The sequence below is a fragment of the Alligator mississippiensis genome, chromosome 1, assembly GCF_030867095.1.
Source record: "Alligator mississippiensis isolate rAllMis1 chromosome 1, rAllMis1, whole genome shotgun sequence".
Lineage (NCBI taxonomy): Eukaryota > Metazoa > Chordata > Crocodylia > Alligatoridae > Alligator > Alligator mississippiensis.
Genome location: NC_081824.1, coordinates 322543135 through 322653869, shown reverse-complemented (window position 1 = coordinate 322653869; position 110735 = coordinate 322543135). Strand labels below are relative to the sequence as shown.

At 42.5% G+C, this 110735-nt stretch overlaps 2 protein-coding genes and 1 non-coding gene across 4 annotated transcripts; 1 reads left to right on the top strand and 2 right to left on the bottom strand.

The window, feature by feature from the left end:
• Positions 1-7892: 7892 nt before the first annotated feature.
• On the top strand, positions 7893-39171 carry ZRSR2 (zinc finger CCCH-type, RNA binding motif and serine/arginine rich 2). Of its 2 annotated transcripts, XM_059720903.1 has the most exons (12): positions 7893-7998; positions 9976-10055; positions 10529-10604; positions 13622-13730; positions 14104-14190; positions 16317-16355; positions 18203-18318; positions 20612-20825; positions 24886-24941; positions 25726-25835; positions 29242-29719; positions 38479-39171. In XM_059720903.1, the coding sequence occupies exons 1-12, from the start codon at positions 7949-7951 to the stop codon at positions 38480-38482; spliced, it is 1419 nt and encodes a 472-aa protein (XP_059576886.1). In that variant the 5' UTR covers positions 7893-7948; the 3' UTR covers positions 38483-39171. The 2 variants fall into 2 exon arrangements, with proteins under 2 accessions (XP_059576886.1, XP_006261138.1); XM_006261076.4 differs by having other exon boundaries at positions 29242-39171.
• A 105-nt stretch (positions 39172-39276) lies between these two features.
• AP1S2 (adaptor related protein complex 1 subunit sigma 2) lies at positions 39277-84574 on the bottom strand. Its single transcript, XM_006261073.4, has 5 exons — positions 84416-84574; positions 82778-82956; positions 75993-76101; positions 72030-72167; positions 39277-41172 (listed from the first exon to the last, which is right to left on the bottom strand). The coding sequence occupies exons 2-5, from the start codon at positions 82954-82956 to the stop codon at positions 41125-41127; spliced, it is 474 nt and encodes a 157-aa protein (XP_006261135.1). The 5' UTR covers positions 84416-84574; the 3' UTR covers positions 39277-41124.
• Positions 50737-50872, bottom strand: LOC132247983 (U4 spliceosomal RNA). The gene has a single exon (XR_009459352.1). It is a non-coding gene; the product is annotated as a U4 spliceosomal RNA (small nuclear RNA).
• Positions 84575-110735: the final 26161 nt, after the last annotated feature.

Sequence of the window (110735 nt, the reverse complement as noted above, 5' to 3'; positions counted from 1 at the left end):
GCAACAGGCAGGTGAAGGACGGCTCGTGGGAGCCAGTGGCGCCCATCCCAGAAGAAGTCCACCAGGTTGCGCTGGAGTCTCTCCAGGAGATCCGGTGGGGGGTCGAGCACGGCGCACCGGTGCCACAAGGTCGCTGCCGCCAGGTTGTTGATGACAAGGACGCGCCCCCGGTAGGAAAGGCTGGGCAGGCGCCAGCGCCACCGCTGCAGGCGGGAAGGAAAAAGAGAAAGAGGGTGTGTCCCTGCTAGGGGACACTGCCTGACCAGGGAAGATGCCAGGCTCAGGCAGCTCCCTGCTCAGGCTCCCTGTGCACTGGGCACAGCTTGACTGGGGCACAGCCACCCCCCGGTGTGGTGGCCCGGCCATGGGAGCCCCCGGGGCTCCAGGAACAGCTATGACAGGCAGTCCTCAGGGCCAAGCCATCTGGGAGCCTGCAGGGCAGCAACCCTGCACAGTGCCAGCCCTGGCTTTGGCCCCACCCAACCGCAGCTCCCCTCCATGGACTACGCTGGGCTGGAGGGCACAGCCCAGGGACAGGAATGAAGTCAGCAGAACGCAGACTGCTTTCCTGCCTGTATTCTCCTGACTCTAACCCTGGTGCCTACCACAGCGCTGGGACCTGTGGCTGCTCTGGGGAGCCTGGAGCAGCAACTTAAAAAAACATTTTTTTAAACAATTTCCTCGGCACACCTCCTGGCGTGCCAAGAAAAATATCTCCATGTGCCACTAATGTGCCCTGGCATGTGTTCTGGGGGTTGCCTATCCCTGGTCTATACCCTTAATTTGAAATGTTAATAATGTCAAGGCAAGGCTGAAATTCACATTCAAGCAGGTCAATATGACTTGGTAAAAGGAAAATTTCCATATCCTCTGACAAATTAGATGGATTTTGTAATATACTATCCTATCTCATATACCTTCTAAATGCCTTCAAAGTAGAAAGTCCCAGGAAAGTAATTCTTGATATTTGTCATATAAGTTAATTATCAGACATGGCAGTGCTTATCCCTAGGTTTCAAATTTAACAAATTAACAGTTTTATATTATGAGGGAAGTTAATCACTACTACTAGGAACTAAAAATTAACTCTCATGAATAAAGAGTCAATGTGCTACTGTCAGCATTTAATCTCTCATGGAAATATAACTACAGACTTCATGGACCTAATTATATAAGGTGGTCACAGTCCCAAATGAGGCTCAGTGAAAACATGGGGATCTCAGCACCTATTACAGTACTCAATGGTGCCCATACATGACCCTGGAGGCTGCTCTGATGCACTGTAATTCCAGTGTGTCGGAGCAGACTCGATTAATCAAGTCTCCTGGAGTGTTGTAATTACCAGATCTCAGAGCTGCTCTAATTAAAGCGCCCTCCACCTCTCACTCCTAGAGCACATGTAAAAAGTGCCCCAAAGGTTTGCAGGACTAAGTCCTAAGTAAACATATATTTGCCACCAGAGAGCGATGTTGGATGAATTCCACTATTATTAAAGTTAGTAATAAAAACCCAGTTACCAAGAAGAGTTGAATCAAATCCATTCAATATTAGCTAAATTTACCTTGGATTACCTTAACTTTATTTGCAGTCATAAAAGGACATGGTTTGAGCACATCCATATCTACTAAGATAGTTGAACAGCCATTGTACAGGAGATAAGAGGAAGGAGGTTCTATTTTCTAAATAGTTTATCATCTAGTTATTTTTAATATATTTTGCAACAAGTCTGTTTTGTAGTGAAAATTTATTCCCTTGAAGTCTGTACTCTGCTGTGGAGGGAGCAGCATTAAGGAAAGGATGGGGCTATGGATGAAAAAGAAGTGGGCAGTGACATCCTGATTGTTTGATAAAGATGCTGATGCTGCTTCTGCTGTTTCCCCATCAAGTAATTATATAATTTAATGGACGTTAGTTTGGCCAGAGGATCTAGCTAAGAGTTTTCTTTGTGACTGTACGGGACCTAACTAGGAGCAATGGCCTCAAACTGCAGCAGAGGAAATTTAGGGTTGACATTAGGAAGGAATTTTTCATGGTGGGGTGGTTACGCATTGAAACAAGCTACCTAGAGAAGCTCTGAAACATCCATCCCTTGAAATTTTTGAGATCAGGTTAGACAGACCCTTAGCTGGGATGGTTTAATCTGGGATGATCCTGTCTTGAGAAGGGCGCTGGACTAAATGACTTCATGTGGTCCCTTCCAGCCCTATTTTCCTATGCTACTATGATTTATTGACTCAGATCTGAAATGTTTATTTCATGAATACCCACCCATGTGAACAGCGTATCAAAACAGGTGCAAAAGTAAAAAAAAATCAAAGTATATTTTCTAGGTCAACACAATTCACACTATTTATGTGTTCCCATTTCCAGTATATTCTCCCAGCTCTACTTCCTGCAACCATAAAACAACTCAAGCTTGTTGTGTATACTAGGAGTCAAACCCTGCCTTTACTGAAGCCATTGACAAAGTTCCCATTGACTTCAGTGGGGCTGGGATGCTCCCAGAAATGTATATTAATGTGGACAGAATGTGATTAGTCTATAATCATGATGGGCTAATTTACCCTGGTATTTACTGTGTCATCAAGGCTAACATACAACCAGTTTTTTCCAAGGTGATTGCTTGTACACATTATTTAGTGCCTGGTCATTAGGTGGGAGGGAAGCCAACACACACTGAACAAAAAGCTACCTGAGGGTTCACTAGAGGTCCATAGATGTAACTCACACCAGTGTATAATTATTCATCACTCACTGGGTGCATCTACATGAGATGCTAACTGTGCATTAGCCTAATAACACTGTGCAGTAGCGTGCTGGGCAAACAACGTGCTAATATTGTATTGTGCAGTAGTATTAGGCTACTGCTTAGTAAGCATCACTAAAAAAACCCCATGTGCCAGCATTACTTTTACAGTAGCACAAGTTACTGCACACTGATTTAGTATAATGGTCCTTCCCATGTCATTTTGCATAGTACAATATAATCAATGCATGGTGAGGTTGGCACCATATTGTTACTATTTTCTATAAACTTTATCTAGGTGTATAAGCTTGATTTTTAACCCAGCTTTCCAGAATACATTGTCACAGAATGAATACATTTAATACATTATTTAATGCTACAACAGGTCAATTTTACTAGGGACAGCATAACATCAAGTGCTCATAAGAGAACCTGTCAACTGCACTCAAATTCAATTCTAAATTGACATTCTAGAATTTTGTATTGCAGGTATCAGACACCTTCTACATCATTGTGATACAGCAACATTTTATAGGTTTTCTAGCTAAGAAATACTTATGTACAAATGTTTGTTTATGCATAACAGCAATATCTTCAAATACAGAAGTAGCCTGGAGGCTGGTATAGTAAATAAAGACAAACCTTTAAATATATGCTTTGCCCATTATTCTTTTTGGTACTGCTAGATTGATACTGTAGCCATGATAGTCCAGGAATTATGCAAGAGGCAAAGATTTTTGGGGGTGATATCTTTTATTGGACCAACTGCATGGTTGGAAAAAGTTAGACAAGCTTTTGCATTCAAGAACTGATGAAGAATGTCTTGAATGCAAAAGCTTACCTAACTTTATTCCAGCCATCCAGGTGGTCCAGTAAAAATCATTGCCTCTCACTTTATTCTTTTTGTCACTGATACTGTAATTTTACCACTTAGTTGCAAGTAATAATATCATATACTTATAGATATGGTGGATCTGGAGTGTATTACAGCATGGCAAGATCTTTTTTCACAATTACTTACTATTGCAACTTTGTAACTCTAGATGGTGAGTGGAAGCAGAAAAGGCAAGTTTGCTTTTAATGACAGAAGAAATAAAAGCAGGACCATTAATCAGGAATTTGCTTACTTTATCTGAATTCTAAAACAATCTGGGAGAATGTTCTGCAGACTGCTAGGAGTTTGCTGCAAAAATAAAGTATGCCTAATGGGAACTATTTTTTCTCAAACTGAATTATGATGTAAATAACTTATTAATGGAAAGTTGATTATTTTAGTTAGATAAATGGACTGTGAGGAGACAGGTATATTTCTCTGTTACTGCAGTAATAAATATTTCGAATGACTGTATCAATTGGGTTGTGTGGAATGAGTTCTTGGCATTTGGCAAAAAATAGCTATGTATATTTAAGGGAAAAATTATATAAAGGGAGATAAAACAAATGCAAACTATGGTCTGAGATGGTAACACACTGTTCCTATGTGTAATGGAGTTTCAGAACATAGGAACATAAGGACAACTTTTCCACATATACAGTGAGGAGTTGTAATGAACAGTAAATTGGTAAATCAAAAAATGTAAATACATTGGTATTGAAATTAACTTTTCCAAAGGCCTGATGGGGAACAATAGATTTGTAAATAGTGCGAACATTACATGACTTTTACAACCATGTCTGGCATTTTGTTCTTGAGAGGAATTTCAGTTTAAAAAAATTAATTTAGCATTTTGAGTGCAGCTGTAACTTATCAAAAAAGCAAGAAATATCAAAGTTGAAGAGCATACTGCATTTATTTTTTTCAGCTTCTCTCAGATTATACAGAACTGATTAATTGTAAAATGCACACTACTGCCATCTCCTGCACCTAAGGAGAAAAAACAGATCTATTTCTTAGTTTTAAATGTGTACTGAATGTAATTTGAAATGTAATTCGCTAATGAAAGATAGACGACAATGTCCACTAATCAAATATGTGTCAAAAAGGTTCGGTTTATGGCAATCATGTGGCTATTTTGCATACCCTCATTGCAATTTAAAAGCTTTTGGAGAAACTAATAGTGAACAGCATAGTCAAATAGCTTGATGCCATAAAACCTAGCTCTGGGTGTCTCACTGCTAACATTTACAGAAAGTATTTTTATACAGTTTACTAGCTCTGGGATTATTAAGACCAAGCAGCCACATGATGATTTATCACAGTAACTTATATCTGAATTTTAATTCACACTGCACTCCATTAATGGCCATGTAAAATACTCATAAATCAAACTGAAACATTTATTATGCCAGAAGGGGATTTTATTCCACCCTTCCCCCAGCCAGAGCAACTGATCTCCATGTTTTGGTTTCTGTATAACTCTGATTAAGTCTGAGTAGTGTCTCTGACCTCCTACCACCAAGTACACTTGTTATCACAACAGGTGGGAATGCTGCAGGTGATACGCAGGAAAATGCAAAAATAACACTCATTTGCTAGACTTGGCAATGATCCTTGACAATGTGCTTTGCCCCGCAGTGAAACTATTCCCTTGCTTTACTGGGCTGTCTGGGTGTCTGCTTCCCAAGTAGCCAGATGTGTATTATTATTATGGTACTACCTAGAGGCACTGTTTTATGTAACTGCTACTAATGGACCTGTCCTCCAGGAATTGGTCCATCCCTTTTTGAATCTAGCTGCACTAATCTGTGTTGCAACCTCCTGTGGCAATGAGCTCAACAAGTTAACATGATGCTTCATAAAATAAGTACATCCTCTGGCTGGTTTTGAACCTGCCCCCAATCATTTAGTTTGGGCATCTTCTCATTTTCTTATCCTGGGCCTTGGTGGATAGGCTTTTCCCCGCCAGCCAGTCACTCTTGTCTATGAAAGCCTTTAGTATTTGCATCAAATAGGAGCTTGAAGGGTTATTACTATACCTCTAGGGCTAGAAGGCCCTTGTGATCCAACAGGGGTGATACTGAGGCAGAACAGTGGTGGCGGAGGAAGGAGAAGGAGACCAACCCAGGGCTGGGAATCTCATTCCCCCACGCAACAACATACCCACATTGCTGAAGAACGTGTGCATCCGGAATCGAGCTCCTCAGTCACTTGAAGACCCATCAAGCCTGACAGATGTCATCCTCGACTTTGAGGGACCACTGCCAATGAGAGCTAGGAGGCCCTTGTGATCCAACAGGGGTGAGCAGATGGGCTGTCTGTCCTTCCAGGGTTGGACTGGCATCAGCAACAAGTGGGTAGCATGTAGACAGCTGGCTTGTCTATTTGAAGTTGAGCTGTGAGGGGTTATTTTGAAGGGATCTTAGGGCTGAGGTGCCATGTGCTTCCACCTGAGGTGCCACAGTCACATGGGGCATCAAAACAGGCACTTTATCTGCAGGTCCTTACAAACTCCTACAACCCAACCATCCTCCCCGCCTGGCTCCTGCCCTTCCCCTGTACCTGCTCATGAGTCTCAGCTCTGAGGCACTCTTGCATTTGCCCCCTCAGCTACCTGCCCTGGCACCCCTCCTGACCCCACAACCTTCCTGAGGGTCTTGTCACGCATAACACTTAGGACCTATTAACTGCACTTAAAACAGGAATATTGCCCATTCAAGCAGTAAAACACATGCAAAGTACACTTGTATTTGAAAGCTCAGGACTTTTCGCAGGTGGCTTATCTCCAGCTCCTATTAAGTAGCACATGTCCTGCTATTGCCAGACTACTCCAGGAAATAATACCAGCTATTCATAGCCTCGGGATTGGCGTCCAAAATCCACTGGCTGCAGGTCCCAGGGCCTTGATGCACGCTCAAATAAAAGCTGGATAGAAATCAGCTATAGAGTTGTTACACATTTTCAAGCACTAACTTTATAGCTGATTGGCTTTAATAGCTGGATAGTCATTTCTATCATGTGATAATTACTTTGCATGTGTGGCTGATTTCACTTTATTGCATGATGCAGGGATCCTGGTTTTCTCCGATTTAAAAAAATCCCCAATTTTCGGTAAAAAAAGGTAACCCCAAATCCACATTTTCCCGTGATTTACATGAAACACATTGGGGATTTTTTTAAATCAGAGAAAATCAGGCTTCCTGGTGATTAGCCAGTTATTTGTGTGATGATTACTTGGCGCGTGTGGCCAGTCTTACTTTGCACATGTGGCCGGTCTAAATTCATTGCACGTGTAACCAGTTAATTGTGTAATATATGCTGTGCGTAGGAGGGGCTTCAGCTCCAAGACCACACCAGAGCATCAAACTGACTCCGACCCCAGGGCACCAGTAAGACCCAACACTCCCAGGGTTGGCTCCCCCGGCTCCCTCCGAGCAGAAGAGACCTGGCTTGCTGCAGCTGGGAGAGGGTGGTAAGCATGCCCGTGCCACTGCTCAGCACACATGCTGGCCTCGATGCAGCGCGGCGATGCTGATCACAAGCTGAGCGCAACACAGTGCTGAAGCACCGTGCCTGGCTGTCTACCTCCGGGGCGCTCAGCCTTCCTGTACCATGCCAGCTCTGGGCTTGCACTCCTATGCTGCCTACAGAAAAACGAGAAGCCATTTTGCTATTGCCAGGCCCCAAGCGGGGCAGGACTCGTCTTTGGGCCCTGCTACACGTTCAAATGAAACCAGCTCAAGTTGTCACACCTTTTCAAGCATCAACTTTAGAGCAGGGTGGCTCTTTTTGTGGCTGGAAAGACATTTTTATGGTGCGATCGTTAACTCTGCAGGCAGGGCTGGTTTACATTTCTTGCGCACTCCACCAGTGCAATAATGCACGATGGGTGAGCTGGGCGATGTATGTAACGTGGCCACTGCAAGACCACTGGCGGGGATGACACTATGCAGTGCCCAAGGCACCCTTGGTAAGACCGACTAACACTTGGGGATCCCTTCCTGAGCTTGGTATCTCCCCTGCCAGGTAAATCCCCCACCCCCGACCAGAGTAGAACGGTCCACCCCCGACCCTGCAACCATCCTCCTACTGGCCCCGCCCCACACGCAGACATCACGGGCAGATATGTCAAATAACTCCCCCCGCTTTTAGCCCTCAACTGCGCGTGCGTACTCTTCCTTTGCTGTTCGCAGCTTTGTCGAGCAACTCATGCCACCCCCCTCCCCCCGGCCTCTTCCGGAACCGGAAGGCATCGGCTCCCCTGGAGGCGTTTCCAGTGTCGCGCTTCCGCTGACGCTGCCACCACTGCCTTCCCCACACACAACATGGCGGCGCCCGTGCTGCTTCCCGCGGGGTCGGCCCTGGGGAAGCTGAGGTGAGGCCGGGGACGCTCCCAGGCCCTTCCTTCCCTTCCCCCTTCCCCCCCCGCACCGTTGTTGCCCCTCGCGCGCGGTATCAGTGACGCCTCGGCGTGCGGGGTGAAGCGCGTGCAGCGGTGGTTGGCGGTTGTCAGTCGGTTGGAGGAGGGCGGTGCCCGGGGTGCGAGAGCGGGCAGTGGGGCGGTCCCTGTCAGTGCAGGGGGTTGGCAGGGCTGCTACCACGTGAAAGGCAGCTGTAGAGCGGTTGTCCCTTTTCTAGCACTAACTTTTTCCAGTCGGGCCAACACTTTTAGAGCTTGGCCCTCACTTTGTGAATAGGGCCACCTGCGCATGTTGCGCGGCTGCCCTGTGAGCTGTGCAACGTGCGTAATGTGTGGCAGGGGCTGTGGTGGCGGGTGCAAGCACAAAAGCAGATGTGGCTACAGAGCTTAGCAGAAAGGGTAACACTAGTTTGACACCCCTCCCGAGCAGAGCCAAAGGTGCGTGGGGTGAGGTGAGGTGAGCTGTCGTGCCCCTGGTAGGGGTGCCAACCCTCCAGGATTACCCTGGAGTCTCTAAGAATTAGATATAATCTCCAGGAGGCTGCTGAGAGTCACCAGGGAGATAATGATAGGGCGTTCATTAAAATAAATGTTAAATGTTGAATCCATTTGGTACAGTAGTCCAGTGGGTTTTTAAAATGTAATAGTAATGGGCATTTGCCTTCCTGAGTACAGTACAGTAGATCAGTCATTAATGTCATTATATCATGTGATGAAAGCTCCCAGAATAGATTCAAACACAGTTGGCATCCCTAGGCTCTGGGCTGAGGCTCCAGGAACCTGGCTGTGGTGTGAAGAGTCCCTGCCTCTTCGTGCACTCTGCTGGGTCAGCCCACAGGAGTGCGAGGAGTTGGGGCTGTGCTGTAGGCAAGCATTGGAGGGTTTCCACCATGGGATGACAGGCCCCTCTCCTTCCTGTCAGCCGATTGGCAGGGTGCCAGTATATTTTCTTGGGGTTGGAATCCTCCCCAGCTGGCTCTGACAGCTGCTGCTTTTTTGTTGTTTTTCAGCTGTCAATTGCTGCTAGACAGCCTGTTCCCTTCCCAAACTGTACAGTCCATGTCTTGGACTATTTTTCTACCAGAAAACATTTTTCTGGTAGGAAAAGTAGTCCAGACGTTTATACAGGCCAGTTGTTTGTACATTCCAGATGACCAGTTTGTATAGTCCAGACATATGTTTCTACCAGAAAACATTTTTTTTTCATATGTTTCTACCAGAAAACATTCTGGTAGAAACAAATGTCTGTACACAGCTAGGGGCAATTCAGGTTCCACTCCATGGGACCTTGTAGACCAGTGGTCTTCGACCTTATTACATTTGCAGACCCCTAAAAAATTTCGAATGGGGGTATAGACCCCTTTGAGTTGTAAGTGTATTCACACATTTTTGACTGATCAGAGTCATCTTTTGTGGACTCCTTAGATGTAGTCTACGGGCCCCCAGGGTCTGAGTATCGCAGGTTGAAAAACACCGTTGTAGCCTATAGAGGAAGAAAGGTCCTATCAGAGGTGTAACTCAGGAGTTGAGAGAAGTAGAAGCCAAAAAGGAAAGTCATCAATGTCAGCTTAGCATCACCATTGGTCAAAAGTCAAGGGAGCACATATTTGGAGGAATTTTTGATCTGCAATGTCAAAAGCAGCTCAAGGACAGTGAAATCCTGAGTCCTTAGCTGAGCAGTATTCATTGCTACTAGATGCACACAATTTGGACTGCAATATTACAATCTGATATTTAATTTTAAAAATGTTTCTTGCTATGAACAGTATTTAATAGCTCTAGGTTGTGATTTAGGTCTGCACTGCTGTCATAAGCATAAATAGAATTCGAAGAAGGAGGGGGGAAACTGGATGTTGAAAGATAAATTTTAACTAAACAACAACAATGTTTTGATAGCCTGGTATAATGCAAATGATACTCTACCATCTTCAGCCATAAACAATATAGAGCTGTTCTGAAGAAAGAGAAAAGAAAGAAAAGGAGACAAGCACTAGCCAGATTGAGAGATTCCGGTAAGAACCGTATTACTTTTGTTGCAATTTTATACGGGTATGCTATTTTATTTTCTTATGAAGACAATGGGAAGGAACGCTAAAGTGTTACAGCATCCAAGGAGACTATTGTGTAGTTTAATCAGTGTTCTAGAAGAGTAAGATTTTTTTAAAGTAGAAACTTTCTTTAGAAGATATGATTCTGTCATGCACTTAGAAAATACAGTGTGAGATCACTTGGAATCGTGTAGTAAAATTTCTCGAGGTTAGTTTTTTTTTCTTATTAAAGAGTCTTAAGCTTTTTATCTACACTGTTTACATTTATGCATGAGTACCTCCGGATAGAAGGAAACTGAAAAGCGCTAGTAAAAACTCCAGTTTGGAAAGTTTATATTACATAAGTTCTTTTCTACCTTCTTATTACACTATGGTAAAACCAAAGAGAAAAATTGTATTTTAGCTCTGTGTACAAGAACCTATTTCTTTTCTTTCAGAAATCACAGAAAAAGATGAAACAGTGCCTGATGAGGAAGAACTAGAAGAAGAGGAAAAAAAGCTTGATGCTGAAAGGTGAATATTCTAAAATTTAAGTATCTGCAGTAGATGCATTATTTTGTATGTTACTCATTTTACAGAATGACAAAAGTATACATTTTGTAATTCAAATTCTATTTTTTTTCATATTAAGCACTGTACACTCAAATTTCCCTGAATGCCTCACTTTGGACCCACTTGAGCTTGCTATTCAGAAGAATTTAAGGGTGTGGACAGAAGCGCAGCTCTCACCTGTAACTCAGAACAATGTTTGCAAAGTGTTTTGAATTACAGTGTTACCCCAGACCAAACAAAAGTTCACTGTTGGTTCCAGGTGGGAGGGGAATCTAGCTGCTGCTGGGAGACTGCAGCCAGGTTCCCATAGCAATGGCCAGGGCTCTCTGCTAGTTCTTGCTGTTTTCTGAATGGGAGGGGGAAAGGCAGCAGAGGGTATAGTGGGTAAACTGAGTTATGCTAAACTTCTTAACCAGAGTCTAGGCCAGGGGTAGGCAATGTTTTTTGGCCAGAGGGCTGAAAACCCCTACAATGCCTACCTTGGAAGGTGCTGGGGTGCTAGCATACCAGAAAAACAAAATGAGGGCAGGGGATACATGGCAGGATGCCCTATTTATGCCCCTTGCCCCCCAGCCCTGCTCATGGCCCCTGCCCCCCAGCCCAGGCTCTGTGGCTGTCAGCAGCTACCCAGAACCTGGGCCAGCTGCAAACATTTGCTGCCTCTCTGCCCCAGCCCCAGGCTCCAGGGAGGCAGCACATACCAGTAGTGCTCCCCGCTGTGCTGTCCTCGCCGCTTCTGCAAAGCAGCATTGGAACCTGGCATGGCAGGGTACAGTAGGGGACACAGAAAACTGCCTGCTCCAAGCTTCCCGCTGCCCTGCCACACTTCCCCTGTGCGCGCAGGAGCAGCGTGGTCAGCAGCGCAGGGTTGTGCCCCTCGCTGCTGCCCCCACCTGCAGGGTAAATGTGGCAGGGCAGCGGAGAGCTGGGAGCAGGCAGCTTTCTGTGTCTCCCACTGTGTCCTGCCACGCCTGGTTCCAGTGCTGCTTTGCAGAAGTGGCAAGGGCAGCACAGCGGGGAGCATTGCCAGTATGTGCTGCCTCCCCAGAGCCTGGGGCCGGGTCTGGGGCTGGGAGGCAGCTGGGGCTGGGGCCGGGGCTGGGGCAGAGAGACAGCAGATATTTGCAGCTGGCCCAGGTTCTGGGTAGCTGCTGATAGCCACAGAGCCTTGGCTGCTTGCAGTAGGGCTTCCATGCGATCAGCCTGGGCTTCGTGGCTGCAGCTACCCAGAGCTGGGGCCAGCTGCAGCCAGGAGGTTACAAATAGCTGCTGCCCTCCTGCCTCGGCCCTGGTCCTAGCTGTCTCCCAGCCCTGGGCTCCGGGAAGGCAGCAGGTGCAGGCATTGCGCCCATTGGGGCCGGGGTCGGGGAGGCAGCAGCTGTTTGTAGCCTCCTGGCTGCAGCCAGCCCCGGCTCTGGGTAGCTGCTGATAACCACGGAGCCTGGGCTGCTCCCAGCAGGGCTTGCAGCATCCCAGCTGCCTGCTGGGAGCAGACCTGGCTCCCAGCTGGCACCAGCTACCCAGAACTGGGGCCAGCTGCAGCCAGGAGGCTGCAAACAGCTGCTGCCTTCCTGGCCCCAGTGCGTGCTGAGGAAAATGGCCTCGTGTGCCATGCTCGGCACGTGTGCTGGGGGTTGCTGACCTCTGGTCTAGGCCTTCCCAGAACTAACCAATAAAATTATACAAATTGCCTTATAAGGCAGTGGAAAAAGTAAGTGCTCTGATTGGTATGGTGGGTAAACCAGGTACAATAGGTTCTGCAAAAGGAAATGAAACCAAAAACTGAGTAGAATTGGAGTACTTGATCTAAAAGGATAAGGCATGGAACCTGAGGATTAAACAATTTGGGATGGGAAAGTTACAAAAGTGATGGACAAACAAAGGGGAAAGCATGTGTTTGTGCTGTTACTCTGGGGAGACAGGGGTAGCCATGGACTTTTCACTCAAATAGCTAAAAAGCCAGGAACAAACATTCCATACACCCAGCAGAGGCGGCGAGGCTGATACCACTAAAGGTTGCTGCTGCCACTTGCCAGGTCGGATTACAGGGAGGAAACCTGCTTAGGGGTTACTATTAAAGTTCACTGCATACCAGATTGGATGAGGAGCTGTGTCAATCCTTGGGGGTCTCTGGCAGAAAGAATCCTATTGGTAACAGAGGGAGCTCATCCTTGGGGCTTCTCAGCTGGTGGTGAAGGGTGGGGTGGGTAAATTGGAGCCCTCCCCACTTCAGGGAGGCTCCAATACTCCCACTTCACTCTCCATCAGGGCTGAAAATCCCTCAGACTGAACTCCCTCTGCTCCCTTTCCCACCCTCCCATTCTGAAAACAGCAACAGGGTGGGAACTATCCAGACACGAGTTACAAAAGACGCTGTATTTTGAAATCTCTATCTGATACCTCATGCAATGAGATTTTCATCTGATTGGCTATTTTTAAGCTGTTTGCAGTTGTGCACTTGTGCTTGGTTACAGCTATAAACTGCTTTCTGTGGCCAGATAGGGTGCAGACAGAAGTGACAATTTTTGCCCAAGGTGAATTCTACACTATACTACATTACACTAAAGGCTGAGTAGTAACTTTATATGCAATATTTTAACCATTATCGTTGAACTAGAAAGTATAAATTAAGTTTGGGTGTTTGTGAGAACATATGACTAGCTATTGGATAACATGCAAATTGGCCATATTATATTTAATCCAGTATAGAAATGATATTGGAATTGGCAGTATCCCAGAAACTTGTAATCTGGCAACAAAATAAACATTGGTCAAATTGTGTATTTTTCTAGAATGACGATTGCACTTCAGCATTGAAGAATTATATGTTTGGGGAAATACGTTGAGAGGTGTTTTTTTTTTAATATTCTGCTTCAAAGGAGTAAAACCAAGTTTAGTAAACCTATTTTGCATGATAGATAAAATGTGTAAATTTATAGACATTAATTTTGATAACTAGATTCCTATTTTATTGGTAGGCAAAAACTACACGAGGAGTGGTTGTTGAGAGAAGAAAAGGCTCAAGAAGAGTTTAAGATCAAGAAGGAAAAGGAAGAGGCAGCAAGAAGACGTCAAGAAGAGGAGGAGGTGAAATATAAATTGAAGACCATTTTTAAGTGTGCCATAGTGTCGTCCAAAGCCAAGGGAAATTGTTAATATCTGTTTTGGTACTGGAGTAGACAAAGCGTTCTTGAAGTAGATTGTTTTTAATTTGTAATCTCTCTCTTTTTTTTTTTTTTTTTATATTGATTTAAAAAAAAATACCCAAAGCTTTGGATTTCCTTTATATATCTGAACACAAAAAGCAAGAGTTTCATCTCATAACAGAGTTGATGATTTTGGATTTATCTGTGGTCTTCTCATTCGTTTACAATATTATGTTTTTTTAAAGACTTCATAAAGCATTTATTTATTTAATCTTTTAACAAGAAAATAAACACTCTTTCTTTTTTTTATGAAGAGAAAGATCAGAGAAGAATGGGAAGAACAGCAGAGGAAAGAGAGAGAAGAGAAGGAGCAGAAACAACAGGAGAAAAGAGAGAGAGAGGTGATTCCTGCATTGGGAGGATAAACACACTGCATATCCTCTCACAGTACCACATGTAACATTCTGCAGTTGTGTACCAATGTCAAAATCCAGTTAGCCTTTTTGCATCTGCTAAGTATTTCCAGTCCCCATTTGTTTATTTCTAATTAACAAATTCTTTCTGAGACCTGAAAATATATCTTGGATTCATAATAGTGTAATCTGAATCCATGATGCTGGAGAAGATAATTAATTTACTATAAGATTAGTCTTTTAGTTTGTGTAGCAATGTACAGCTAATTGTGTAGCTAATTATCTCTTATGTAATTATTTTCATCAGGCAAATACGAAGGTCTGTTGTCAGTGCTATTTTTCACGTGCGTGCTTACCATGTGATATATTAAAGACCAATTTATCCTAGTATTAGAAGTGTTCCTTATAAGACATCTGAACAAGCTTAGTATAATTATTTTTAAGGAAGTTCCTGGTGCTGATCTAGAATTGTATTGCTGCTGTTCCTTAACAGTGTTTTTTAATCAAAAGATGTTACAGCTCCTCTTTACCTGACTCATTCATCAGGATGTATCTTTTTTCATAAATTCTGGGGTATGGAAGAAAACAATGTGGAAAAGTGCTATTAGTTGTACAGTTGCATTAAAAATGCTAGAGGATCTGCCTAGATTACAGACAAAGATCTGTCCTGAATTTCTTCCTACAAAGTGACAAAGTTAGGGTTGACCCTTTCTTCTCATGGAGGGGAAGGTGGTCGCAACTTTTTAGAGTCTCTGTCTTTCATTTCAGCTTTTTTAGCAGCAAAAGGTGGAAACTGATTAAATTCTAGTCAGTTTCATTCTCACCAACTTTACCCGAGATAAAACATGATCCAATACTCCTTTTACTCTAAGTAATGCCAGCAGGGAGGCAGAAATGAGCCAGCAATTTTCACATTTCAGTTTAATAGCGGAAGAGGCTAGTTATGTTGTTACACCTTCAGTAAAAGCAGGGGAGTAGTACTGACAGGTAAGATCAGTCTCCTTCTGGTTCAACTGAGGAAGGGATACCAAGGTACAAATATAATCATCTGGGTCAAGGGCAACTGGAAAAATAAAGTAAGAGAGAAGGAAAGGGACAAGAAAGATGGAAGAAGTCTAATGCAAATTAATGGAAAGAATTAAGGTAATAGAAGGAACCAAGAGGGTTGGTTGGACATGGTTTAGTTAGTAGTCAGCACTTGATATGCTAGGGTGGGATTTGTGTGCTGTGTTGACTGACTACAAAAGCATTCCTTGGAGTGAGAGTTTCTATGATGTTTTACTACAGCTGTTACACAAAACCTACAAGGTGAAGATGGGAGAGACTGAAATGTAGAACAGGAAGAATGGAATGTGAAGTAAAGGGGTAGCAAGTGATGGAAAAGGCGTGTAAGCTGTGAATTCCCCAAGCTATTAGAGAGTAGGGAAGAGACCCAGAAAGCAGGAATAGTGTGGTGTGCTTAAAATTAAGGGGAATGCCAATTTATTTTGTTGAGTAGCATGAATGAATTACTAGCTAACAATATGTTCTGTTATCTAGCTTGTTAGCCCTGGCTGGTATCCTGTGGACAGGTGTTTGGTCAAATGGTGTAGGCTCTACTATGGTTGTAAGAATGGCAGCATCCATATGAGCAGATAGGAAGTTAGGCAAAGCCAAAATGTGAGAGTAGCAGCTAGGAAAAGCCAGAATTTAATGTCTGCAGTATTTATTAGTATTGAAAATGTAGTTTAAACTTGAATGGCCACTTGTCTTGTCCATTCCATTTCAGCTTTATACCTATAAAACCTTGTACCAGGGAAGTCTAAGTGTGTAAAGTAGCATAGTTCAGTGACAGCAAAAAGAGAAAACATTGCTTGTTTCAAATGTAGCTTTTTAAAGTGCTCTAATGTTTAGATATTAGAAAACTCTTGCTTGGAAGTCATCTAAGATGTATCCTTTAACTGCAAAAGTGTGTGAGGTACCACAAAGTAAACAACTATAAATGTTCAGTTTTATAAGTAAACTGCCAAGTTGTATGATCATTAAGTGTTGCCAGTTAGGTTCTTAACTAAAGAAACCAGATGAGTTACCTGTCTTCAGGGTTTTCACTAGTCCTGTGTTTGCACCATTTGTAGGAAGCTGTGCAGAAGATGTTGGATCAAGCTGAAAGTCAGGTATGTTCAGAGACTTTCCAATAAAGAGCTAAAGTGACTTCGTTACCATCTGTTTTTTGTCTTTTAACAAGCTGTCCGTGTGCTCTGAAAAAGCTAGTGACTGTCTCAATTTAACGTGGTTAAATGGTGTCTCCTAGCCATAAACAATGCATCTATTAGCTGAAATAGAATTAAACACATTTCTGGCCATTTGATAGCATTGCAGCTCTAAGTGCTTGTTGCATAGGAGACTTCTATATAGAATGACTCTAGGATTTTGCTATTTTTGTCACTGGATACAAGCTATGACTATGTATTTGTGACTAAATATACTACATAAATCTGTTAGTTTTTCTGCCTGGCAGGTCGCTTCATTTTTTTAGCAGATAGTAAGTTTTTGAATAAATGTGCTCTGAATCAGGAGAGAACACATATCCTAAAATAGGGCGGGAGCTTCTTGTGTGTGTTGAGAAGCACAGATCTCAAACTAGCCTAACAGTAAGAAAATCATGATACCTGCATTCAGCATTTCCCTGGCTTTAAAGAAAACTTAACCTATTTTTAACTTAGCCCAGCAGTTATCTTCGAAAGGTTCTTGCTCTGAATAAACCGTTGAATAGTTCTGAATATTAAACTCCATTATAGCTAGCTATTTTTGGTCAACTGCTGTTACTCTAATAGAGCTAGTATTGGATTCTTAATTACATTTAGCAGGAGGGCTCAATTTATGATAGCAAAATCTGGATGGAAAACTGCTTTGACTGTTGTCATCATGTGGATCACAAAATATATGTAGCCATTTCTTTATATATAAAACATGGTGTGTAAGTTTTACATTAAAAAAATATAAAGGGCTCGGTTGGTCAGTTTCACCACTGATGAAACCACCAATAGTATTTCCCCCTAAAAAAAAGTGGCAGTCATTGCTAACCATGGCTTAAGCACCAGTGGCAAATTATTGAAATATTTAGTTTATGTAATGTGAGGAGTATTGCTTTCTCACCCTTTCCAAATTGCCTGGTTAATCAACGTAGGTGATATTCTTTTTAAGTGCAATTCCAGCTTTGCCTCTTGTCAAAAAATGCACCTAACTTTCTTATTGAATTTCAAAAATCTGAATGCTGAGACTAGGATTTGGAAATTCCTGAGTTTTAATTTGGCATACCCTTTTTTGTACAGTTGCTTTACAGTTACCTTACCTTCACCTTTCCCCTCATGTCACTTTTCCTATCTATGTACATGGTACTTATTTATATATTTTACATGGCAGTTGTGAGGAAAATGTTTAAGGTTCCAGTCTTGTTCCTGCCAAAAATGCATTCTATGCAGCATGGGAGTGGAGTGTGTAAAAGTGGCATTAGCCCTTGTTTTAGTTTCTTGAACCTGGGATTACTGCACATTGATCCAGCTCTGTTCCTTGAGGATTCCGCCATGTTGGAAGGGTCTCACGGCTCACTACATTAGTGCAGCACATCTATCCAAATTCCAGAAAGGTCTGTGTTTGTAGCTTCTTCAAGGATAAAAATCAGATGCATGGGCCAAGTATTTATAATTACTTATTATTGTAAAGGCTTAAACCATCCTTGACTCTAGCAAGTTGGAATATTACACTGGCAGTCTTGGCACACATTGGTGTAATTTTGAGAGTTTCAGAAGTCATTTTCATGAGTTATCAAGAAGAGCCCTTTTCAGCTAGATTGGAAGCGTTTGAATTTTAATAAAGTGACATTTCAGATCCTTGTTTCTAGCTTGTTTTTCTGTGTCAAAGGTAATCATTTAAAAATACCTAAGGACTGAATTGGCATTCTTGGCTTTTTACTATTTTTTGCTTTGTTGAAGTAATTGTATTTCATGGTGTTTTTATGCAGTTGGAAAATGGTGCTACGTGGCATAATCCAGAACCCCCAGAGAACATAGGAACAGAGAAAGATAGAGCTAATTGTCCCTTCTATATTAAAACAGGAGCCTGCAGATTTGGAGACAGGTAACTGCTTGAATATTGATTGAATCATGTCATTTGGGGAATCAGGTTCTTCAGGATGTCTTTTGGGGTCAGGCTAGATGATCTGTTCAGGTCCCTCCTGACCCTAGCTACTATGAAACTATGGGTTCGTGATCAAATAATTTTCTTACTATTTTTGGATTGGATTCTTTTTTGTATAGGGCTGTATGTTGACACTAATGTATTTTCAAAATTGGCTATTTTTTTTTTTATTAGAACTACTAATAGTATATTATTGTTCTCACTTTGATCTAACTCACTTTGATTCAGCAGAAGCACTGGCACTGATAATTTTTCCATAAGACTACATGTAGTTGCTGTTGTTGCAGCTCTGAGGAAACAGATTGGAAGCTGTCTTCCTTCTCCTCTTTCCTCCCCCAATTAATATGCATACATTGCACTCAAAATAAAGGGTTACAAAAGCAAGGTATTATGTAGTGTCATTGGTCAATTGTCACTTTCAAGTATCTTTTTACTGTTTATATAGTCATTGAGAACCACAAAGTCTGTTTAATCAAATATCCTTTCTCTGTATTGGATGTTTTAGAGAGAGATACAACATATTCAATTATGGACAGTCGTGTGATGATGATTTATCTGGCAGAGTTTCTTCTGATGCTTGACAGTGGCTAAATTCTGGAAGTAGAGAGTCCCTGTTACTCATGTCTCCTTACTTGAACTCTTTCAACTGTAGATGATGGTTTTACTACTCAAAATACAGTTTTTCAAGCCTTTATAATCCATAGCTTTTTGTCATAACAAGTTCTGAGTTTATTATGAATTGTACAAACATCAGTTTTAACATTTAAGCTGCTACCTGGGAATTGTTTTCTTTTTGTATTAAGAGACAAGGAAAATAAAGCTGCCTGGTTCTCATCTAAACTTTTAGCCATTCCTTCTGAAACCTTTAGGTGCCTTGAATTATACTTTATTGCATTTTCTTGGACCTCTTCTGACAGACACCATGTAAATACAAAATGAATATAGTACATAAGAGGCCAGTGGGATGTTCTGCTTTATGTTGTCACATAAATGGAAAGGCAACAACTTGTAGAATTCACTGTCTAGATCTTGAGTTTTTAGAGCTTATTGGGACAGACTTATTTGTTTTCCTTATGCTTTTACAGTAGATCATTTATAAATTCTCCTGCCCTAGTGTATAAGTCAATAACAAACTGCTTGGGATTGGGAAGACATTTTCAGATGTGTAGACTAATCTGTTGTTATCCATTACAGTGTTTGGGCCTTCCTCTAAAGCATTTAGATAAGGTACTAAACTAGATAGGTTTGCTGGTGTGATAGATGTAATAATTACATGCCTATACCTTGAACAGGTCGGCCTACTTTATTTATAATAAACTTTCTCTATATTCTGATTTGTTTTTCTATTTGGTTTAGCAAAGGTAACAATTTGAGTGCATTGTATTGTAGTTCGTCTTGTCAGTGCTATGCTGCCCAACATAGCACTAGTATACTTTGGAGAGTTCTTGACCTGAGTAAAATATAGGTGGGCATTTGAACCCATGGCTTTAAAACAGAGTAAAGTCCTTCTCTTGTGCAGAAACTAGCCGGGGTGTTTTATTGAATTTTAGGCTGTTTTGGTTGAGCCCTGTGTTGCAGCATCTGAGAACAGTTTGAAGATGAACATCAACACACACAATCTATTTTTCCTTTTACAGCCAGTAACAGGGAAGTCTGATTTTAGTGCAGTCATTTGTAAAATTTTGCACTCCCACAGCCATAAGACTAGGGGCTGAATTTCCTTTCGAGTAGGAAGAAAGTAATATTAGAAAGTATCTAATTGTCTAAAGGATAATGGGGACTTCATACCTTACAAGAGCCATAGCGTTAATTCTGTAAGAGACTTAAACTTGACATTTTCCTTCCAGAATAGTAACCAGTGAGGGTTGCTGGGCTAGAGTGGGCCATGCCGGAGCCAGTGTACAGGGCCAGTTTTGCACAGCACTGTATGCAGTGTGCGCCCCATGCTAGCATCCTGTGCCGTGTGCAACATGTGCCATTCCTGCTCTGCGTGTAGTGCATGGGGCACAAGCTGCATGGGGCGCCTCTCCATACCAGTCTTGAGCGCTGGCTTTGGGGCTAGTATGGATTGGGTCCCATTTAAAAATATTTTTTTGTAATTTAGAGCTGTTGCTAGATCTAGGAATAAAAAATGTTGGCAATTTTGCAGGTGTAGCTTTTGCTGAAAGTTTAATTGTATTTTGGGTGTTTTTTTTGTTTTTTGGGTTTATTTTTTTTGATCAAAAATGTGCAGGTGTTCCCGCAAACATAACTACCCAACATCTAGTCAGACACTTCTCATTAGAGGTATGTTTATTACCTTTGGGATGGAGCAGTGTAGAAGAGATGACTATGATACAGATGCAAGTCTTGAGTACAGTGAGGAGGAAACCTACCAGCAGTTCTTGGAGTTCTATGAAGATGTACTCCCTGAATTTAAGAGTGTTGGGAAGGTTATTCAGTTCAAGGTAAGCAATAATAATACAGTTATGCACCGTGGGGAATGATGTAATTATGCCTCCCACACAATTTTGCCCATAAAAGGCATGACTGTACATAATTGCATAATTTTGCATAATTTAACTGTGGTTGGCTCTGTGCCTCCCACTTCCGTGATGTGGAGGCACAGAACTGCGCGACTGGATGGCTGGGTAAGTGGGAAGGGGAGCTGGGAGGGAGTGGAGCCGTGGGGTTTTTGGGTGGGCGTGGGGGGGTGTGTGTGTGTGTGTGTGGCTGTGGGGTTTGTGGGTATAAGCCATGTGCTGCCAGGTCAGGTTGGCTGGCCCCATGCCTCCACATGGGGCTTCTGGGACTCCAGGAGGAAGCTGTATGTAGAAGCACAGAGCCTGCCCAGCCTGATGGCATGTGACTCCATGCATCCATGTGTGGCTTCCTGCTGGAGTGCTAGAAGCCCCACATAGAGGGCTGGCCTGGCCCATAGCGCATGGACCAGGAGCTGTGTGCCATTGGGTCAGGCAGGAAGCTGTACATGGAGGCACGGAATCACATGCTTATTGGGCTGGGTGGGCTTCTGCTTGCCTCTACATGCGGCTTCCTGCTGGAGTGCTGGAAGCCCCATGTTTTGGCACAGAGCCCACGTGACCGAATGGTGCATGGCTCCCAGTCTATATGCCATTGGGCCAAGCCAGCTGGCTCCGTGCCTCCACGTGGGGCTTCCAGCACTGCAGTGGGAAGCTGCACATGGAGGCACGAACACTGCCTGGCCCGATGACACGTGGCTCTCACCTGCAGTGCCATAAGTCCCACTTGTTGGCACAGCCAGCCTGGTCTGGTTTGAAGGTATGTCAGTGGGCAAGGCCAACTCCATGCTAGCACATGCAGGCCCTGGGACTCATCCAGAGGCGTGCGCCACTGGGGGCTCTGCTTGTCACAGCCATGAGCACCCTGAGGGTCTGCTGCTGGCTGCTGCTGAGCCAGCGGTGGCAGGGACTGTGCATCATGGGGGGAAGGGATGTGTGGTGGTGTTTCATGGGTTCACCCACCTAGAAACTACACACCCCCCCTTTCCCCTTTGCAATCTACCCCACAAACCTTGCACCAGTCCACAAATGCCACACACACCCATACCCCCCCCACTCACTCCCCAACCATATAAGGTACCTGCATATATTTCTAAAGAAAGTTCAAATAGTGTTATATTATTTGTTTTGTTTTGGGCTTTTTTTAACAAATCAAAATAATTTTGCATAATTTGGAATTTTTTATACATAATCTTAAATTTTTCTGTGCATAATTCCCTGGGGTGTAGATCATTGTCACTCTAACATAAATCTCTCTTTTTTAGTGTGTGTTTCCATTGTGGAATACATCGTAGCTTAGTTTAATGTGCATTCAAAAGATTATACAGTTTCATTAACTCAAAATACATACCTCTCGGGTCATTTGTAAGCTAATTTCATTGCTGTCATAGCGGATTATACTTCAAATAATGCTTGTGCCCATAATTTCTCTTAAATAATGGGCTTGTCATGTGTAGCTAAAATTACCTTCTTCAGCAGTCTTACTGACCCCTTCTTACTAAGCTTTTGATCAGTCTTGTATACTGAGTTTGTTATGGGAAGTCTTGGAAATTTTTACCAGTTGTGTACTAGTTCAAGGACTAAGCTCAAAGAATTTCATATAACAATGAAACATTTTTTTTCTGTTGAGTGTCATCTGAATGGCCAGGCTTCTGGGAGAGGGTATCATGTTGGGAGGCAGGAATTAGGGGTCTAACTAAATAAGATTTAAATACTAGTTTCCCAACCTGAGTGTCAGAGTTCAACACTAGTAATAATGGGCTGTTTTATGTGTTTTGTGTTAAGTTCTGTGTAGAGATCTAGCTACTCATGTTCTAATATTACATGTTAAAGCTACATTAACCCCCCCAGCCCCAGGTGGTAATGTTAGACATTGGAAAGATAAGAAATACATGAGTTAGAGTGGTTTGTGGAATACAGGCTTGTTACCTGTGTATACATTGTTTCTATCTAAACATGGAAGGGGCCTTCTGGGTTAGTGAATCCTGTCCCCTGTTATCACAAGCAACTGTATCATGACTTTCATAAGCTGATCCAGTTTTGAGAAACAGTCAGGCTTCTTATTCTTATTGCTGTGTGTAAGGCTGTTCTAGAAGCACACTTCTCAGATAGCTGGTAACTTCCTTCTTGCTTCCTACTTAAATTGATATATGGCCAGTTCACGTCCACTTGTTCTTGGGCCAACACTTGTGTGTTCTTTTGCTTAACATAGCTCTCTTCCCTCATCAAGCTTTATATTACTAAAGTAAATGATCACATATAATTTATACCATGGTAGCCCTACCTCATTCATTGCCTAGACTAATCCTGCTTTTGGGGATAAATGAGGTTTGTTTAGTGAAGCAAGCCCATCCAGTAGGGAGGACCCCTGCTTCATTTGTTGCGGAAGTGGGAAGGCACATAGAGAAGCTGAGGCTTGCTGGAAGGACAAGCTTGCTCACCCTTAAAGCAACAGTTGTGGCGTTGGAGAAACTGAATTGTATCCTTGTCCTTCCATGAGTTCTTCTTCTATGAGACCTTAACAAGTAACATAGACTTTTGTGTTGACAAAAATACTGATTACTCATAGCTGCAATGTTTAGGTGAGTGGCAATGGCGATTTGAATGTTATGCTTTTTATATGGTGGGTTAACCATGCCTGTTGTAAAGTATCTTTATTTCTTCTTAGATAAGGCTTTGTTTACACTACAGAGCTTATCCAGTGTATCCATGTCAGTTAGGGTTGTAAAGAGATCCCTCCTCCCTATGCAGCATAGTTCTGACAGCAGATTCCCAAATGTGAACACAGCTTTGATCGCAGAAGGCAGGTTTTGGCGCAGAGCTACTGTTATTCGGGGGAGTGGTGTGTAAACGGAAAAATTTATGCTAGCAAAGCTACATCCATATGTGGGACACAGCTGTCTTGGTGCTGTTAGGTTTTAAAGTGGCTCACTGTGTAGACATAGCCTGAGCATTCTCTTCCAAAATCCGCAATTCGTGCTTAGCAATCACTTCAAATTGGACAGTATTTCTTAAAGGACTGTGCTTCCTGAGTTTGTACACTTCAGGTGAGTCAGCTTTTGTTGTTTCCACAACAGAATTTTCTGGAATTTCATATCATTTGTCTAACAAAGAATCATTTAGAGCCAGCCTTTTCTGTTCTGTTACTCGTTGCTGTCTTTGTTTTTCTCTCATTATTCATTCTCCCGTTTCTGTTGTCAGTGAGTGCTACTGGTGTCAGATGATGAACAAGTAGTCCTAGTAGCACTTCCAGTGTTGAATTTTAGTAACTGCTATTAGCTATTTAAAAGTGCAGCTGGTATTGAACGCCTCTAGTAGAAATGATGCGTTCTTGGAGGCCAGCCGGACAGAACACCATGTTGTCAGAGGATTAATTATGTGGTGACATAGCAATGTTGCCTACCAACAGTGCTATTTCAGAAATTAAAACAGAACCTTAGTAGCAGACTATGGAGAAATTATGACTATGTTTATATGTTTAATTAAAACCAGCTAGATGTTAGGGCAGGGATCAGCAACGTTTTTGGGCAGGATGCCAGAAATACTCACAACCTCGACTTGTAAGATGTTGGAGTGCAAGGGGTGGATGGCAGGGGAGCCACAAGGGGCCAAATCCTAGTTGTGGCAGCACAGCCCTGGCCCCTTCCCACTGTCCACCCCGAGGCATATGTGCCAAGAAAAATGCCTTTGCGTGCCACATCCTGGCGCACATGCTGGGAGCTGCTTACCCTTGTATTGGGAGAAGAAAGAAACTGCAACGTTACCTAAGCAGACTAGTCTAAATGTTCAACAGAAACCAGAAGCTCTTACAAGCCTTTATTTAACCAGATTGTAAGTATTGAGTATTGTTAGGTCTATATTTGAAAGCAATTGGCTTTCAAATGTTTACATTCACGTATAATGAATAGGGGTGAATACAGCTAAATATGCTTTAAGTATTGTAGCTGTCTGAAGACCTTAACTTTAATATTTCATCTTCTTTTTTTAGGTCAGTTGCAACTTTGAGCCTCACTTGAGGGGAAATGTGTATGTTCAGTACCAGTCGTAAGTGTCTTGAAGTTTTATGAAGATTGACAAGTAAACTCTAGATCATAAGCAGTACAGTAATACATGTTTAACTTTGTCCTTTTACTGGATTTGAAAAGGTTTAATCTTTATAGTTTCATTTCAGGTAAATTTGAATGTCAGTGGGCATGTCTGTATGTGAATATTAATGGGGCACGCTAAACTCTGGCACAGTTTGTATCAGAGTTGTTGCTCTCAGGTGCAGCATTTACACAAGTGTCTGGGTCTGCAGCATGTTGAGCTAGGGAGGCACAGCCATGGCTGCCAAGGGGTCCGGGAAGTCAGCCTGCCAGCCTGGAGCTGCTCTTGCCTGGCTTAGCATGGTAAGGAGGGGCTGGCTGGGACATAAGGGTGTTACATTGTGGGGCTAGCAAGCAGGCAGCCCTGCACTGTAGCACCCATGTACCCCAGCCAGCCTTGGATGGCATCTACATGTCCGTTTCAGTGCACTTAAGTAACTGCTGTACAGTAGCACTTGTGTTGGGCAGTACTATCTGTGGCAGTTAATTTGTTTACTCTGGCCTTTAGCACTGCTCATATAGACGGTGATGTTTTACTGTGGAGTTAATTAGGTAACTCCACAGTAATGGTCTTGTGTAGATACACACCCACTTTGGCCATATTTAATCAAGGTGACTAATCCCCATATTTAATCAAGGTGACTAATCCCCATATTGTTAGAGCCCCAAATTGGTATGTAGCTTTAAAAGTTTAAAGGATTGTGTCTCAATGTTGCAAACTGTGGCTTTTTTTATCTTTAAAGAGAGAGAGACTGTCAGGAGGCCCTTACTTCATTCAATGGACGCTGGTATGCAGGACGACAGCTTCAATGTGAATTCTGTCCAGTGACAAGGTGGAAAACTGCTATCTGTGGTATGTTAGGATAACTGCTTATGGAAGTCTTTTATTCTTGAAAGGCTTATTACAGAACTGAAAGAATAAACATTGCTTCTAAATCTGCTGAGTATCTACTTAACATTGGAATAACAGTACCTTTTGGGGATAAGAAATGACAGACAAAGCAAACAATATCAGAAAATACAAGCTGAAGATATAAGTTGATACATTATCTAACAAACTGAGTGAGGGGCGGGATTTAGGAAATTGGCTATGTAATTTGGACCCAGCAACATTAATATTTAGGAATTATTGATGTTTGGTCAGTTTACAGTTTTACATCTCATTAAGCTATAACCTAGTTGGTCTTTTGAAAGGCTAAAGTTTTAAAATAAATGTTAGTTTTAGCTATAGTTTAGTCTTGCTGAAAAGTTTAAATACATACATAAAGTGGACTATAAGCTGAATATGAGCCAACAGTAGGCCCTTGTTGATGGCTAGGGACAGACATTCAAAAAGCCTGAGCCTGAATTGATTCAATCTTTGCAGGTTAGCCTAACCTGGCTAGGTTGAACTGGTATGCAAGTGTACAGACGTTTCCTCTGGACTGAGGAAATGCCGGCACATGCCTGCAGTGGCTTAGGCTAGAAGCTGGGGGTGCTAGAGCAGCCATCCCTTCCCTGTACAGTGCTGAGCTGAGGGGGAAGGGTGGCCAAGCCCCGGCAGGACGCTTTGATTAGAGAGGTGTGTAAATGCGAACCCTGCTCAGACTTTTCCCTGCTGGCTGCTCGGGGTGGGAGTGTTGCCAGACCCCAGCACTGGGCTACCATTCTGAGGCAAAGGAGGGGTGTATAGCGCATGCATCTGTTGATGATACTGAGCTTTTCAGTCTCTCTCTCCCTGCTTTTTCAAACTGTCTGCAAACCTGACAGGCAAGGGAGCCAGCAGGGGGCTGATAACACAGTGTTTATCAGCCCATCAACAAAACAAAAGCCTCTCTCATTAGTTCAGGCTCTTCTTAAACAGCTTTTTCCAAGGAAGGAAGGGAGGAACATTACCAGCTGACTTGTTGATTAGCTCCAAATAGCCTTAAGGGGACACTGCTTGTGCCAGTGAAATTGGAGATGTGCACATGCCTCCGCATTAGCTAACATACCACGTGCCAGCTAGGGTCTGTGGGGCTGAGGTCCGTGCTGTGGGAGAGGGGAGGATCCCTGCTTGAGCAGTGAGAGGGGGGTGGGACAGAGGGAAGCCAGGCAGAACCTGCTGTGCCTGCAGTCGCCACTGGTGCTCTGGCTAGGGAACAGAGAGGCAGGGCCAGCCCTGTTCTCTGGAGCAGACAGCCCAGCCCAAGACTGCAAAGCATCTGGGATGCTGGAGGACTCTGGTTTAACTTAAACCAGGAAGGGGTCTGGGTCAGACGTTGCATAAACCTGTTTGATCCAAATTCATTAAGTCTGATACTACATTCAACCAGGTTTATCTTAAAACCAGTCTCAGCCATTTTAAAACCCTTATGTGCACTGAACATCTGTTCTGTTACAGGTTTAAACCAGTTTCTGATCACTTAAACCAGTGTGTAATGTGTAATGTCTGTCCCTAGCCAAAAAGGCTAACAGCATACCGAGCTGCATTAGTATAAGTGTTGGCAGCAAATCAGGTGAAGTGATTCTTCCCTTTTAGTCAGCACTGGTGAGGCCACATCTGGAATACTGTGTCCAGTTTTGCCCGCCCCCCCCTCCCCCCCCCACTTCAGAAAACATTTGGACAAATTGGAGAGTCCAGCAGAAGGCAATGAAAATGGTTCAGGGGCTGGGGCACATGACTTCTGAAGAGAGGCTGAGGGAACTGGGTTTATTTAGTCTGGAGAAGAGAAGACTGCGGGGGAGGGGATTTAATGGCAACCTTCAACTACCTGAAGGAGGGTTCAAAGCCCCCATAGCTGCCCTGCCTAGCCCCAGCCTCCTGGCACTGAGGGGGGGAAGGGAAAAAAGAGGCTGACATTCACCGGCTGTAGCAGTGGTGATCACCTCTGAGGGCTTGTGGTAGAGCCCCCCCCGCCCCGGGGTGGGGCTGCAGGGATCACCCCCCCCACTCACCTGACACCCATGCGGCAGCTGCCCCATGACATGGGTGCAGCGCAGCTTGGCAGGGCTCTGTGTGTTGTCTGGGAGCTGGGGCCACTAAGGCAGAATGGTGCCAGGCTCTGGCTGACACCTGGAGCCGCCTCGGCTCCCAAACAGCATGCGGTGCCCTGCAGATATAGCGCTGCATCTGCATTGGTGACTGAAGCTTCGCACAGCCCTACTGTCAACCCTGACACAACACAAACACCCTAACCTGCCACAGGTAAAGCAGGGAAACCATGGCACCAATATCCTGCTTCTATGAAAAAATGTCAATATATGCTCAAGATATTAGGAAATTAGGTCATGCCCCCTGCTACAGAGGAAGGCAAAAACTCCCATAGTCTATACCAGTCTGACCACATGGTAAAATTCCTTCCTGACTCCAAATATGTTGGTCTGACCCTTAGTGGAGGGGCAAGATCCTTTATGCATAACTACATATAGATCCTCTTTGACCAGTGCCTGTCCAACCTCTTCTTGAACACCTCCACAACTTCCCTAGGCAGTCTATTCCACTGCCTCACTATTCTAACTGAAGAAGTTTTTCCTGATATCCAACATAAATTAATTTTGCTGCAACTTCAAGCCATTGATCCACATCCTCCTCTCTGCAGCAAGAGAGAAAAGGTACTTGCCCTCCTCTTTATGGCAGCCCTTCAGGTATTTGAAGACTGCTATCATGTCCTTTTTAAGTACGGTACTTTTTCTGCAGGCTAAATGTGCCTAGCTCCTTCAGCCTCTCTTTGTATGACTTGCTTTACAAACCCTTGATGATCTTTGTTGCCCACCTCTGGACTCTCTTTAACATCTGAATGCCCTTAAAAAGGGGAGGCAACTATTTTAGGATGTCATTTAGGTTACTACAGGAAGATTAACATACCTTAAAATTAATGGGGGGGAAAAACCTTTTTATGAGGAATTTGCATGACTAGGGCATTTTAATCAGTGTTTATTTGTTCTGAACTTTTTCTTTCAAATTAGAATCCTAATCAGTGAAATGCTATACAGGACAAAAGTATAGATGAATAAATGTCTGAAGACTGAAGCTCTAAGATGGAGATGGGCAAGTGCCATTGCTAAGATTAAAGTATGAAGTATGGTTGTGTCTGTCCCTGTCAGAGAGGTGAATTAGATGGTGTATAAAGGGAACCCAAATTGATCTATCTTTTTATTGGAAAAATCAAATGGATTCAATGCAGCAAATCATTGAAATGGGGTTTAATGAAAAAGTTGAGTCATCCCCTTTAAAACTTAGGTTTTTGTTGCTTTCATATTCCATTATGAGTATTCTTCATTTTATAATAAATCTGCAGGGTTATTTGAACGGCAAAAGTGTCCAAGAGGGAAACATTGCAACTTTCTTCATGTATTCAGAAATCCAAACAATGAGTTCTGGGAAGCCAACAGGGACATACATATTTCTCCAGAACGGACTAATCAGTTGGCTAAAAACTCTGAAAGGAGAAGCAGAACTAGCAATCGTGAGGACTATTACAGCAAGTCAAGGAGACGGAGCAGCCCCAGCCCGGATTGTTCTTACAGAAGAAATGGAGAGTCAGAGAGGAAAAAGAGTAGTCGCAAAAGCAAGAAAAGGCGCCGGTCCAGCAGATCAAGGAGCTGGGAAAGAAGGCGGTCACGCAGTAGGGGGAAGAAAAGGCGAGGCCGTAGTCGCAGCAGAAGCCATAGCCGTGCTCGCAGTAACAGTAGAAGCCGAAGTTCCTCTCGGTCCAGAAGTAGGGGCAAAAAGAGATCGGACAGCAGAGGAAAAAATAATGAAACTCCCAAAACAAAGTGAGAACTATTCCTTACCACATGATTAAATGTGGTGCTAAGAACAATCCCACTTCCTAAAAGGAAACCTGGTAGATCTTTCTCCTAAGAATGTTGTGCAAGGAGTTCTTATTAAAACAAGTAATAAAGGGACCCTGGTAGGGATTATGAGTTTGCTATCAAAAAGTTGGTAAACCTTGACTACACAGAGAAATTAGTGTGAAGTAAACTAGAATCGCTTCAAAACTAGCTAATCCAGAGGGGTCAAACATGGCCTGCAGGTCAGATCTGGCCCATGGAACTGTTGTATCCAGCCCACCAGTAGTCCATTGGGCTACTGGTGCATGCCATAGGCTCTGCACTTCTGCACACCCTGGCACTGCCAACTGGCTAGAGTTCCATGCCATTGGGCAGCAGTACAGAGCTGGGGATGTGCAACTACATGGACATGACTCCATGCTGCTCCATGGCCTTGGCTCTGTGCCCCTGTCCAATGGCTCAGGACTCTGGCAGCCAACAGTGCCAGGGGCACGCAGCAGCAGGGAGCTGAGGGTATGTGGCACAGAGCTGCATTCATGCAGTGCAGAGCTAGGGTAATGTGGCAGCTTGGAGCTCTGCCTGGATGTGGCTTCCTGCTGCTGCACAACTGCATTTCCCTGCTGCTGCCAGGCCTGAGCGCTGTGCCACTGCTTGCTTGTGGCTCCTGGATGCAGTCCCTTGGTTCTGTACTGCACAAACGCAGGTCTGTGTAGCTGCATGCCCCTGGACCCACGCTGCCACTCGAACACGGTTGCATGGATCCAGTCTGGGGAGGGGTCTCTGTGGTCCAAATCTGGTCTAGGGTTAGTCCATACTAACTCCCCCCACTGTTGGTGTGCCCTGTGACCTCTGAAGTATCTTCCTACATGTGGGCATAGTAGCCTGTGTGCTGTAAGTTCCTACCCTTCCTAACTGTGCAATAACTTCCTGTACAGACGAGCCTCAAATTTAACCAGAGGTTTTTTAGAAAGTTAGTGAATGTTAATTCTTCCTGTTGGCCTAACAAGAAAATGAATCCAAAGATTTGTTAGGAATAACAACCCAGGTTTCTCCCCCTCTATTCTGTTGCTTCTGCACCCAGTGCCTGCCCAGTAGTAATACTGGAGCGAAAGAAAAATTAGGTTTCTTTCTGCCTCCCTTGCAAGTGCCACTGAACTCATTCTGCATGTGGGAACAGCTGTATAGGCATGATTCAGTGAGGCCCCAGGCAGATGTACAGATGCCGTGGGGTCTGACGCATGATCCCCACCATTGTGTTTCCTGCCATTCCACACACATGTGCCACACACAGCTGGGATCCCCATCAGCTGACTACTCCCTGGGACCTTGGATCAGCTAATGGGACTTCTAGCTGGGGATGCACATGGTGATCCCCTGCAGCTGGGAGACCCATTGACATTGGGTTTCCAGCTGTGGGAGCTTGCAGGGGGAGCTCAGCTCAGCTTAAGCTCCCCGCTGGCACTGGCAGTAAAGTGTGATGGGATATGGTTAATCCCACAGTTGCACCTCCTGCCATGCATATTTTTTGTGTAAGAACTCTATGGCTTATTCCTCATTTTATAAGTCCATTAATTGATTTCACATGTGGCCAAGTAACAGTATGTGATTAACTGGTTCATCACATATTCTCAAGTGTAATGTGCTAGGGGCCTAAGAGAGCGAATAGTGAGGGAGTGCAATGAAATGCCTTTGTGACTGACAGAAGAAATATGCAAAAGAGGCAGTGCTAGGCAGAAATGTAAAAGCATAGTATCTCAATGCTTGGCCTAAAACAGGAAGAACTAAAGATTATTACAGAGACTCTAAAGCACAGGTCATGTTTGATTGAAGAGCACAATGATGAATCTGAAAATCTCATTCTAGTTTGTGATTTGATGACTTCTTTATTACAGTTCTACACACATCTTCCTTGAACACAGGCTGCTTCGAACAAATAGAATGAAGGGACAATAACTTCTAAAGTGAAAACTTAATGTTGCTAGAGTGATGCCAGTCAGGTTTAAATTTATCTTCAATAGGATATTAAATTGGTCTCTGCCATATCTTTGGCCGTAAAGTCATATTAGACGTTTAGAAGTGAATTTACATGGGAGACTGAGCGCTGAAATGCTTAGCTTTGGAGGCATCTTGATCTCTAGTAGAATTAACTCTGAGTTGAGGGATGGAATTCCCAGCCCTGGGCTGATTAGCACAAATCCTATAACATGGGACTCTATCCCCTACAATGAAAATACTTAAGACCCCACTGGTCAATAGAATAGCAGGAAGTACTTACTGCATTCTAGATGGGTGCTAGGGATTCAAGTTCTTCTAAAATCGTAACTAAGAATCATTGATTAATAGCACCTTTTCAGTGTAGATTTGGAAGAGACATTTCCAAAAACTAGGAATTAGAAACTTTGTTTTTAGATGTTGGTATGAAATAAGAATCCATCTAGCATTCACTTCCTACCTAATTTTTCGCATGTTTCAGTGACACCCTTGCTATGCAGTATACAATGTAATTAGTGAGTCACATACTTTCTTCACCCCCCGCCCCCAACATAAGCTTAACTTTTTCAAAAAAGAGAAGGATTAAATAACATAGGCTAGGTTTTCATGGTGCTGATGCATTTTACACTTCCTCCAAGAGTGTATGTCAGAGAAATTAATTTCCTCTTGTCCTGGGTCAGCAGCTCTCATAAAAGTAAAGAAGTTCCATGCTACTAAGCAGCAAATTAACCCTTCCACCTTGATTACACCAGCTGGAAGATGCATGTGTTTGTACGTGGTTTTCTTCATTGTGAGTATGAACATATGAGATCGAGAGGGGTGGAGGGTTGGCTCCACTTCAGTTCATACAGTACTTTTTAAAACTATATTATATGGTAGTGATGTGACCACTAATGGAATATGGTGTCCAATGTATCAGTAGTTCAAAAATAATTGTGATAAATTAGGGTTCAGAGAAGAGTCAGGAGATTGAGACGAGGGTTGGAAAACCTGCCTTATTTTGAGGACTACCTAGAGCTACATCTGTTAAATTTAACCATAGAAGGAAAGGTGTGAGATCTTAGTATTTTATCTGAGGAACGTTAAACTATGAAATCAGGATAAAAGATAACAGACAAAGCAAACAATATCAGGAAATGCAAGCTGAGGATGTAAGTTAATACATCTAACAAATTGAAGGGTGGACATTTAGGGAATTGGTTATGTAGTTAGGACCCAGTAATATTAATGATTAGGAATTATTGGTGTTCGGTCAGTTTACAGTTTTACATCTCGTTAAGCAATATCCTAGTTGGTCCTTGAAAGGCTAAAGTTTTAAAATAAATGTTAGTTTTAGCTATAGTTTAGTCTTGCTGAAAAGTTGAAATACATTTAAATACATACATAAAGTGGACAATAAGCTAAATATGAGCCAACAGTAGGCCCTTGTTGTTGATGGCTAGGGACAGACATTCAAAAAGCCTGAGCCTAAATTGATTCAGTCTTTGCAGAGTAGTCTAACCTGATTAGGTTGAACCAGTATGCAACTATACAGACACCGTCTGGACTGAGGAAATGCAGGCAAATGCCTGCAATGGCTCAGGCTAGAATCTGCGGGGTGCTAAAGCAGCCCTCCCCCCTTCCCTTTTTCAGTGCTGAGCTGGGGTGGGGGGGAGGGGAGTGGCTCAGGCTCACCGTGCTCAGGCTTTTTCCTGCTTGGTGCTCAAGGGGTAGGAGTGTTGCCAAACCTCAATCCTGAGCTAGCACTCTGAAGCAAAGGAGGGGGGAAGGGGTGCAGTGCATGCATCTGTTGATGATACTGAGCTTTTCAATCTCCCTCTCCCTGCTTCTTTATGCTCTCTGCAAACTTGACAGGCAGGGTAGCCAGCAGGTAGGCCTGTGCGAAGCAGCAAGTATTTGCTTTGGATTTGGAGGGACAGTGATTTGATTCGGTGATTTGAATCACTGTCCTGATTTGATTTGGAGATTTGACCATAGACTATGAATCACTAAAATACCTATAACTTTGTCAATTTTTGTGCGGTTTTGGATGAAAACAGTAGGGATGGTAGCTCCTTCTGAGGGCATGAAGCCTGCCAAGTTTCAATGAAATAGGTGCCGGGATTTCTGTGAAAGTGCACCTCAAAACTGTTGAAAGCAAAACTCATATCGCTTGTGTGTGTTAAGGCAGAGTGGACTAAAAACAGCAGGGATGGTAGCCCCTTGTGTGGGCATGAGGCCTTGCTGCAAGCCATCTAATCTCTGCAAATTGATTTGGAGGCTTTCGATTCAATTTGGACTTTTTAATGAGTCTCCTGATTTGATTCAGATTCGGCCGCCAAATCAGGCCGAATCTCCTCTGAATTGAATCAGCTACCGAAGCTTTGCACTGCCCTACCGGCAGGGGGCTGATAATGCAGTGTTTATCAGCCTGTCAACAAAACAAAAGCCTCTCTCATTAGTTCAAGCTCTTAAACAGCTTTTTGCAAGAAAGGAAGGGAGGAACATTACCAGCTGACCTGTTGATTAACTCCAAAAAAGCCCTAAGCAGACACTGCTTGTGCCAGTGAAATTGGAGAGAGATGCACACAGACACCTCTCAGCATTAGCTAGCATACCACGTGCCAGCTAGGGTCTGTGGGACTGGAGTCCATGCTGTGGGAGAGGGGAGGGAGGGAGCATCCCTGTTTGAACAGCGAGAGTGGGTGGGGCAGGAAGAAGCCAGGCAGAACCTGCTGTGCCTGCAGTCCCCACTGGTGCTCTGGCTAAGGAACAGAGGGGTGGGGCCAGCCCTGTTCTCTGGAGCAGACAGCCCAGCGCAGGGCTGCAAAACATCTGGGATGCTGGGGGATTCTGATTTAACTTAAACCAGGAAGGGGTCTGGGTCAGGCATTGCATAAACCTGTTTGATCCAAATAACTGCTGAGAAGAGGATCAGGGAGCCAGCTGCTCTCCTTCCCCCTTGGAAGCAGGAGGATGAGCAGAGGACTCTGGGATGCTGGACATCCTAGAGGCCCCGGTAGGGCTATGTACAACTCTACAGGTGTTTATACATAGCAGTACAAAGTGGAGAAGTTCCTTTTTGAAATAGGTGCTATTTTTCAGCCCTCTTTGTAGTGCTGCAAACAGCTTGAATGGCTGTATCCTCCCACTTGGTTATTTTACAAGGGATATTTGGTGCTACATTATAGCACTTGTCCAGGGTCTGAAGGGAAAGTAATCAAGGGCATGGAGTTGAAAAAGAAAAAATATGGCTTTATGATAAAAATTATTTTCTTCAGATAAGGAAAGTCCAGCGGACCTAATCTCTTAGAGATTTAAGCAAAGCATTTGCTACAGTATTCATAGGAAACTAGCTGATTGGTGAAGATGAGGGTTAATGCTGTTTTTGTAAGATGCATATGGAGTTGGCTATGGGAAAGACTATCAATTGAGGAGAGTGGATCCGACAGGAGAGCTTTTATTCCAGTGATGCTCCTCAGGCATTCAGCTTGGGTCCCATCCTGTTTACCGTTTCCAATAGTGCCTGATAAAACAAATGGAGGTACATTTATGAAATTTGTGAATGAGAAAGCTGGAGAATAATGTCATTGTGGAGCAGGACTGGGTTATTATACAGGAAGACTCAGCCTCATAATGTGGAGCAATAGAAATGGTATGCCCTACTCATATGAAGAGTTAAGTCATACATGTAGGAAACAACACTAAATGAGATTTGTATTTGGAAATGAGAACTTGGCTACAAGTTCCCATTTCTTAGAGACGGTGAGTAAGGAAGGGCACATTGATTAATTATAAAAATGACCATAAAGCAGGGGTCGGCCACCTAGGGACCACAGGCTAAATCCAGCCTGTGAATGTGGGGCTTCAGCAGCTGGACTGATCCAGTTCAGGTCAGAAGCAGGTGGGTGCTAAGAGCCAGATACCACTGCTTGTACTTTTCTCAGCAACTGCCCGGGGGATGCACCTGCTGCTGCCACTTTTCCAGGTGGCAGCAGGGAGAGCATCTGCAGCCAGGATAAGTACAGACATTCAAATACCGCGAGCCTGAATCTATTCAATCTTTGCAGGTTAGTCTAACCTGCGTAGACTGAACTGGAAAGCAAGTGACTAGACATTCACTTTTGATTCCAGAAATGCAATGCTTGTAGTGCTTGTGCTGGATGGTCTGGCCACAGCTGGACTAGATACTAGAGGACCTCTAGAGATCCCTGCTTCTCTGCGATTCCCTGCCTTTGCCTCAGGCTGGGGGCTGGGCTGTAGCCATGCCCCATGCTTGCTGCTTCAGCAGCAAGGGGGGTGGAAGGAAAAGAGGCAGAGCCTGACTGTGGTCACCCACAGGAGGGAGGGGAGATTAACCCTCCCACTACCACCACCTCTTCTTTCCTTCAGGCTAATGGTGTCTGGCCATGTCCCCTGCTCCTTGGCTGAGCAGCAAGGAGTACTGTGGAGCAGGGTTTCCCACCTCAGCCAGCCAGAGCAGTGATAGTGCTCCAGCTAGGAAGCAGAGGGGTGGGGCCAACCCTGCTCCACTGGAGCAGACAGCCCAGCCCAGGGCTGTAAAACATGCTGGGATGCAGGGGGACTGAGTTAACTTAAACCACAAAGGGGTCTGGGACAGAAGTTCTAGAAACAGGTTTGACCTAAATCAGTTAAGTCTGATGCTACATTCAACCAGGTTTATCTTAAACTGGGTTTAGCCATTTTAGAAGTAGTTTATGTGCATTGAATTTCTGTTCTGTTACAGGTTTAAACTGGTTTCTGATCACTTAAACTGCTTATGTATAACTTCTGGCCCTAGCCTTAAGCAGTGGCAGTAAGCACTTTCCTTATGTAGCTGCTGGGTCGTAGCACCCATCTCCCATCTTACACACACTGGCTTACGTCTGACCTGAGCTGGATCAATTCAACCCAGAGCCTGAAAAGGTTGCCAATCCCTACCATGAACTACCAGGGTGAGGTGTCTGAACAAAGCTAATATATTCCTATGGTGCATGAGGCATGGTATATCTAGTAGACTCAGGGAAGCAGATCACTGTGCAAGTTCCCATTTAGAGAGAGTACTGGGGAAAGCCAAGGTTGATAATTGGGGGGAGGGGCACAGGGGGAGAATAAGCTGAAATGCATAGGTTAGGGGAATGGTGACCCTTATCTGAGGAAAAATTCAGAGAGATCAGGTGCAACTTAGCAAAATGAAGATAGAAAGGTGCTCTAATTACTTTCCAAATGTGTTGCCAGGTTTTCATAGATGTTAGGGGCTGGATGGGACCTTACATGATCATTGAGGCTGAGCCCCTGCACTTGGGCAGGAAAGACTGCTGGGGTCACAAGACCCTAGCAAAGTGGGCATCAAGATGCTTTTTGAAGATGTCCAGGGTAGATGACTGTACCACCTCTGTGGGGAGTCTGTTCTAGACCCTTGGCACTCAACTTGTAAAGAAGTTTTTTCCTTATGTCCAATCTGAAGCAATCTTCAATTAGCCTGTATCCATTGTATCTTGTCTTCCTCTGGGGGGCCTTGGTGAACAGATGTTTCCCTAGGCCCTGATGTATACCCCTAATATACTTGTAGGCTGCCACCAAGTCCCCTCTGAGTCGTCTTTTTTCCAGGCTGAACAGTCCCGAGTCTTTCAGCCTCTCCTAGTATGACCTACTCTCCCGACCTCTAATCATGCATGTGGCCCTCCTTTGGACTCTCTCAAGATGCTCCACATCCTTTCTGAAGTGTGGCACCCAGAACTGGTTGCATTACTCTAGGTTGTATGAGGCAGGGAAAACTGCTATTTAACCTAAGCCATACTGTTACAAGATCCACTGGATACAAACTATTCACTATCAAATGTAGACTAGAAATCAGAAGAAGGGTTTTTAGCCAAGTTTTAGAGAAGTCATTAAAAAAAAAAAGGGGGGGTGGTGGTAAGAGGGGAGATGAAGACAGGTTGCCAAAGGGGATATGATAGGATATGGGTGTTCTTGATAACAGTATTTGGTCAATCTTAATCTGAGTTTGTGTTATGATAACAATACTTGTTTGTACAATATTCTCAGTATGCTACAGGCCTCCATTTTTTGCACACTGTAAAAACAAAAATCAATGTACTTTTCTGTAAAATATGGAGTCAGCACACCATTCCTTAGTTTTGGCTTCAGAGCATAGAAAGGAGAGGAAAAGATGGAGTGGATGCAAATGTAGGGTCACTGGATTAGATTTAAGAGAACTGACAAAAAAAGAGGAGCAAGGTGAAAGTAAAAGTGAGGATCCAGGACAGGTATTAGTGGCAGAACTCATTTACAACATCCTGGTCTGATATCTGCACAACACACCTAGTTTGACTCAATATTTATATTTCAGTAAAAACTGAACACCCTCCTTCACATCTCTTTACTGAACCAAGCAACCAGAACATTTACTTAGCTGATGCCAAAGCAGACTGGAGACCGAGCTGCCAAAAGTGAGACTTTTCAGGGTAAATTTTGTAACTGGTGAAAGTCACAGAATCAGTTTATAAATTAGATGAATTAGCAGTTTAGACCATAGACCCCTCTCAACCTGTCTTGATCTCACAGTCTGTCCTGCCACACTTGAAAAAATATACTATTATTTAGCTAGTTTAAAAATATTGCTCCAACACTCAGTATTTTTCCCCAAACACGGGGCAATAATTCAGAATAGACAAATCAGGGAAACTCACTCTTGAACTTCAAACTATGGTTTTATATTCTAGTTTCTGCCAAGTAACAGGATACTAATGTTTTCCATACTTTTTCAGGTAAAACCAGTAATTCACACAAGCTTCATGCTTTCCTTGAAAAAAGAACAAATGGATTCTTCAGCTAGAAGAACAACTTCAGCTGACATTAGAATTGAGTATGCTGCACTGAGTAGTTCCTAATATTTTTTCATTATTTTAAAATGATGATGAATATTAAGTTTGTATTCTCCAAGGGGAAAACCCTTATCCACCTTCAATCATCATGTGATTTTGCTTTGATTCATCAATGGAATGGCAGTCTTCCATAAACTGAACTTCCATGTGGCTGAAGTTTCTTTAAAGTGTTTGTGAAGCTTTCATAACTTGTTAATATTGCTTTCAGCAAGCTTTTCAAAAGTAGGAAACAGTCAATCCTTCTGGATCATGGTGCATGCATGAGAGGTCACCAGAACTGTTGACATGTATGCCTAGGCACAAGTATGGAGGAGCGAAGCTTGCCTGTACCTTCCATCCCCCATTTAGGCTATTGAGACATTATTCAGAGGCCAGTTTGAGTCGAGACGTTCAGTGCCTCAATCGCTGTAGTTACATGTGCATCCGCGAATTGAACCTGGGGTCTCCTGGGTGGCAGACAAGGATTTTACCACTGAACCACAACAATAGGTTAAGATTTTCAAATGCTGTATAAAAACTAGTCCTTGACAGAATATACCCAATACATTTATTAAAAATGTGTACTATGACAGCTGACCTGCTTCTAAGCTGGATTGTGCATTATTGTCATGTAATACCGTCTCCTTTTCTTCCCCCCCACCCCTGCAAAATAATCAGACTGACTGCATATGACTACACAGCAAGGGCGTAAAAATGGACATTTATTACAACTAAACTGACAATATATTAAGACAGAAGTCAAATGGCTTATTTGTCACAATCACAACAAAGCTTAATCCAGCCAAACACGTACAAGTGACAGTGTAAACCTTAGAAACATGTTTGTTTAATAGATATAAAATTGAGTTATGTTCGACATTTTAAATGAAGGTAATTCAATCACATCAAACAGCACACGCAGGGGGGCCATTCTAATACCACTTCTACTTTTGTTGTTCTTGTTGCACATTTTATGTCACTACAATGTGAAACTAAGCTCCTGTGCATCTTAGGCAAATATGATCTTGCACGGATCTGATACGCCAGGGTCTGGTAGATGGTATAAATTGAAATGAATAGAAGTGTGTGGCATTGCTTGCTTCAAACACAAACTGAAATATTACGCAGCTAAGACCACTTCAAATTCCACTGCAAGTCCTCTAGTCTTTCCACCCCCTCAAAAATAAAGACGACACCACACACACTCAGCTTGTAATCGCTGCGGGTACATCCAGCAGAACTTTGCTAATTCATACATATTTTCAGAAAAAATAGCACTGATCTCTCAGCCACAACAGTGTTCTATACTGAAATCTCATCATCTTTAAACACTTAAACGTGGAATATGCTACAACCCCTCCTAGAACTGTCAAAATATATTGTATTTTGGTGTATTTTACTTGATCATTTGTTCATTTACATACTGACATTCCATTTGCAACAAGATCTAAATGAATTAGTTTGGTTCTAATGTACACCACTGTTTGATGAAATGTAGTAGTTGAAGAGTAGGTGTGGCATGTGTATGAAAGGTGCAAGTGAAAACATTGAATAAATGAAGATGGTCACACTTCCTTAATAATCAGTGCTCGTATTCCCATGTCAGCATAACCACAGGATACCAGTAAAATGAAGAAAGAAAAAAAAATAAGAGTCTCGTTTCTGGGGACCAAAATAAGAACTTAAATTGGACATTGACTTTTCCCCTCCTTTCATGATCTCAAAACACTCCATTTCACATTATGCACTTCCTCATCTGCGCAGTGAGAATGGTAAAGCGTACCATAGATATAAGTCCAGAGTGTAAGCCAAAAAGCACATAAAAATAGTGTTTCAAAAAGGAAATTTCCTACAATGTGCATTCCCTTTGTAACACATGAACTCATGTACTGTTTTGTTTAAAGTCTTCATACTATTGTGTCGTATTAATTAATCTGCTTGCAGGTCTCTTGCTAAAAACGAAGCCACCTTTACAATTTCTGTCAGTTCAGTATGCAGATTTTAACAGGGTTCTTTGGTATGATAATAATAATTTAAAAAAAAATCAGTAGTAAACAGTTATTCCCAATCTTTTTATATTAACTGGAAAAAAAAATCACAAATGCTGACTTAAAATGCAGATGAACAAATAAGTCTTTGGTTGCATAAAACCAAGTTCTGCACTGTTACATTTCATCACTGGAAGTTCTTACATGTAGTTTTCTTTCAGTGAAATATGGTATGTCATACAGAAGCCGATGCATGTTTCCTGAATTATAAAATCTGTGTAATTATTGAAGTTATTACCAGTGGTTTTCTCTAAATGCACTGAAAAGAGGTGTCTTGAGTTAGTACATTGAATTCCCTTTCATTTGTCCTTTTTTGGATATTTTAAATTTTTTATCCCTTTTCTCATTTTAAATTGAATATTTTCTTGTAGGCTTGAATGAAGCAGCTTAGCAAAACAGTAATACTGACAAACAGCATCTCACACCATCAGCTAAACATTAAAATGAAGGCAGTGAACATTTACAGTATGAAACACCATGAGACGTCATCAGAGGAGAAGATTTATGTCAATCCAATTTCTTCAAGTACGCTACGTGGGGTCTCAGCTTCCTGTGAAGGAAAAATTTGAAGATGGTGGTAAACAGATTCTATGCTCCTAGGACTTAAAAGTGTATATGGAAAAGTTAAAATGGAAAATGCTTAATTGAAAAAAAAGAAAAAACAAAAACTGGAAGAATAAAAAACAAGAATTTGTATGCATATTAACAGTTATTTTAGAAATGCAGCTAAGAAGTCTGTCACAAGTCATAAGAAGAGTGTGTAGGTTTTATGGCCCATTAACACTAAAAATAAAAACCAGACATGCCAGCAGCAACTTAGCAATATAAACAGGAATAAAGAAAATCTTGAAATGAAATCAGTTATTTCATTTTGTGACATACCACTTCACTCAGGCCTCCACTCAAGTAAAAATGAAATGCAACTTAGAGATACAATATCCCTTAAATAGTTTATCATCCTCAAATTCTGGAAATGAATCTTTATCAGACTCAGTAATATTAAATTCACAAAATAGCTCTCCTCACTGGAGGTAGTGCTATATATCTGACAGCAAATACTTCATGTGAATGAAATGACCAGTCTAGATTGAAAGTCCAATATTTGAGGCTTCAGTGTTTTAGATTCAGCACAACTGTTGGGCTCAATTCTACCTTTAAAAGAAAGGAATCCCACTATACTTTCAGTGGAGACTTTTGATAAAGCAAGAAATTTTTTCATGTTTTATATGACATATGTATATGTTCCACCAATTTGAACATATGTATTTCTAAGCAGCCCATTCTAAATAGCCCATTAAAAAGATAAGATGTCCATTATCATACTTACTAGCAATATCTGGATTAATAAAAAGGGATACTGTGTCTTTATAGAAGGAAAAAAAATCTTACTTATAATGCTCAGAGAATGAATAAACTTACTTTAGCATCCTAAAGCAAGGCATGTCATGAAGCAAGAAAAAGAAAGATAATTAAGCAACAAATCCTCACAAAGCTTAGTTTTTTAAATCCATCTGAATAACTTGTAAAACAGTGAATTTACTAGTCTTGCAACTACTTTACTTGAGCTTCATAATTTAAAACTAGCATTTAAGAACAGGAATGTTGAACAAACAAGTTTATAAATCAGTTTAACTCATGTATAAAATTATTTTAATATTAAAAGTGACAGTTCAATACTGAGGTAATCCCAAATACATTTGAAAGCAGGTGTATTTTACTATTTGAAAAGGTGACGAGTTCAATACTTGTTCAAAAGTTTTATCCTGCCCTCAGTGTATGCACAACTTCCAACAAAGTTAGAAATACACATCTATGAAATCGGGAATAAAGCCTTAAAACTGTTATATGTTTAGATTAAATCTGATGAGTTTTCCTCTCAACCCACTTTGTAATAGATGCAACTCTTTCACACCATCCCATTCCTCATTAAAATAAGAGAAGGTCAAGAGGGACAAATATATCTGAAAAGCTCAGGCATATTGCACTCTCTCACAATTAAATTAAGGTTCCGAGACATGGATTGACCTTGATGCTAGCGTGAAACAGTTCTGGTACGCTATAAATTATAAACATTTACAAAAAAAAAAAATTAGCCAATTTAAAACAATTACCTGAAAATGTCCTTTTAAAGGACATGCATCTTCCCCATACATTAATTTAAAGCATTATCATCATAAATGCTGTATTATACAATGGTAAACTGCATTCTTTTGGCTGGGTTGAGAGGGAAGAATAGTCAAGTTCTTGTGTAAGTTTCTGGGTGCTTAACAAATATTTTTCAACATAGTTTTTTTCCAAGTTCTAGTTGTAATAGATTGGAAAACAGTGGTCACCTATGCTACACCTGTACTGAAATGGGTTATGTATCAAATTACTATGAAAGACTTACTTTCCAGTAACTATGCAGTAACTACTACTTAAAGTTGCCACTTAAAACTTCCTTTGCAGTAAGCAGTTTTGTTGGCACTGTATATTCCATTTCAAATCATCTTTAATTGGAGAAGTTTGAACTGTAGTCAAAGATAACAGCTTTTTCCAGGCAACAACTCATATATAAACATTTTAGCTTATTCATAATTCAGATACCCAAACAAGAGCGTTTTACTGGCTCCCGTGTTCTTAAAAATCTAGAGGTAGACTCCAGGAGGAAGTCCAGATGTAAGCTTATTGCACCATAATACTAGTCTTGAGAACAATACATTTTCTGTGTTCTTACCAGCAACCCTCTTCATTCCAGTTCGGCACATCTAGCAGTTTGTAAAAGTTTACAGCTAGAAACACCCCTTTAAACTGACCCACCCAACAAAAAGAGCTGATTTGCCCTACAGTTAAAGTTTACATTTTATTCATTTAAGAAAAATATTGTCACACATTTTCATCTAATTGTTGTGGATCATGTTTTGCAGCATTGTAGATTATATATCTGCAGCTCAAAAATGCCTGCAGCAAACAATGGAAATTTGAAACAACAGAACCAAGAGATGAAGGGAAAAAAGCCATTCACATGAGACAGAAGTGCATGCAATACTTTATTTCAACCATGCTAGGAAAGCTAATTCATGACCTAGTCATTTAGAAGCAAGCAGCTATATACAGATAACAAGGAAACAGCATCTCATTACAGCTCAATGCACAGCATTTCAGGCCAACAGGCATGAGAGAATGCAGGTTAAAGCAGCATTAACCACATATATTCACAAACTGTTAACACCTTACAACAAAAAAGAGCAGCAAAACTTGAGAAAAGGTAAAAAAAAATATCACCCCAGGATCTTGTTTTCTATAAACATCTGAGAACACTGCAAATTTAATTAAAATATTCCCAGCTCCATGGACCCCATTTTTTAAAGCCAGATTGACATTTATTAGGTAGTGCATTACCACATATAAATCATTTATAATTATGCATGGTTGCTTTATTTAACCAGACCCTTTCTATTTAAGGTTATGTAAAACTCTGCTCCCAAAGAAAGTCAATTATATATATATCACAACGTAACAGTCCGTTTCACTAAATAACAGGGAGAAATATATATCTTTTCTTTGCTCTGCATACATTCAGAATTGTTTATTTTAATATTTTAAAGTGGCAGTTATCCTTCTGTTAAACAATATATCTTGTATTTAAAACTAAAAATATTGATTAATGAAGACTAAGATTTCAATATGCCACTGACAACTGAACAACAGGCTTTATAAACTACTGGGTGGCAGAAGGGAATGAACTTAGCTAGTAATTTTAATTCTCATAACTGGAAAAAATAATTGTTCAATGCTAGAAACTGCAGATTATTCAACCTTTGAAACCTATCAATATAGTGTCAGAACTCTTGAGTTTTGCATTGCCAGAAGGCATTACCCATGCAGAGCCCCAGAGGACCGACATAATTTCTCCCCTTCTTCTTGTCTGTATTGGCACCTTAGATAGTAAATCACCACTGCTTCAACAAAGACTTTTTAAAGGAAGGAAAAGTATATTATTTTTGAGCTTTTTTGTAGAGGTGTGTGTACATTTTATAAATTATACACACACACACACAAGTGTACGTTTTTACTCATAGTTTTATGTGCAATGTGTCATCTATATGTAAAAAAGTGTGTATGCATACATTCTCTGCATTTTAAAAGAGGCTCACGGTACCTAATGGGATTGCTACTTGCTCTACGTAAACATCTAAATTGTTTGGTCAGTTATTAAATATTTATTTTTACGTACCAACATAGGTTAACTATTTAAAAGTTAAACTCAGGTCCAGTAATGTTACAGTATATGCAGATTTAAGCTGAAATAGATTTCCAGACAAATGTTAAAACGACACTTTAAAAACTTTTCACATAGCAAGAAATTAAATCATTTACTGACGAGAACAAGTTTTATCAAGACAAGACATGAGGAGACAACAATGTAAACAGAAGAGGGGAAAGAAAGTACAACAGCAAAGATAATGGTTGTAATATTCTATTGTGTTCGAGATGATTGGATGCACCAAGCTGAGGTTAATGTTCTCTGCCTCGAGTAAGTCAGGTCTACCTCCTCTCTGAACTCTGCATGCATGATGAATGAAGTCATTTAGTACACTGGGACATTAAAGTATTCATGGCGTGGCTACAAAAGAAATGCACACGTTCTTACACACAGTACACAAGTGGACAAGATACACAATGAATACTTTTGCTAAAAAGTTCTTAACAATATGCCTCTAATATAAAGAGGATATCCAGTATAGACCTACAATACACTCCTCTTGTCTACACTGCTCACCATTTTATTACCACCAATACACTTCTCTGGCTAGCAGCATTGGAAACACTAATACAGATAGGGTACTGGTGTTCTTACCATGGGCAGGTCCAAATGGTTACTAGCTGGAAATCTGCTACCACTAGCAGCACTGTACCATTAGTAACAAGATTTCAAAAGTCTAGTGTACAAGACAGCCTTGAACATTATTCTAGGTCTATTTTTCTGTTTGAGAAAAAGGTGCCTCTTGGATTTCCTTAATAGGCTTGTGGTTGGCTTTCAAACCATCAGAAGGCCAGCTTTTTTAAAAGGGGTGAATACCATTTGCATGTAACATAACGCATCGATGAAATGTTTCTGTTTGAGTATTAAGAGTATTGTAAGTCTTAATCTTCTGCTACATGGAAAAGAAGCTATTTATGTAAGCTGCATTAAAGCAAGCTATATCTGGTACTACCGACAGTTGACGTACATTAGATCAAGTCACTTGTGCATAGTAGGAACCCAATAATAATGCTGGCAAAACTGAAATGGTGACAGTACAGATGAGAATTTTTTGGTAAAATTCTGTATTGCAAACACCACCTCCACATACCAACATCTGAATCAGGAGCTCTCCCCAAAATATAATGCATTTCAACTAATCTTAGAAATATTTGCTATAATTATGATTTGGTACATTTCTCCTTACAATTATCATCTAAAACTGCAGTCTAACTCATTAAAAGAAAGTAATTTTTTAAGAGTCTGGTACTCTTAAAACAATTCCATCTGAACTTTTAAGGTGATCAAATACAACAATGCCTTTTATGTGGTTTTAAAATTAAATTCCTATCATTCAAGAGTCAGAAACTGTTGAAAATGCCTCTCAACGAGGCACTTGTTTAATGACTATAATATATTCCTAATAACCTTCAATATTCTGAATACTTTTTAAAGATTAAGCTTACTACTACACTCAAAATTCTTTGAAGTACTGATTTAACCCATTTCTTTTCAAATGTATTACAGATAAGCATATTAGAAGAGCGATCAGCTGAATGTTATTAGATAGGATCTACACAATACTCACAACACATTTACACTGTGTAATCATTACAACTTCAAGGACAACTGAATGACATTTTCAAAAGGATGGAGGGATAGCCACACACAAACAATTTACTGTGAGGTAGAAGGGAGTGAAAATTTATCATTTACCAGAAAACAGTTGACACTAGTAATGTGGAAGCTATTAAACCATGATGGAGGAATACTAACCCTGAGACCTAACTGATTTATATCCTTTTTTTTTTTTTTTTACTGGCAGCTAACAGTTCACTTTGGGTCAACTTTCATACACTGATAAGAGCATGCGCTGTGGGCAATTATCACAGAACAGCTATTGTGTGATAAATCCCTGCTCCCTTTTACCTTGCAACAACAGAGCCACCTGTTTATACTGTAAGGAACTTAGGAGTTAAATCTCACTGAAAGTCAACTATCCATTTTCTGAAAATCTCATCAGCTACTATTTGCTACCATGTGCCAATTTAAGTATTATTTCACTATCCATTTCAACAGTCTCCAACAAAACAGATCAGTAAAATTCCATAAACGGAATGACAGCATATACCAGAAAAAGTTCTCCAACCTAATTTTCCCCCACCTCCACTTTAAATTTTTTAAAAGATATTAAAAGATCAATATCTTACCAGAAATTTGAAACCAAAGTATTCTTAGATGATGCAAATATCATAAAAATATCATTTCTAAATTTCAGTGGGAACCATTCTTAAGAGAGCAGTATCACTCTGCAATGTCTGCAACCCAAACATTGCTGCATATTCAATTTTTAAAAAGATACTACAAACATATTAATTTGACTAATCCAGGTGTTCTCAAACTACAAATTGCATGAAAACTGCAGAAAGACAGCATATGGGTTGGTTTAAGTTTCTGAATAAGAAACCAATACAACTAAATTGATTAGATTACAGAGATTATATGCTACATTTTAAAATGAAGCCCGATAGGTCCTGAAAGTCTAAAAAACTATTCTCTGACTGAATCAAAAGAAATGTAGTATCAACATAAATAGAAAAGTAGATTATAGAGTTCTTGATGCAGGTCATTTGCAGAGTAAGGAAAGCCTTCAGGTATCAGGCTCTCTGTTGCAGTACCAACTCCTCATGCTGCAGGTACAAGTTTTCCTTAGAGGTGCACCGATACATTGGTCCAATATTGGATCAGCACTGATATAAAGAAAATTGTCTATATCAGAATTCGGCCTGATGTGGCCAATAATTTGGCCAATAAATGGCCTGCGCGTGTGCGCAGCCGCACCACAGCACGTAGGCAGTAAGCAGCACAGCCGGCAGCCTGGAGAGCTGCATGCACCTGGTAAGTCTGTTGTGATAGAAGGGGGGATGTAGATCAAGGCCACCCGTGGTGAGGAGGGTGTGGGGCTGGGGCATGGGATGGAACCACAACTTGTCCGGGGGCACGGGAAGCGAAAGGTGCAGCTCCTGCCGCTGTGCACAGGTCATTCAGAGGCTCATCCGGCAGCTTCCACCCCTCGTCCGGGAGGGGATGGGGGGGGGTGGGAAGTGAGTGTGCCCCAGAATCCGTGTGGGGCAGGCAGTGTCAGCACTGGGAGGGGGGTTATGGGACAGCTACGGTGATTTTTGGGGTGGCTGCAGCCCTCCCTCATAGCCCACTGCCAGAGCCACCGCCACCACCTCCCCAGCGTCACCCCCAGCTTGCAGCTGCAGCCCACCCCACCCACATGTCTCACAGATCTGGCGCACATGCCCCTCCCCCCCGTCCTCCTGGGATGTACAACAGCAAGAGGCCCCCCCCCCCAACCCTGGACGAACCGTGGCTCCATTCCACACCCTGCCCCAGCCCCACTTCCTCCCTCACCGCAGGGGCCTTGATCTGCCTGCCTGCCCACCCCCTCCCACCACAACAGATTTACCAGTTGCATGCAGCTGTACCAGAAGTTGGACTGGTATTGGCCGATATGCCTCCTTAAAAATCAGCTACTGGTATCGGCCCCCAAAATCTCTATCGGTGATACTGTATCACTTGAATACATACATTTAATTTTATTGTCTCTGACTCAGATTTGGGAATGATACATGAATTAGCAATGATCAAAATGTATCCTTGCTCCTACCTGGAGCATGAGAAGGGATTAAAAGCTTTCCACTGCTCCTCCTAACTGAAGGTAAACAGCTCAGGGATGAAGAGAGGCATTTGTGACAGCTCTCCAGCCAAAAAAAAAGAAGACCTACTAAACCCAAGAGCTCACTCTCTCAGCTGTCTGCAAAAGGTTGTCAGTTAATCAAAGATCCTCACACCACTATGCTGACTTCTCATTAGCAGATAACTGCTTGTGAAGGCACAGGTTTCCAATTCAATTTCACGTAATGCTGGATTGATACCAAACACATGAGGACATCCACATTCCTTCATTCATCATTTTTTCCTCATGTTATCTTTCTTTTTTGTACCTTCCAAATTAGGTTAAAGGTTTTTTTCCCTGACTATACATAGAAGAAACTTTTATTGTAGGAACAACTGAGATAAAAAATAAGGACTTGGAACAAAATTATTGCTTATAATTTTAGGAAACAGTTATCATTTGAAATAAAATCTCAGATGCTCAATCAGTAAGTCATCAATAGCTCCTTAGTTTCAAGTCCTGCTCTGGGGCAACAGGTTGGCCAGAAGGAAATTATGATCTGGTGAGAGGCAGAAGGTCTGTCAATTTGGAATGTACTAGAAACAGTGCAGGTGACTGCCCCTGTGCATCATTGTTCCGAATGCTACTTGCAACTGACAGCACTCAACAATTCACCAGCTGAGCCTGGTTGCACAGCTGAACCAAGACAACCAATAGGAACAGAGGAGTGAGGTGAGATATTGTGGGGAAAAAAGAGACTCTACCAGGAGTCTACAACAACTATCTGCTGAAAACCTTCTCAACTGTAGAGGGAGGAAGATCTATTATTGTGGGGTGTGCAGCAGGACCAGAGGAGGAAGTACCCAGATTTTTTAAGTTGTGTCTGAGAAGGCTACCATCTGTGATGGTTCTTAGCATTCATGCTGCACTAACTGTTAGAGTACAAACCATATGCTGGCAAAGAGCTCAGGGTTTATTCTTAGTAATTTCAGGCATACATTGTACTGAAAAAAGAATCAAGAGGGGTTTTTGTGTATGGATACACACACCATGCACTCATTATGTATGCAAGGTGCCTTTCAAGCAACTGAGGGTGAACAACACTGATGTGAATTCCTGCAGTGTCAATAGGGCTACTGAAGAGTATGTTTTACTGAGATCTGCAAGGCTTCTCTTGGGAACAAAAAAATTCTAAATTTTCAAGCAAATATGAATTTTTAGGTGCCACAACTTGAGTGCACACCTGAGGTCCAATTTTAAGAAATGTAACATGATATAATGGGTTATGCCTAATTAACTGTAAACTCCATTTTGCGCTACTCAATAAGCCTTATCCAAGGTAGGTTATTGAACTGTATTCCTGATAACTGCCTTACCTAGGAAAAGTACACAGCAACTCACTGGAGGTCCACCCCTGAAGCCATCTGTTTTTGCTCAACTGCAGGCATAGCTCCATAGAACAATGCATCTCCTAACAAGGGATGATGAATCTGCAGCTTTTTAGAGTGGCCATATGAATAAAGAAAAAGCTTTAAAAGAGGTGCAGCTTTGGCACATGGCAGCAGATCACCACCACATACTTAAACCATGTGTGCCAGGAAGGCCACCCAACCTCAGACTCACAGAAGGGACAATATCAAATTTTGGTGAGAGGGGACCATCTTAGGACATTAAGGATCTTTCACGCACATGTTTTAGGATTGAAAACTCTCAAATACCAAAATAAAGGCCATGAACTCAAGTCCTTGGCTAAGACGGGTTATTGTTTCCCCTCACATTTTGTCCCCAAAGATATTACTAAAGAAGCTGGAATGCCCAGAGGCAGGGGGAGTTCCATAGGAGCATCCAGAAACAACTGAGCGAATAAGCCAGCAGGCTCAGGTGGCCTAAAGCTCAGGTTTCAAAACACAAAAAAAAGCTGCATTGCAGCTTCAAAAGCTGTTTCATATGTGAATTCTGAACCCAGGGAAAGTATCAGAGTCTAAAATGCTACAGCACTTAACTGCCTGCAAATATGCTCTTACCCCACAGTAAATGCAGAGTCTACCTCACCTTTGTTGCAGGGTAAGAACATGCTCCCAGGCAATACCCATAATAACAGCTTGTAATTAGAAGGAATTTAAGCATAAAATATACTTTAATATAACTAAATAAGTAATTCTTAGCATAACTAAATACTTAGCATAACAAGCAACTAATACTTTAGTACTTATACTAAGTTATAACACCTATGATCTGCTTTTAAAATGAATCCAAATCTCTCAAGAAAAGTTTTCAATTAGCAATAATCGCACCTCAGATTAATTTCATTGGCTACAATACTGCCACCTGTGCAAAGCATTTCATAACTTATTTCTCCAGAACATAAAACCTAACAGCTTACTTTGTGGCTCTGTGAATTTTAAAATAACCAATTATTTGTTTCTTCATCTTTGCTCAGCTACAATAAATATTCATGAACACTCCAATTATATTAGTTATTGAATTTGTTTTACTTTATTTCCCAGGGAAAAATTCTTATTCTCAGAACATCTAATATACTAGAACTTTTCATCTCAGAAAGAGCCTACAAGTTTAAATGCTGTAGGACTGTAATGAATTTGTAAGAACAGAATACTACTCTAGGAGCCAGGAATAGAATACTAACCCATGCTAGTAAAAACCTGATGTTTCTCTTTGAGAACAAAAACAAAAAGAAAATTACTTCCCAATATTGGTTACAAGATAGTAATTTCAAAAAACAAAATAATACTAAACCAGAACCTGTAAATCACTGCAGTGCCTGAGTCAGAATCCTAATGGTTAGGGCACTCCCCTGGGACAGAAAGTTCTTGGTGATGGTTCCTTGTCCCAGATCTATTTCTGTTGTCTAGGGAGATATTTGAGTTTTCATCACTGGATGTTTTTAAAAGCAGAACAGACAAATCATTCCTGAATGATAATTAGCTGTAACTGACCCCATCTTGGGAAATGGATTAAATCATCTTAGAAGCCCTTTCCATTCCCATTTCTCTAGTTACCAGAATGATAGAAAAAACTGGCAGTTCAGGTATTATTTAACCTGGATATATATTTAATACAAGCACAAAATGAAGCCATCACAGATTTAAAGCTGTCATCTCCACTTCACCTGCCATGGAAAAATTAGAAAAAACAATAGGGATCCTTCACCTTTTCCACCATCAAGTGGGGAAATAAGAGTACCAATTAAGGCTTCATGCACTGTAGGGAGATGTAATTAGCCATGTTAATCTGAAGTTAGGCAGAAGGCAGGTAGATTTACACCTTGTAAACTAAATAAATCAAATGTTTAGCATGAGCTTTTGTGATCCCAAGCTCATGTCATCAGATGCTGTAGTCAGACATAAATGTTACTCTCTCCTTTTCTTCTCTCTGCTTATCTGATTGGACCAAAGGTGATTGTCCACCGGTGATTATCCCTTCACATGTACCAATTAGTGGCTAGATGGTAAATTCCAAACAATTATCACAGTTGAAACTTCAAAATTATTAGCATGGATATAGACTAAATTGCTCTGAAACACTGAAAGTTGCCGCCTTCATTATGGCTCAGTCTATTGTGCTGGCATATCATAAAAAAAATATGCAACTAAGGAACATTCCTACATATGCATCAGCATTTTTCTTCAGTTTTCTTGCCAACTGTAGTACAACTACTCTTTTCAAAACTTGTGCAACTCTGCTTCAGGCAAAACACACACTTGTAATTGAAACTACAATTTTAACTACAGTCAGAATCATTTATTTGAAATGATACCGTGGCATGCAAGTACTACTTCTATTACATGTAATGGGATTTGTGTGTGTAATATATGTATAACTTATCTTTTTAAATTATCTAACAATGCATGCAACTAGTCTATACAACTATGGATGATGACATAAAAGCAAGTCACAAGGTGACTGACATACAAACTTGAAGCAAATCATATACTCTGCCATAACTGCCCATGTTTATACACCTGTTCCACAGTAAATGCCAGGTAGCTTACCCCTCAGTGAATAAACTCTTGCATATTTATCATAGGGTAAAAGCATAAAGCAGGCAGTACAGAGGAGCAAGCAAGGTGCAACGAGTTCACACCTAACATTGGTGTTCACACCTAACATTGATTACCATACTGTGGTAACTTCTTTGTGTAACTACACCCCAAATCAGGGGTAGGCAACCCCCAGCATGCATACTAGAGTGTGGCACGCGAGGGCATTTTGCTTAGCATGTGTGCCTTGGGGAAGGGGATGGGGCCGTTTTGCCACAACAAGGATTGGGCCTCTCACAGGTACCCCGCCGTCCATCCCTGATAGGCCAACATCTTACAAGGTTGCAGTTGCAGTTGTTTTTGGCACTCTGCTCAAAAATATTGCCAGCCCCTGCCTTAGAATTCTTCATGGCGTAGACCTTCTCAATGTGATTATTAGCACAGTACCCCTAGCACAACAGGATCCTAATCAGGATTTGAACCTAAGAGTTTTTGTGGCCATAGTAAGCTAAAATAGAATTTAATACTTGTTCTGTATGCAAAGATCTCCCTGCCAGTCCTCTAGAACAAAGTTCATTCACAAAGTTAACTTTCAAATGTAGACAAACTCCAACACAGAATAAGTGAGGATGTAAACTTAAAGAAAGAAGCTACTTAATCCATTGGTTAGACTCAACAGGTGCATCCAGACGGGCGCAGGCATGCAATATGTGGCACTGCAAACACGTGTGCAGTTCCACATATTGCACAGTCCAGAGTTCTCCATACTGCAAGGGCATGCTGCCCTAGTGTGTACTGCTCTGTTCCCCTCCCTTCCCCCCCCCCCCCCATTTTGACCCCCGGATATCCAGGAGTCAAAAAAACCCCCCACCAACAACAAGAACAACTTGGGGGAAAAAAAACAGAAGCAGCGTACACTCGGGCAGCATGTGCTGCTAAGAAGTGGAGCCAGGCCACTTGGAGCTGCGATGCAGCTGCCGGTCAGGCTCTGCCTGGCAGGATCACCACAGCTGCAGGTTCCAGGAAGCGCCCAGGACCCCAGGCATAGGAGACCCCATCTCCTATGCCACCCAGGGAAACTTGCTGTGCTCCAAAGCGTAGGTGGCATGGGCGTTCCCCAGGGACAAGAAGTGGCAGTGCAAGATGAGCTGCTGCTACTTGTCCCCAGGGAACCAAACATCGACGCATGTCTGGATGCGCCCAACAGGAACAAGATATTCCAAAATAAGTGTCCACATACTAACTTATTCATAACTCTGTAGAGAAAAGCCTTTACTGATGCTCAGGTTATCCAGAGTGCTATTTAACTTGAACATGAATGACTATGCCCGCTAGGAAGAATAGACAAATGGGAACAAGCTTCCTAACAGAGCCTGTAACTTCACTGCCCAGTACAGGTCCAAAACAACAATTACATTTTATAAGTAGGGATTTATTTGTTTATTTATTTTAACTCTGTTAAAAACAGATCAGGTAGCACCAACATTTTGCAGAATTAACACTGGTTTAACCTTAACCTCACCTTTTAATATATAAACTTTTGTTACAGTAAAGAGAAAAGAATGTGCAAGGAACAGAAAAATCATCCAAGGCTCACAACTGGCTCTCAAAGCTATACTTAAAAATTTGTTTGCATCCAATAACAATACAAGATTCAAATAAGTTTCACTTCAAGCAACTGACTTCCTTTGCTTACATGTCAGAGTTCTAGGAAATGAAAATTTCCTAATAGTACTGAACCTTTTCCACACTCCAGCCTACACTGTTTCTTGAAAACTCATCCCTCCTACCTCTCAGAAAGCCAACACTCAGGCACATCTGATTTTTAGCAAGACTGAAACCACAAAATGGTTAAGAAACCTGGCAGGTTGTGGGCTGAAATAACTGAAAGGTTTCAAAACTTTTGAAACACTTCAAAACGGCCAGCTCTACAACTGTACATGCCCTTTGAAACATTACAAAAGCAGCTAAAATGCTCTAAAACAAGGTACTACTTTAAAGCATTTCAGTTCTTTTTACATGTGTGTGGGGATGGGGACTCAGCTCCTCCAGAACTCAAATTTTGCTTTGCTTTGCCCCTTAACCCTGTCTTCAGAGGGGAGGGAGACCAGGCTGCACAGTCAGCCTACCACACTGCAGACACTAGGCTCCCTCAGGTCCTGGCTGCTCCAGCACTCAGGATTCTGCTGCTGAGGTCTCCAGTCCCAATTCTCTCTACCTCACTCTCGTGTGCAATGGAGAGGTGAAGGGAATTGGGGCCCGAGACTTATAATCAGAGATCCTGGTTTTCTCTGATAAAAAAAAATCCCCAATTTTCAGGTTAAAAGAAATAACCCAAAATCCACATTTTTCTGAGATCAAAATGAAACGCCTCCAGTACATAGATGTTTATATAGTAGTGTTTCATATTAATCACAAAAAAGTAACCTAAAATCCAAATTTTTCTAACCCAAAAATTGGGGATTTTTTTTTTTTTTTTTTAAATCAGAGAAAACCAGAATCCCTGGTTCTAATCCTGGTGGCAAGGATCTGCTTCCTTCTGCACTACCAAGAGACATTTTCTGACCCCCATGACTGGAGAGGTAGGGCTGTATGCAGCCACAGTAGTTTTGAAATGTTCCAGCCAGGGGGCACCACAGAGGCTATAATACATGTTCCCTGGCTGAAACTATTTCTTTCTGAAGCATCTGCAAGCCCACTTCACCTGGGGTGTGGGCAGAAGTAATTTTTTTAATGTTTCCAATTTGAGCACACCACAAATTAATGTCCTTCATATCCCGTGAATATCTGTGTCCGCTACACTGTTTCCCTAAATAGCCTCTGATGAATAGCTGAACTTCTAAAGCCGCATCTGAGATTAAAACAATATATTATGTCCCAAGAATTCATCTAACGGCACATCCTACAGAGCAATTATTTATCCAAAAGGCCAGATCTTGCATGGAAGTTTAACATTTTCATGAAGAAAATACTGCAAAGCTTTCTAATTCAGCTCTGTTCTATTTGTCTAATTAACAAAATTAAAATATTTTGGGGTGGGAGGGGGGGAGGGACCCAACAGCAATTATGAGCATTTATTCTCTAAGGAAGCCTATTCCAACTATATATTCTGTACTGTTTCCTTTTGTTTTGGTTTATATGTACTCAGTTATCTTTATCTTCTAAACTTATCAATTCCTCTCTTCCCATACTAATACTGAACCCTCCTCCTTTCCCCTCCTCCACTTCATAAAAAAGATGCTGAATGCAATTTAGTGGGCAGCAGAGACCAGGACAAATTGAGCCGAGAACACCGTGTCCTAGTCTGCTGTGACCACTAAACCTTATTCAGCATCATGCCCATTACAGTTACTGGAAAGTACATTAGGAACATAGGACTCAGAGGAACTTCAGTCATCAAATCCAGTACACTGCTATCACTACACTTAAAGCATACTATTCTGTTTCTAAATTTATCAAGTTTTACCTTATAAATAGTTAGGTTTTACCCTCACTACTCCTACTAGCAGAATTTTGCTCTTCAGATTATTAGAAGTCTTTTAATTTTTAACCTAAAGTTATAGTTATGTATACCCATTTGTTCCTGTGTCAACATCATCTTTTAGTTAAGCAGTTCTTCTCCCTTTTGGGTGTCTAAAACACTGATTTAAGAGAGCAATAATATCCCCTCTCAAGCTACATTTTTTAGATAAAACCACTCAAGCTCTTCACAGGTAGGGTAGAAGTTTGTACTGCAGAGCAGGCTCATTCAGGGCACAACTTTACAAACATTCTTGAGTCTACTGCAGTCATCACACAAACAGCAGTGAAACTGTTTACATTGTAAAAGGTGAAAATCATACATATATAATGTAACCATTGAAATTATACACCATAACTAAACAGAACTAGTAATGAACAATCAAAAGTGGTTTAAAAATCAAATTTATGAATTTTTTTTCTTAAAGATAAAATTTATTTTAATATTTGCAAAATTTTGGCTGTATATATTCACTAAGTTGAATTCATTTGGTCAGTGAAATAAAGTCTATTTACTTTTATTCTGAACAAATGCAAAAGATGATTTATAGACTATAATTTGTATTATGGTATATAACATTTGTATAATTAAGTTATACAAATAACGATAAATCCTACCTAGTTATATTTTTATAACTGGACAACTCAAGTGTTTTAGCTTTGTTTTTAAGGAAAGTCTTACCTTTTCTTTGTAGTATTGCCACAATGTATTCATCTCATGTCCTGCACAAAAATATGTTGCAATGCACTATATATGCAAATAAGCTTTGTTCTGTCATGCAGCATCTGGCATTAGATATACAGTCAATTGCAGCAGCACCCATTCTATACCAGGGCCCACTTCCTTTGCATAGCAGATGTAAAAGCTCATTTTTCAGAAAATATAAATATTTAAGTGGGTTGATTATAAGTATAAAAGCCAAACATCTATTTAGTAATTAGTTTTGGTACCCATTTCTCTAGCCTCAATTAACCCACTTAATTACCAACACCAAAACAAAGCCCATAGAAGTCACGCACTTCAAACTGATGCTGTTAGTATAAAAAGGAAAATAAAACAGAACACTCAAAGCACTCTCCAAATACCATCATGCAAATGTTGCATACGGTTAAGCCCATCACCCATAATTTCTCTTTATTATCCTTGCAAGGATTTCATTACGCGTGCAACAGTCTCTGCATAGCACCCATTTAATCCATGCCACCAAAATGGTAAATTTGGTAGTTACCAATAATTTAGATGGCGGTCAAAAGGGCTAATGCCTTAGAATGCTCTTAATCATAAGATATCCTCAGACAAACCTCCCCAGTCTTCATTCTGGCTCTACAAATACAAAATCAGCAGTGAAAATTTTATAGTGACTACTTCAATAAACTATTTACAGCTGGGTTTAAGTATTACTAGGAAAAGATTTCTGAACTTCACACAAAAATAAATTTCATTACTTATGACACTAACATATTTCAACTGCTACTGATTTTCAAGGAAATACATCATTTCATTAGATTAGCCAAAAGTTTATTGTTGAAAAGAATCCAACTAGCAAAGATATAGTGAAAAACATAGGTTATAGGATTCAATAAGTTTCTTTTAAAAAACAAAAACAAACTCGCATTGGTTTATAAGATGTTTTAACATAGAAATACAATGTTTTAGTTTAAAGGTAAAGGTATTTTAGAACTTTGAGATTTATGGTCAGCAACTCGCTCCTGATGGCACGTATATACTGTCAAAGGTCCATACTAGAAAGCTCAATGGCTTTCCATGCAGGCTTCACCCCAAAACAGATGTGCTACAACCAGCTTAGTTCAGTTCTGGGCATACTGAACTAGCATGACTGCTTACTAGCATGCACCCACTGGTGCACTAGGGTGACTACAGTACATCCATTTTGGGTTGTAGGATAAAAACAGTGAAGATGTCATGCTTATCTGTAGCACTCTTCTTTGCTGGTGTATACATGCCATAAACTTTTTCTTACAAGTGTAATATGACTTATTCACTATTACAACCATAAGTATTTAAAGACTAATCAGGTAAGAGGCTAACACAAGAATTTGCATATATTTAATTCCCTGTGACTGAACTGTACACAGAAAATTAATTTACTGGTAATACTTCTTTAATGAGAGCAACACTAGTATAAAGCAAAAAATGTTTCACAAGTTCACTTAAATACCACACTACCACCAATGCAGTTTAGACAAAGTATTTTAATCCAAGTCATGTACCTATGTTTTTCAACACTTATCCTGTGGTTAGTATTACCAACAGCCAAGTTTTATGTGGGGGAAGAGGGCCATTGCAATTATTTTAGACTTCAGTGCCAGATGCAGAAATGTAATGGTAGATGGCTTAATATGCAAGTATCACTTCATTATCAAATTACTTAGATTAAGAAAGAAAATTACTTTTAAAAAATTGGTAAACAGTCCTTTTCAGCAAAATTCTTTTCATGCTTTAAGTTATAAAGGCTCTCTAGCACAAAACCTTAAAATATGCAATTAATTTTAGCAAGTCTTTAAAAACTCCAACTTGGAGATTGAACAAGGAGATTTACAAGTTTCTTCTCCTTAGAAACAGGCATAACAAAAACTACAGATCAAAAACAACAAGTTACAATGTACTTAAAGCTGCAGAAGATGCAGGGTGTGTCTACAGCAGGGGCAGGCAATTATTTTGGCTGGAGGGCCACTTAATGAGTCTTGGTAAGCTGTCGAGGGCCACAAGGGTAGCCCTGCCCCCTGGTAGGTGCTCTGCCCCCTGGTCACCATCTTGAGATATGAAGTCCCACCTCTAACCCCAACCTTTGCCACCAGAAGTCCCTCCCCTTGCATCTGCTGAGAAAAGTACTCGTTTTGGGAGAACAGGGTTGCCATCTTGGAACCAGAAAAAAAACAAACAAATCACTAAAAGTCAAAACAAAGTCAAACACCTACTATATTTTAATTATAAAAAAAAAAATCATCATGATTTGTGTTTGCATAGTATATATAGGAGGTGATTGCATAATAACTCAAAAATAAAAAAAAGTCTTATTCTTGTATAGTGTGTGTAGGGGAATGTGTGGGGTGTGGTTGGGGATGGGGGTGTGTGGGAGGAATTTGTGAGGGGGTGTGGCTGTGTGTGGGTGGGAATAGGGTATGTTGGGGGGTTATATGCGGGCGGGGGGAAGGGTGCGAGTATGTAGCATTCGTGGGATGTGGGAACCCACCACATCCCCCGCCCCCATGGTGCACACCCCACCACACGTGGCAGCAGCAGCAAGCAGCGGGAGCTCAGGGCTCTCATGGCCGGCATAGGTGCTGATACCCAGCAGAGCAGGGCTCCAGCCCATGCTACACATGTTGGAAAGGAGCACAGCAGGGTGGCCCACTTGTATTGCACAGGGCTCCCTGCCATGCGGGTCCCAGGACTCCACTGAAAGTGGAGGGGAGCCCTGCACCCTGGTTCCCGGCAGAGTCCTGGGACCAGTATGGAAGAAGGCAGCAAGGGCAGTTGGCTCCATAGTGCAGGGCTTCCCCCGGTGGTGTGCAAGTACAAGTGCTGAGAGCTGCACGTGCATGACAGGGAGCCCCATTCAATAGAGACGGGTGTGCTCCTTGCCATCTTGTGCATCCCTTTGAAGCAATGGGAACCAAGGCAGGAAAGCAATAAATAAAGAAAAACAGCAACTGAATTCTCACTTTAAGTGGGAAAGAAAAATGTTGGTTGGGCAACATGTAAAACCAGAAAGGACCAGTGACTTGGGCATTCAGGAAGTCATGAAAAGCGACTACCTTATTTTTCATCCCTTTCCTACCCTAGAATTAAAAGCTTATTTAGAAGCTTAAGTTAAATGTTTGTTTTTTTAAAAAAGAAAATACCTGTCTCTCTCCATCTTGGCATGTCAATGCTTGTTTTGGCAAATCCATTTTTTCCCCAGAAGTGCCTTGACAGCATTGTCCTCAATCTCTAGAGATTAGTAGGTTATGTGCTTTAAAAAAGCCTTCTTTCCAGGAACAGAGCATAATGTTCTTGGTCTGTCCTCCATTCTGGGAAAACTAAAACTGAGAGAACTTCAGCCTCTGTGCATGCTGTTTCTGCATGTGTCGAGGCAGTTTCTTAGACCTTTACAATCTTCTCAACAGATTTGCCTCTCCCAAAATTGTATTTATTGCATCTCCCTTCTCTCTCTCTCTCTTTTAAGTTTTTCTGGCATGGAATTGGGTGTCAAAATTTGGGTGTTTGAATGAAAAAATACAAGGAAATAAAATTGATTTTCTGAAATTTAACATAATTAAAAATGAACTGGGAAATAAATGCCTGCAGGTTATATATGCCATATGGAAAATCCTGCTTCATTAGTGTTAAATTTAATTTTTTAGAACAGGCAGCCATGCAAAATCAAGGTGATACAAGAAATCTCTATTACAATTGCTTCCTATTTAAAGATTATTAAGAATGATGCATTACTATAACGGAGTCTTTACCATCTGAAAGCTACAAAGTAGCCTCTGTGGTATGAGCCCCAGTTTCAGTAAACAGCATGTACATCAGGAGGAACGCACCCCCCACCCCTCCCAAAAAAACCCCCAAAACCAAACCCCTACCATGACAGTTAATAATTATTATGTTACTGCACACCTGTTAAGGACGGACTCTTTCTGCAAACTGAACTACTAGTTTGTCCCTAGAGATGCTTTGTTCCATAAGAGGCTAGAAGCACGTCAGGACAACGTGAAGATGCTTGCAGTGTTATTGTATGTACATTGTTTCGAGAATTTCAGTCAGTGGAGCTGTCATTCAGTGATTTTACTAAACATACTGACTGACTGGAGAAGGCCCTGCTTTACTGTAAGGCTACTATATTTTGTCTTTCAAATCTGATGCTTCAAACAGAATGACACTCCTTTATAATCTGCATTTCATTAAAATGTGTACTTCTCTTGAAAGATGCAGAACTGAAAAGAAGAGTAATTAAAATTTCAACTCTGAGGAGAAGGGGTGGGGGATAAAACTAGTTTTTCTTCCAACTCCTTTTCATATACAAGTGATATTTCCCTAATGAATTTACATCTAAATTATGTATTCACATATATATATTTATGTATTCAAATATGTATTCAATATATAAGGCTACAAAACACTAGAGGGAAAACAAACCATATTTGTTCTTCAGCTAGATCTTGGTGGGGTTTTTTCTTCCCTTCTGTTTTAGCTTATGTGAGGTGTCAGGGATTTTCTCTATGTATGTGTATATCTCTACATGGCACAAATTAGAGCTGTGTAAACATAAAAGAGCAGGTTAGGGTACCAGAAACTGTTTAGCCAGGTTAGTGCATCATCCCCTTTGGATTAATTAGCCCTGTCAGGAAGCAGAGTCTATTAACCTGATGCTTTAGCTGAGCTACTGTGGCCATATTGAATCTGATACTCCAGCTCTGTCTCACATCACTAAACAGCACTGCATTGCACCCTGTAGAGCAAGGGAGGGCAAAATACAGCCCACGGGCTGGATCTGGCCTGCCAGGCAATTTGATCTAGCCTGTGGGTGTCCACCAACTAATTTGTACCCTGGCTATCTTGCACACCTCGCTTCCAACCTTTTGGGTGGAAGGGCCTGGCCCAGCTAGCATACAGCTTCTGGGCAGGGCTGCTTCTGCTACTGTTGTAGCCTCCAAGGGACCTACATGGCTTCCCTGGCATCCTGCTTGCTCCAGGCAGGGAAGCAGCGGCGGGGTGGGGAAGGGGGTTACAGCTGGGCGGGAATGCAGAGCATGGGGCTGAGGCAGGTGGGAGTGTGCGCAGGGGGCAGCGGGAGTGCAGAGCTCGGCTGTGCATGATGTGGATGTTAGAAAGGGTGGGGGGGAGATAGGACCCCCCCCCCCCACACACACACCCCCCTCCCTTGGCTCACAGCCCCTACCACAAGTGCCTGCTGCCGCCATTGGTGGTCTGCACAGGCTCTGATACCTGGCAGTGCATGGCTCCATTGCTGCTTCAGGCTTATGCACCTTTCTTCCGTCCTGGGTGCATGAGCCCAAAAGCTTGTGGAAAAAGACAATTTTTTTGCTATTTCTTAGTTGGTCTAATAAAAGGCATCACCTCTGAACCAAGAGTTCTAGATTTTTCAATTTCTTTTTGTCTTAGTGCTCATGAGCAGGTCACAAGAACAGCTCATCCACTAACAACAATAAGGTCATTTATTTTACATAGATACTATATTAATATAGTGACCCCCAAGATGGTCTTCCACTCTTTTAACTGAGAACTGTATTTGTCTTTAGTGATCAATGTATTAAATACTTAGCAGAGATTTTACTGTATATCTGGCATTTAAACAACCAGAATACTTTACTAACAGGAATTTCCAGCCATCTGGCCAGATGTGGGGAGGAGCAGGGGAAAGCTCGCACGCAGAGGCTGCTGTCACCACCCCGCACTGTTGCTGCTCCATATGTGGCTGCTGCCACCCTGCCCCTCCCCCCCCACTCCGCCAGCCAGACACCGGGGGGGGGGGGGGGGGGGGAGGGGGAAGAAAAGCTTGCATGTGGCAGCTGTGCTGCCGCTCTGCATGTACTGCCCTGAGCACCGCTCAACCATGCTGCCATCGCTCCATGCTGCACCCTGCAGCAGCCGTGTGCAGCTGCTGCCACCTCCACCCCCATGTTACCTTAAAACCCTGCCGGGTTATTTCAGATAACAGGAGTTTTTACATAACCAGCAATCCCCTTACCCCAGGGATGTCAGATAACAGAGATTTTATTGTAACAACAACATGATTCTTTAATATTCCTATGATTTCTGCCTGTGCATACTCCTATTATTTATTCACCCTAGATGCTAGATCTCCTTCTATTAGACACATTGTGGACCTTTTTATGGTAGCTTCAAGAATAGTGGAAGGAAAGCACATTAGAGAATTTATACAGGACAGCTTCTTTAAGCAAATCCAACTACAAGGAAAAATATGCTCAAATCAAAAAAGTTTTATGGAAAGATTATTAGTCCCTTCTTGTGAAGTCACACTTCTGGAGCCCAATATTTACCCTATTGGGCTGGGCCCCTCTAAAGTCAACAGGATTTCAAGCCACAGGTGAACCCACAACTCAGCACTGCTCAGTATAAGTATGTACTCCAGATACCCTCAACAAAGGACTCATGGGCTAGTTAGCTCCCCACTCATGCCTTGAACTGGGTGTTCTTGTCACGAGTCCTGGGACCGTCCAAAAATGTATTTGCAGATGGCACACAGAGCAATCTGGTCCAGCTTCATCTCATAGAGAGCAGAGCCACACTAACCAAATGTAACACACTGAGATGACAGAGAGATTTTTAGTGAACCGTCTGGGACCCCATTTGGTAATTATTTGCCAAACATTTAAGGCTGGTGAAGAAACAGGAATCACTGCAAATGGGAAATGAAGGTGCAACTCAGCTGTGGGAGTCAAGAGGGAGTCAGAATGTATGCAACGCAGTGGCTTACCATGACTTTAAAAAGAGTCAGCATTGAGGGGGGAATGCAGTCAATGGGCACTACCATGCACCTTCTCAGCAGGGATCCCAGTTTTCTCTGATAAAAAAAAAAAAATTCCCCAATTACCCAGCAGGGGGAAACCCATGACCACTAAGGTGGCTTTCCTAGTTGCACGGGAAAACCAGTTTTTGGCAGGGGGTAGGTACCTGACTGGGATAATACATAGATAGCCTCCCACTTTCACTTCCAGTGGGAAGACTTTGGCTAAACACCAACTTTATGGAAATGGGAGACTCCTCCCTAGCTTGCTCCTGTGGCCATCCGGTTGAGGGAAAGCAAAACTCAGGGGTATCCAAACCCCAAGGCTCCAGGCTTGAGCCTACATATAGGATGCCCACCAAAAGATTTGGAAGCATCTGAAGCCCCAGGTTGGGGGTGAAGAATGCTTGTCGGTACCAGGGCCACATATGGTTCCTGAACGACTCACAGATTTGGAATTGATAAGGCTGATTTGGCTTGGAACACAAAAAAAATTTCCTTAAAAAACACAACCCCCCAATTTTCAGATTAAAAAAAAAAAAGTAACCCAAATTTCACATTTTTCCATGATTAAAATGAAACACCACATTATACATATATGGATCCCTTCTTATCAGATGGGCTGCACTAACCTATCCTTGTGGTAGGTTTCCAGAAGCATGTTTGCCTAATATGGCCCATCTGATTTATAGTCATGCTCAGTCTTGGCTGCATTTAATCAACTTCATAGTTGGTTTCCATGACTTAGAACATGCTACTTTTGGCAACCATTTAATGAGAGACAATGTCCTTAATGAGGTTTCCTTGTATACGGATGTAAGACAAGGGGCTCTCCCCACATGCTGATTGGAGGAAAAAACCTTGTCTTGTATTCAAGTAGATACAGTAACTGAATAACAATCCAATTAACATTACAGAAAACATGCCTGAAGTTTTCATAAGCAGGATCTCATCCAATATTTTACGGTATCTTTTGGTCCACAGAAGACAGATAAACATTTTTTCAATAATTCATAGTATGTAACTAATATCTGTCTAACTGGTAAGTCAAATAATTGAATTCTCAATTTGAGTCAAAATTATTGTAGTCTGGCTTTGAGTAAAAGTGTGTGAAATAAATTACCTGATCTCAAATAAAAAGTAGTAAAAATAACCCTACCTGCTCCACAATAAGTATCTTCAGATACTTCTAACCCTTAATAATGAAAACAAGAACAACAGTAGGGCCAACCTTTTTGGCAGGTGTGCCACAAATTAGCCCCACAGCCTCCCCAAGTGCCATTTCAATCCCTTTCCCCGGGCGGATCAGCTGCTCTGCTTTCTGCTCCTTGCCCTATCTGCCACTGCATTGCCTGTCCCCTCCCTGTTCTTTGGTCACAGTTTGGCTACCCCTGAGTCATGAGAACTAAGTACAAAGACCCAGGAATCATCTAACCTAACACCAAAATGTGAATTTAAGGAAATTTGAGTAGGTTTGCATTAACTGGATTGCAGTAATTTATTTGTGGGTAGGTTGTAATACAGCACTTATTTCCACAGTATTTGAGCATTTCAAACTTTAATGGATGTATTTAGCAACAAGCACTAAACAACAAGAAAAAGAGAAGTTTGCTTAAGGTTTCGGGAGATGTGGCAGAACAAGAACAAAAGAACGGAACCAAGGTTTCATATCCCAAATCAACACCTTAATTCAGAAAAATGTTATGTCTTCTATTTGGTCAGGATACCAGGATCGACACATCTACTTGCCTAAAATGCCATAAAATCTCCAAGGCAGACAAGGTTCTTTGGGTAAATCTGGTATCTTTTATTAGACCAACTTAAATAGTTGGAAAACAATTATTCAGCAAGCTTTCGGGTTCAAAAACCCTTCATCAGGCTAAGGAAGTTACTGCAGGTGGTGCGTGCTCTTCCTGGATCTTCCATCCAGGAAGAACACACCAACTGCTGAAAGTTGGTCTAATAAAAGATACCAGATTCACCCAAAGAACCTATGTCCTTAGACCAACACGGCTACAACCTACACCTCTATAAAATCTCCAATAAGCACAACTAGTAAGGACTTATGTTTCACATCTGAATCTAAAAGTAGAGCAAGTTAGTTATCCATGTTAGTGTGAAGCCAGGCATAAGATAGGGCATGGTGGCATCTTAAAGACTACATGGTTCAGAGAGGCACAAGCTTTCATAGGCGACAGCCTACTTTGTCAGATACTGCCTGATCTATACTTCGAGAGTACTGACAAAATACAGTGTTGTCCATGAAAGCTTATGCCTCTCTGAACCAGTTAGTCTTTCAGGGTGTTTACAAATGTGGAAAAAAAACCAAAAACCCAGTGCTTTACTTTCAGCTCAAGACGCCCCCATGCCCAGTGTAGTGCGTGTCCAGAAAAGAAATCGTGTCAATTTAACCCAGCTCCCCAGTGTCTATATAGCTAGCGCGCTTCAGCAGGGCTTTTTGGTACTTTTATCTAATAGCTGACTTAATCAGCTATTAGATAAAAGTGCCAAAAAGCTCCATAGAAGCACACTAGCTATCCAGACGCTGGGGAGCTGGGACACGATTCCTCTTCCAGTAAAGTGCTGTTACATTCCTAGAAATATAAACAAAAGAAATTTTCTACGAAAGCATAAAATTAAGCACATGTGTAAGATTTTAAAAGACCGCTCTCTACAGATGTGACATTTTGTCCCAGTTTGACTTCAACAGACATTATGTAGTCTTTAAGATGTGTTCCTTTTTTGTATCAATATGTGCAAGACTGTGCTAGATATCAATATTATTATTCAAGACTACTACTATCACTTATTCTTTCATGTTTAATAAATAAGAACAACAGGGAAATGTACCTGCCTACAGACTCAAAAACAGTATTTTACTAGTTCACATTTGAAGGTTACAGATGCAAGAATTCTGGCTTTTAGAGTTATGTAAGTGAAAGATTCAATTCAGAAACTGATTTTTAAGTACCCTTCACCATGGAGAGCTGCTCACTCAATACTGTACAGGGTGATGGAGAGCTGCTCACTCCATACAGGTTTGTTTTTTTTAAAACCTGTTTATTCACCTACATGAAAACCTCTCAAACAATCACTCAAGGGACCAATAAAAAAAAATAAAAAAAAGACAGGTTACCATTTTACACAGATGAGGAAAATATTTATGCTAGCAGCTACTTGTGGGGGATCTTTCTATAGGTTTCAGTGTTCCAGGACTGTTTGTTTTAAAAATTGCTATTGCTAGTATTATTTTTATGCAGCATTGTTATTCTCTTTATAAGCAGACAGTCCTACAGCCAATATATATAGCTGTTTTCTTTTAATCAAGTTTCCAGTTGAGAAGTTCTCTCTGATAGGAAATTCTTGTGGCATAAGTAGGAGTATTCAAGAATCCCCTCTACTTTCAAAACAAATTAAGCAGCATGTGTTTAACTTTTGAAATGTAGAGATAATAGGAAAAAAGCTAAATGGGACTCTGTACTACTTCTTCACATGCAAGGACAAGTTACCACTAACTTAGGATGCAAGATACTTTAAAACATTAAAAGTAACTGCTGCACAATTTGAATATCACACATGCTTTAGTAATATTTTGTTAAGAACGTAATATTTCCACGTAAGAAAGTAGGGGGGAAAAATTTACCATCTATCAAAAGACTGACTCACTGGCCTTACTGGTGGGTTTTAACTGAAAAAAACCGATACATCAGTCCGCTATCTGATCGGTACCAATATAAAGAAAATCTGATACCAGCTGATGGCAGGTGTAAGTCCATTGTGGTGAGAGGGAAGGGGTGTGTGTGTGTGTGGGGGGGGGGGGGGAAGGTCAATGCTTCTTGTGGTGAGGGAAGGGGCAGGTGCTGCCCAGGTGGGGGGTGGGGGCATGGGACAGCCGTGGGTGGAGGGCAGCTCCCACCGCTGCTTGCACCCCGGAAGGTCGGGGGAACGTGTGGCCCCGAATATGTGTAGCATGGAGCAGGCTGGAACTGCAGGGTGGAACTGGTGCTGTGCGGGGCTCTTCTTGCCGGGCGCTGGGCTCAAAGTGGGCTCCTGCAGCAGTGGGAGGAGACTACAGCCACCCCAAATTTTACCACAGCTCCGCTCCCAGCCCCACACCACCGCCCAGTGCAGCTGTGGCTTTTTCTGGCATTTGGGTGGAGGTGGGGCGTTCAGTTGGGGCAGCACTAGGTGGCAGCATGGGGCTGGGAGTGGAGGTGCGGCAAAATTTGGGGTGGCTGCAGCCTCCTCCCGCTGCCGCCACAGCCCACCTTGAGCCCAGCGCCCAGCAAGAAGAGCCCCACTCAGCACCAGTTCCACCCTGCAGTTCCAGCCTGCTCCATGCTGCACAGATCCGGGGCCACATGCTCCCCTGACTTTCCAGGGTGCAAGCAGCGGTGGGAGCCACCCTCCCCCCCAACAGCTCTGTCCCCTGCCCCCTCCCTCACCACGGGAGGGGGCAGCACCTGCCCCTGCCCCCTCCCTCACCGCGGGAGGCATTGACCTTCCCTCCCATGCCCCTTCCCTTCCACCAAAATGGACTTACCAGCTGATGGCAGGTGTATCAAATCGGTATTGGCCAATATGCCTCCTTAAATATCGGCTCCAAAATCTTTATCAGTGCACCCCTACTTATTTGTAAACTGTTTCTCTGACAACTCGGTGGGCAATACCAAAACACAATGTTATCAATGGAGGGGACCAAGAAAAGTAAAACATTGGGTAAGAAGAAATCAAACATACACAGGAGAAGAATATACAAGTCTCCACAGTCACAGAGAGACTACATCTAGCAGTGTTTGTAGGAGGCCACAAGACGAATGAAAGCTTACAAACTGTACACTGCCAGAAGTACCCAAAATATAAGCAACTCCTGAAAAACTGCCCTAGGAATACAAATAGATAAGCCTAGTAAGGGCCCATAAACTCTTCAATAACTCAAGTCTGGGCATATTTTTCTTTTTAATATTATTCAGAACAACCAGGACAATTCAGAACTCCCATTAAGGAGTCCTTCTCTGAAGAAACCACTTAAGGTGTGTGAAATGATGTTCCTTTGTGGATAAGCATCTTTTCATCTTCAAAACACATGTTCAGTTTTTCCATCTTCAAAACACTTTAGACAAGTTAACTTATTAATGATACTTTTAATAAGTAACTTATTAATTTTCTTATCATGTGAAATTATTTATTAGGTAACTTAATACAGGGCTCAAGGAAAGCCTTTAGCTTTGTGTTGTGTTATGCACACAAGGAATAGACATGGAAAGAAAAAAGCATTTCCATGTTAGAAAAACCTGGCAGAACCCAAGAAATGCATTTCGCTCTTTCACACTTTTGAGCTATGTGGAAAAGGAAAAATTACCCAATCTATAAAATTCTTCAGTGGGAACACTATTTCAATATTCTCTTTTAACAGACTGTTTACTAAAATAAAATTAAAAAAAAGATCCCCCATACCAAACTGTAAATTTGTTTAAAACCTATATAAAAAGTCGTGTTTTTTTTTTTCTTTAGCTAAAATACCAATGAAGTAGAAGATCAGGTCTCAAAAGCCTGCCATTTTGTATTCCATAGATATGATGAATCTATTACATGGTAAGAAAAAAACCCAACAACTAAATTTACATTTCTTTCACCATCAGAGCAAAATAAACCCTGAAAGCAGTAAGGTTGTTACACAATTGTTCCACTCAAGCAAAAGTTAATCCTTGAGAGAGCATAAAAGAAGTCAGAAGGAAAACCTAATTAAAAAAAGATTACTGAAAAAAAGAAAAAAAGAGAGGGAAGATATCTTCACAATGCTCACATACTAACATTCATTTCTAATGGTAGAACATTTCCACCGCTAGAAATTATTCTGAGAGAAGCAGCAGTGCAGACATTCAAGTTGACAACCACTCTGCCTCCCCTGCTCCCTGAGCCTTTCGCAGACCAGTGACATCTGGGGAAAGTGTGCCTGCTCCATTCCTCCTGTATCTGGGAAAAAGTCAGGCCAAAACTCTCTCTCCACTTTTCACACTGGGGACAATCACTGTTCCCTCCGTTCAGCTCCTGGTATCCAAACGGAGGGAGAGATGAGGCAAAGCTCCCTACCTACTCCGCACTCAGGTATCTGGAGCAAGAAGCAGGTAAAGAGCAGGACTAAGCTCCCAGTGCTCAGGAGCTGAGCAGAGTGACAGGGCAGTTTCCTGCCCACTCCTCACACCAGGGACCTCAGGACGTGAGGAGCCAACAGGGAGCAGTTGTTCTTTTTCCTTCCCATCCTGTTCTACAGAATCCCATTCTCAGAGACATGGAAGCCTTTGCCTCATTGCTCCACTTCTTCCAGTCCCTAGGAGGACTTAAGCTGGAGAAAAGTGGTGGGGGGGATATAAATATTCATTCTCCCAGAGCTAACTTTTACCTGGTTGGAGTCAGCTTACTTTTCTTCCAGAACTGTCATTTTTGGTCCAGAAGAAGGAAAAATCAACTTTTGTACAATTCTGGTTCCTACTGTACATGAAACTGTACATCTGTACATGGCCAAAGAAAGCAAGCGCTATATACTGTAATTTGGAAGTGGAATTATTTATAGAAGAATGAAGGCGTAAGCCTCATGGAATAATTAATGAATAAATTCTGTATTCCATAACAATAAATGGCATTGTTAGAGTGCCAAATCCAGCCAGAATAGGGCAAATAGCCCTATAAAATCAATCACTTCTTATTAGGAAAATCCTGTCTACAAGGATAATGAGAGGAAGTTTCAAAACACATCCTGAAGATCAATATAATTATCTACTTCCCAGAACAATAATAGAAATAGCATCTCTGCTGTGAACACCTAGTATGTCTTTCATTTAAACCAGATGTGTAAAACATACAGCCCAGGAATGAAGGAGTGGGGACAGGTGTTTGTATCCCCATGTCAGCTTCATATTGCTGCAGAGGGGTGTTACCACTATAGCCCCTACCACCAAATTTACCATTCCCCAATGCTGGTGGCCACAGGAATCTTTAGCATTCAGTGACAAGGATATGTAGCAACAGCTACCAACATCTTTCCCTGCATTAGCTGAGACTGACATGGGGCTGCAAGTCCACATTAACCCCCTGGTTACTGGTCATGCTGACACCTCCCCCTGAAGCAGCAACTGGCCCTGGTGGCAAGGCTTTTTATTAGAGCTGCTGGATCCCTGGCAAAAGGCAGACCTCTGGCAGCTCCAGCAACACTGTGGGCAGAATCTAGCATCACCCTCGGGCACCTGCAGCCCAAGAGGCCAGATTGGTTTGGACACCCTTGATTTAAACTAACTGGATTAACAAAAGATAATTAAATATTGCGGAGGTAGAGAATATAGAATGCAATCTTGTAACTTAACAATAAACTGTTCATGGGGTAACAGTACGGGTAAAAGAGGAGAAGCTTGGGAACATGGAGTGTTCATGACACACTGGTCACTTGGAGTATCCAAGTAACCCATTAAACGGTCGCAATAGAAAGCTAGAATATTATTTTACTCCTCCCTAGCTAGCACCTTGTAGCAAGGAGTCTCAATGTATTTTACAAAGCTTAAAAAGTTCACAGTGCCTGCTAAGTGAGCACAGACTGGTACACACAGCAGTCAAGTGATTTTTCAACATCATACCACAAGTCAGTGGCAGAATTTACATTCAAAGGTTCTATCAGCCTAATACTGTAACCTCAAGACTATAGTAGGTATATACAAAGAAATACTGAGAACATGGGGGAGAGTAGGAGTGGTGTTTACATTTTTTTTCTACTAGGATTTTCCTGTACAATAGCTACAGTAACTGTTTTCTAAGCTACAAATTTCAGAAAATTTACATTTCAATCAGTCTTTCAAAATCAGAAATGAACAGTGAAAATATCCAATTATCATATCTGATACGGAGTAAAAAGTTAAATGATTTTCTACTTCATATTATATTTCTATAACTAATTACTACAACTATTATACTAACTTTGCAGTACATTTCTACTTTAAATCATCTACTGTATTAGAGACGCACTGTCTTTAGAACAGTCAATATTAACTATACCTTAAAAAGAGTCTCAAAGAAGAGAGTCTAGCTTCTGGATTTCAGCAATGAAATAGTAGAGAAGCATACATGCATCAGATATGACAAAAACTAATGATAACTATCAAATTGATTAAAGTTTAATAAGAAAAATCAAACATGAATAGATTAAAAGAGCAAAATATATTATTTCCTGTTAGAAGCATGAAAAAGCAGCTTGCATGTAAATTTTCAAAGCTTTAAACATATGTAAAGAAAATCATTCAATAGTTTATATATGCATGTACTAGTTATAAAGTGAAGACTACTGTACTACTACTGCACAATTAGAAAAATTAACAGGAGATTACATGCTAAGCATGCTCAAAGGCACTTTCTACAACTATAAAGAGAGAGTCTTCTCTAGCCATAGCACAGCATGCTGCTGTTTAGGCAAGAGAAGTACCATTTCCTTACCTCCTGTAACAGATCTGCCTGCTCAATGGCTTTTAGAACATTTTTCTTGGAAGTCTCTTGAACTTCCCCTCCCAAAAGGAACTCATCAAGAATAAAATAGGCTTTTTCAAAATTGAAGATGATATCAAGTTCACACACCTGAAAGGTATAGTAAATGTTGTTATAGATACAGTTGTTATCACTGCCTATTAAAGTAACCTAATGCTTTATAAGATTGTGTTTTCATTACCAAAGTTCAACTAATCAAGCTGAACTTTCCATATCTATAACCAGTCACATTTTTGGAAGATGTCAGTCAAAAGCATTCAGCGAGTTGTTATACGAAGATTCATAAAATATGCCTCATTTTGTCAATGCCTATTAAAGTAACCTAATGCTTTCCATAAGGTTTTGTTTTCTTTACCAAAGTTCAGCTAATCAAGCTGAACTTTCCGTGTCTATTACCAGTCAAATATTTTTTGGAAGATGTCAGTCAAAAGCATTCAGTGAGTTGCGGTATGAAGATTAATGAAATGCACTTCATTTTGTCAGTGTTAAATTCCGGGAACTTGATCTCTGAGAAACTCTAGTACCCCTCTGTTTGAAGCATTACATTGACAGGTTGCCAAGGGTAGTCTTTGTCATGGATCTTGCTGCTCTCAAGACAATCCAAACTTGGTCGGGTTATAAAGCTCATAAAAGTCACAATTCTTATCTGCTTCATAGAGACTTTCTAGAGTTTCCCAGCTAAAATGCAGAATGTCTGCACTCAACAGGCTCAGCCAAATGCTGCAGGAAAGTAAGTACTATAATTTTCCTTGAAATTGCAGGTTAGGTTGGGGCCAGTCCAGTGTCAGAACCAAAAGCAAGGAAACTCTTTTTGAGTCTGCAATCTCTCCTTCTGCTGTGGCCCAGGAAGCACAGAAGAGGAAGTTGGCCAATTTAAATGCAGACAGGTCAAGAGCTTCTTGAAGGCAGGGACTAAATTGCGGGGAAAAGCTAGGAGCTGCCACACACAACTAGGACTGGAAGGCAGGGAACTGGAAGGAGACAGGAAATGGCTAGGCAAGGAGAAAGAGTCAGGTATGGGGATACTGTGATTCAGACTTGAACAAAAAAGGAGACCAAGAATTTATTGAATTTTAAGATCACTTAGTCTGACCTCAGAGGAGACTGACTGTCTAAGCAAAGCAATAGGAAGTTATAACAGGAAGCAGGTTGCAGGAGTTGCCAGACTGATGAACAAATTGCAGAAGAGACTAGAAGCCAGCTGGTATAAGAAAGATCTATCTGATGATGAGCCAGGGTGCAATGGGAGAACTGAGAGTGGCATATGGAACAAAGCTCAGATGCTTAAAAATATGTACGCAGAAACGGAGTTAAGTACCTAGTGAGATTTTGCAAAAGCATATGTTTACATGCTTAGGTCCTTTAAAAATCTGGTTGAAAGATTAGTATAAACAGTGGTAGGAAAGATGAAGAGCCTTGCATGGAGGCTAAGACTAAAGGCAAGAGGGATTAGATGACAAGCCAGGATAGAACTAAGCAAAATAAAATTGGCCGAGCAAGGAGACTGGATGCAAGAACTACAGTTGAATTAGTGCTTGCTAGAATACTCATCTAACACATAATCCAAAATAGAAATGGTAGAATTTGAGTCTCACTGTTCTCCTGTTCCCCTCTTGTCAGTAAATGAACTGTCCAAGGGTCTACCCAGATACTAGTACTGAAGACAGCCTCCTATTCAGTTACTCTGTTACTTCCATCAGTGGAAGCTGGTGTGGCAGACCTACAGATTCCAACCCTGCTAATTGCTTGTTGCTATCGATATTATGCTTTAGGAGGCAATTTGGGGTTTTTTGTTTGCCTATTTTTTTAAGCAAGGAAACTATGCATGAAAAAGACATCAAGCAAGAGACCATAATTAAAGTTGCAGAAATCAGCACTCAAAAAAACCAGGAAACAACAGAACAAAGATAGCCAGTGCAATTGTAATTCAGTTTACTCGTGAATAGGCTTTATGCTACAGTCTTTAATTACATCATCACATTCCAGTCTCCCACTAGACCTAGCTTTGCTCAGTGCTCAGGGCAGGACTGGTATGCAAATAAATCAGACCTGTGTCATGAAAAAAAAATCCCAGAAGACACCTGCCTCACCTGTTAAGGATGTTTTAAAATGGAACAAAATAGGTAGAAACTGCAGGAACAGAAAATGTAGTCTGTTTAAAGCAACTGAATGCTGCCCTTAAATGGATCCTATTCCTGTCTCTGCCACAATTTTTAAGTAGCTTACTTAGCATCACATGACCCCCCTGTAAAAAGTCTGGTTTTTTTAATTAATTATTCTTCTTTCTGGGGTGCCTGAGTCAAGAATCTGAGACTTGATTTGCAAAAATGCTGAGCACTCACAACTGCACCTAAAGTTCATGCGTGCTGTGCTTTGTACAAACTATGCAATGATTAAAACAAGATTTCTCAGAGTATATGAATAGTAGATTGGGCACCCAGAATTTATTAAACACTTCTGATATCAAACTCAGACCCCACATCTGTAAAACAAGGATCTCCCCTCAAGTCTACACAGGTACTAGGAGATAAATTAATATTTCAGTGCTTCACAAACATTGTTATAATAAGCACTACTGAAAAGTCCACAAAGAAATCAGTAATTCTTCAGAGCAGGGGTTAGAGTGCAATAAGACCTATGGCCACACACTGAACACAGAAGAAAATAAAATACTAACTGACTGTTAGGTAAACACTGCCTATTCTGTTCACCAAATATGGCAAGGATCCTATGGAAAGTATAGCATATAATTAAAGACTATCAGAATGCATATACAGAAAGGAGGGTAAATTAAGGCTATGAGATCCTAAATCTAACATCTGATAATTCCAAGTGCTTGATTTTGCAACCTTAACATTCATTAAAGTTTTGTATATGTGTAATAAAGACAACATTTTAGTCCTCTATGTTCTGAGTGTCAAAAATATCAGATGGAATGCACTGGAAATTTAAGACCACTAACAGCTTAGTGTTATATTTTGCAAAACAGGTGCCAAAACATGTAGCCTGTGGGCTGAAAGCAGCCCACAAAAGGTGGTCATCCAGCCTACAGGGCTTCCCATGGGGTTGGAAATTTATGCAGGAACGTGGAAGGGGAGAGTTTAACCCATGTGACTGCCAGAGCCATTGTGTTAGTGGGACCAACACCTGGGGTGTTAACACCACTACTGCTGCTGAAACTCATGATCATGATCACATCATGATCTCTGTTGGGGATGTAATTCTGCAACAGCATTAACCTCCCAGGTGCTGGCCCCACTGACAAAGTGGCTCAAGCAACCATGGGAGTTAATGCCACTGCCACTTGCCCCACTGCTGAATTTTCAGGTCACAATCCCCATTGAGGACATAATTTTGCAACCACTAAGCTAGCTGCTGGGGCAGCCAGATTTGCCGTGTTAGCAGGGCCAGCACCCAAAGGATAACAATGCTGCTGTTCACACAGCCTCCAGCCCATGAAAAGCCCCACTGGGCCAAATGATTTTGCTACCCTCTCGAAAAAAAAAAAACAGCCAAAAGTACAATGTATAAAGATGCTTGAAGTTCCTGTACTATATAATTAGCATTCCCAGAAATAAAATACACTGAATTTAGTTTATTCATGGGAATGTACTTTAACTGCTAATGCAGATACAATAAAATAAGGAACCACTTGGTTCAGTCAGCTCTTTTTAGGCGGCCATTGTTTTAAACATAACAGACTGTATGAACACAAACATGCTTACCAATTTGGCTTGGCAGAAATGATATTAATTTTTATCAGATACATCAGGTACGTGTGTCCAACAACAGAGAAACCACCACTTTTGAAACTGCTTTGTGCTGAGAACAAAATGGCGCAATATATGATAAAACCAAAACACAAACATTTAGAAAATGTTTACAAGTTCTTAATAAGGACAACCACTAACTCACACTGCCAAAATACTTGTCAAGCAGCTCCACATAACGATGAATTATTTCAAGGGTTATTAGTTCATTGTCCTGATCTTCAATAGCACAGCAGAAATAAAGGCTTGCATATCTGCAACAACAAAACAATCTTTATGTTAGCACAAAACATGCACAAAAATTAAATTAACAATCAATTCTTCTCAGCCCTTGGAAATAATATATATGCATCCTGAAAAAAGTGATGTAATAGAGACATCAGCAGTTGTCTCCTCAGTGTATGGCCACTGTGCCCCCTCCTCCCCCCCCCCCCCCGAAGATGGGGGAGCTACCTCTATAAGTTAAAGAAAAATTCAAATTTCCATTCCCTTGTAATCTTTAAATTTCTCTCAAGGTGCTGAGAAGAAAGAAACTAGTTCCAGAGACAACTGGAAAATCTAATGTCATACAAGAAGGTGGTTTTATTTATGCATATTCTTCGCTTCTAAACACAAATGTGAACAATACCAAAAGGACACCAAAAGGTACTCATTGGTTAACCAACTGTATTGGTTGCATAAAAGGAATAACAATTCATAAAAGGAATAACTATTGCTAATTCAGAGAACTAACCTGAAATCCAGGATTATACCTGAATGCTAATTTGATTCATAAGGTTTATATGCTGCCCTCCCCCAAAATGCTCTACCTGGTTTACAATAAAAAACAAGGAAAATTATAAAACAGATAAAACACTAAAATAAAATCAAATTGCCCAAAACTTAATCCTGGCCACACAAATAATGTCCTGCATTGCTTCCAGTAGATGTCAACAAAAATCACCAACAACAATCTCCCAGAAGAGGGAAGCAACTACTCAAAAGCAGCCATTAGAAGTTCATCAGCTGAGAAGCTGGAAAACTTCCAGAGCAAGCTCTGCTACTGCTCTTGACTAGGAGAATAAAAATCAGGAAAATACTATGCTTGTAACAAGGAGAAAGAGTGAGGGGAATTATATGTGGATTCATAATGGCATGCAGATGACTTGCACCTACATTCTATTTTGCAAGAAAGCTCCCTCCATGCCAGGGAGGGATGTCTGGCCATTAAACTGCTGCGTTGTATTTATCTGGATACTTGACTATATGTATCTTTTTACATCGTTCATGGAACTCCCAGGTCTCTCTCTGCTTAAGGCAGTTTGTGGTATAATATCGAACCATGTTTAGATAATGACAGTAGGGATGACTTTCACAATAGCCATTTTTCTTGTGTTTACTGTCTTCTTGATTTACCCTAGTGTATGCAAGCCTGCTTCTACGTCTCTACTTGACTAGTCTGATCAACTGCCTCATCTACACAAAAATTGTACAACAAAGCATCCTATAAAACATATACCTTTATCCTACACCTGGGCTTAGTCTCATTTAGCTAAGTGTGTAAAAACAGTGTTTCTTGAAAGCAAAAGGAAGATCCTCAAAAAAAAAAATTTTCCTTTTGTGAATTCCACTCACCTACATGCCCAGACTATCTCCACATAGGGCATTCCCAGACAGACATACTTTCCACTCAACCATTTCTGCTTAGCTTGTCATCCACCCCTCCTCATCTCACATAACTCCCCTCTCTGTGACTTCTTAGACCCAATTCTGTCTGGTCTGACTGAGACAGAAAGCTGCTCTAGAGTGCCTGTAAATAACAGAACATCGGAGCAGACTTTATTAATCCAGTCTTCCCGAGCATTGCAATTACTGCACTCCAGCCAAGCTCCACATCTCATATATCAGCAGTGAAATAGCGGCAGGGGCGCTTTAACTTAAAGCTCAATTGGCGAATTTTAGATAAAGCACCTCTGCCGCCATTTTGAAGCGTAAGGACACTGATACACAAGACGTTCCAGGTGCTTTAATTAGAGGCACTTGGGGCTGCTCTAATTAAAAGTGCCCCCTCACCTCCCACCCCGAGCATGTGTAAAAATGCCCTTAATTTTTCTATGCAAAGATAACCCCAATCAAATCCCTTCCATCATCAAATCCAACTGAGTTTCTGTTCATTAAAAAAAATAAACACTATGACCTCAACCCCAGTCTCATTCTCTTTTCATTTCTTCCTGCCAAACATTTCCACTTCAGCTCGTGCAATAGACTTCTCACTGAAGTTCTTGACATTTGAGATCTTGGCCCTATGTCTCCTCACGACACTGACTTGCCAGCTCATTTCAGATCTAAAAATGTACCTTCCATTTTCCTTCTGTGCTCTTACGTAGGTACCTTCCTCCCTGTGCTCTTAATTCTAAGATTTCAGCTATATTGTTTACAGCAATTCCAGTAGATCTGGGATTACTTATGCAAAGTTGGCTCATAATCACTTACTTTCCAATGGCTTAGTTTAAAGAGTAGCAAGTAACAGAGGCATCCAATAGGTAATTTCTGTAAATTTAAAGATATGAAACCTTTAGTTTAAGTACATTTATAAGTCTGGAAAGAAAAATATCTACATGTTGCTTTAGCACACTAATTTGAACAACACCCTAACTGCCAGCACTCAAAGCAAATCTGTCTGAACATTTCTATTCTATTACTCAGAACATATGACTTTCCTCCATGTTAAGCTGAACGCCATCTGATTACTATAATGCTCACCTAAACTGTTTTCCTTCCAGCGCTTAAATATAGTTTAGCTTTCATGATAACAGTAGATCTTTACACCAAATCAAGTTTAAAATGTTGAGCCTTAAATTTGACCTAAATATCATTTAATGAGGAAACTTTCATTCAAAAGAGCTTTTTATATCACTCCTTGACCCAGAAATCTTAAAACCCACTGCTTTTACTGCCTAACCATGTATAATCTAGGGCTAGGCCCATGGCTGACCATACATTTTCAATTTAAACCCAGCCTTTAAGAACCTGCTTTAATATAATAAATTATTGTTTAATAAGATCACTTCACATGGAACTTAGGGTTTTTTTGGAAAAAAAAGAACACTTAAAGTTGAACTGAATATTAGAAAGCCTGCCTCCACGGTATTTTCAACTATAAGGTTGGACTAAGGTCAGAGATCCTCATTTGGGTATTTTCAGTTAAGACAGGTATTGACTAAACCCCATTTTTAAAATCTGCAAACTGCAGGGTTTGGGGGTTTGTTTGTTTGTTTTGGGGGGGGGGGGAGAGGAAGGGTATCACATAAATCCTATGGGATTCAAAGCTTCCCTGATGCAAACTAGAAGCACAAGTACTAATTACAATTTGGTGTCTGGCATAATAACACAGTCTTTCAAGATATCCTTCCAGGAGCAAGGATCAGATGACAAGCAAGTCTGAGCTTCTTGAGAAAGATCTGTTATCACGTGCAGGCTTTAAACTGTAGAAGTGCATACCTGAACACAACCACAACTTCAGAGGGTATGCATGTAACCATGAGAATTACAAACAAAAGCAGGTACCCTCATAACTCCCAAATAGTAATGTTTATGCAGTCATACCAGTTTCATAGTCTGGACCTGAAAGTCTCCAAATACATCCCAAGATAGCCAACCAAGAGGTATTTTCTCAAATTTAGAACAGATCTTTTAAAGAATAGAGTACACAAAGGAATAAGTTGATTCTGAATTTATTCTCCCACTGATATACTTAGAGTGACCAAATCTTCCACAGAGAATAACTAATCCCACTGGATCTCGTGGCACCCTGGGTGAGAATCACTAGCAAAGAACTTCGCAGAGACCTGCAACTCTTAGGTAGCATAGGTAGTACCTAGGGTCAAGTACAGCAGTAAAGTACAGGAAAAATGGAAGGAGGCACAGGCCAATGATTCCAAACTAGGGTGCTGCAGCACCCTGGGGCAACTTGAGATCTTTTTAGGGGTGTTGCAAGGTACCACACAGGGTTAGTACTGTTAGGCATGCAAGCATGATTGACAAGATAAACCCAACAATTTTAATTAAGAATCCAGTGTTAAAAAAATGTTGACCTATTGTGGTCTTCCCGAGTTCTCTGCAACAGAAAAATTTCTGTATTATGTTTCCATACTAAAAAATGAGTGAAAACTAAGAACTGGCATTTTCCAAGGGGTGCCATGTACCTAATGAGGGGGGCCTCAAGTCCATAAAGGCTGAGAACTACCAGCACAGGCACTTAGGGTGATTCATTCTTTACTTCCACACTATGGCTCCTGTGAAGTCTCTCTTAAGAACTTGGCATCTAAACCAAGTTGTCTGCCTAGGTAAGCTTTAAAAAAAAGCCGAAAAACTGGAAAATACACAACCCCTCAGTACAGCCAACAGCTTGATTTGGTGCTGAAATTTAACCCAGGCCTCCCACCTGCCAGGCAAATGTTCTAATCACCAGGAGGCAAAGTTACCTTTTGCTCCTGGCTGTCTTTTGTGTTGCCCTTTCAACAGTGGCCTGCACATAGTCCTCCTGCTGCAGGACAAAAAAAAAAAAAAGGGTAGTGTGCACTCAGAGCAGAAGTTAGGTGGCTCTCCACTAAGTCTGATGATCCCCACTCTGATGTCTGAAAGACTGATATGAGCTAGGACTACGAGCAGCTCATTAGCTACAGGAAGTGCCAGTACTGATCATCAGCCGTATGTGCACATATGTGTTAGATCACACAAGAAATTAAAAGGGGGGGGGGGTGTTGGATCACACTAGAAATTAAGAGGATGGAAACAAGAGGTTACAACAGATGCTCTATGTTCTTGGTGAGCAGGTTATGGGCTTCAAAAGAATACACCTGTATCCCCAGACAAGTCCTGCTTAAAGAGGCTCACAGCCAGGAAAACAGATAAACAACTACAACTGTTTAACCAACTAGCTCAGAGATAACCGGTTCTAGCTTACCGGTTATCATTTAACCTGGAACTAGTTGCAGTCCAGGAGGGAAGGGAAGCCCTGCAGTGCCCCAGCAGGAACCAGAAAGCAACAGGACAGCGGGGAGGGAGATAGGAGTGAGGAGTGGAAGGGGAAGAGGGAGAGGTGACTAATACTTAATAGCTAAACTATGCAGACACTAGATCAGCCACTTGTGGCCTCCCCACCACCTGCCACAAACAGTGTGGGCTCTGGGCAGGCCCTTGCTGCCTGCCACAGGGTCTGTGGAGCCCAGCTATTAGGTATTAGTCACCTCTCCCCATCCTGCCTCCCTTCTGCGCTGCTGCAGATGGCCCCAGGGAGTTGCACATCAGTAGCTGCTACCCCTTCTTGCCTGCTGATGCCCAGGGCCTCCTGGGCTATGCTACCTACCTGGTGGGGCTGCTTTGGCTCCAGGCTCCCCACACTGCTCCAGGCAGGTAGGCGTAAGCCCTTTCATGGCAGGGTGGGCCAGGGCAGCACCAGCCCCAAGCTCAGCACCCCCTCCCCAGTCTAACTTCACAGAGCCATAGGCTGGAGACCAGTGCCGACGCCCTCATCACCATCCCTTGCCCAACTGTATGAAGCACCTGCTGTTGCTACAGCTGCTGCAGGGCCTAGCAGGGCAAGGCATAGGTAAGTGGGTGCAGGGCAACTCCCCTTGGCCTGCAGCTCAGCCCTACAACATGCCCCACCCCTGCCCCATAGGAGACCCACCCACCCACCCAGTTTGTCCTGAGGTGTGGCCCTGGGGAGTCGCTAAATCCTTGCCACATCTTGGGGGGCTAGAAGTGCCCTGACGGTGCCATGCTAGGGAGGGGTGCCCCACAGACCAGGCTGGTGCCTGCCATAGTTATTAATCGTTTAACCATTGTAATTACAAGAAGTTAAATGGATTTTTTTTTTTTTAAATCCGTATTTACATTCCTAATGGTAGTGTGCACATGCATGAAATTACACATTTAAAGTGTATGTAGAATTGGGACCTAACTAATCATTTCACAACTAGCTCTGTTATTTCCATCCTGTGTCAACGTAAGAGTTACCTAATGTCGTTTCAGTTCCATTTCAGAGTGGAAGAAACAATGCTCTCCCACTGGGAAGAATGCAGAACTGGTAGAGCAAGAAATTTTATTTACAGGCTAAGAAGGAAGCAAAAAAAAGGATAAAAAAGGAAAACCCATGAAAGCTATTTGATTCTCTATTTAAATATTTAAACTCAAAGGATAAAATTCCATTTACAATATTAGCTTTTAGTCAGATAAAATTTCCGTCATCTCATTAGAATGTCAATTACAGTAATTTGTATAGAAAAGCTCTTTCACAGGTCTATTTTATATTACATTCAAAAGGTCAACAGAATGTTCCAGCTGCACAACCTTACCATATTTGCTAGAAAAATAGGTGGAAAAGGAGATTTTTGATGAAGGAAATTATATAGCACTTGCATCCATAGAAATTTGATTGTAATTTCTCAGTTAATTGTGATTTCTCAGTAGAAGAAATGTACTTTTTGTATTCAGAGCAAAAAAAAAAAAAAATTCTATCCAATGTCTGTGAGCTTTCAAGACCAAATGATATTCGTAACTGATTTATGAAATTATTAGTCCCTTGAAGTAAACATGTTTATAAAAAGGTAGACTTTCTAAATAATTACCCGTTCAATCATACATATTTCAAATGTGCATGCATCCATTTACTGTGGACAGCTGAGCAGAGAAGTAGGAAGAATCATTCCTTTTTGCGTAAGAAAATCTAATCTCCTTTCTTCAGCACATTGCTATACGCATGAGTGGCTCTCTACAGATGAATGCTTCCTACTAGGTTATCAAATTAGATTTAAGGAAAAAAGCTCAAAACCAGCTTTCTTTCATAACCAACAAGGGAGAAAACATTCAACCTTCATTATTTTCTTTGCTATTTATTAAATATCTTTTTGCTGTATAGCAATTATAAGCTTAGTGAGGCAGAACAACCTTTTGTAGACAATCTTCAGGTCTCTCCACTCCAGGAAGCTGCACATTTTCGGTTTACGGGCTAACACGGTTTGAACAAGTTCCCTGGTGATTTTCTTCTTCTCTTTGTCAGATAATGGGACATACCACTTCTGAAGTCTCAGCTTCCCCTGACGACTAAAAAGCAACATAAACTGCATCTGTTGAATTAACAAATAAAACTAGGATTAAGATAAATCGTTCAGCCCTGTCATCTGTGACTATTTTGGGATTTCTTCACTGACAAATGTTTAATCAGAAAACAGGCACGCAACTTCCCCAGTTACAAATTATATTAAGTGATGAAGGCAGCCATCCAAAAGCTATCTACAAGATGCTCCTAAAAGCATAACTGGTATCTTAACACAGGCAGGATTTATGTTAGAAAAAAAGAAGTTTCATTAATAAAAAGGTCAAGGACAGGTTTAGAAAAATAAGTTTCAATTGTGAGTAAAGGTAATAGAAACAGTGTTCAGAAGTTTTGTGCAAGCACTGAAAACTTTTGTCTACACTTGCAGCTAAGCCAAGTTCAGTACTGGTGTTGCTGCCTCCATTGCTGAGCGTCATCAACAATAGTTTTGCTCTCATTAGGACACAGCATAAGGCAATGGCATTTCTCAGTGCAGTACTAGAATCCACTCAATGGTAAGAGTAGTCTCTTCTTATTTTAACCTCTGTCAGAAAAAAGTAAAAAGCCCTTCAGCGACATTAAGTCTTCCCACAGCCATATCACACGGATAAGCATTTGCATCGTTTTGTTTTGTTTTTTTTAAACACGAGGAGCTGGAAGAAAAGGTTGGGCCAACCACTTCTGTTCCAGGTCGCACCTTCTCTACCATAACTAACGTCAACAGGGGGGAGAAAGAGCTTGCATTTGCAAGGATGCTACTCAGCACATTAAAGGGGACATCAGATATCTACAGACCTTGGAAACCAAGGCGCAGACGGCAAGTGAAGACTAACATGAAAACACTCTGTGCCTGCATGTGCATAGCCAAGGGGCGGGGCAGGGGCGATGGACAGGACACACCCAGGGTGACAAGTCAGGTTTTCTGTCAGCAAATGCTGGGAAGCAGAAAGAAGGGAGTGCAGACGGCACCCAGCCCTCCTGACTCACAAGCCCATCAGGACCTGCCGAGTCTCTCTGGCGCTTGTAAAAGCAGTAGGACCCTTTCTATCTTCTGAGCAACAATACACCTCCCCTGCCCAGCAGGTCCCCTCACAAGGATTCTCTGCGCCAAGTGCCACTGGGACTAGGACTGGGACTGTGTCCCACGCCGCAGCCCCTCCCATGGGCAGGTCCAGCTCCTTGCCTGCCTCTCCCTCCCCAGCAGCAGCAGTATCCCCCGACTCAAGTCGCCTGACATCTGCAGGAAGGATCAGGGATCAGCAGCTCCAGAGCTTGCACCCTCCCTCCCCACCCGGGGCAGCAGCAGTTACAACCCGCCCAAACCCCGGAGGGGGGTGGGAGAGCAACGAGAAACCAGACGGCTGCTCCCGCGCCATGTACACACGCATGCACACGCACACACATGTACTTACTCACATGCACACTCATACATACATGCCCACACGCACGAACTGGCCGGGCTCCCCCCAGGCCCGGGCGGCGACACTTACGGTGCCCGGCGTGAGAGGCGACGGCAGCGGGGCCCGGGCGCGCGGCGGCGGCTCCGGCTCCGGCTCGAGCTGAAGGCGCGCGGCGGGGCGGGGCCAACCACCTCCCCCCGGCTGTGTGAGGCGGAGCGGGACCCGGCGAGGGGAGGGGGAAGGAGGCACCACCCCTCCCCCCACGCCGCTTTGCTGGGGGGCGGGGGAATGGGGGGGCGGGGGCCTGGCATCCAATCAGCGGGCCGGACCCAAGCTTCCAAAGGCCTGAGCGCCACGGCGTCTGAGTTACCGTGGCGAGCCACCAATGAGCGAGCGGAGAAGGAAAAGGAGAATTTCGAGGAGCCAATCAGCAAGCAAGGACGGCGAACTCACGTCTTCTCTGGTACACACACACACACACACGCACACACACGCACGGTTGGACGACGGCCAATGAGCGAGGGAGACACGGACCTCGGAATAGCATCGGCCAATCAGCAGCTTGGAGAGATCCCGCCCCACCTCTTTCCTTCACCCACGCACTAGCCGCGCTTAAGAGTAAGCGTTGGTCGCGCATGCGCGGTGACGGATACCCGTCCTTCATATCCTTCTACGTAATGTGTGAGGTTTCCCCCAGCACGTGCGCGCCCTGTGGGGATCCGTCTGCGCATGCGTTGGGCACAGGTGGCCGATGGCCTTCTCACCCCCTCCTCGCCTATTCCAGTGCACTGACGTCACGCGCCTTCCAGGGCTGCTGTTGCCTGTACAGCGGGGGGGGCTGCAGATGGTGTGGCGCAGCATCACACACGACACTCATGTTTGCACGATTTAAAGGGAAACTAGAAACTTTAGTAATATGCGGGGGGGGCGGAGAAGCGTATATTGTTGAGTTTAAGATAAAAGCCAAAATAACAACCTCAACTATAGTTCTGGGATGTGCACAAATTGACTGAATTAAAACTTAGTTAAAAAAAACACCCACACCAAGCCAAAACAAAGTTTTGAAAAAATCATTAGAATTGCCTCATTAGTGCAGGGATCACCATAATGTCTCTTCTTATTCAAGATTCCTCAAACCAAATCTAGCCTTCTTGACATCTGGACAGTGACCCCAGTCCTTCATTGGCAGTCATTCCTACACCTGAGTTTATAGTAACACACGATTTTTCAGCTACAGCTTCAACAAAAACAGCGTCTGTAGGACCTGGAAATAGAAGAGAGGCATTATCAGGGGCAGCTTGCAGACAGCAAAATTGCAGAAGAAATAATGAATTGAATAGGGAAACGTCAAGAGCCTTAAAAAAGGCAAAAGGAATCAGAACTGGTGGTAGAGGTGTTATCTTTCATTAGACCAACTCGATTTTTGCAAAAACAAATTATTTAATTGCAAGCCTTCGGGCACAAGTACCCTTCTTCAGGCATAAGGAAGAAGATTGCTAAAGTTCTCCTGGATAGAAATGAATGGCAAGGCAGTTGTTAGCATCTGTGTGGTAGTAGAGAGAGATTAGAAGGAATCAAGGAGGTAATGAGTTATGAGTTCAATTGACTCTCAGCAGGCACATCTAGAAATGCATTAATGTGCTTTAGTTGAAGTGCATTAACTCTAGTACCTCCACTGCGAGGTACTAGGAAAATGCACATTTGCCTGTCTTCAAGCGCATTAACTTAAGCAAACACTTTTAAAGAGACACTTAATGCACATTAACCTATTTGAATGTGCATTAACTGAAAAGCATGTTTTTTATATGATGCTTTAATATGCATTAAAATAGGCTAATGTGCATTAAAGCACATATGTAGATGTACCCAGTAGTGATACCTGAATAGAAATACCAATGCTCCTCCAAGACAGTTGGTTTTAAAGTGGAGGTAGAGCATATAATGTAAAAGGGTGCAACTGAACTACTTGGATCCACCACTGGCGGCCACACTCTGCCTTCTGCAGAGTTCACAGCCCTTACAACTCTACTTTGGCTAACAATATTTCCTTACAAGGTACACTTCCTGTATCATTTTCTAATTCAGTTCCTCGGGCTTGCTTTAATTCTCAAAGCGCTTATATGTCCCGCTGCTGTCATCAGCAGGGCACAGTAACAAATGCATGCCCGCCAAGCCCCAAACAACTGGGAATAATACGTAGTGTCCAAATGCAAAACTGCTGAATTGAAGCATGCATAATTTTAAACCTACTCTGCAGATTTTCTTCAAAGTCACCTTGTTTCCTGAACCCAGTATGATTCCCACACAAATCTAGGCATGTTTTTAGATATCAGAGATACTAGAATGCAAGTGTGTTGATTAGAGCACTTGGGGGTGGGAGGGTTTTTCTACACTCCCATCATTTGAACAGCTCGAATGTGTTCAAGCCTTTTCCTTTTTAAACACCTTTGGGCTCAGCATGCATGTAGGATGAGAGAAAGCTGTGGCCAAGGACATTGGAGATGATAGAATGGAAGTAATGCCATTAATCTTTAACTAGTGTTGGTACTGTAAGTATCTACTGTACATCTAAAATAACCTTTATCCAATGATCTCAAAGTGCTTTAAACAACCTGGAGAGTTACATTTCATCACTCATGTAGTGTTAATATTTTCTTCTAATATCAGAGATGGAAAAATGTGGATGGAAGAGGTGTAAATGATTTTGCTAGCATTGAGTCATTAGTAGAATCCTCCATTAAAATTCTGTCTTGTGCTTTAACTCCTAAACCTTGCTTGCTTTCTTACTAATAGTCCTATTCACATTAGGAAGTGTCAGGCCTTTGCTGCTTTTTTACTATTAACAGTTTTTAAAAATAAATTCCCTGTTTCTGGAGACAGAACAGCTGTGGCAGCAAAAACCGTTGTCGAGAACAGGATTTGGAAATGCTTTTGAGTATACGAGGTGGATAGGCTGAAAGGAAAGCCATTGGCACTTCATAAAATGTTATGATCAATTGTGCTGGAAGAGAATTTCAAATGTGTGATTTTTTTCTTCTGCAGCAAAAGTGATAATTGTAAGGCCAGAGCATAATGCAGGAACGGGGAGAAATGTGTGAAACCAAAGTGAGCAAAAGAAATAATTGCAGGATTGGAGAACCCCACAGAGGAAGACAGATCTGTTCTTGTTTCCAAGGTGCTTACATATTTATTCAGCACTCATCCTGTCTGCTTTTGACCTTGTCTTTCTGTACCTCCAGTATTTTTTTTTTTTTTTGGTAACGGAAGAGAAATGTGGATTTTTTAAATCACCCAGTCCAGTGGTGCTCAACTTTTGGCTCATGGGCCAAATTCTGCCTATGTCATACAGCCTACAGGGATCCCCACAGATCTGGAAATTTGGTGTCAAGGGAGTAGTGGCAGCATTATTTACCACTCCTCCGCTGCCAAATTTCCAGACCTTGGGGAGTCCTGTCAGCCAGATAACATGGCCAAGCATGTTAGATCACACCAATGTGCTGTTGGGCTGGAATGCAGTGTCACTCTGTAGCTGGATCTAGCCTCATGAGGCTGAGCTGACACATGGTGGGTTCCAGGCTTGTGGGGCTGGCTGGGTTAGTACGCTGGATCACGCCCACAGACTGACGGACCCTGAGCCATTTGTCTGGCCAATGGGGCTGGAAGTTTGGTCACCACTGACCCAGTCTATCTTTTTGGCATTTATTCTCTATAATACCTTTTTAAAGATTTTGTCCATTTTATTTTGGAAGTCTACAGCTATATGGTTCTCTCCGTTCCTTCGGAGACTCTTCTATGGTCCAGTACATTTCACTGTTCAAGAGACCTTCCAGATGCTTATTTAGTTATTTATTAGATTTATGAGCCACCTTGCCAAAAAGAGGTTTAGAGCAGCTCACAATAAAAATGACATAAACTATAAAGACAAATAAAAATATTAAAATACAATAAAATAATATGTAATAGAACAAACTCCCCAGAATAACTGTTGCTTTTTTAAATCAAATCCCATTACTTATAGTTTTACTATAAGTGGGGTCACTAATTCCTCCCCATTGTAGGTTGTTACCTATGAAGGCTCATGTCTCTCTGAGCCAGTTAGTCTAAGGCAACATTTCTCAATCCGTGGGTCACAACCCAAAAGTGGGTCACAAGAATATATGAAAGGGTTGCAAACAAACTTGTAAAATGGATTCTCCTTTAGGAAAAAGAACATGGGAAACTGTGGATTTCCCCTTGCAGGCTGGCAGAGTTCCAGCCTGCATGGGGCTGCTTGGAGCCCCCATGCCCCACAAACAGGGCCTGGGGGCAGCAAGTCAGGAGTGAGGGGCACTGGTTTGTGACTGGGCATCATAATTTACAAATGGGTCAAGGTTAAGAACCACTGATGGAAAGCCACATAAAGAAGCACTAAAGCCATATAAAGAAGATCTACCATATTCTTGCTCCATCACATATTTGTGTCAAGAGTGTAAGTTGTTTCCTGAAATCAATAGAAATAATCGCATGATTTAAGATATTCACATATTTTAATCTTATCAAGATCAGACCCTGGGCAATGTTTTGTTCTCATCTCATACTTCAAATTATTGCCAGATTTTCTGTCCAGTTACAGGCCATTTTACCCTGTCCCACTACTCCCCAGTGGTATTGTTATCCTATCTCCTTCCCATGGCTTATCTATGTTTGTTTATTTTTCTTTAAATTTATGAACTTTTAGTTTTTAAATTGCATCTCATTTTTTTTCTCTCCTTGCTTTATTTTCTTCAAGTAACTTTTTATTATTTCTCTATTTTGATGGCTGCATGTAAATCCTGCCAATATGGTATCACCTGCAAGATTTTGTAATGAGATAGTGACACCTGCCTGCAGGAGATTAATGAAGATGTTAGTAAAGACCAGGCCTAACATTGATCCCCTCAATAACCAACTCATTTCTTTAAATCAATATGTTGATTTTATTATCTATTCAATGTTTAGAAGTGTGCTAGCAATTTATAACCAAATACAGTTCATTGCCACAGTTCCTAACTTAACCTGACCCCTTTTTTATCTCTTGGGGGGTTACCCCATTTAGGCCTCAGACCTGTAGCTATCAACATTTTGGGGGCACAGTCCTGCAATGTACCCCCTCCAGACTGAGGGCTGCAGACTCTTGCAGCTCTTTGTGACTGCCTTAGCAGGCTAACTTCAACACTAGCAATTCTGTTGTCCGGGGGGCAATGGGAGGGTTATTCAGTGAGTAAACGTTTCTCATAAAACAAGGCATTAGGGCTGTGCAAAGCTTCAGTAGCTGATTCGATTTGGAAGAGATTCGTCCCAATTTGGCAGCCAAATCTCCAAATCGAAATTAAATCAGGAGACCCATTAAAAGGTCTGAATCAGTTCAGAAGCCTCCAAATCAATTTGGAGAGATTTGGCGCTGATTCAGAGATTTGGCCATTGACTATACAGGCAGCAGTTCTTGACGATGCTGGATATAGCTGCCTCCAGCTGGGAAGTCTGTTGTGGTGCGCAAATCAGGGAGGGAAGGGGTGGGGGTGCCAGATTAATGCCCCCACAGCGAGGGAGGCATTGGGGCTGGGGCTGGGACAAACTGCCCAGCCAGGGCGGGGGGTGCAGGACTCGAGGGGGGGTCTCACTGCAAGTCCAGGAGGGCATGTGACCCCAGATCTGCATGGAGCAGGCTAGGCTGGGCTGCACTCTGGGAGGCTAGCCCCAGCCATCCGCCTCCAGGCTGTACTCTGCGGGGCAGGTACAGCCAGGGCTGTGCTCCCGGCGGCTAGCCCCAGTCTCAGCCCAGAGCACAGCCCAGGCTTTGCCCGCCCCACAGAGCGCAGTGGAGCGGGGGCTTTGGGGAGGGCTGCAGCCACCCTAAAATTCCCCCTAGCCCCTGCCGCCGGCCCCACCCCAATCTGTGTGCACGCACCCACCCCCATGCCCTGCCAAATCACCGAATCGAATCACTGCCCCTCTGTATTGGCCAAATCCGAAGCAAATAGTTGCTGCTTCACACAGGTCTACAAAGCATTCATCTGTGTCACACAACAATAGATTTGCACCAAGTGAAGCATCAGCTGGTCGAACATCTACGAGTGTAGCTGTAGAGCCCAGTTCTTGAATGACCATCCTTTCCGCAATTATCACATGTGAAATTCTTATCTAAGAGCTCTGAATGTGGTACAGGGTACTTCCTGAAGTTTTTTCTTTCTTCTTTTCTTCTACCATCTATTAAGAACATTACAGAGAAAAAAAATCTCTTTGAAAAATAAGCAGCTTACATAGGTGTCAAGCTTGTCAGCCCCTCAACCAGCTCCCAGGTGCATTATGTTTTTGCTGTCTCCCTGCCAAGCATGGGACTTTTGACAAGAAAATAAGTGTCATCCCCAAGTCAAAACAGTCAGGCAGCCTGCATGACTGGAAGCTTGCCTGAGCACTTGCCCTCAGCACCATGTTCAGACTCTTCCAAGACAGAGGTTCTGAAAGTAGTGCCCTGTGCTCAGGGCTGCTCATGACCATTCTCAGCCATCAGTGCTGCCTAATGGCTGGGCTTGCATGTGCATGGAGCGAGACCAAATGGACAGGGCTTCTTTTCTGGGTGACTGCCCAGGTTGAACAGAGAGGCAATATAGACATGGCCATGGAGACCCTGGCAGGTCTAAAGTACTTCAGGTGCTTTGGAGGTCATGTCACAGTCACATGCCAGTTCTTAAATAGAGTGCTGTCTCCCCCACACAGAACTGAGATTTCTTTTATCCATTTCCAAGTGTTCTGTTAAAGCCTTTGAACCAGGTCAGACACGTAGGTGTGCTGTTTCCCCAGGGGGAGTGAAAATTCAAGACTTGTTACCTGCATTGTTTAGTTAATTACTGCTCCCCATTCCTTCAGTCTTTAAATCTGGCTGGAAGCACCCTTCAATTTAGCCATTGATTTAGGGTTACAATAACCTCATAAAGATACATTTAACATTTATAAAGTTAGTACAAGAATCTTTGAATGTTCCATGATTCCATGGCAATACAAATGTCACACAATCTAATTTTAGACATGACACAATGAGTCTTCTGTTCACTCTACTCATTTTTCATTGCCTTTTGTTTATTGTCTTTTAGCCAGCTTTAACAAGATGGATGCTTAAAAAAAGAAGGCATTAAGTACTTTCTCCTATTTTAAGTAATTAATTTTATTCTCCTCATTTATTTATGGGCCTGTTTCCTCCACTGTATTGTATAAATCCTGATGTACTGGGGAAAAATCCTTTTAATTCCTTTTAAGCACAAAGCCAGTCCGCAGGGGATATTTTCATTGCCTATATGACAGCTGGGGTCCATGGCCAGTGCAGTTTGCTGTCTCATTTAGATCCAGTGTGATGTGATGCGGGAAAAAGGATCTGTAAAGTAAGGGGTGGGGGAGCAGGGAGGAAGCTTGCATAATAAGGTTGAAGTTGCTTGTTTTTGTGAGGTATGCTGTTTGCTAATTCTTTTTATTAATTAATTAGAATGTAATAGGTTGGCCTGGAAACACAAGCCATGTACAAAACTAATAGGACAATATCCTGGCAATATCCCAGCATCCGGCACTTTATACACTGTTCTAGTGCAAAATCTGAGGCCCCTAATAGCATTTTGTTGTGTTTTTTGCTGTTAGCAGAAATGCTGGGTAAACTAAGAGACTTCTATAACATAAGATGCTCATTAATTTCCCAGGAACAATTGTGTATTATGTATTAACAGCTTTGTTGCAGCAAAACAACTCAGCAGTTAGACTAAGTAATATTTTACTTCTCCCTTTTTTTTTGTCTATTCTCACTTTCCCCAAGAGAAGGGATACATGTTTTTCAGGTACATATTGTCTCTTTGCAGGGCTGGACTAGAAGACTGGATTTATGAGTAAGACTCATTTTATTGTAAGTTTATCTTCCTGATGCACAATATCAGACTCCATTCCCACTGAGAGCATAACCATGCAGTCATTATGAAGGCAGTAGGAACTGAGTTACCAACCATCCAAGTAATTACTGTTAGATTTTGGCTCTTAAGACTCCAAACAGGATGCTGTAGTATTATATGCAATTCTCTTCTATGATCTACTATCTGAGCATTGGCCAAGCTATTAATGTACCATTATGCTTGATGTGGAACACTATTATTTTCAGCTGAGCCAGAAGTAAGTATACCTTGGGACCATAAATTATATAGTGTCATCTTCATTGCCATTCACCTCTTTTTATATGTAGCCATTTTCCTTGGCAAGGGTAAAATACCCTTATAAGATGATTCTTGCAAGCTAGTAAATCAGCAAATTCTATTCTTCCTCCTCCTCAAGTATGTCACTGTTATTGCTGTGAGAGACTTTTGGATGTTTGCATTTCCACCACATAATCCATCTTCTAACAGCAACCCATACCTCTAACTGGGGTAGAAGGCCAACTTCTATATGTGCAGGGCAGAAACAACAACACAGTGGTGATCAGGGTAGAGCTAAAGTCAAAGCTTCGGACACAGAGAAAGAGATTAAATCTGAAATGTCAGCCATCCTGCTGGGCTTGCAAAGGGTGGAATTCCCTTTGTTTTGGTAAATAACTTTTCAGGGGTTTTTTGCATTTATTTGAGGCGGTTTGTGAAGGTGGTCTGATCTGGGCGGGCTAGCAGCTTCCAATTAGTGTTCTTCATAGACACCCCCTTCCTCCCAGCGCTTCTTCATCTGAATCTACTGAAAAATACAGTTGTTACTTGAACCAAAACATGCACCTGAGGTGGCTGGCAGCTTCCCCTCTTTTGTTCTAGTTGTCATCAGGATTAACCTCATAATATGCTGTAGATATTGTTTTGGTCATTACTCATTATTTGTATTTCAGTAAGGCCCAAATACCCCAGTAATGATGAAGGACCCACTTGAAATTGTTACTAAACACACATACAGACAAAATCCCTGCCCCAGAGAGCTTGCAATCTTGTTTGTATAGGATTGCAGTCACATATGTATAAAGTTGGGTTCCAAAAGCAGAAACTATAACACCTAACTACTGGTATGTGTACCTCAGAGTGAAATCCTGAACCTTATGTTAAGTGTACAGTCTCCCAATCTAGTACATGGGAGGAATTAGGCAATTTAGCTTTGACAATACAAAACAAGCAAGGACTCAGTGTGTAGCTGCCTGTAGTTGGCCAATAAGATCTTAAATTTGGCCTCTTCTCTCAGGATCCACAGCCTGGAATCCTCTCTATCTCAAGCAGAGGCATAAGTAGCAGAGTTTGCTCCCTGGACAAACCCTGCTGTAGAGCAGCCAGGGATGGAGGGGTGCTGCTGAGTGCTGGAGGAGAAGGAGTATTGCAGGGGGGAGTTGGAATCTTACCCACTTTGAGGACTCAAGAAACCCTGGTTGATGCTGCTGGGATGTTGTCTGTCCACCCCAGTTGTGGCTGCTGCAACAGCAATGGCATGGAGGTGCTGCTGCCATTCTGATATCCCCAGTAAGTTGGCACCCATGGCTGAGCCTTGCTTACCCACTGCAAGTTAAGCTGATGATCTCAAGGACCAAACAGAGGTTACTCTTTTTTTAAAAACAGGGGTGATGGCAGCAGCATCTTTTCATATGAAATCCTATTAAAGCAATGGTGCTCACCCTTCTGGCCCTGCAGGCCAGATGAGTGGCACACAGCCAGTTTGCAGGCTAGGTCAAGCCCCACACGCTAGGGTTGGTTCCTGAGTACCTGGTGACACCCTGTCTTGCCCCCACCCATACTGGGATTTGTCCCCAGGGGCCTGGCACCACCCCCTCTCCTCACAGGGTGCCAGGAGTGGGTCCCAGGGGCTTGGTACCACCCCCACCCAGCCCTGCACACTGGGATCAGGCACAGGATCCAGCATGCTGGGGCCTGAATCCCCCCTGGTCTGGAAATTTGGCAGGGGTGGGGTGCCATCGCACTCTCACCACCACATTCCTGATCTGTGGGGAGTCCTGTAGACCAGATGACACAGCATCAGGGGCCAGATCTGACTCATGGGCTGAGGGTTGAGCAACCCTGAGTTAGAGCATTTACCTGGGAAGTGGGAGATCCAGACTCAGTTCTCTCCTCGACCTGGGAGGTGGGGTGGGGATTCACACCCAACCTCCTTCCTCCTTGAAGAATGCCCCAAACACCAGATTTAGACTTTTCTGGGGGTGGGACAGTCTTCCTTCTTCCTGCTCAAGGAGTGCCACCATGCAGCCAAATACTCAAAATTCACTGAGATAGAAGAGAGCCCAACTCTCTGGCCTTAAGAGTAGGGCACTTGCCCAAAAGAGGGGACACTTGCATTCAAATCTGAGTACTGTTTAATAGTGCTGTGCCCAGGACAGTTCCATTACCTATGTGGCAATGTGGGTATCCCCGCTGGCTGCAGCTAGCCCCCCACTTGCCCTTAGGCATGCCGCCTGCCTGTCTCACCCGCCACACCTTGTTGGAATAATAATATGTTGTTAAATAAGGCAGGAGGCTGCTTATTACTGCACCCCCATATTTGGGGGTGTCCGCGGCTCCGTACCTCCCCTACACTGTGGCCCAAGCCTTGCAGATGGCATCCAGATGTTATTAGTCACACCAGTCCCACACTAGGCTCCAGAATCCTCCTGGCAGGACCCTCCTTTGATCTCTCTGCTCAGGCAGCCTACACTGCCTTCGTTCAGGCTCTCAAGCTCCTTGTAGCTGGCTCCCCTCTCAGGCGTGGTCCCCACTCGGGACCTTCGGCCACACACAGGCCCTGGCCTCACCTCGAAGGCCAGGAGGGGCCCCAGACCAACAACTCTGGGTGCCACTTCCGGTGGCCCTTTTGACCTTCTTGATCCTGGCCCCAGCAGGGACCAATCGAGGGGGCATTCTACAAACAGTGCCCTGCCACAATCTAGTCATTAGATGAAATTCTGCTGCTACCACCAATTTCTTACTCCTGTGTGGCCCTGTTTCAAAAGAAAGTGCCTACCATCACTGCATTTTGTGAGAAGCCCACTCCCATGTGTGTGTATTTGGGACTTCTGGGATCAAGTCCCTCCAGAAACTTATGATGAATACCTAGTTTCAGGAACTTGACAGGATGTGGCCATAAGCTAAGTACTGAGCTTCTCAGCTTTGTCAGGACTAAGATGCTTCCAGACACAATCAGTGATGCAACTGAAGAGCATTAAATTGAAGTGTCTATGGAGTTTAGGCACCTGCAGGCTTAGGTAGCAGCTGAGCAAGGTTTTTCAGGACCAGTATTTTGGTTTTAGGCACTCATGCCTTTTCTGGATCTGGTTGTCAATGCTTGTGGAAGGCACCAGATCGACAATCCTGAACAGTAAAATTCTCATTACAGACTGTGGAAAGCCTGGCCAACGAGGTGTCAGCTGTTCCACACAATGGAAGCTCCACCTTGAACAGAAAGAGGATAGTTCAATTTCCAAGTTAATTCAACCTTAAGCCTCTCTAATATTGATGCATTTGTAGATAATATTGGATGGCGGTTTTGTGCCTGAGAGTACCAGCTCAAATCACACGTGACTCCAAACCATCAGACAGTAGCAACTTTTGATCACCATCAAGATGGGATGGATTTGAAATAGCAACCTATAAATGAAGTTGAGGATAGAGGTAGATGAAATTGTGAAGGGTGTGGATAAAGTGATGAGGGAACTGTTATTCACCAAGCCCCATTATACAAGAACTAGGGAGCACCTGTTGACGTTCCCAGGAAGCAAGTTTCCAATAAATAAGAGGAAGTATTTTTTTTATTCAGCACATTGTTATCTTGTGGAACTCATTGCTACAAAATATTGTGGAGGCAGATAATATAACCAAGTCCCAAAAGGGATTAGACCACTTCATGAACAGGTACCATGGGAGTTTTTAAATAAAATAATCAGGGATGATATATCTTCTGACTTTCCAAAACCAATAATATTTGATTCCAGGAAAGGGGCTGAATCACTCTAGACATGCTTCATTCAGATGGACTAATGGTCTGATGAAGTATGGCATATCTTATGCTTCATAACTTAATCTCCTAAATCTTCTAAAGTTTCTCAAGTATTGCACAAGGCTTTCATTTAAAATATTTCTGTGCATCTCACTGCAGCTTTCCTTATAATTTTTTAATAAGTATATGAAAAAATCACTGTAAGAAGAGGAAGAACACCACTATTCCCCTTACTAGTATATAGGAAAAACATCCCACTTAGCTACCTTCCATTACTGTTTTTTTTTTTTCTTTCTGACGGGAATATTCAAAGAATAGCATAAGGCCTATGAACCATACACTCCTATTTTAAATGCTTAAATTAATTTTAAATTGTGCATAGCCTTTTGGCTGGCTCTCCACTGGGTGAAAAAACTCACCCATATAAAACATCTCTCATCGAGCTTTCTAGACCCATAGTTGCCAATATTATTCCAAAATCCAGTTTGCCCTGATTCAAAGTTGCTACGCACCAGCTACTACATCGTCTTGTTGAAGGAAAATGATTGTATTCCATAACATTAGGAAATTTTAGAGAACTCATAAACTTGTTCCTTTTCCTTGTTTGCCCTCCTCAGACTTCTTTTTCTTTCAATGTAGCAGTAGTCCATCAAATGTGGCAAGAAGCAAGTCCCATTGCTACATTCCCTGTCTGATTGTACAGTTCTGCCCTATGCTACTAGACCTTGACCAATGTATCATTAGTGGAACAAAGCCAGAAACAGTCTCAATTATTTATTCAAATAAGAGAGGCTAATGCTTCAAAACTGCAGAGAAGCTATTAACAAGGATGGATTCTTTGGCAATGACCCCTTTCCCTGGCAGATTACTGGCTGAGTTGAACCTAAGACCCTTATTACAGATTCATGAATGATTTTAATCTATGTTGGCAGCTTCCATAAGCATTGCAGTCATGTGGAAGCAAAAATAATCAGTAATTTGTGCAAAATAATACAGCCATGCTTCATATTTGTCTCTCATAGATAGGGATATCTGATGGGAGGGAAAGTTTGCCCTTTTCATTTTTATATATTAATATTTATCAGAAAAATGAGTTACATTGTTATTGCATTCATACTAATAAAGCAGCAATTCCAGGCAGTACTAAACAAGAGGTCATTGCCTCTTTAAACCCATATTTAGCAGAAAATATAAAGAAAATTGTTATCTAAAATGTGTTTAATACTTCTGTATTAAGGTTTCCTATAAGGTTGTATCCAAAGCTTACTACAAGGATTTTGGAAATGAACCACTTAGTAGGAACACTGGGCAATCAGATGTTCATTTTTTAAAACACTTTCCCTTATTTTTTTCCCCCAATGAACACTTAACTGGGAAGCAATATTTATTTTGGAGACAAAGACATCAGGCATCACTGCAGATCTGAGAGTGGACAGTTTTTATTTCTTGAGAGCATTATGGTGCAACATGATAGCAACAGTTAACAAGCATTACTTCTTGGATAGGTGCCTGAAACACTACCAGGACCCAAATCTAGCAGTACCAGTTTCCCATGCCATTTTCTCCTGGAAGCAATTGTTATAGATGCAAGAGAGATTATATAATCAATACCAGGAGTGAAGATGAGAATATGAGTAGGAGGGAGATATATTAAAATGAGCAAGATTTGTACTGATGTTTTCCACAATAGAATAAAGTTTGACAACATTTGACTTGAGACAAAAGGGGGAAAATGGTGTAGTGTCAATCAAAGATGTAGTTAATAACATCAGACCTTATTCCTGTGGCACATAGCACAGGAAGTTCCTAGTCCATGATCAGGGTATCCAGCTGTCAGGGTGACACAAGTAAATAATTATGTTAATAACTGAGGGAGTTTTCCCCAACTTTGATAATTTCTGAAAAGAGCCTGAAAGGAAATCTTATAAGTCTCCTCCCCACCAGTGACTTCATATCACAACTCTTTTTTTTAACCACCAGATAAGTAGGTCATAGACCCTTGCTATCTGTTCAATAGTTTGCCTGAGATGTGTCCAGGATCAGTACAACGACATCACCATAAAATAGCTACATAATGTGAAGAAAATAAGATAAAAACTACAATGCAACCTAAAATAAGAGAGACCTCTGCCTGAAAGTGAACAGCAAACCAAGGAGTATTTAAATTCCTTTGTATTTATTTACAAATGTCGGTAACAGATGGTTGTCAACATTTCATCAACATGTCTGTTTCAATGTAGAAAATTTAAAAGCTGTAACAAACAGTGCAAGTTCCTTAGTGACTCTCCTCCCCTAGCCCACTCCCACATTCATTACCAGGAACAATTCCCATTATAATTCATCAAACAGTTAAGCCACTAGAAATGAGGAAGAGATGCAATTATAAAACAAGGAAAACAACATGCTCCTCCATAGCCCAAAAGGAAGACTATCATGAATAGTCAGTTTCTCCATCAGACATTTTTCCTGTATGTGCTGATTGTCTGCAAAAAAAAGGAACTATTTCTCTTTCCCAAGTAAAGGGTATATCTCACTATTTACAAGATGCAAAGGTTTTGGCAACAGGTACTGTTTAAGTATCTGATACACTAAAGCTAAAGAGATTATCTAATGGAAGTGGCCTAGATGTCTCTTTCTAAACCATTTTATTTTCAAGTAACATAAAGACTGAGTAGTCTACAACATGGGTGCCACAAGTGGCACAGACATCCTGTCTGTGTAGAACACAGTAGATTAGGGATAGGTCAAGTAGCACAGTAGCAGATAGGGCAGGAAGCAGAAGGCAGAACAGAAGATCATATAGGGCGCCCAAGGCAGGGAACAGAAAGCAGAGTGGCACTCAGGGAGGATGCAGGGTTGATTTGTGGTGCACATACCAAAAAAGTTGGCCACACTGGTATAAAACACAGGTGCTCAACTCCTGCTCCATGGACCAAATGCAGCCCACAGAGCCTTCGCATATGGCTCACGGGGCTCTTGATGGGTCAGGAAATTTGGCGGCAGGGGAATAGTGGCCATTAATATGGCTACCACCTTCCCTGCTAAATCCCCAAAGTCCAAGCCCCATGTGGCCAATCAGAGATGGGCTACAACCGATTCCCCTGCAGGGCCAGGCCATGTCCCCTTCCCCCCCTCCCGCCCCTGTCAACATCTGTATAAGGGCTAGGCCATGCCCCCTCCCCCCTGCAAGGCTAGTCTACATCCCTTCCCCCTCTGTGGGTCCAGGTTGGGGCCAAGCCACATCCCTTGTCCCCGACAGGGTCAGGTTAAGCCTTCTTCCCCTATGAGGCCAGGGTGACCCCTGCCATCCACCATGCAGCTGGTTGGTGCTTGCTGCACCTGCTCCAGGAGCCGGTTCAAGATCAGAAGCCTGGTCCAGCCCACAGATGAACCAGCCAGTGCCCATCCTGCCCCCAGGGAAAAAGGTTGAGCATCCACTGGTCTAAAACATCAGTTGACAGCAGTGCATCCTTCAACTGAATATCGATGTCAGCTTTGGTGTCTCTATGATGCATTTATTCATATTTAGAATTTTTCTCAGTTAGGGAAGATACTTAAGCAACTCGTAGTCTTAGATGATTTTAATTTCTCCATAATGAAGGCCTTACACCAGGGGCGGGCAATTATTTTGGATGGAGGGCCGCTTACTGAGTTTTGGCAAGCCATCAAGGGCCGCATGACAGGCAGCCAGGGGCAGATAAATATTAATTTTCTAAATTTGTTAGGGGCCCCATGGGCCAGATAGAACAGCCTGGTGAGCCGCATCTGGCCCATGGTCCACATTTTGCCCACACCTGCTTTACACCTTACAGTATCACTCCCCAAGTTAGATCTGCTGCTTTATGGTAGCAGTAGGTTTGAGAACTTTTTTTGAGGATGTTTCTCAGAATTGCCAACCTAGAACAATTTTTCTTCTAGACAATCCACAAACTTTTTTACTCACAAGCGAACTTTTTTACTGACATGCCTTTACTGCCACATGTTTTACATAATGTAAATATAATCCTTCTGCCAAATCCTAAACAAAGGCCAGGTTCAAATGTAGGTATTTTACACTAAACATTGTAAAAATATTCCATTGTCAATAAAATGTTTGCAGATAGTGTGACAGGACAGGGCCCCAGGGGTGGCTTCTGTCCCAGTCTAACTCTTCAGGGCATCCTCCCATTTTTTCTCACCTGCCATGAGAATTATAGAATTATTTTAGTGTTAAAGGGAGGCTGCCCCAGGGTCCCAGAGCAAGCTCTAGCCTGTTCTGGCCAATGAGTCCTTTCCATACCCAGGTGATCCCAGGCCTGCCCCTCAAACACTAAGTGGGGGCCCTCCCAGCCATGTCAGGGCCTCATGGCGGTGGTTGCCTTAAGGCCTATTTGTGGTCCCTGAAACCACAGCCATGCCTCACAGATATTACTCTGTCCTCTAAGTACCAGCCTATACAGGCTTCAGCCTTCTTGGCTTTAGCCCACTGGTTGCTCTTGCTGCCAACTCTTAAACCTAGACCTACTTGCTCTGGCCTAGCTTCTCTGTCCCAGCCTTCCCTGTGGTCTCACTTGGCCTTCTCTTGCTCAGCATCTAGCCCAGCCCTCAATGTCCATGACCCATTGGAGGCTCCTTGCATCCCCTGTGCTGGAACCCTGTGGTCCTGGAAAAGCTGTTGGCACCCTCCATGCCAGCCCCCCCACCCCCAACCCAGTGGTTCTTGACCCCATCTGGACTGTATACTGGGTACCTCTCAGACATCCCTGAGGCCTCCTTACCAGTCCTATTAGAAACACCCAGTCCTCCAACCTCAAGCTTAAATCACAACATCAATACAGGCAACTGCTTCACACCCAAAAACCTAATTGGTTTTAGGTTGTTGTCTCACTACGGACTATCAGTTCCCCTTGACACTCTCCTAGCAGTTCTATGGAACAGCTCAGGTGCCTGCTAGTCTGTCTGCTGTAGACATCTCCCCCAGGAGCTCCTCTCCTCCCCTCTCTAAACTTTCTGTTTGCTTTCAGGCACTATTCGCATATGTCCCCAAAGTCCCACCCCTTCCTGTCAAGTGGCCCTCTGGCCACACATAGTGGTTTCTGCTTTGTTTTGATGGTCAGCCTGCTTTCCTTCACAGCAACTTGGCCTATCTGCTTTAAGTCTTTACCCCTGCCCTGCCTGGGGCTGCCCCTTGACTGCTTATTGCAGTGCAGCTAGCTTCCCACAGCAAGCTTAGCCTGCCATGTTTTCCCTTTAAAGTAACAGGAGCTTCTATTACTTTACTATTACACTAGTCAGTAAAAAAAATTCTTAGGATCCCTGAATGATGACAGCACTGGTTTTTACCATGTTCCCCCATCCCTAGGGGTATACTATGCATCCCCAGACTCTGATACCTCTGACTGCACCACATACCATGGTGCCTTCACTGCCTTACTCCTGCTGGTCCCACTCTCCCCATCCCAGCTGGACCCCCAGCAAAAGGACTTGGGGTCCATGCTACCTCCCTAAGAGAAAAGTAGTGTTACGGGCAAAGGGGATGCAGCAGCAGACACGGGTTGGGAGGGTGAGCAGGAAGCTAAAAGAGTTCCATGAGCCTCAAAGCTATGGAAAGAGCTCCCTTCAGGCTGCTTCACCCACATTCAGGACCAGGTAGCACTGTTGTGCTCCATCTGTCCTTCAACACTGCCTCCAGCTTCTTTCTGACCATGGAGCTTGACTGAAGCTCCTATGGCTTTCTGGTTTATGGATGGCACAGATTTCATATGGATTTTTTGATCAGGTGTTTTTAGGCTTGATTTTTACCGAGTGTCCATAAATTTACAGACAGTTGTCAACTCTGTGTTTCATTCAGTTCGCCTCCTCACTTTCTGAGCACTAAATTCACTCAGCTTTAAAGAGAAGGATTATGTCCTTGAATGCAGCTTGAGGTAACTGCTTGTGAGGGCAAACTGAAGACAGAAGAAAAAGACAGTTATAACCAGGGATCCAATATATATTGCATTCCATGTGTGTGTGTATATATATATATATATATATATATATATATATTGGTGTTTCATTTTAATCTTGGAAAAATGTGGATTTTAGGTTACTTTTTTTAAACCAAAAATTGGGGATTTTTTTTTTATCAGAGAAATCCAGGATCCCCAGTTATAACACTGTAGGTGAGAGAGACAATATAATGAGGAAACAAGTTGTTTAGAAATGGAAACAGATAATCGCTCTGAAGAGCACGCTGTCTCTCTCTCTTATCTGTTTGTATTCTGTAAATATTTAGCTTGGAATTGACTCCTGTTCCAGTGCTAGCAGGTGGCAAGCTACTATCTTCTTAGATAGCTGCCTTGTTATCTCAGTGCTGCCAGTCAGAGGGTCAGAGGCCTTCATTCAGCAAAGTACTAAAGTGCCTGCTTAACTTTAAGCATGTGAGATGCATTGATTTCCATGGGTTTATTTAGTCTTTAAAGTTAGGCAGGTCCTTCAGCACCTGGCTGAGAAAAAACCCCACTGTCAGTGGTTGTGTCATAATAACAGAAAGAGCTTTAAACTGAATTGAAATATAACTGATTATCATATAAAGTTCAGATGTTAAAAGACCGGTGATAAACTTTCCCCACTTTTTAATTTATGTGTAGTAAATCGTCATTAACATATTTGATAAAATAGGATTTTTATTAATTAGTGGCTGGGAAGGCTGTTAAATTCCCTTTTTTTTGGCAGGAGACATAGCAGCACCAACTTTAAGTTAAAATAAGAATGCGCTTCTTCAGACATAACCCTCATGGGGTTTCAGTGCACTGTTAACTCAGACAGTTGATACCTGCATGTGAAGCCTAGCCCAAGTGTGAGTATTCTCACAGCAAAACCTTTCCCGTGTCACTGTGTCTGCAGGCATGTCCCATACTTCTTTATGTTGAGATCCTTTCCCAGGCAATTATGGATTAACTCCGTTTTTCTTTTTGGTAAAAAGTTGTGGAAAGGGCACTGAAGGTCCTTAGCTCTTGAGTGATTTTGTAGAAAGGACAGCTTCCAGTCCTAATGCAAGCAATGCACATGGGTTCTAATCCCACCTTGAGCTATGTAGATTGGCCTGGCTTTAAATAATCTCCAAACCCAAATCAGAAGGTTTGCTTTTTAGTTGTGTAAGTAGTTGTGAGAGATAGCAATGCTTCAGCGATCTGGATTTCTTAATAAGAATGAAAGACAAAGTAAATAGTTTTACTGTGCAAGAGTGCATCAATCAAAATATCTGTTCTCAACACTTTCAGTGAAATGGTCAGCATATTGTAGAACAATGTAATAAATAAATCTGCTTCGTCGTAAATCTTAATAATGCTCCTAACCTCAGTACTTACCATTTTGGGGGACTCTCAGGACTATGGCAGCATGGTCAAAGGAGATGCTAGTTTTTCCTCAGAACAAGCTAAGATTGTATGCTAGATTTATGAAGAATCCTGAAATAATTCATTATTAATTATGTATATAATACTACAAATATGTACAGTGATTTAAATCAAAGCAGAGAGACTCAGCAATGAAGTGTAGATCTAATTATATCTAATGCTACACTTAGTGAACTCTTAGCTAAGTACAGATGTTCAAAAAGCCTGAGGCAGAATCAATCTAAGTTATGTGGTTTTCTGTAAGTGGCTTAGGTTAGATCAGTAGGAAACTGATCGCCCTTTGGTGCTGGGTATGCTGGAGGGAAGGACATGCAGGCTGCCTGCACTAGCTGAGGTTTGCAGGTTGGAGGCATTCTTGCAAGCCTTCCAGCATGCCCTGCATGCTCCCCAGGCTGCCAGAGACTGCTAAGCACAGCCAAGCACCCAGGCCATCCCAGATTGACTGCTGCTGACACAGGAAAGCACGCCCCCACCCCACACCCATTCCTCCCAGGACCCTGTAGCTGTAAGTGAAAAAAGCCTTTCATAGATTCATAGATTCATAGACTGTAGAGTCAGAAGGGACCACAATGGACCATCGTGTCCAACCCCCTGCCCCTGGCAGGAAAGAGGACTGAGGTCAGATGACCCTAGCCAGGTGACTATCTAGCCTCTTCTTGAAGACCTCCAAGCTAGGTGAAAGCCTCTCTTGGAAACCCATTCCAGATCCTGGCCACCCTTACTGTGAACAATTTCTTCCTAATATCTAACCTAAATCCACTCTCAATTAGTTTACACCCATTATTCCTAGTCACCCCCTGGGGCGCCCTAGTAAACAGCGCATCACCTATTCCCTGTTGACCTCCCCTAATAAATGTATAGGTGGCCACAAGATCTCCCATCAGCTGTCTCTTGCGAAGGCTGAAGAGATCCAGCTCTCTCCACCTCCCCCTGTAGGGTCTTTCCCGAAGGCCACTAATCATGTGAGTGGCCCTCCTCTGGACCTTCTTCAGATTCTCTGTGTCCCTCTTGAAGTGCAGTGCCCAAAACTGGACACAGTACTCTAACTGTGGCCTGACCAATGCCACATAGAGGGGGAGCATCACCTCCTTTGATTTATTAGTCATGCACCTGCTAATGCACGACAAGGTGTGATTGGCTTTGTTGATGGCCTCGTTACACTGCCGGCTCATGTTCATCTTGGAGTTAATTATGACTCCAAGATCCCTCTCTGCCTCCGAGTTGCTGAGAAGGACACTCCCCAACCTATAGGTGTGCCAGGGGTTCCTCCTTCCCAGGTGGAGTACCTTACATTTATCTTTATTAAATTGCATCCTATTTCTCTCTGCCCATTGATCCAACTTGTCCAGGTCGGCCTGAATCTGCTCCCTGCCCTCCGGTGTACTAACTTTGCCCCATAACTTGATATCATCAGCAAACTTGGAGAGGGTGCTCTCCACATCCTCATCCAAATCACTGATGAAGATATTAAATAATACCAATATTAAATAAGACCCCACTGCCCACCTCCCTCCAGGCCGAGAAGGAACCATCCACCACCACTCTCTGGGTGCAGTCCCTCAGCCAGTTGGCCACCCACCTGACCGTGTAGGCGTCCACTCCACAGTCTGCTAGCTTCCCAATGAGGATAGGGTGCGAGACTGTGTCAAAGGCCTTCCTAAAGTCCAGGAAGATGACATCAGCCTCGGCTCCCATGTCCAGTCAGTGTGTGACCTGGTCATAGAAGGCTACAAGGTTTGTCAGGCAGGATCTACTTGTGACAAACCCATGCTGGTTTCTCCTCAGCATTGTTTCCCCTGCTGGGCCTTCACAAATGTGTTCTTTGATTATTTTCGCTAGCATTTTCCCAGGGATAGAGGTAAGACTGACTGACCTGAAGTTACCCAGCTCATCCCTTCTCCCTTTCTTGAAAATGGGCACCGCATTGGCCCTTCTCCAGTCCTTAGGGACCTGGCCGGAGCACCACGAGTATTCAAACAGCTGTGCCAGTGGCTCAGCTATGACACTGGCCAATTCCTTCAGCAGCCGTGGATGGAGGTCATCCAGGCCTGCTGACTTGTACCCATCCAGCTCTTCCAGGAGCTCCTTAACTATTTCAGAACTAACCGTAGGCGGACTGGTGCCATGTGGGCATCCGTCAATGATCGAGGTGGGGGAATTGGCTTGGTCAGTACTTAGAAATACTGAAGTGAAGAACTCATTGAAGAGCTCTGCTTTTTTCCCCACGTCAACCACCAACTGTCCTGATTTGTCCTGCAGAGGCCCTATGTTGCTCTGTGCATTCCTTTTGCCCGCTATATACCTGAAGAAGGACTTTTTATTGTCCTTGATTGTTGAAACCAACCTGAGCTCAAGCCCCGCCTGGCCTGTCTAACTAATTCCCTGCAATAGTGCGCCAGGGAGATATATTCCTTCTTGGTGGCTGCCCCCTGCTTGCATTGCCTATACATCTCTTTCTTTGCCCCCAGACTCTACTGGAGTTCCCTGTTCAGCCAAGGGGTTTTTTTTGCCCCCTTACCTCCCATCCTACATATGGGATAGACTCCTTTTGAGCCCCAAGGATCACTCCCTTGAGATACCTCCAACCCTCATGGACCCCCATATGCTCTATGTTCTTGAGTTGCATCCCCTCACTAACTAGACTTCTAAGGTTGCTAAAGTTGGCCCTTCTGAAGTCCAACACCTTAGCCCCACTAGTTACTTTACCCACCCTTCGCTGGATAGTGAACTCGACCAAGTGATGGTCACTATCTCCCAGGCTACCGTGAACTCACCTGTTCCCCACGAGATCATCCCCTGTTGCTAAGCCTTGCAGCACTCCAGTTGCATGTGGCCCAGGTACCTGCCAGCAGTGGCCAAGCCACGGAGGTCACAAGGTTGCCTTTGTGAAGGCCTAGTCCCAACCCTCTGCCACCCTGACTGACCAGAGGTGAGCCTCCTGCACTGGGTCCTGCTCAGGGCGACATCCATGCTGGGGTCCAGGAGGGAGGGCACCTGTTTCTGGCCTCTGAAATATGGTGTGTGGGAGCCAGAGTCAGGCTCCATGGGGCTCTGCCCAAGCACAGGGGCATGGGGTTCCCTGGCTGAGTGTACAGGAGTCAGAGTCAGGCTCTGTGGGGCTGTGCATGAGAGCAAGGGGTTCTCCTGGGCTCAGTGTCAGGTACGTGTGTTAGTCATGGGATGCTTCATGATGGGGTATGGGGGCAGAGCCCAGGGATGTGGGTGCCCAGATCCCAGGGCTTGTTCAGGGGACACAGACACCTTGCTTCCCCTCTGCTGCCTGCCTATGGCTGAAGGCAGGAGGCAGGGTTGTAGAGAGGTCCTGTGCTGGCTCATCTCTAGGAGAGCTCAGGGTCAGGGCCTGCTAGGTGCTTGGCTGGAGCAGTGGAGTGCAGGCCAAGTGCTAGCATGCTTCCCTTCAGAGGGCCACAAAAGAGCCTGGGATGCTGGAGGATAGTGATCTAACTTGAAATTGAAAGGGGATCTATTACAGAAGTTTGATTCACCAGTCTAACATAAATTGATTATATTTGAGTTCACGTTGAACCAGGTCTATCTTAGACCAAGTTCCACCATTTTTACACTGGTCTATGCGCAATAAACTTCGGTACAGTTACGGGTTTAGACCAGTATATGTGTAATATCTGTACCTGGCCCTAAATTCTTGTACAAGTAATTACCCACTTGTTTTTTTTAAGCTACAGAAGCACTCACTGGTCTCAGTGTGAAATTTGAGATGGATTTTCTACAAGAATGGACTTGATCATCATTGTGTGTAAATTAGCATCACTCCAATGGCTTATTGGAGATATACCAATTTACATCAGTAGAGGATCTGGCCTGCTCACTTATTGGTTGGTGCAAAATTCTGGTAAAAAAATTGGTGCAGATGTCATCAAAGCATTATCCTTCCTTCATATCTTGGCCCCAGAAGGATCAGCTAGAGGCTAAATCTGGTCTGAGCATGTTCAAAGACTTTTTTGGTGTGCAGTGTTTTCATTCTGAATACAAAAAATATGTAGAAAGAATGAATTCTGTTGTGAAACGTCTGCTAATATTGTTATCCTTGTTTAATTGTTTTGCACCATCTGTTCATGCAAAGTAAAAATTCCTGACAAATTATATCAGCAAAATCAGATTTTCTTTTTATTTCTACATGCATCAGATAAACCATTACTTTTATATAAATCTGGTTGGGCAAAGAAATATATTTATAAAATGATTGGTTTAAATCTCTGTTGTCTAAGAAAATGACTTTTTAATGTAATGACAGCTGTATCCCCCTGGCAGGTTTTCAGTTTAGCAGTTTACGCTGAACCCAAATCATCTGTGTATATCTGGCTGTAGCATAACAAACAGCAGCTTTTAATCTTAGCTAGTCAAAAATATCACATAAGATATATTTATATTCACTGGGATCCCTTTGCAATTTTTTAATCATTCCTGAAAAATACATATATAAAAAGGCCGCAGCTGGATTCTCCAGCTTTAAGGCACCTAAATAAATAATGAAAGTCAGCTGAAATAGTCGTGTTTTCCAAATGGCTACTTTTGTTAGTCTGTTCTTATTTAGAGTTGAGAAAGCCACAGTCCACATTAATGTGCACTTGTTAACTGAAATAACTGTGTGCTGCTTTTATAACTATAAATATATAATAAGTATCATTATTGTTATGATAGAACCTAGGAGCCCCACTCAAAATTACATCCCCATTGTACAACACAGAGGGAGAAACAATCCCTGCTCTGAAGAGTTGGCAGTCTGAATGGGAAAATGAGACAAGGATGGTGAGAGGGGAAGAAAGAGGTGGGATTTGCCTGAAGTAGCGAAGGAACAGAATAGAAACTAGACCTCTTGAAGCTTTCCATAAATACGTTAGAAGAAGGAGGCCAAGGAAGGTATATAAATCTATTTCTGAATGGGGAAAAGAACCTAACAATGGACAAAGCAGGGAAGGCTGAATTGTTTAATGCCTTCTACACTTCAGTCTTCATGAAAAAACTGTCAATGTCTAGATGATGAGAAAATTGACAAAAGGAAGAGGCAAGTATATAAACAGCTTATAATAAGGGAAGAGCATATTCAAGATTATTTAGACAAGCTGGATGTTTTCAGCTCAGCAGGTCCAGATGAAATTCATCCTAGCATACTCAAAAAATTGGCTCAAGTAATTGCTTGAGAAATCACAGAGATGAAATGAGGTCACGGAAGACCAGAAAAGGGCACATGTGGTGTCTTTCTTTGAAAGAGGGAAAAGGATAACTCAGAGAACTTGTAAGTATAATTTCAATACCCAGAAAGATTCTAGGACATACCATCAAAAATCTATTGAGGGATTTGGTGGTAGGGGTCTGCTACAGACCCCCACATCAAGGGGAAGAAATAGATGCGGGGCTCCTGAGGCAGCTTTCAGAGACCATAAAAGCTAAAGAGGCGGTAGTCATGGGGGACCTAAACTACCCAGACATCTGCTGGGAGACACAGACGGCAAAGTCCCACCGCTCACGCAGGTTTCTAACCGTACTGGATCTGGTATTGGCAACGGGGGATGACATGGTAGGGGACCTACAGATTGGTAGCCATCTGGGGGACAGTGATCACCTAATAATAGAATTCACCATAAGAAGTCGAGTGGGTAAGGTAACTAGTAGGGTGAAAGTACTAGACTTTAGGAAAGCTGATTTAAATGAACTCAGGCAATTAGTCAAGGACGCACTGCAGAGTAGGAGTTTTGAAATGATGGGAGCCCAAGAAGGGTGGCTGTGCCTTAAGGAAACGATCCTTCGGGCACAAAGCAAGACGATCCCGATGCAAGGTAAAAGCGGGAAAGGGGCCAGGAGGCTTCCCTGGCAGACCGCAGAAATCCAGGGCAGCCTAAGGGCCAAAAGGGGAGCACACAAAAAGTGGAAACAAGGAGAGATCACCAAAGATGAATATACCTCCTCTGCTCATGCTTGTAGGGAGGCAGTTAGACGGGCCAAAGCTACCATGGAGCTGAGGATGGCATCCCAAGTAAAGGACAACAAGAAATTGTTTTTTAGATATATAGGGAGTAAAAGGAAGGCCCAGGGAGGAATAGGACCCCTGCTAAATGGGCAGAAACAATTGGTGATGGACAGGGGGGACAAGGCTGAACTCCTCAACAAGTTCTTTGCCTCAGTGTTCTTAAGCGAGGGGCACGACAAGTCTCTCACTGGGATTGTAGAAAGGCATCAGCAAGGCGCCAGACTTCCATGTGTAGACCCTGAGATGGTGCAGAGTCACTTGGAAGAACTGGATACCTTTTAGTCGGCAGGCCCGGATGAGCTCCATCCGAGGGTGCTGAAGGCACTGGCCGACATCATTGCACAGCCACTGTCAGGAATATTCAAACGCTCGTGGGACATGGGCCAAGTCCCGGAGGACTGGAAAAGGGCCAACGTGGTCCCCATTTTCAAGAAGGGGAGGAAGGAGGACCCGGGCAACTATAGGCCAGTCAGTCTTACCTCCATCCTTGGCAAAAATCTTTGAAAAAATTATCAAGGCTCACATATGCGAGAGCCCGGCAGGACAAATTATGCTGAGGGGAAATGGCACAGGTTCATGGCAGGCAGATCGTGCCTGACCAATCTAGTCTCTTTTTATGACCAGGTTACGAAACGCCTGGACACAGGAGGAGGGGTGAATGTCGTATACTTAGACTTCAGGAAGGACTTCGATACGGTATCCCACCCCATACTGGTGAACAAGTTAAGAGGCTGTGACTTGGATGACTACACAGTCCAGTGGGTGGCAAATTGGCTAGACGGTCGCACCCAGAGAGTCGTGGTGGATGGGTCGGTTTCGACGTGGAAGGGTGTGGGCAGTGGGGTCCCGCAAGGCTCGGTCCTTGGACCGATACTCTTTAATGTCTTCATCAGTGACTTGGACGAGGGAGTCAAATGTACTCTGTCCAAGTTTGCAGATGACACAAAGCTATGGGGAGAAGTGGACACGACGGAGGGCAGGGAACAGCTGCAAGCAGACCTGGACAGGTTAGACAAGTGGGCAGAAAACAACAGAATGCAGTTCAACAAGGAGAAATGCAAAGTGCTGCACCTAGGGAGGAAAAATGTCCAGC

Excerpts from the sequence above, each read along its gene's own strand:
- ZRSR2 (XM_059720903.1), top strand. The coding sequence starts at position 7,949 with ATGGCGGCGCCCGTGCTGCTTCCCGCGGGGTCGGCCCTGGGGAAGCTG. Across the intron at positions 7,999-9,975 it reads TCGGCCCTGGGGAAGCTGAG|CCATAAACAATATAGAGCTG; the intron begins GTGAGGCCGGGG and ends TACCATCTTCAG. Across the intron at positions 16,356-18,202 it reads TGGATCAAGCTGAAAGTCAG|TTGGAAAATGGTGCTACGTG; the intron begins GTATGTTCAGAG and ends GTTTTTATGCAG.
- AP1S2 (XM_006261073.4), bottom strand. The coding sequence starts at position 82,956 with ATGCAGTTTATGTTGCTTTTTAGTCGTCAGGGGAAGCTGAGACTTCAG. Across the intron at positions 76,102-82,777 it reads CTGAAGATTGTCTACAAAAG|ATATGCAAGCCTTTATTTCT; the intron begins GTTGTTCTGCCT and ends TTGTTGTTGCAG. Across the intron at positions 41,173-72,029 it reads AGGCAGATCTGTTACAGGAG|GAAGCTGAGACCCCACGTAG; the intron begins GTAAGGAAATGG and ends TTTCCTTCACAG.